The sequence below is a fragment of the Dioscorea cayenensis genome, chromosome 15 (genome assembly GCF_009730915.1).
Source record: "Dioscorea cayenensis subsp. rotundata cultivar TDr96_F1 chromosome 15, TDr96_F1_v2_PseudoChromosome.rev07_lg8_w22 25.fasta, whole genome shotgun sequence".
Taxonomy (NCBI): domain Eukaryota; kingdom Viridiplantae; phylum Streptophyta; class Magnoliopsida; order Dioscoreales; family Dioscoreaceae; genus Dioscorea; species Dioscorea cayenensis.
Window position 1 is genome coordinate 8,604,804 of NC_052485.1, and position 144,179 is coordinate 8,748,982.

At 33.9% G+C, this 144,179-nt stretch overlaps 4 protein-coding genes across 10 annotated transcripts; 1 reads left to right on the top strand and 3 right to left on the bottom strand.

Moving 5' to 3' along the window:
• Positions 1–30,035: 30,035 nt before the first annotated feature.
• Positions 30,036–65,611, top strand: LOC120277284 (ATP-dependent DNA helicase 2 subunit KU70). 2 transcript variants are annotated; one of them, XM_039284066.1, is made up of 19 exons: positions 30,036–30,235; positions 30,341–30,424; positions 34,365–34,478; positions 37,230–37,344; positions 37,888–37,993; positions 38,090–38,207; positions 38,315–38,398; positions 38,494–38,552; positions 41,983–42,116; positions 42,531–42,574; positions 46,232–46,308; positions 47,752–47,899; positions 56,154–56,215; positions 57,887–57,947; positions 58,625–58,717; positions 58,775–58,904; positions 64,492–64,594; positions 64,881–65,067; positions 65,265–65,611. In XM_039284066.1, exons 1-19 carry the CDS (start codon positions 30,173–30,175, stop codon positions 65,376–65,378), a joined length of 1,896 nt encoding a protein of 631 aa, XP_039140000.1. In that variant the 5' UTR covers positions 30,036–30,172; the 3' UTR covers positions 65,379–65,611. The 2 variants fall into 2 exon arrangements, with proteins under 2 accessions (XP_039140000.1, XP_039140001.1); XM_039284067.1 differs by having other exon boundaries at positions 58,784–58,904.
• Positions 65,612–66,907: 1,296 nt separating this feature from the next.
• LOC120278026 lies at positions 66,908–73,109 on the bottom strand. Of its 2 annotated transcripts, none has more exons than XM_039284915.1 (6): positions 72,526–73,109; positions 69,166–69,331; positions 68,689–68,865; positions 68,516–68,599; positions 67,661–67,742; positions 66,908–67,459 (listed from the first exon to the last, which is right to left on the bottom strand). In XM_039284915.1, exons 1-6 carry the CDS (start codon positions 73,011–73,013, stop codon positions 67,023–67,025), a joined length of 1,434 nt encoding a protein of 477 aa, XP_039140849.1. In that variant the 5' UTR covers positions 73,014–73,109; the 3' UTR covers positions 66,908–67,022. The 2 variants fall into 2 exon arrangements, with proteins under 2 accessions (XP_039140849.1, XP_039140848.1); XM_039284914.1 differs by having other exon boundaries at positions 69,166–69,337.
• Positions 73,110–80,062: 6,953 nt separating this feature from the next.
• On the bottom strand, positions 80,063–86,253 carry LOC120277542 (glutathione transferase GST 23-like). 2 transcript variants are annotated; one of them, XM_039284406.1, is made up of 3 exons: positions 85,542–86,253; positions 81,031–81,305; positions 80,063–80,910 (listed from the first exon to the last, which is right to left on the bottom strand). In XM_039284406.1, the coding sequence occupies exons 2-3, from the start codon at positions 81,064–81,066 to the stop codon at positions 80,548–80,550; spliced, it is 399 nt and encodes a 132-aa protein (XP_039140340.1). In that variant the 5' UTR covers positions 81,067–81,305; positions 85,542–86,253; the 3' UTR covers positions 80,063–80,547. The 2 variants fall into 2 exon arrangements, with proteins under 2 accessions (XP_039140340.1, XP_039140338.1); XM_039284404.1 differs by lacking the exon at positions 80,063–80,910 and having other exon boundaries at positions 81,176–81,305; positions 85,542–86,239.
• Positions 86,254–108,672: 22,419 nt separating this feature from the next.
• LOC120277121 (flowering locus K homology domain) lies at positions 108,673–121,022 on the bottom strand. Of its 4 annotated transcripts, none has more exons than XM_039283871.1 (8): positions 120,892–121,014; positions 119,304–119,351; positions 118,715–119,003; positions 113,426–113,660; positions 110,227–110,375; positions 109,863–110,117; positions 109,575–109,769; positions 108,673–109,107 (listed from the first exon to the last, which is right to left on the bottom strand). In XM_039283871.1, exons 2-8 carry the CDS (start codon positions 119,324–119,326, stop codon positions 108,907–108,909), a joined length of 1,347 nt encoding a protein of 448 aa, XP_039139805.1. In that variant the 5' UTR covers positions 119,327–119,351; positions 120,892–121,014; the 3' UTR covers positions 108,673–108,906. The 4 variants fall into 4 exon arrangements, with proteins under 4 accessions (XP_039139805.1, XP_039139804.1, XP_039139806.1 ...); XM_039283870.1 differs by having other exon boundaries at positions 109,575–109,772; XM_039283872.1 differs by lacking the exon at positions 119,304–119,351 and having other exon boundaries at positions 109,575–109,772; positions 120,892–121,022.
• Positions 121,023–144,179: the final 23,157 nt, after the last annotated feature.

A 144,179-nucleotide genomic window follows, 5' to 3' on the forward strand; every position in this document is an offset into this window, starting at 1 on the left:
AGTATTTTGGGATTTTTTATATTTTACCAAATTGATTATCATGACTAACCAAACATGATAATGAACTATTCCAGATAATAAGAGTTCCCAACCAAACATGGTTATATCAAATTATCACAATATTCCCAACCATATAATATTCTCACCCATATTATCATCGTAATCTCGTTACGTGGTAATACGTCATTACCATGAACCAAATTGTTGCCTGTGAGGAAGCGCAGAAGTAGTGTGGCAATTCGTCGAATACTTGGTGTGCAATATGACAATACTTAGAAATAATGGAATGAATGGGTAATACAAGGATAACATATAACCAATCTCACAAGAATAAAATAAGAGACACCAATTTAACGTGGTTCGGCTAAGAACAAGCTTACATCCATGCGAGAACAATGTTTCATTATATCATGACGAATAACAAGAGTACAAGAGTACAAGAAATAGGCATAAAACCACAAGAGAGTTACCAAGCTCTAAGAACTAGCCTTACCTAAAAAACAAGAGTCTTACCTTGCTTTAATGAGATCAAGCAAGAACAAGAGCTCTTCTCTACACCTTCACTCTTTCCACTCTCCAAATAGAAGAGAACTCACACTCTCTATCTCACTCTCTTTTCTCTTCTCTTTTCACAACATCCAACAAACATAATCCTATATAAACAATAGAGCAATCTAGACCATTGGATTAAAAGATATCAAAATTTGGCTTCATCCCAAGGATATGAAGCAAATATTTAACACAAACGACCCCTTAATTTAATAGTTGAAATCAAGAAAACCATAAAGGTTAAATGGGTAATTTAAACAAGAGGAAATTATTCATTAAATAGATAAATAAGTGATGATTGCTCAATTCAACAAATAATTTCATAATAAAATAATGACAAACCAAAATCCAGAAAAATAATATATATTTAATAACAAATACTAGTAATAATGGATAATAAAGAAATAAATATCTTACAGAATAATTAAGCAAATAAAAAAGCGGTTATGAAATAAATAAATATTACATAAATTAACACGATTTTTATGATTTAATAGAAAATATGAAATTTAAGATAGATTACTTACATGATATTAGTCTAACTCCAAGACACAACTTGAAAACCCAAAATCACTTCTCAAATGATCCTATTTCCCAAAGATTGATGGCAATTAAAAATCAAGCAAATCATGTTGAACCATAAAAATACCACAAGGAGGCACAAGCTTGCATGAGCAACTCCAAGAAATTTATTATAACTTAAAGCATGAAAATAATGGTTAACTAAACTCCATAGTCTGATATACAAGGGTCACAAAACAATTTTTCACATGCCAAAACATGCCAGCAGCAACTAACATGGGAGTCTTGGAAAGCATGTAACCATGCATACTGATTGACCAAAAACCAAACTAGGATCAACCAGCCAAATTAAAAGCTCACTGAAATTCAGAATATGACAATATGAAGGGGCTGAAAGATTGAAAACCACCTTTCCATATTAGTTATAAAAAATTCATCATAAAAAAGGAAAATTAATGGGAATAATAAAACAAACAATAAAAGAAAAAAAAAGAAGGAAAAGAAATGAAAATCCAAAATATTGAACTCTTTTAGCAACATAATGCTGCAGGCGATCAATAATATAAAAATATAATATAAACACATTCTTAAGCATGATGTTCAAGGCTGGCTTTTAATATATATATATATATATATATATAATAAATAGAGTTCATTAGACCAAAATAAGTTGAAGTTTAAAGGAGGCCAAAGTGTAGGGAAAGATAGGACAATGATACTAAGGTGGAGAGGAACAAGAATGAGATGGAAGAGACTGAAGATTGGTATCAATTCATGGAATTCTCGGTAACAAAGTCTTCAAGCCAAAACATGTATATATATACACCTATTTATGTCTATCAAAAGCTAGTTCAAAACCAACGTGTGAGTATAAACATACATATATACCTATAAGTATAGGTTGCATGTCATGTTATAAATGTATCGAGGGAATCTTCCATGGAACAACCACCGACTAATGATAAACTAACAAATGTTGGTACAAAACCACAGGCCGATGACACAAAAAAAGTTTAATGTTTGTGAATCAACTAAAAATTGCACGATACAACTGGACCCCGAGTCTAATCCCACAAATGCTGACAATGAGGAACAAGCTACCTGCATGGAGAAAATGATAGATGAATATGAACCACCGGCCTATGATGAAGATAATAAACAACTAGCAATGACCCCCATTGAGCTCCCGACAATCGCTATTGATAAATCAAAACTTGTTTCCAAACAGACTTCAAAAGAAAATAGGCTCTCAATAGACATGACAATCTCAGATGTTAGTTTGGTGAAAAGAGAAAAATATTGTGAGGATAAAATTTCTACTAAAGAATAAATGTTCTGTTGGAACAAGCAACAATCGGCATGTATATCAAGTGCAGGATTGACAAGTAAGTTTTCTATATTTTCTACCACATTTGTGTTTACATTAGAGGGATTCTTCTTGTGTAAATATGTAATACTCTGAACCTTTAGATATCTGTTGAAAATTATATTTAGGGTATTATCACAGTTGCAGTGAAACTATCCTGTTGAGGAACTCAAGTGGAAAGTATAAGGACCTAAATGTGAGAGTTTGTGGAAGATTTTGGGCTCATGAGCAAATAAGAGGATTTGATCTGAAGTGTTTCTAGAGACCAAGGACTAAGAGGTAAGTTGACATGGACCTTTTCGAAATACTGTTTTATGATACATGGACCATTGATAATTTTTCAGAGACCTTTTTGTAAGAATTTTTATTATCAGGGATTGAAAGGGAATTTCTGTAGAAATTAAAATATAGAGAAAAGTATAAATGTTTGGTTTAGCTAAAGGGGTTCTTCCCTCATTAATGGCTTTCTAAATCAGGAAAAGAAGAAGAAGATGGGTTTGGTATGTTTGGATGTGTGTATGTATGTGTGGGTGACTTGTTGGAGAAGATGATGAATTGTGAACAAGTGTTGATGAAGATGATGAAGTGGTTATTATTAGACGATTGTTGTTTTGGAAAATACTTGTATTTTTGAATTGGATCTCACTTGAAATGGTGAAGTAATTCTTGGGTTTATTGTATAGGTACTGTAACAACTTGAATTAGGGTTACTCTTGATTAATTAAGTTGAAGTGGATGATGATGATGATAATGATGGTGATGATCATTGTTGGTATTAAGCTAGTTGAGCTTAGCCAAATTGAGATGGTTGAGCTTAGTCCAAATCAGTTGGTTGAGTTTAATCATCTTGATTGAGTTGGGGTTGATCAAATCAAGTTAAGTAGGTTGGCCCAATCTGGTTAAGCTAAGCAGGTTTGGTTCAATCAGTTGAAGTTTATGTGGTAGGGTTCAGTTGAGTTGATTTGGTCTAGGTTTGATCAAATCAAGATGAGTTTGTGGTTGGGCTTGAATTGTTTTGGCTAAATTAAGTGGGTTGAAGATTGATTTGGGCTTGATTCAGAATTTGGGTCAAAGATTATGCAGTGAACCAACTCAATGAGAATTGGGTTCAGTTGAACCAAGTTGGTTCAAGGGATTTTGTATAAGAATTGAAATGGTTTCAAGGCTAATTAGTTCAGTAAAACTAAGGTTAGTTCAAGTTGGTTTAATAGGGTTTAGTCAAATTTGAGTTGGTTTAAGTGCAATTTGGAGGCCAGTTTGATTATGCAAGGTCGGGTTTAAACCGGTTGGAGTGAATGAGCCCAATTAGAGAGTCTGTTATGTTTCTTGTATTTTCTTTTGGGTTCAGTTCTGTCATTAGTGTGTTGTATTTATTTATTTTATTCCCTTCTCTTGTTGAGTGGGGTTCAGGCTTGGGAGAGAGTTCCAGGTTTAGTAAGAAACACAAGGGAGACTAGGTGTGTTGGTAATGGCTACTATTTTGAAATAATTGCTTAATTGCTACTATTTGGAAATAATTGTTTAGTTATTTAGATATATTATGTTTAATAATTTATATTTATATTGTTAAAGGATATTTATATTTATTTGCAGTTTGCTATGTCATAGAAATCATATTAATACATCCAGTTTTGTATACATAGTTTCAACTATGGGAAATACATGTATATATGATTTAATTATTTATTTAAGGTATTTATTTTAATGGTTACGTATGCCTTGACTTTGAAATGATTTTTGAAACCATGTGTGCATATTTATATGCTTTTACCATCAATAATTGTGGAATCAGTTTTCATTACCAGTGATGGTGTCCTGGATCTAGATTTTATGGGTACTATACATGTATTGTATTATTGAGCTTCTACAGGTTTTGATGGTAATCGAGCGGAACCCTTCCTTGCTGTAGTAGGTGGTCTTTATGGCCGGCCTGTTGAGGTGGCGTTTAGACATGCTAAGTTATTGACCTAGTTTAAGCGAGAGTGAAGAGCCCTAATTGGATACATATCGGGAATTTGGAGTCACCACACGATTCTCGGTGGACCAACGTTAATAAAGACCTTCATGGCTCTCAACTTAGTCGTAACGACGGTTAAGTCAGAGAGTGTTTTTAGGCCATTGCTCATTTTATCGAGATGAAATCTCCGTATATGAGAAAACTATATTTATATGAGCATGAAAGCAGCGATGAAACAAGAACAACAAAGATTAATTAAGAATGTATTATATGAAATGGAAACAATATATAATAAACAAGAATAATGCATGCTAAACGGAAACATGATAAAACGAAACTAAAACATGTATATTAAATACAAAATCTGTATCACTACACAGGAACCGTGTTATATTAAAATAAAATATGTATTAGTTAGTTCGAAGGTATTTATTATGTGGTAAACAACTTATTTGGAAGATAACCTATGTAAGCTTACCTCATTGAATCTACCAAGTTCATCACGGGTAGGTGGTGTGCCTTTTTAATGAAGGCATTGAATGACTCCGCCATTTTAGGATATATATTGCCTCATATTTCACTTTTAAACATGTAGTTTGACCAGTGATCGTCATCAGATTTTTGCCAAAACTAGTGATGTGTTTCTGCTAAAATGTTCAAAAGATCACTGATTGCATCATCATATTCCTTTGTTGTACATGTGTATGCAATTCTGAGAAATATGGACCAATACTCCTTCTTCACTGCATTCCTAAGTCTAACATTCCCTTTCACAAAGTTCGGCTTCAAGTGTTGCAAGCAATATGTATTATGCCCTATCTCGTAAGACTGGCACATGACAACCATGAAACAAAAGATTAAATCCTGGATATATATATATAAAGAATACGGATATATATATATATATATTGACCATGAAACAAAAGATTGGGGTTAACACATCATAAACAAGCTTCCATATAACATGATAACAAAGTTTAAAGAAGATGAAAAGTTTCCAAAGTGTTCAAAATAACCAGAAGACCAACAATAGATACATCAAACTCACTAGTGGATCCAAGGTCCTTACTTGTGTAGTTATAAACACTAAATAAATATATACAAGAAAATGGAAGATGCGAACACAAGGTTTTGTGAAGCAACACATCCTGTCACACCTCCACTAAGCACTGAAGCATACAAGATGGTGAGAGAGGTGAGTAACAAAGTCACTCAATGAGTGGAAAGATATGGCTCTAAAAGATCCAAAAAAGGTTCAAAATTATCCAAGAATAAAACCTTTTTGAAGTAGCCTTAAAATAATTTTCACATCACATTTTAAATAAAAAATAAAAGGCAGATACATTTAGATTTTCATGGAAACCAATAAGTCATTATGCAAATGCCAATATTGCCTTGAGGGGAAAGAAAACTCAATTTCTAATAAAAGCTAATAGCATCACTTGAAGAGAGCATAATTTAAATTATGAGGAAAATAATTTCTATTCAATCTAATGGCCTAAACCCCTCCGGCCCTAATCGTGGCAGCAAATAGGCCTAGAGCCGTTAAAGCCTTCATATCATTGATGTTGGCCCCTCGAATTCCCTTCTGGTCACCACAGGTTCTTGATGTATTATCCTGTTGAGACTTTTTCACACCACCTGAAAAGGGAACCATAACCCCAAACCACCTTTATAAGCTAGACCGTGGATACTCTCTCCTACTAGAGTAGGTTAAAGCTAAAGCCCCCAATCACCATAAAAACAAAATCAAGGTTTTCACATTTTAAAACCTATCTAATAAAATTTATGGCCCAATGTCCCACATTAACCATGTTTCACAATCAACCATATCGATAAATCATTCAATTATGTGCATTTACAAGCATATATAATTTGTAAGCCATCGAGACTTCCTAATACATATATAATCATGGTCATATAATTCTTATAGAGAAATCAACTGAACCACATCATTTGAGCATGGAAGAAGTATAAAGTTTATCACGTGAATTTATGAACATCAAAATCAAATAGAGGAACCATTTTAAATCTAAAAGGGACACGCATTAAAAGTCAACATTTTCACTCACAAACTCGGAGAGCAAATCCCCAAAATGGCACTACTCCTCCACCTGCTCCTTGCCCTTTGTTGAAGTCTCGCCGCCTAAGACCAAAACACACAAAACAAAGAACTCAACAAAAAAAGGATTGAGAACAAGATGCAATGCATGAATGCGTTTGAGTCATTTTTGGACTCACGTTGGTGAGTGTGCGCATACTTGCTCGCCTTTGTGGCTCGAGTGGAAGGCTGGGTCGCGTACCCAATCTCATTGGGTAGTATCAGAGATGCCGGGCAGTCATCGAGACGCCTGCGCCGCAGAGGCGGGTGCAGGGCGTGCTTGTTTATATAAAAAAATCAATCAATTAATTAATTATTATAAATAAAAGATATACACACCTATCCTAATTCAAATCAAATCAAAATTTTAAAATATATTTATCTTAATCCATATAGCCAAACCATAATGGAATTAGGATAATATATGGTTTAGATAAACAAATTTCATAATATTTGGATATATTCTAAATTTGCCTAAGAGCATAGGTCTCGAGGTGATTTAAACTGCACAAATCTCAGGATCAGCCGAGAGCACAAATCTCGAGATGATCCAAAATACACAAATCTCAAGATCAGGAAAGAGCACAGATCTTAAGATGATCTAAAATACTCAAATCCTAAAATCAGCCAAGAGCATAGATTTCAAGGTGATATTAAATATTCAAATATCAAGTTCAACCAAGAGCACATATCTCGAGGTGATTAAAAATATTTCAATCTCAAAATCAACTGAGAGCACAAATATTCAAATTCCAAGATTGGACGAGGGCATAGATCTCGAGGTGATCTAAATTACACAAATCTCAAGATTAGCCGAGAGCATAGATCTCGAGGCGATTTAAAATATTCAAATCACAAGATTAGCCAAGAGCATAGATCTTGAAGCGATCTAAAATATTTAAATCCCAAGATCAACCAAGAGCATAGATCTTGAAGCAATCTAAAATATTCAAATCCCAAGATCTGCCGATAGTATAGATCTTGAGGTGATATAAAAAAAAAATTCAAATCTCAAGATCAACCAGATCAGTCGAGAGCATAGATATTGAGGCAATCTAAAATATCCAAATCTCAAAATTACCTATGAATACAAATCACAAGGCATATATATATATATATATATATATATATATATATATATATATATATATATATATATATATATATATATATATATATATATATATATATATATAATAATTATAATAATAAAGTAAAATAAAAATTGGCATTAGATAAAAAAAATCAAATTTGATAATATATAATAAAATAAAATAAAACCAAATCAAATCAAATAAAAGAAATATTATAGAATAAAAAAATAATAAATTGGAATGACAATAATAAAATAAATAAATAAAATAATATCAAATATATATAAAGTAATAAAAATTATATATATATATAATAATTCAAAAAATGTGGGGACGTGGGAACGGGTTCACCCACGATAAACCATGATGTTAAGCCATCTCCACTTGATTTCCCAATTGAATAAAAAAAAAACTGAAAACCAAGATGAAGACCTAACAAAGTTCAGTTCGATGAAATCACTGTTGCCGACACCTATGCTAGCCATGTTGGATATATTTTAAGAAGATACTAGCAGAGGCAATCAGAACACTCACTCACACAACCAATAGTTTTCTCATATGAGAAAAGATTCTTATTTTAGCCAATAATAAAAAAACATAAGAAGACATAACAATGCATGAAACTATGTGCCCATAATATATACTGATATTGACCAAGTACTCCACTATCTATTGACTTCTAACCATTATTCAAACTTATTGCTCATAAATAGAACAACCTCCTGACTAAGTCAAGGAGTCTATCTAAACTCCATGTTAGCACTTCACACACGCTTGTACACATGCATCAGCACCAACGTTCATCTTTCAATCACCATCAAAATCCCCTCTTGATTGAAATGTGCATATGTTGAGAAGATTTCTGAAACATATGCTTCTGAATTGGAAGAGGCTTGATGAATATATCTGCTATATGATCCTCTATACTGCAATTCTTCAGGTTGATTACTCCATTAGATATTAGACTTCTTATGAAATGAAGTCTAATGTCTATGTACTTAGTTTTTCCATGTAAAGTGGGATTCTTTACTATACTGATTATCGATTTGTTATCACAGTAGATAACAGTTGTGTCTAATTGATTCATACTCAAAGCTGAAATCATCCTTCGAAGCCATACAGCTTGACAAGCTGTTGATGTTGCTGCAGTATATTCGACCTCCGTTGTCGAAAGCGTAACTATCTCCTGCTTTCTTGAACTCGAGGTGATGACATTTAATCCAAGAAAGAATATATTACCACACATACTCTTTCTATCATCAATTGAGCCCGCCCAGTCGTTATCGGTGAACCAATGAAGCTTGAAATTATCAGACCAAGTGTACCATACTCCATAGTCATGAGTACCTGTAATATATTTTAAAATTCTCCTAGCTGCTCAAAGGTGATGTCTTGTGGGTGTAATCATAAACCTGGACACAATACCAACTGAATATTAAATGCCTTCCCTGGTATGCGTCAGATAGATCAATCTTCCTACAAGACTTCGATATTTTCTTACATCTGTAGCTTCTGTTCCATCATCTTGTTTCAGCTTCTCATTGGTGTTTATTGGAGTCAATGCAGGTTTGCAATGCATCATATGAAATCTATTCAAAAGATCTTCAGAGTATTTCTTTTGACAAACATATACTCCATCTAAACTTTGCTTTATCTCCAAACCAAGGAAGTAATGGAGAAGACCAAGATCAATCATTTCAAAACTCCTCATCATCCCAAGCTTGAATTCTTCAACAATTGATTCATTTGATCGCATGTAGATAATGTTATCTACATACAAGCACACCAATAACACCCTATTATCTTCTTGGCATTTCTTGTATAATGTAAGTTCACTTTCACACTTGTGAAACCCTTGCTTCATAAAATACTGATCAATTTTGTTGTACCAGGCCCGAGGGGCCTGCTTTGGACCATACAAAGCCTTCCTCAATTTATACACTTTGTTCTCCTTACCTTCAACAATGAAGCCCTTCGATTGATTGACATAATGATAAACACCTAAATGTGTGTATTCTATGCGTAATCATGTCATATTATTTATGTATAAAAAGATGATTTGTTGTCGTTTGTGTGGTTTAATAGGTATTCTTCGTGTTACAGGTCTTGAGGATGCTCTGATGAGCTCAACAACGCAAAAGAGAAGGAAAACAACAACAAAAATGGTGTTTTAGAGCTCGTATTGCAGCAATACTATAGCAACTACTGTAGCATGAAGAACTTGAGAAATGACAAAGCCTTGAGTTTCGTTGACGGGTTTATTAATAGTAGTAAAGATGCCCGTGAATTGGTTGAAGAATGCATAGTAGCAACTACTGTAGCATTTTATTGTAGCACTTCACAGATTTTTTAGCAAATTTTTGAGACTCTGACGTCCTCCTTCACACCCATGAACAAGGGCCATGAAGCCATCCCGAGAAGGTTTTAAAATAGGGTTTTAGGGCTTTTTGAGGGGATTCTTCAACACTTTCTTCTCCTACCTCCACCATTCCCTCCATCTTCCAAATCCGGGGTAAAGATGGCTCAAGAATACATTTTAGGGAAGGAAATCAAAGGAAGAGGCAAGATTCGGCATCATCTCCCGTCATTCAAGCTTGTAGAGGGCAAGGAAGCCACCCTTAGGTGGCGTCGTTGGAAGTTCTCCTCGACTTGTGCCTCCATATTTATCATTTAAGGGAGTTTTATGTTGTTTAATTTGTTTTTTTTTTTAAGGATTTTACCATGTATCTTGTTAACATGAACAACTAAATCCCAAGGTCACCGGATATCGGTGAACCTTGGGGTGAACTTGTGTAGTTTGATGCTTTGATCTATTCTATTGCTTTTGGTGTGTTTGTGATTCATGCTTGGTGTACTTTGATGTATTTATATGCATGAGAACTCTGTATATCGATTTCTAGGTTGTACTTGGTTGTATGATTATCACTCTTGTACTAGACACACCTAGCTTGGAAGAGATCCATGTACAAATACACTGTGACCATCAGGTATTTTGTGCCCCTCCAATATTTGGGAAGGACCTAGTTTGTGTTTCGGCCCTAATTAGATATTTCCCTGCTTTTAATGCAATCGTAGGAGGATTTGATATGAAGAAATTCAGTATCATTACTCGTACTGGATTAGGGGTCAATTGCCACGACCATCGGGTTGACCTATCCTAGGAATCTCTTGGTTCAAACCACCAATTGCATGATAGTGGTAGCATCCTTCTCACTTTAGTAGCCCCAGGAGAATCCACATCCGTGACCAGCTTCACCCCTTAATTTCTACCCCCGCTTTGCCTCGACTATAGACACTTTTTTAGAGTTACTTCTATTTCCTTGTAGTTTAGAACACACCACTCGAACTTGTAGGCTAGACAACACGCGAAGAGGAAGTAAGAGTACCTTCTCAGTCCTTGGGAATACGACCCTCTCGTGCTTGCATGAGAAATATTACTTGATGACCCATGCACTTGCGGTGTCTCAATCACATAGACCTCCTCTTGCAGCTCTCCATTTAGAAAAGGCAATTTAATGTCGAATTGGTACATAGGCCACTGATTTTGTGCAGCAAGAGCAAATAAGATCCTAACTGTCTCAAAGTGAACCACAGGAGCGAAAATTTATTCATAGTCTTTACCATGCACTTGTAACTAACCTTTTGCAACAAGCCTCGCCTTGTGTTTCTGGATTTACCCATCTGCCTTGTACTTAGTCTTGAAGATCCATTTGAGTCCAATGGATTTCTTCCCAACAGGCAGGTCAACCAAATCCCATGTCATGTTCCTTTGAATTGAACCTATTTCTTTTTTCATTGCAACTTGCCAAACTAGTTGTTGTACAACTTCATTAAAGACAAGAGAGTCTGTGATAGAGAGTGAAAATAAGCATAACTCATATATTTCTCTTAGTGATCGTATCTTCATTGGTGGATTTTCTTCACTTGTGGAATCACTCCTTGCTGTGGATGGAGCAGCATCATTAGATGTATTTGAAGTTGCATCTATTGTTGAATTGCTGAGAGTTACACCATCTGATGTTGCACCTGCATGATGTACAGGTATAAGACTTCCTTCATTTGAAGTAGATGTGATAACTGATGAAGGTTATTGTAAATTTCATGAATAATCTGTTGCCTTGTACCTGCATATGCACTCCAACTCCATGTTGCATTTTCATTAAAAATTACATTTCTACTCACTATAACTTTGTTAGTGAGTGGATTATACAACTTGTATGCTTTGGACTCATTGGAATAACCAATGAATATACATTTCTCTGACTTCTCATCTAGCTTTTAATGATTATTTGAATTAATCAATGTATGAGCAATGCTACCAAATATTTTAAGATGAGAGACATTACGCTTCATACCTCATTAAGCTTCAAATGGCATTTGATTTAATACTACCTTGGTTGGTGAGAGATTGACCAAATATACTACAATACCAATGGCTTCAGACCAGAATGTATTGGGAAGCCTCTTTTCCTTTAACATACTTCAGCCCATTTCAACTATTGTTTGATTGCATCTCTATGCTACTCCGTTCTGTTCTAGAGTATATGGTGCTGTGAGCTCTCTAGCTATCCCATGTTCTTCACAGAATTGGTTAAACTCATTGGAGAGAAATTCGTCTCCTCTATCGGTGCGTAGGATCTTTACTGGATGATCACATTGCTCCTCTACTAACAACTTGAACTTCTTGAAGCCACCCAAAGCTTGAGCCTTGTAATTGATAAAATAGACCCAACTCATGCGTGTGTGGTCATCAGTAAACAGGATAAAATACCTGCTACCTCCAAGAGATTCCATCTGCATAGGACCACAAATGTCAACATGAATTAGTTCAAGTGGTCATGTGGCTCTCCATGCTCCATTAGTAGGAAAGGATCTTATGGTTTGCTTGCCAAGGATATAGCCTTCACACACCTCCATATCATTGATTTTGGGTAAGTCATTCACCATGTTCTTCTCATATAAGAGCTTCATTCCTTTGTTGTTGAGATGACTATATCTTAAGTGCCAAAGATTTGTACTTTGCTGCTCAGTTGCTGCAAGACAAAGACTCTCAATATGATTCACTTCAAGTGGAAACATCCTATTGAGTGTCATTGGAATTCTAATCATTTGATGACTTGTTTGATTATCTCTAACCACACAAGCTGCTTCTTCAAATAACACTGAGTACCCACTAGCAAGCAATTGCCCAATACTTAAAAGGTTATGTGCTAATTTAGGTACATACTGAAAATTAGTTAAGAGTCTCACCTTGCCCTGAGATGTGGTGAATACTACTGTGCCTCTCCCTTCAACAAAGATTTCTTTATTATCTCCTAGTATGATAGTCATCTTCTTTGTTTCATCTAGATTTTTAAAAAGCTCTTTGATCCTTGTCATGTGGTTAGAACAACCACTATCAACTAGCCACATTGTTCCTTCAATACAACTTGTATCACTATGAGCCATAAAGAGGTATTGAACATATGGATCTTCAGCTACATTTGTTATCTTCTCCTTGAACCAGCACTCCACCTTCACATGCCATATTTTTTACAATTGTGACATTGAATGTGGCCTTTATTTTATTCTTTTAATCACCATAAAATTGTCATTGATCTCCACTTGATCTTCCTCTTCCTCTACCACAGCCTCTACCTCTGAATGAGCTTCTTCAACGCCCTCTGCCATGAGTTTCGTCTCTATCTCTTGCATTGAATGTTTCTCCATGCACTTGAAATGCCTTATCCTCTAACTTTTCTATAGATCTATTGATGTAAGCTTTAGGGCTTGCTTGGCTGGGAGGGTTTAGAAGGGTTTGGGAGGGTTCATAAAGTAAGGGTTCATTAAACCCATGCTTTGGGGGGAGGGTTTAGAAGGGTTTGTAATGGTTTTGAAGGGTTTGAAGGGTTTTGGAGGGTTGAAAACCTCTCATTTCCCTCCATTCATCAACCCACCAAAATGGTGGGTTGGGGAGGGTTAATAATTTTTTCGGACGATTTTACCCTTATAAGATTTCAAAAATTACAAACCTTACCCTTTTTATTAGGTTTGATTCACTATGCTTCTTATATCAACTGGCAATCTTTCTCAACCGCGATTTTTCTCAGCTGCCAACCAACCTCACCATTCACGAGAGGCTATTTTCCTATCCTTTTGTTATTTTCAAAATCTTTGTTTTTCTTATAGCCTCTTGTTTGTTTGAAGTTTTGAATTTCAATGCCTGGATTCAGTTGAAATGTTTGTTAAAAAAAGATCTCTATTTGTTGCAAATAATATAGTTTTCCTTCTTCTTTTCATGTATTCGGTTGTGTAGATTTTGAGATAATTTAAATTAAAATTCTCATTATAGCCAGTTGTTCAATCACTAGTTGCGAAAATGTTCTGGTTTAAAATAATCTTTTGAACTTAGTTTGCTAGTGAGGTACTCATTCCCTATCCATAATTTATAATCTTATTATCTGAAGAAAGGGAATTTTTGTATCATCAATGCCTAGCGAAATTTGGTTGTTGGTGTAAATGTCCACTACATTCTGTTAAATGGTCATTTTACTTAAAATTTGGATTGTTAGAAGTTCACTTGATCAAGAACATACCAGGTCTCCAACATCAATCTTTTGTAAAGAAATAAAATAGGGGACCATACTAGGCAAAGTTACACATTTGGATATATAAAATGTAGGGAGTAATTTGACTTGTTCACTTCTGAGTCAGCCATAGAAAGAACCCTCTTAACTCTTCGCCTTTCCTTGTGATTTAAACCCAGTTCTAATTTCTATATAAGAAAAGCAATTCTGTCAGGATTGAGCCTAATCTAGATATACCTGATTGACAATACCCTGTCTTGAGTTCATCACAATTTATTTTTAACTGGACTAGTAGTTTAAGTTCGTTTCATTTATTAGATCATTGATATGAGCTTGAGTTTAAGTTTGTTTCATTTATTAGATCATTGATCTGAGCTTGAGCTCAAGTTATCTGAATGTGGATAGCTCATAACCAGCTTGTTTATTGGCAGACTTAAGTAGACATCTTTTGATGCAATCAAAGAATATAGGCATTCTATCAAAGAGATCATGGCATAATGTCAAACCATTTATCATTTATTTGTTGGATATAATATATGATAAAGTTTGGTTTTTTTGCACTTTTGCTTGCTTTTAGGATTTTCATTGAAATTACTGTTGATCTTGAAGCATCAAGAACTAGAGAGTTAATTACTTCAGGTTTGATTCTCTTAATTATTATTATTATTTTTTTGCATGCTTTTGTTCAATATCATTTTAGATATCATTTTATATGTGTTCGATATCATTTTAGATTTCATAATAAATAAATTATATGTGATTATGATTAATATTTGGCTCAAGCATGTAATATATGAGAATTTTTACTTGGTATATGTTAATGACTATACTTTCTTGTTACTTATCTTTAGAGAATGTGTTATTTTTGTCTGAATCTTTAAATTTATATTGGACAATTTACGTATAGATGGCAGACGAAAGAGAATGGTTGGCAAAAATTCTGTTGATTAAATTTATATTGGACAATTCCTTTTTAAAACTGCAATAATTGCATCACTTAGCAGCAGCTCAGGTAGTTATCGCTGTGATTGGTTGGATCATGTGCTACATCAATGATCTTGAACATATGTCCAGTCAAATCACCCATGAAGTTAGGCTTCACGGAGACCAAGCAAGAAATGAGTTAATGTCACATTTGTTTTCAAGCGACTTGTGTCACAACATGATAAGAATGACCCCTACAGCTTTTCTTGGATTATGTGATATGTTAGTCAGAGAGGGTGGTCTTAGGCCAACTTTATGTGTATCAGTCGAGGAGCAAGTTGCCAAGACACTATACTTATTAGGACACAATGTCTCCCACCGTGAGCTAGCTTTTTTCTTCCGTCGTTCTCGTGAAACAATCTTTCGGCATTTCCATAATGTCTTACAAGCTATCATGGAATTAGAGGATAAATTTCTAATACAACCAGATGGCTCACACATCCCTTCTGAAATATTCAACACCAATAGATTCTATCCATATTTCAAGGTAATAACGTGTCCATTAAATTGCAAATTATAAATTTATAAATTTATTACAACAATGTGTATGTTTGAAGTGGATAAAAAAATTTATTGGCATAATTGTGTTGGTGCCATTGATGGAACACATTACTAATTTTGCTTGGTTCCAAACACTTGTTAGTACACTTGTTAGTGATTTATTTGTGCTTAAAGATGATGTAGTTCATTTTTGAAGTACCAATTTTATGTAATGATGTTTTCAAGTACTCATTTTTTTTTTTTTTTGTGTTGTTGATGTAGTTACTAAAATATGTCAAAGAGAAAAGCAACTCATGATGGAAATACCACATTGGTATGGAATGCTACTATGGATGATGCTTTGATCGAAGCTTATTTCGATCAACATATAGTGGGGAATAGAGTAGGAGAAACATTTACAACACATGCATTAGAGAATATAGTTACTGAATTGAAGAATAAATTTCCAGATAAGACAATTGACAAGGAAAAAACGCAAAACCGCATGAAAAATATAAAAAAAAAAATTTACTCGATGTTATGACATATTCAAGAATGGAATGAGTGGATTCGCTTGGAATCCAACTACAAAAACTTGGGATGCAGAACCTGAAGTATGGCAACACCTAATTGAGGTTATTTTTTTTTCTAATTTTTTAAGTACATGAGATACAAAATTATATTCATAGATGTTATGTTCCTAATATTGTTTTATATAAACAGAGCAAACCAGAGGCCAGTGAGTGGATGAACAAAAGTGTTCGAAATTATGAGAAGCTCGTTCAACTATATGGAATTGATAGAGCAACTGGGCAACAAGCTGAAACTGCATTGGAAATGAGACAGAAGGGTTCAGAATCAAGCCTCATCAATGCCTACACAAAATGAGGAAGATACAATTGATGAAATTGACTTTATGGTTAAACAAAATATGGTGAATTTGGAAAATTTGGATGAAAATGAAAATGAAGATGTGCAACCCAACGAGATTGAAGATGAAGCCTCACCGATGCCTACAAATCAACAATCACGCTTTGAAGGTCAAAGTGCTTCCAAGTCTAAGAAAGTCAAAGTCCACGATATTAATGAGAATCTTAGCAAATTGGGAATGGCCGTTGAATCAATGGCCGCTTCTATTGTTCAATCAACCACCGCATTGGTTGAAGCATCTCATTCGAGCATGAATATTATAAAGGAATGTTTATCAAACCCAAATCCGTACAAAGATTATGATTTATGGGGCATGCTTTCCGATTTAGGACTCTCACAACCAATTCTAAACGATGCTTATCTATTACTTGCAAAAGATGTGCCATTATTGGAAGCTTTGATTAAATGCCCGAGTCAACATCGAAAGAGTTTATTGTTGAGGTCGATGGGCCATGATCATGAACTACAAAATAAAATGGAAGGTTAGTATTGCTTACCAACATGAAATAATTTTTGGTGTATTAATGTAAGACATAGTTACTAAAATTGTAATCTCATTCTTCGTATTTTTGTAGGGATTGATGGATGATTGTCACAAATGGTGGTTCAACATTGAATGATTTTCAAGAACATTTTGTCTTTTGATCTATCTTGCCAAATCAACATTGACTTGACTTTATTTTGATGAACAATGTGATTTGATCTCATGCAAGGTAACAATGTGTTATGGTTTATTTAAATGTTGGAGCAACATATATGTTGTTTAATTTGATAACAATGTGTTATGGTTTATTTAAATGTTGGAGCATTAATGTGTATGTTGGTTAATTTGAGAGAAATGTGTTATGGTTTATTTAGATGTTGAAACAATGTGTCATGCAAGGGAACAATGTTGTGGTTTATTTTAATGAAAAATTTTATGTTACAATGTTAGAGCAATGCGTATGTTGCTTAATTTGATAAACTATGTGTATTATGCGTGATTTATTTAGATGAATTATTATGTATTTTGGTGGTTGCAATAACAAAGGCCCAAACTAAAAATTTTAGTTAGTTGTCTAAAAACGTAATTAAAATAATCCAAATGCTTATGCTTTTTGTGTTTGAATTGGAGCAATATAAGGGTATTTTGGTAATAATAAGACATAACCTTACTTTCCTTTACTTCCAAACCAAACAAAAAATGGTCACAACCCTTCCTTTACTTTCCCTCCCCCCCAAGCAAAGTATTTATTCAACCCTTCCTTTCCCTTCCTTTCCATTACTTTATGAACCCACCCCTCCCTCCATCCAAGCAAAACCTTATGTGCATGCAACGAGGCACTCAACTCATCAAGTGTCAAGCTGGAGAGGTCCTTGGATTTTTTCACTTGTTGCAACAACGTGATCAAAGCAAGGAGCCAAGCTTCTTAGCACTTTGATCACCACAAGTTCATCAACCATTTTTTCTCCATAGATTCACATCTGGTTGACGACAACCACCATCCAAGACATAAACTCTTGCACCGACTCATTGGATTTCATATGCAAAGTCTCAAACTCATGCCGAAGAGTTTGTTTCTTCACTGCCACAACCTTAGATGTACCTTGATATTTAGATCTAAGGATTGCCCATGCCTCCTTTGAAGTAGTAGCTGCAGTAATTGGATGGAATATTGTCTCATGCACAGACTACTGAATGAAAAACAAAGCCTTTGAATCCTTCTTCTTGCTATCCTTCATTCTGTTTTCTTCACCATGCTCTGGGTACCCACTTTCAATAAGATCCCACAGATATTGAGATTGAAATAGTGTCTTCATTTTGATGCTCCAATGTTCATAGAGTTCTCCTTTGAAGATAGGTAATGACTGCTACGAAATGCTAACTGCACCACCATTTTGCACCATGCTTGAAGTCCTCAAACCTCAGCTCGGATACCAAGATGTTGGATATATTTTAAGAAGATACTAGCAGAGACAATCAGAACACTCACTCACACAACCAATAGTTTTCTCATATGAGAAAAGATTCTTATTTTAGCCAATCAAAACAAACATAAGAAGACATAACAATGCATGAAACTATGTGCCCATAATATATACTTGACATTGACCAAGTACTCCACTATCTACTGACTTCTAGCCATTTTTCAAACTTACTGCGCATAAATAGAACAACCTCTTGATTAAGTCAAGGAGTCTATCTAAACTCCATGTCAGCACTTCACACACGCTTGTACACGTGCATCAGCATCAATGTTCATCTTTTAATCACCACCAACAAGCCAATCCTCCAGACAAGGATGAGGAAGAAGAAGAAGGGAGGACATGGGTACTCTTTCTCCGGCTTCAACGTGATCTATGGAGAGGTGGACGGTGCGGGAGACCTTTGGATCAGTGATAACCACTTTTAGATCATACGACAGCTCGGTGAGGACTGTGCTACCTTCGTCTTCCTTGTCAAAGAGGTGCTTGCTAATGAACTCGCTGCTGAGACTACCACTGCCATAACTGCTAACCATCCTGATTATGCTTCGCTTGCAGTGAGGAGTATTGTATCTAATTTGCAAAATAATACCAAGAAGTCCTTCTTAGAGACAATCAAGGACATATATAACCATTTTAATGAGAGATCTAGGCTAAAGATGTAGTTGCTTATTGTAGAGGTGTGAAGAGGATCAGTGGGCTAATCTACAATTAAACGCGTGGCATGGTGAAGATATTTTTGGAGAATATGATCTGTGACGCTGTTACCTACACCAAGCATGCCCGCTAAAAGACGGTGATGGTGAAAGCAATGGACATGGTGCATGCTCTCAAGCACCAAGGCCGCACTCTCTACGGCTTCGGCGGCTAGGGCCCAATCCTAAACATGGAATTGGAGAAGAATAGTGATGATGTCCGTCAGTGATGCATAGCTCGTACGATAGCGCTATCAGTAACTTTGGGATCCCTCAGCATGGATGTAGCATGACGGAGACGGTGGTTTACCCTAAGACCAATGCCAAAGGCTGCAAGGAGTTCTCTAATTTCTTGTAAGAGCAAGCCCAGAGCCCTCCCCAACTTCATCCTCCTTGATGGCGAAGAAAGTCTAAAATGCCCAGGATGTTGATGTTGCCGCTGTGTTTGTCATGGATAGCACACGATGAACCATTGATGACTATGGATCTTTTTCAAGAAGGTCATTCAAAATATAACTATCCCCTCTCTGTTTGAACAAAGATCCGAGTCGTTTAAAAAAACACATTTCAGGGGGCATGCATTGAGAACCACACAAAGTCTATCCTTTATATGGATCAAGTTCAGTTTGAACCAGCACCGCAATAGTCAGCTACAATACTAAAAGCAGATAAGCATTCTTTAGAGAGAAATTCTAAAACAAGAGACGTATTTAAGCCACCTGTTCTTATTCGAGTTGGTGGAGGAATATACAATTATCTCCATCAGCTAAAACATGCATCACATGAGTCTGGACATACAAGGTTTGATGGTAGTAATATTCTTGGAGAGCTACAGATAACATGGCAAACAAATTTGAGTGAATCTGGGCATCTTAAGACACGAAAAATTCCAGGCATTTCTGTCGCTCATAAAGAACATTGATTTGCAAATTGTGGAAGTTCTAGCTGTTGTCATTCTAGAGAAACCCTTTCTGTTGCATTTGGTTCTCACAAGCCAGACAGACAAAACTATGGGTCCCTTTGAAGTTTTCTTATTTGAAAGAGATTTGGGTGAGAAGGAGTTGGTCATGATTAATAGCATCTAGAAGTTGGTTCTACTGCCATTGGAGTCATTTGGTTTAACCAATTTTGGCATGAATATGATTGCAACAAGGCTAGGGGGTCCAAAGAATATCAGGCATCACAATTTTTTTTTTTTTTTTGACACAAATGTAAAGAAAGCTTATGGGTTGCTAGATCTAGAGAATTTTTGGGGATGCAGTTTAAAGCTTTAAATGCACAGCCATGCCAGTTAATGATTTTGTACACCAAATAGCAAAAAAAGGATTATATATACTGTCTTCAATTTCTCCTTAAATGGATCAGGAACTCATACAGAAGAAAAAAACATGCAATGGTATGCATGCATACTCACATGCATGATTCATTAAAAAAGAAGAATCCAAAAACATGTCCCACCATGAAAAAGGTACATTTGTGAATGAATGATATGAGCATGGATTGTGAGGATATAAGCTGCTTGTAACTAATACAAGAATTGGTGGAATTACTTGTAGGAATATATGTTCAGACTTATATGAAATTTCTACATTTGGGGTCCTCTTGGGGCTTTGATGTCCATTGGCATTTTCTGTTTTATGACTTTAGAGGAATAAATGGAACAGGAACTCATAGAGACGAAAAAAAAAGAAGGCAATGATATGCATGCACACTCGCGTGCATGATTCATTAAAAAAGAAGAATCCAAAAATAGGTCCCACCATTAAATATGCATATGGGAATGAATGATGAGTATGGATTGTGAGGATATAAATTGCTTGTAATTAATACAAGAATTGGTGGAATTACTTGTATTAATATATGTTTAGGCTTATATGAAATTTCTAGATTTGGGTATCCTGTTGGGCTTTTGATGTCCATTTGCATTTTATGTTATATGACTTTAGAGGAATAAATGGAAAAGAAGGCATGCAATGGTATGCATACATACTCAAGTGCATAATTTATTGAAAAATAAGAATCCAAAAACAGGTCCCATCATGAAAAAGATGCATATACGAATGAATGATGAGCATGGATTGTGAGGATATAAGCTTCTTGTAACTAATACAAAAATTGGTGGAATTACTTGTAGGAATATATGTTTAGGCTTATACAAAATTTCTAAACTTGGGGATCCTTTTGAGGCTTTGATGTCCATTTGCATTTTTCTATTTATGATTTTAGAGGAATAAATGGAACATGAGCTCATAGAGTCAAAAAAAGCATGCAATGGTATGCATGCATACTCACGTGCGTGATTCATTAAAAAAGAAGAATCCAAAAACAGGTCCCACCATGAAAAAATGTATATGAGAATGAATGATGAACATGGATTGTGAGGTTATAAGCTACTTGTAATTAATTTAAGAATTGGTGGAATTACTTGTAAGAATATCCCTCCGTTTGGTTCACAGAATAGGCATGAGAATGAGAATGTGAGTGGTGGATGGGGATTGGGGATAGGAATGAAAGTACAAAGATATAAATGAAGATAGTGTTTGGTTGGAAGAAATAAGAAGTGGGAATAAAAAAATAAAAAAGAGAAATCATGTAAAATTACTTTTATATCCTTTAATGTAAATGAATGATATTACATACCATAGTTAATTATATTTAAGGATAATTAAAATTTTTATAAAATAATTTAAACAAAATTATTCATTTTAATTATTATAATTAAATATTTTAAATAAATCTAATTTAATTATTATATGTTTTATTATAATTATTAAAATAATTAATCCATTTAACTATTATCCAATTTAATTTTTATAATTAAATATATAATTAAATAATATATTTTAACTACAATTTTATGAAAATTAAAATGGACAAATTTCTACTTTCCTAAAAAAAATTTGAAGTCTATTTTAATTATGATTTAATTATGATTAATAAATGTTTAAATGTTTTTATTTAATTATGATAATTAAATATTTTAATGACATAAATTAATTTAATTAAAGAGTGATTTAATTATAGGATGTATTTAATTAAAGAATGATTTAATTATAACATGTATGGGGGGTGTATTATAGAAATAATTTTTTTTTATTTATTAAGGGTATAATGGTAATTAAAGAGGCAAAAAAGGGAAGGAATGCTCATGCCACCCAATTTTGGGGGCATGAGCAATATGGGTTTTGAGGGGATGAATCCCCCCTCAATCCCATCCCTAACCCCATTGGTGCATACCCATGTTTGGGTATGCACCAAAAGTGGGAGTAATCCCCTTGCCTTGGGGATCACTCCCTCAATTCAAACGGAGGGTATATGTTCAGACTTATATAAAATTTTTTACATTTTGGGAACGGCTTGGGGCTTTGATGTCCATTTGCATTTTCTGTTTTATGACTTTAGAGGAATAAAGTTATAAACAGAAAATAAAAAAACTAGGTATGATTAGACTGACTTTTTTCCACCAAACACAAGGAAAAAAATTAAACATACAAGGAAGATAACTAACGGAGGGACTGTTTGTGATATTCAAATGTCAAAAAGATGATTGTCTGAAAAGTTTTGAAATTTTCAGGGACCTTTATTAATTTTTTCCCCAAACAATCACTCTCCAATAAAAGATGTCTGAAAATTTTAAAGAATAAAAAGCACTAAAATCAGTACTTATAAAGTCAGTACAATAAAATGAATAAAAGCATTAATAAAAAAATTCAAGCATACCATCATCAAATGTGCCAATAATGATGGAGATTTAGAAATAATTATTACATGGTACAGAATATATGTTTTTTTAATCATTTTAAAACTATCACATTTTTTTTTAAAAAAAAATCTATTTTCATTTAAAGTTTCCATTTTGAGATTTGGCTTTTCTTTATAGATAAATTTAGCCAAAACGTAGAAGATTAAATAAATAATGCATCTCACAATGGTTCTCCATAATTTTCAGTTTAGTTATAATAAAATGCATTGGCCCAATATTAATTTTGTCAAATGCTCCAACTTTACTTTTACCATGAGAACATTTTAAGGAACAATTATAAATATTTTTTAAAATATTATTACACCTAAATATTTGTTTGCATTAATTACAACATTACTAATAAGAGCTTTTTATGGAACAATTATAAATATTTTTTAAAATATTATTGCACTTAAATATTTGTTTGCATTAATTACGACATTACTAATAGAAAGATTTAATTGCATTCATTAATTTTTTATTAATACTTCATTAAATCTTTCAAAGGCAATTATAATGATTGAAAAATATTTGTTTTTGTAGAAATATGTATGCCAACGGTTTACATTATTATGAGTTATTTAAGCATGAGTTTTTTAGGCCAATTTGTAAGTAATAATTGAGAAGAAGCATCTGCTTTGGTTTATATATATGTAAGCAAATTAGGAGTACATATATTTAAAGTAAATGTATAATCTGCCCTAAAAGCATTTCAAGGAACAATTATAATTTTTTTTTAAAAATATTATTGCACTTAAATATTTGTTTGCATTAATTATGGCATTACTAATAGAAAGGTTTAATTGCATTCATTAATTTTATATTAATATTTCATTAAACCTTTCAAAGGCAATTATAATGATTGAAAAATATTTGTTTTATAGAAATATGTATGCCAATGATTTACATTATTATGAGTTATTAAAGCATGATATTAATAGGCCAATTTGCAAGTAAAAATTGAAAAGAAGCATTTGTTTTGGTTTATATTTAAGCAAATTATAAGTATCTATACATATATTTAAAGTAGATGTATAATCTTGCTTGAGAGCATTTCAAGGAATAATTATGATTTTTTAAAAAATATTATTGCACTTAACTTGAATATCTGTTTAAATTAATTATGAAATTAGTAATATAAAAGTTTAATTGCTTTCATTAATTTTGCATTAAATACTCCATAAGACCTTTCAAAACCAATTATAGTGATTGAAAAATATTTGTTTTGTATAAATGTATGCCTATAGGGAATTATCAAATTATAATTTTTGTTAGTCATTCTGCAAGTCAAAATTGAAACCCACCATTTATCTCTAAGTAAATTAGAAAAAATTAAATATATCAAAATATAGAATATAATTAAATGATGAAAGATATTGAAACTCTAGAAACTAGATGTATTTCTAAAATATGATCATTGATTTAATTTTTTTAATGAGCTATAGAAGAGGTTGTGATATCTATTACTGTGTAATTAAATTTTCTTCACCTTTTCATTTCTATTCTATTTTTTATTTTTATTTTTTGAATAGTTCTTCTGCTGAGTATTATTTCATTTGTATTTGCTTTATTTATTCTCTTAAAAACTCTCTGCATGATTTTATAATTTCATTAATTAAACTATTTTATTTCAAATTATGTCTATATGTAATATTGTCTTACAAGTTACAACCATCAAAATTGTAAAGAAAAAAGAAAAAAAAAACGAAGCGAAGCAAGGGAATTTGCCGAGTATATATTTAAAGTAGATGTATAATCTGCCTTGAAAGTATTTCAAGGAAAAGTTATAATTTTTAAAAAAATATTATTGCACTTAAATATTTGTTTGCATTAATTATGGCATTACTAATAGAAAGGTTTAATTGCATTCAATAATTTTGTATTAATATTTCATTAAACCTTTCAAAGACAATTATAATGATTGAAAAATATTTGTTTTGTAGAAATATGTATTCCAATGGTTTACATTAGTACGAGTTATTTAAGCATGATTTTTTTTTTACCAATTTACAAGTAATAATTAAAAAGAAGCATTTGCTTTGGTTTATATGTAAGCAAATTAGTAGAAATTGAAGACATTAAAAATATAAAAAATAAAAAATAACGAGAGATAGTAGAGCTCTATAAACTGAATGTATTTTAAAAAATGTGATTATAATCCTAACTTCTTTCATTTTAATTTTGATTTTTTTAATGATTTCCCAAAAAAGGTTGTGATATCTATTATTGTGTAATTAATTTTTTCTACCTTTCGTTTCTTTTTTAATTTTTTTTTCTTTTTTTGTTTTTTATGCATGGTTCTCATGTTAGGTATTGTTCTATTAACATATGTTTTATTCATTCGCAAAACTAAAAAAAAAAAAAAAATCGATGTGAAGCAAGGGAATTTGCCTAGTATTCACAATAAGTCAAGTCAATAACCCATAGAGATAAAAATAACCCATTGCTTTGAGAATTTGTTTAAAACACCCTTCATTTTGTTAAAATTACAAACAAATCACTGCATCCAAGAGGGTCACAACTTTTATTTCCCATTTACCGTTAAATGTAGACAATGTTAACAAAAATGGCATAAAAAAATATCACCACCTAATTTTTGTTTATTTTTTTTTTAAAACTCTCCTCAATATATTTAATATATATATTGACAAAACACAGCAACCACATATGCAATCAGGGGAATCCGCATAAATGCAATGATAGTCCATTCGTGCCCCCTCACTAGACTGATACGGAAATTAGGTTGCAAGTCCGAGCCCACAACTGAGGATCCTTGGTACTACTACATTTAGTGTGTTTCAAATTTGGGTAAAGAAAGTCCCGTAAATCAAGATTTACCTAATGAGGAGGTGAATACCATTGGACCAAGAGCCTTTTGGTCTCTCGTATATATTTATATTTGCTGGATATTAATATAAAAAATTATAATATATTTTTTACTAATGTAAATGCTACTAATAGCCATCATCAATATATATATATATATAGATTAAATTTCCATGATTATGTGATAAATATAAACATAAATATTATAATAATAAAGAGAAAGAAAATATGTACCGAACACCTATGCTTCCACATCAACTCTTCTTATCTCTTCTTCTTCTATATGTCATTTATAACAAATGAGGGGTATTTATAATCATTAGAAGAGAAATGTATGGTTAGGATTAATTCGATCAAGTGGTCCAAATACATTGATAGATAAAATAGTTACAATACTAACAACTGTTATAGTAAATTTTGAACACCTTATATAATATAACGTAGGTGGTTGTTACAATGTGGAAGTCGTTATAGTAGAATGTAAATGACGGCTACAATAATGTTGATTACTACAGTGCGTTGATGTTACAATCCCATCGGTTGCTATATAGTAGCACATTCACTATTTTTTTAGTGTTCATGATGTTTATATATGAGGACAAGTCATCTAAAATGTCCCAGATTTAAAAAAAAAAGGAGAGAGAAGAAATAGGAAAGAGACAAATAGAAACAAGTTTAGAGAGAGAACGCAATAGGAACATGAGAATAGGTATAGAGTTGGACAGTTACACATCCTTTATATATATATATATATATGTATATATATTTAGAGAGAGAGGGCGGCATGGGCCAAGTTTTGGCCCGGCCCGGCCCAAAAAACACCCGTCAAGTCAGCTGACCCTACGGGCCGGGCCGGTAGCCCACAATTGGCCCATACTATAGCGAACCCAGTTACAGGTCAGGAGTATCTAAATTGTGACCCAGTGGATCAATTGAATTGATTTTTTTTTTTTATTATTATCAAAACTTTCCCATGAGCTCAACGTTAGGAGAGAAACATCTTACCACTTGGGCTATAATTTATTTTGAACATATTATTGGAAAAACTATATATATGGATAGTTATTAGATGGAAATCAAAAAGTTTTATGTGAACTAAAACTAAGACAATAACACTTTCACAAATATTTCTTTAAAATTATTTTTTATACTTGTATATATATATATATATTTAAGAATAATTTTTTTGTCAATATTTTTTGGCCCATTAGCACATTGTCTCTATGCATATACGCCCCTAAATTCCCTTAAATAAGGGGCACTCTTATTTGTCATAGATGTATATGTGCGTGTATGATTATTTGTATCAATTTGTAAAAAGAAAATAATAACATTTTAAAATATATACATAAATTATATGTATCAATTGTAAAAAAATATATTAAAAAAATAAAAAAGATGGGGTCAAGTGGTCAACCTCGGGCTCTCTTCTGAACATTAATATAAATTTCAATATATTTGAATAATGGTTGGTACCATATTCTTTTGATTAGTTATAAAAATATAGGAAGCTTTGAAATTAATGACTTTGTTTTCAATGATAATATGATGAGCACAATAATAATAATTGCTAGAGTTTGAGATCAAAGTCAAAATAAAGAACTATCCCTAATTGCAATGAATAAATAAATGGATGATAATTTTGATTCAAAATAAAAGAGCTAGTTGATATTTAATTTTCTCATAGATATGTTGAGAACTTAATTCAATAGTTAAACAAATTAAAATGTAATTTTATTTATTTATTTTGACTTGTCTCAAATTCTTTTATAAATTATTTTAGATTTTTTGTTTTTTGGAATAAAATTAAAAATTATTTATGATTTCTTTGTATTTATTTTTATTTTATATAATCACCAAAAAATTATTATAGGTCAATTGATAAATGTGATAGTTTTTATGCAAAATGGCTAGGTTCTTTTATAAGAATGTTTTAATTTTAGAATAAAATACTATTTAAATAATAATTTTAAAAGATTTAAAACTAGCCAGGTAAACGGGCCTGACCCGGACCCAGTGGGTTCTAATGTGAATCGGGCCAGGTCCGGTTCACTCTGGTATGTATATAGCCTTAAAAAATAATTAACACATATATGCACTCTTCAAAAATGTGATTCTGTGGTGGGCATGTGGCAGGTAATTGTGCAATAGTATTTTAAATAATATATTATAAACTATTTTATAACTTTTTTTGGACTTAAATATTTAAAAAATTTATTCTCTTATTATTATGTGTATCAATATAATAATTATATAAAATTTAAATAAATGAATTTTAATAAATAATTATATAACAAAATATAAAATATTATATATATATATATATAACCTACTTAAAATACCAAGAATATACTCATTACTTTTCTACCAATGGATTTTCATTTGTAAATTTGTGCATGAGTTTTATTATATTCCCTGAAACGCAATTGTTATTAGTACTTTCATACTTTTCTTTTATAAAATCTTTTAAATGTTAGTGCAACAGTTTATCTTTTTTATAAAAATAAATTTTAATTATAAGATATCTTTATTGTTATATACAACAAAATCACGACAGCCAGCAAATTTTGCCTTTTTCTTCAATATTTCTTTCTTGTGAATACTATTCATAACTCCATTTTTATCTTTTAATAATTAGTCCTTAATTCATTTTGGTATTAGGTATATTTAAATTATTTGATAATTAATTTTATTAAAAAATAATGTGTTTGCAATTCACTGCAGAATTCTACATATTTTATATGGGTAAATATTTACATTTGTGGGAAGATTGATTTGAAGTTTTTTAATTATGTGCAGAGAAGAGCTTCAAAAGTTAAGTAATACCTGAAGTGATAATCGAAAGAGGAGAAAACGAAAATGAAACTCTAAGCTAACCGATGTCATGTATGAATTGGATTTGTATCCAAGATTTTCTCCATATTAGAAGAGGATTGATTTAGTGGTAAAGATTGCTGGACTATCTAACAAAAGATGGGACTTCTACAAAGCCACAAGACCTATCCAATCGTCTAAAGAGAAGAATGAACCTCAAGAGATGCGAAAGGCTACCTAATTATCTAACAAAGTAGAATGAATTTCTAGAGGCAGTATAACTAAGTCACCCAGGCAAGAAAGCTATAAAAGAAAATTATTGTCTTCAAGGCAAGGGGTTAGGTGCAACTTTCACCTCCATAAAACCATAAAACCACTAAATCAATCCTCTCTTTTTTTTTTTCCTTTGGTCACATTTTGTTGCAAGCTTGGTTTAGTCCCACATCACCTAATTGAGAGGAAGTCAATGGGCATATATGTGGGGGGCAACCCCACCCTATCAAAATTGGTCTTTTGGGGTTGTGGGTCCCTCACTATGTACATCATTGGTGCTTTTATTGAGAGCAGGTGGTGTGGGGCTGGGTGAGAGTTTTGACCATGGAGGGTTCTGACCAGGGGCAAACCCTGAGAATAGTACCCTGAGTGAAGCACTGCTGAGTAAAGTGTCATTGAGTTAAGCGTGCCTGACCCGGCAAGGACGTTGGGTCTAATCGGGGGGCAATGTAGCAAGTTTGGTTTAGTCCCACATCGCCTAATTGAGAGGAAATGCATGGGCATATATGTGAGGGGCAACCCCACCCTATCAAGCCAGTCTTTTGGTGTTGTTGGTCTCCCACTATGTGCATCACATTCCCAATTTGACTTAGATATCAAAACGTCTAACTTGAACAAAAAAGCTTGAATAGACATTGTCTTTCTAGAAATCTTAAGAGGTGGAGAACAAAGGATAGTGAGGGACTTGATTTTAAGAAAGTTCATAGAGAGGCAAGCCTTAGCTAAAGAAAAGAAGAACCAGAAGCTCCTTTTAAGGGGGAGAAGATGCATTATCACCTTTATATCTTAGTTTAGTTTAGTTTTTTAAAATCCAATTTGTGAAATATCACATTAAATCCACCTATGTATCATGTCTAGCTTGAACATTTAATTTTATTTAAAGTAAACATCAAAGATATTGTTAGTTTCTTTTTTTTTTTTTTATAAAAGATTCAATTACTTAAATAGGATATTAATTTTAAAAATTAATAAAAAATAACAAGAATTCATAAAAGATATCATCAATAATAAAATATTATTAATTAAAGCAAAAAATTAATAAACTTGTTAAATTCTAATGGGCAGGGGAGTTTTCAGCCCAAATAAAGGCCCAACAACAAGAGACAGCCATAGGCCTATATCCGTAAATTCACCCTAAATCTTCTCTTGCAAGCGTCTTTTTGTTCCTTTTGTCCTTCCCTGACACACAAACCCCCTTCGAACTCTTTTTCTTCTCCAATATGCATAAAAAGGCGGGAAAAAGTTCCGGCTTCGACTTCGATTCGCTGATCGAAACCTAGGGTTTCATCACTCGTTGCATTCTTCACCATGAATTTGGATCCTCAGGGTCTCTTCCGCGATGATTCTGACTCCGATGATGAGTTTGTACAGGTTTGATTTCTCTCTTTGTTTTGCGCTTTGATTTTGTTCGACGGAATGCGTCAATCGGATTGGGATTCTCGCCGTCTTCCTTTTCATTGTGTTGTTTTGGTTCAGGAGAAGGAGAAGGATACCAGCAAGGAGATGGTGGTTTATCTCATAGACGCTTCTCCGAAGATGTTTGACCTTGTGGGAAATGATGTGAGATCGATTATTTTTCTTCTTCACTGTCGATTGATTCCCTTTTTTTTTAATTATTATTTGAAAGTCACTGTTTTTTTTTTAAAATTTCATTTGAGTTTCAATACTGTGAATGCTATAGTATGATAATTCCAATGCTTTAACTTACTAGTTGGACTTGATTGAATTTGAATTCTTAATGTGTGCTGTTGCTTGTTTCCCGTTTGAGTGTTTTTAGTCATGCAAGGATTATTGACAAATCTCTTGTATCTTCGTTTAACTGATTGTTATGTTGGACAATAACAAATTTGGAGGAAACTAAAAGAAGTGTTGAATTTAGATAGCTATGTAAGTGTATGATTATTTTAAATTTTGCTGAAATGAGATATCTGAGGCTTTGGTTGTTGTGGAAACTGATTGAAGCACTCCTATAAAATTCGGTGAGACTCTTGCTCTCCGATTGGAGATCAGAGTTTGATGGGTGCTGGTCATATGGAAAAATGATGCTGAGAATGTGGATGTTCATATCTTCTTTTTATTGAATGGGCTAGTTGTTGTATATGGCTCATATATAGAAGTACATGGGTAGATGTTGGAGCTGAGTGATGGGGGAGTTGTAATTAGATGGATTGGGGGTGCGGGGGCAACGGCCTTACGGTACGGTACAAGGGTAATTTTGTAAATTGTAATGGGTGGGGTTTACCATATCAATTCGTGTAACTCAAATTTTTTAATAATAAGAAAAACACAGCTGCTCGCTCCCGAGGACATAGACACATCACCAAAGCTTGTAAATCTTGTGTGTTAGCATTGTCTTCTTGCTTTTTTTCTCTTGCAATTCTCTAATTTTGTCAACACTACTAGAGACATAGGATTTTGTGATGTCATGTAAAAATATATAAAGTTCTGTGGATTGGTGACCCTGTTCAAAGGAAATCCGCAACTTCCAGTTTCAATTTTAGATAGTCATCATGATAGTGAGTTTTGTTTAGTTTATCTATTTGTGCCCTTTTTATTATGGATGTAGGCAAGGCACTCCATTGGTATTTGATCAAGGTTGTCATAGGCGTAAGGCGCATCTAGGCGCAAGGCGCATGCATAGTTGTCAAAGGCGCGCCTCGGGCGTCTTAGGCGCAAGGCTCAACATCTTGCGCCTTTATAGGTATCAGGCGGGCACTGGTACAAAGCGCGGGCCTTTGAGCCTAGGCACAAGGCTCAAGCCGTGGCCTAGGCACGCCTTCGTAACATCATCAAATTTATTTGGTTATTTTTAAATATTTAGTTTAACCCTTAATCTTATCCACACATCTTGATGATTAAAAATAAAAGAGAATGATAAATTTGAAGAGGGAATTGATGATATTGGATGATGATGGACTTGATGATTTTGATGATAGTCACTAAAATCTAGATTTTATTATACAAGTTAGGATTTGGACTTGATGCATGCATTATATCATACTATCGCATTTAGTATTAAACATCAATAAGGACTTGATGATGGACTTGATGGTTTTGCAAAACAATCTTCAAGATGTGTGGATATGATTTGGATAAATATTTAGTTTAACCCTTAATCTTATCCACACATCAAGATGTGTGGATGATGATGGACTTGATGGTTTTGCATGTTACTGTGTACGTTTTTTTTTCTAATGTTTAATTGTCTTCTATAATATTAATCTTAAGGACATTTTAAAACTTTAATACAAATTAATCTTTAGTACAACTATTTCTAATTTTTCAATTTTCTTTAGTGGTGACTGGTGCGCCAAGTGTTAATCAGGCACGCGCCTGCGCCTTGCGCCTAGGCCCCAGGACCCTTTTGCGCCTAGATGCACTTTATGCCTATGACAACCTTGGGCGCAGTTGCGCGCCTGATTAACACTAGGTGCACTAGTCCCAACTAAAGAAAATTGAAAAATTAGAAATAGTTGTACTAAAGATTAATTTGTATTAAAGTTTTAAAATGTCCTAAAAATTAATATCATAGAAGACAATCAAACATTAGAAAAAAAAAAACGTACATAATAACATGCAAAATAATCTTCAAATGTTTAATACTAAATGCGATAATATGATATAATGCATGCATCGAGTCCAAATCCTAACTTGTATAATAAAATCTAGATTTTAGTGACTATCATCAAGTCCATCATCATCCAACATCATCAATTTCCTCTTCAAATTTATCATTCTCTTAATCTAAATAATGGATCAGCCCGAAGAGGAGAGATGAAGTCTTGATTCTACTTGATTGGTTGTGTGTTGGTCACCCCAATTTTAAACGGCTTTGATTGTATGTGGGCCTTTTTTATTTTTAATCATCAAGATGTGTGGATAAGATTAAAAGTTAAACTAAATATTTAAAAAATAACCAAATAAATTTGTTGATGTTACGAAGGTGCGCCTAGGCCCATGCCTTGAGCCTTGCGCCTAGGCTCAAAGGTGCGTGCTTTTGTAATAGTGCCCGCCTGACACCTATAAAGGCGCAGATAGTTGAGCCTTGTGCCTGAGGCGACAACTATGTATTTGATACACTAATCTCCAGAGTGGTATGTACTACCAAATGGGCTTCAAATTTATCACTCGCATTTGGAGGTTATTTGTGCCATGTGATATCATGTACTCTTTTCAATGTATTGTGAATTACTTTTCTTGTCCATGTCATTGATGCTTCAGTTGTTAGCTTGTAATTAATACATTTGTGTTTGTCCTGCATGCTTCTCTTGAACTTTTTTTCTCAGTATAGATGCTTTGACATTCTCTTTAACCTTGATTTGTTGTGATCTTCATGGGCTTGACATATGATTGTTTACCCATATGTTCATCATGTCTCTGGGTTCTTTGGGCTTGACCATGATAGACCATTCTCTGTGGTGGTTGTTCTTCTAATCGGCACTTGAATTTTCTGCTCCAACAAGTTCTTTACGTTCTTTACTGATCTAGTCCTTTTTAATTTAGTTACAACCCTCTTTAACCTTGCGCATCATATTCTTTCAACATTGCCCATCTTTTCATTTATTGGAAATTTTTCTGTATTTTAGGACGGCGCCTGTAAGCATTTCTTGATTAAAAACCTTATTTTGCTGGGTTGTTAAAAATTAAATCAAATATATTTCTTATATGTTATCTTGTCTACACCATTTTTAATTGCATGGGTGAATATTATTTCTGTAGATTGGGATCAAATTCTATTCTATGCTTTTCTTAGGCCCCTTGGATGTACTTTGGGTTTGTCTGATATGCGAAAATTTGAAGTACAACACACATCACAAATTTTTTGTCATCTGTCTGTTTTGCAAATAGGGTACGAATATAGTACAAAAAGGTAATTAAGTGCAACACATTTTTTGTACCCTAAAAACTACTGTACAAAAATTTTGCCATGTTACATCACAACTAGAAGACAAAAGTATCCTTTGTTAAGAAAAAAAGAGGCTAGATTACCCTATGCATATTTGATCTTAATAAACCACAATAAAATTTGGGCAACTAACATAAAAAGTTTTGCGTTGTCCATTAAACCTCAGAAGGAAAACAATACAAGCACTTGTATTGTAACTCAAAATTTGTATATTACTGTATTGCTTGTGTTGTTTTCATGTGCAAATCACATGGATCCTAATAGTGGATTAGGGATTTCATCTTCATTTACAACTGTGAAAGCTTCCCCTTTAATAACTGTAAAAGACTACATTATTGGTTTCCTATATTTTGTATTTTGTAACTGTTCTGTCTTGTTTTTATCAACATTTATTCATTGTTTTCACTTAAGAGTTGATGGAAAATTTTCATTTTAAAATATAGAGATTATTTCCATTTTATTTGAATAGAAGAAATGAGCTTCTGGGCAGTTTTGGTATTAATCTTTTTTATTCTTTTGGTTGTCACCTATAATTTTAGTTTCTTATGGTATGACTAGCATGTTTCTGATGCCATTTGCTTTTATGATGTGCAGGAAGATAAGAGTCAAACTTATTTTCATGCTGCTATTAGCTCTATTTCTCAGTCGTTAAAGACGCAAATAATTGGAAAATCTTATGATGAGGTTGCCATTTGTTTCTTTAACACGGTATGGTTTTTGATATTGATGCATACTATGACTTTTAAAATTCTCTAGTATACATTTTCTTGGTATCCATGTGTAGGCGTGGCTGACTGATGGTGCGTCACTTTTCCTTTTTTCAATGTTATTTCCAGTTGGCTCGCGTTATTGGGTAGATTGATGAGTTTGATTGTGAATTGTGGTGATGTACAAATGCCCTTGATGGGTGACCTTGAATATTGACTTTTCCTTGATTGTGCGCTCGCTTTAAGAACAATATGGTTAGGGCACCTTGCTTTTATGATATATCAAACATAATAAATGGAATTTCTTAGCTGACATTACTAACCCTGAAATAAATAATGGACCTAATAAAATAAGGAGTAGCATCTCAAAGAATAACCCGAACACATGCGGCCTCCTCTTGGCAAACTTTGGATGTGTGACTCTTATACATAGTGCTCTGTGGAGACAATTATTAGTTCACTATTTTAGATCTTGCTAATCAAATATCTTTTTGACGAGAATGTAAAACATTAAAGCTTTATTTGCTTAGGCTTACTATGCAAGATATATTTCTTAACAAAATACTCAAAAATTATCCCACTAACCTTATTTTATGAGATTTAAGGTGTGTTTGTTTGTTTGGAATTGGGGGTGGATAGATAAACAACTTACCATAAGAAAAATAGAATTCTTACTTTGAAAATCATATTGAAATCACCAATAGGTATATAGCCCCCATCCCTAAATGGTAGATGGACGGCTTCCCAAGAAATTTGTAGGGGCGTAGCCCATCCAAATTCTAATTCTAACTTTCATCCTGGTCAATATCTTTGATGAAGATCCCTTGTTATTTTCTTTGTTCGTATCACCTTGATATTCCCATTTCCAATTAGTCTAAAAATTAAATATCAATAAATAATATAATTATATCATTAACTATATACTGAAATTTTCTCAGGGGAAAATATTATTAGGAAAATTAATTCAAATATAAAAAATTATTATTAATTAGTACGGTGGGACAAAGGTAATTTGATGCAAACATTAATGTTGCCTTTATTAATCATGACACTGAAGCTAAATACTCAAGGTTAGTAAATCACAAACTATATTATGTATAAAAAAGGTAATCTTAGTATCTTTCAGAATGTGACCCTCACCCCATATCCATCCTTATCCATACCCAACCAAACAACAAAGGGTCTTTATTCGCACTCTTTCATCCATCATTATTGCTTTGCCAAACTCAAAAAAACTCTACATCCCATCTTTTCATCCATCCATCCAGCCAGCCAAACACCAAAAATTCTACATCCAATTCCTCCACATTCTCTTCCCTCCACATCCCCATCCAAGATATGTTCCATGGCAAGTAACACCTTCCTTAATCATTTAAATAATATATTTAATTATTAATTAGTATTAATAAGGCATCATTAATTAAAAAAAATTTAATCATAAAATATTTAATTTTTCATTAGTATTAATTAAGTCAAAATTTAGTCAACTATAAACACAATTTCAAAAAAGATTCTCTTAATCCCACATATTTATCCCACAATCAAACATAGTTTTAAGTTGTTACGAGCATGAACTTGTTAACTGGACTTGTTAACTGGAGAATAATGTGGGACGTGGCTCATTAGAAAAATCTTGTGAATGTAGAGGATTTTATGCCATCCTTGCTATTTTGGGATTTTGTGAGCTATCTATTAGGAGGTTTCCTTTTTGGTAGGGATTCAGTTTCTATCTACATAGCTGGAGGGAAAGTCTTTTTCAAAGATTCTATATAAATTTCATATATGAAAATGAGATAGTTCCCTTTAAAAAAAAATCTAATGTAATAATATGTTATCTGATCATATATTCCCATGTATGTAGACAATTTGGTTAAAGAGGAATAACTCAATAAATTTCAAGATTAACATCTTAGTTTTCATTAAACCTTTTTTAGGTAGCTACAAGATGGGAACAAGGAGAAAGAAATATCTGAATGTAAATCATCCTGGATATTGAACACCTTCCAAACCTACATCCTATAATCACTTTTAGTGATGTTAAAATAGGCCTATCATTCATGTTCTTGCTCATCGCTGACCAACCAAAACCAAGTTTTATCAGGCTTGAAGATAGGGATCTTTTGTCAGCTATTGACTGGGCTGGGTGAACCATAATCTAATTCAACATATTATCTACTATTATTTTAAAATTATATAAAATGAAATCATCTTTGATTTACCTGACTGAAAATTCTTGTGGGTGTGATTAGCAAGTGATGATCTAGACTATGCTACATTGTTGTTCAAGGATCAAGGAGCTAAAACTTAAAAGGGCATCGCGTTTATTCTTAAACTAAAAAAAAAAAAAGCAAATTTTTGTCAGTGATCAGCGCAAACAAAGAAGTATGCATGACAATTACTGAGGGGGCAGTTTGGCATGAAACAAACATCTTTCAATACTTAACGGGAAATTTGTGAGCCAGATAGTAGTAATGTTATATGATATAGATTGTGGACCGCCTCTCCTTGATTCATTGATATTTGCATGCATGTTAGTTATTCCTTCTATCAAATGATCCAAATCTAACCATATCCTGCAGATAGCATTTGTTTACTTCAATTAAAATTACTGCTTCACATTTTTCTTTTGGTTATATTTGTTAGGTTTTGGTGATTAGTTGCCCACTATTTTTTTTTCCTCTGGTTGGATAGACTTTCCTGTCCTTATGATTAGCTAATTTCAAATTTTAATTCACTTCCTTTTTTCTTGCAGAAGGAAAAGAAAAATTTACAGGACTTAAATGGTGTCTTTGTCTTCAACGTTAATGATAGAGAGTATCTTGATCAGCCCACTGCAAAACTAATTAAAGAGTTCTCCTGTATTGAGGGTAATTGCTGAAATTGTTGGTTGTTGTGTATTCGTTTTTTTTTTTAAGTTTAAATTCATTGAATGAATAAATTGGATAACTGAAGAATCTCTTCTATTTGGTAGTTCCAAGTTTCTTTCATTTAAATTGTTCATACAGTGTTCACCTTCACAACAGCTAGGACATTTTACATTTGAATGGTACATTTAACATGCAGCTAGGACTTCTTTTTTTTTTGTTTTTAATAGTGTACAGTTAATGTGGTATTTTGTGTTATTGAAGCATGGATTCAAGTATAAAAGGGCATGCAGTTGGTTTTGAAAGGATTGCTTGCAAAATCAATAAGCATGCATTGCCTTTTATATGCATTTGGTGAAATGTTTTGGTAGTCTATAATGTACATCGAGGGATTGGGGCAACCATCTAGCACTTGCTCCTGTTAGTGATAGACAACTGGATCCATATTGATTATAATAATACTTTGGAACTTTAAAACATTATTTTGGCAAACCATATTGATGTTAATGATGTTTTTGTATTAGTAAGCTTTAAGAAATCTGGCAGGCACATTTATGAGCAACATTGGAAGTCAGTATGGAATCATTCCTGGATCTCGAGAGAATTCCTTGTATAGTGCTCTCTGGGTTGCGCAAGCATTATTGCGCAAAGGGTAGTTGACTTGAACTTTTGCTTTTTGAACACCTGATCCACTTAAGTTTTAAATTTTCTGCTATTTCAGCTTTCTTTTTCAATTGAATTGTGTTAGATCTCCAAAATATGTGAGCAAGAGGATACTCATATTCACAAATGAAGACAATCCTTTTGGGAATATCACAGGAGCAGCTAAAACAGACATGATTAGAACAACTGTTCAACGCGCATACGTAATGCTTCTGCAACTGATGAGGACATAAATTCATTTATTTTCAGCTTAGATTTTTGTGAAGGAACAATTTTTGAATACTTTTTGAGTTTATTATATTTTCTGCAGGATGCACAAGAAATGGGCATCTTAATTGAGATTCTTCCTTTGAGTATACCTGATGAGCCATTCAACGTTTCCCATTTCTATGCAGTATGTTCCTCCCTTTTTTAGTGTTCAGCACTGCTTCCTTGATTTTGATCATTATTCACATTGACATGCAGTGACAATTTTTTTTTCTATTGCAGGATTTGATTGGGTTGGAAGGTGATGAGGTGGCACAGTTCTTGCCATCTGCAGTTGAAAGGTATGCATGATGACATGTATCTAATCTTTGTGCAGTTTAATAGCGTAAACAATCTTGAACTCCATCGCAGTTTGGTTTAAATTGACTGAGGCACCCAGCCTACCGGTTAATAGGTTTACCTGAGGTTTTGGACTAAAAACGTGAATTATAGAAACTGCAAGTTAAAACATTAGGGTTAGGCTCATGCTATTGAATTTAAAAATAATGCTTGTTATGTATCCTTTTGGGTGTGAGAAATCAAAACTCATGTAGTTCTGTTACCTTATTTGAAATTGGCATAGGATATAGGAAAGAAAGCAGGTTATGTGTCACTATTTGACATGCTCTCATTGTGCCAAGGTTCCTAAACCGTAACCTTGCCCAACCTGGGTAGTGATGAACCATTATCATGGGCCAAAGTTCTTGGCTAAGTTTGGTTCATTCTCCGGTAAGGTAGTTAGAGCAACAATTGCAACAAAAAACTATTAGAGCCTTACCTTGCTTTATAAAGTTGCATAGCATGTTTCAGTGGTGCTTGCCTTAGGGTGCTGGGCTTATCAGGCCAGTTCCCCCATCTAATGGACTGCTGAGTTTGGATGCATAGTCGGTTTCCTCATATCCAACACAACCACAATTGTAGCTAGAAAAATGTTATCCTCTTATATAGAGCAGTAACATCACGCATTCCTCCTTTTCCCAATCCACTAACGAGAAATCAATTTCTACACTAATTCTTGCAATCGCTCTTGAGAGATTGTAGTGTGTTCATGCATCTTTAGGAGCCGCTTGAAGTGCAATCCTATGACTTGCAACATCTCACCATCTCAGATTTCGACTGGAAGATGGTGGAGTTGAAGTAATGCAACTGCTATGTTGAGTTTCTCAAATGCAAGTTGAAAATTCTCTTGCGAAGATGTTAGTTGAAAACCCATACATCAAATGGTCCAAGGTTCTTTTTAAAGTAGTTTAGATTGCATATCATGGGACTTACATCGGATGTAGTAGAAACCATTGGCTATGTTCACTATCGTAAATGATCCATAGCTCCTCCAAAGGTCATTGTGGGTGAGCTTCACTTGCTCCAAAGATAGAGCCTTGCCCAATCGTTTGCCAAATAAGGATGATTGCATCCTCTTGTATGCCTGGGGCTGGCTGCCTATGCCCAAGAATTTGCCAAATAAGGATGATTGCATCCTCTTATGTACCTGGAGCTGGAATTCCTTATCAAAACAGCGCCACAGGCAAAATAATGCACAAAAAAAATTCAATTTTTCAATGATTTCCTCTTGAAACAAGGTAGGGAGGAGGATTCGGGCAGATTATTTCTTGATCCAGAACCAACAATCTTGGCCTAAGTCTTCCCAGAAAGAGGCAGAACATCATTTCCAACTCTAGGGGCTCAGTTAAGGATGGAAGATAACGTCTTTCTTCTACCTGCCATGGCAACCGGTTGAAGAAGTGAACAGGTGAAGTGTATTTAGGATAAGATTTAGTGCTCTAAGGCTAATAAAAGGAAGGGTCGGAGTTGAAAGCAAAGTAGTGGTCACTTAATTTTAATAGTGCTCATTTGGCTATTGTTTGCAAGTTCCCTGTCAATAAGATCAAGAAAATGAATGGCAAGACATGGCCTAATCTAAAAAGTGCATGGTATTAAGGGAATCATCATTAATTATGCGGCCAAAATCGTAATGAACTAAAAGATTAAGTCCCTTGATAATTGTGAAAGTGTTAACTGAAGAAAGAAGATTTATAGAGAAAATGGAGGCTAACTATTCTGCAGACTTGGAACCCTTTTTGTGCTTGTGTTCCTACTTTAAGCCAAGCCTTTTTGAACGGAAATTCATCTTTGACCTATCAAACTAGGTTTTTCTGGTAACCACTCCATTACATTTTCTAATATGACTCCTCCATTACGCACATATTTTAAAAGGAAATCAATAGAGTCACGAGGGAAGCATATGGCAATTGACCAAGTCAACTTATTTGAATTTCTGGGTGTTCGTTTCTGAAGCATATTCAAAGACACTTTCCCACTAAAACAGCCACATGCTCCACTTCCCCCACTTCTCCACTTCTTAGCACTATTTAGTTAGTTTGTTTCTCTAAATTATAGGAGTCAGTTATTATCTTTCTGTTTAAATACTTGATTCTAATGTTTTTTTTATGGAAAGTTAATTGCTTTATTATATTGGAGCCTTGTCCTCTCCAAATGGACTGACTTGAGTGTTTAAGATTCGTGCACTCTATTTGCAAATAGAATTCTCCTTTCTCTCAATTTCAATCTGTATCTCCTATCATTTTCCTTGTATGTCATATATAAGAGACAACATAGATCCAAATCATGTTGTCATTTTATCCACTTTTTGTTACATCCCAAGAAAACCCACCTACATCTCTATATTAACCCTAACATTTCAAATACTGCATGAGTTTTTGAGTTAAAATACCATGTGAGTTTTTGAGCATGCAAGTTTGATTCCAACATACCATTCATGTCCCGACTGTGCTGTCACTTAAAGCAGTTGTCTTGTTTGCAACTACTAATAATAGGCATATTTATCTATATGCATGGATTGAGTCATATTTACTACAATTGTGATTGATATTATAAATATAAATGCTAAATTAATGAACAACCCTTCTGTAAATTTCTAAGTTATATTGTTCATTATACTATTCTCAAATAAAAATAAAGAATATTTGATAGAAAATTGCTACCTTAAAAAATCAATTATGTAGAATGTAAAGCTCATCAAATTAAGTGTTCAAAGAAAAGAAAAGCATTTATTCTTCAATATGCTCCCATAGTCAACCTAGTTTTTTTTTTTACTAATTTCTATAATAAGATCATATAAGGCATGTAGACGGAGATCAATGCGATAATGATGCATAAGAAATAAAAAATTAACAGACCTTTAAACATTGAAATTTGATAATATGGTTTATATTGGTGGTTTTGGATTGCATAATGAGTTAATTAAGTAGTTTCTGTTATTTTTATTAGATGAAAACCAAGCAAATATTATATTGACCCCATCTAACCTAGAAACCAAGACTATTATATTTATATTATTTTCTTGCTTAACCTTTATGGGACTATTAATTATGCTAATAACCCTTGATACGTGCTAGTCTATTTTAGTTGGCTACTTGGCTGCCATGTGATGAACAAACCAATTAATTAAGCTCTAATATCATATTAGATGCAAAGCAAACACATTATTTGTGCTTGATTTGACATCAAAACTTAAGCTTATAAGATGGTGGGATACCCAGGAAAATATATTTATAACTGAATTTACTAACCTAACCCATATGGGACTATTAGTTGCTCTAATAATTTTAACTCTCTTGTTACATCCCTTGATTTGTTATGTGCATTTGGCTTTCGTAGAATTTTGTCAGTCTATTTTATAATTGACAAATTTTTTTTTTTTTTTCTAAATTTTAGATTGGAGGATATGACAGATCAACTTACAAAAAGAATATTTAAGAAGCGAATAGTGAGGACCATCTCATTCTCAATTGCAAAAAGCATCAATATTGAAGTGAATACATATGCGCTGATTCGTCCCGCCTTACCAGGTATATTGAAAATGTTCATTAGTTGTTTCCACAATCTTTTGAGAAGTTCATTCTTTGAGTCATGGGAGCCGGTCGTTGTTTGGTAGGGATACTTTAACACCATTTATCTTCCAACTTTTCATTGATTGGAAACAATATTGGATTGTTGTGCTCTATTACTTTATTTGGTTTGTGCACATTATTCCTTTCATTTAAATACATAATAAATCTTTTTGTTCTAAGCAATACGCTGAGTACTGGCTTTGATCAAAGAAAAATAGCATTGGCTTGTGCCATACATAGTTTTTCCTTGTTGACTTTGTACTTTTGAATGTGCCATAAACTCTTCATTGCTCATTGCTTATTCCGTCACGTATATAATCCTTGGGTAGTTTTGTGCTTCTTATATGACACTGGTGCTTTTATTCTACTCAGGGTCAGTTACATGGCTTGATTCTGTAACCAATCATTCTCTAAAGGTGAGATTAACATTGATGCAAGACAAGTTTCTCTCTCAATTCATATTCGCATGTTCTATAGACCTGTCTTTATTCAAATTCAACATGTGTAGATGCTTCAAAATCGATCACCTCTTAAGAAATCTGACAAAGTGCTGTAGAAACTGTGGTTGAGGCCGATTTGCCCATTTTTGCATATTTAGCTTACAGGTTGTTTATTTAAGAGTGAATGTCTACAGTCTACCTTATTTGGTCTACGTTTCAGGTGGTGGTAGTTCATTATGTTTTAAACAATATTAATGAACCTTTTTTTTTTTTGCTGTTGTTCTATGATTTGCATTACTTCTGCATTAGTGTGTTATTTCTATGCATTTGTGTTAAATTGTTCCGTTGGAGTCATTGAGATATTTCATGATTGCATGTACGTTTTTTTTTTCTTTTTTGAATAGTGTTATACTTGAAAATTATTTTATTTAATTGAAGTGAACTATTTAGCACACTTATTTAGTTTTGAAATTTCATTCTTAGTGTGATGTAGATTCTTTTCTACCTTGAAGCCTTTTTTTTTTTAAATCAGCAAGAGCTTTAAATCCATGTCTATCACATTCCTCTTTCCTTAGACACGTGAGCTAGGGTACTTAACTAAGTAAAACCATGAACTATTGAACAGAGATGAGTTGAGGAAATAATTGGAATGTTGTGATAAGGAAAATTGCAGATTATTAGAGAATTGTTTAATATGATGAATGTACTTGTGATTTCCCAACTATTGTTGTCCATGAACGATTTTTCAGATTGCTGAAATAACCTAGATTATATTGTCAACAGTGTAAAGCTCAATCTGATTGTGTTGTGAGATATGTTGATAGGAAGATATTCTGACACAAATTTATATTCTGAATAAAATGGTGACTTGAGAAGCCTTCACTAAATTCTAGATGCCAATATACCTGTTGGCCACAATTTGTTCCCGCAGAAGGAGAATCAGATCAGTAAGCCCTACATGAACTTTGTGGGTGTTTTAGTGTTATAATGTTAATGTTAACATTTACATTAACAACATTCACATAACATAGTGTCAAAGCTAATATTTTAAGATAAACATACCATCTTGATGATGAAACCATATTAGATACAAACTAAACACATATTACTTGGGTTAGATTCAACTTAAAAGCTCAGAGTTGATAGGATGACAGAGCCAAATTGTATATTTTTATCCATGGTTACTAGCTTATCTGATGTAAGACTATAAGTTATTTAATGCTTACTTTCATTATAGGCTAGTCTATTTTTAGTTAGCCATGTTGCAAACAAATAAGTTAACTTATCTCTAATATCATGTTAGATATGAACCAACCATGTATTATTTTGGTTTTATTTCACTCGAATGTTTAAACTAGTAAGATGAGAGACCTAAACTTAAATATTTATATCAATATTTACTAACTTAACCTATGTGGGAGCTAGGGGTGTAATCGGTCGAGTTCAATCTGATTAGTAAGGTGCTCGAGCTCAACTAAACATTTGCTTCGCGATACTTAGCTCGAGCTCAACCAAGTTTTGTTTTTAAAGCTCGAGCTCGACTTGGTAGATAAATTGAGCTACTTAAGCTCGTTCGATTGAGCTTGGTTTTTGTTGGATTTGAGTCATTTACTATGAACATTCTTCTACTTGAACTCGAGCTCCAATAGAGCTCTACTCGGACTTGGGCTTGGTGGGCAAGTGAAGAGAAAAAAAGTGTGTGTGTGTGTGTGAGAGAGAGAGAGAGAGAGAGAGACGTTGGAGAGTGCTGGTGATGTTGCGATTCTTAGGATTCTTGGGAACTTGAGGTTGATGGGCAAGTAAGGAGAGAGAGAAGCTGAGTGGGGCTGGAGACTGGAGAGTGCCAGTGATGTTGCGAAGATGGAGACAGGGAATTGGCGATGTTGCAAAGATGGAGGTGGATCGGGAAAGAGAGAGTTAGGTTTGAGGTTTTCCTTTTTTTTTTATGAAATGGTAGAGTTAGGATTTTTTTTTATTTAAAATTTAAATTTTAACAAATTTATACTTTTTTAATCTTGATGAAAGAAAAGATATTTAAAAATTTTAAATATTATTGGAGGATAAAATTGTAATTTTAATATAAATGATATATATATATACACGTATGTATAACTGCAAGATTAGGCTCGCGAGCACTCAAGTCAAGTATTAAGATACTTGAACTCGGCTCGGCTAACTATTCGAGCTATTCGAGTTTGAGCTTAACTCGACTATGATCGAGTCGAGTTCAAGTTTTTCACGAGTCGAGCTCGAGTAGCTTGCAAGTGGTGATGTATCATTTACACCCCTATGATGGACCATTAGCTACTCTCAGGGCCTAATTAGTTGGGGGATTAGCTCTATTCCCAAGTGAACACCTTCTAAAACCCTTTTTTTAAAAGATTCGATTATTTAAATGAATATATTCCATAATTAATTAAAAAAATATTAATATAAATACACACTTATTAAGTAATATTTTAATTTAAAATTTTTGATAAGTACCAGTTGATAGGTCAAAGTTTCGTCAATTCAGATAAAAACTTTCCCTTTGATCCAATATTTGAAAAGATCCATTTAACCCAATCTCTCACTGCCAAACTATCATTCCCTAATAACATCGATGTTGTAATACAACTTTAACTGTATACCTATTTTGTTTTGCGTACAATTGCAATTCTTATTGGGAAAATATAAAAAATTTGGATAATATAAAACTAATTATTTTATTTAATTTGTGTAATTTCAGTGGATGTAGCTGTTTGTGCAAATGAAAGACCTTTCTCCCAGTCATGAGTTATTGAGTTTTTCTTTGCTAGGAGTAAGGAGGATTATCAATAGTTGACGGTATTGGTTGCTCTTAATCCTCACTTATGAGATGTAGGCCACCATGTCATTAGCCTGTTGCTGTTTATTTGTTGTGCATAATTGACCATTTTACCCTACAGAGATAATCCAATGCTTGAGTTTTAGGTTACAGACACTAAGAAAATGTTATTTAGAGAGTGGGATTTTCTTTATCCTGATAATCTTGTGTTTGGGAATTTTTTACTGATAGTTTTTGAATAATTTGCTGGTTAACCAGTACATACTGTTTTTTATATAATTCAATTGAATTTCATTTTGTTGTCATTCTATGTATCATGATTACGTGGACTTATCAAATTTGTTTTCAAGAAGGAAATATCTTCATTGAATTTGATGTTGTTACACAAGAAGTTTGATTATGTTGCTAGTTATTGTTTTACTTTCAGTTCTTTAGCAATTCTTCTGTTTAGATATTCAGACAAGGGTTGTACAGTAATTATGTTTGTTCATGTGCATATGTGATAGCTTTTGCATTTTATGTATGCTTTATAATATTTTCTGACTTAAGAACCTTTGTGGCCAATCACGGTTGCTATGTATGTGTAAGCTTTTATATAGCTATAAAAGTCTTGCAAATTAGGACATGTAGGTGTGCATATCCTGTTTATAGCCATTCTTGTATATCTGTGAAGTGTAACTTAAAGCACTTAATAAATTGCAATTTACAATAACATTTTTAAAGATTTCTCTGTGTAAGTTTGCCAGATATTGGATTTTTAGAGGGGCATCCTAATTTACTTATTGATTTATTTATTTGCTATCATGTAATTATTTTGGTTTGTGCAGGCAGAAAGGTCTTTCATTTGTGCTGACACTGGGGCTCTAGTTCATGAGCCACCAAAACGCTTTCATCCATACAAAAAGTATTTTAAACTTTGCTTTTTCTTTCTTAATTCCACTTCTTTCCCTTATGTTCTCTCTAAATGCTTTCTGTGCTAATGCCCAGATGGTTTGCTTGTCGTTACACCACTCAACTCTTTAATCACAATGTACTTTTTGGCCCACCTACTTTTCTTACCTTGTTATTATTAACATTTAGCTGGATTTAAATTTTGAACGGGTGTGAAGAGTTTATTTTTCACTGTATATTTGCCTCCTTTTTTTTAGCTATTAGCATATCAACAAATGCTATTTTGCATTTATTATATATGACAGCAGTGTTTAACTATCATTTCTAAGTTTTTTGATGGGGACATTCTTGTTAGTTAATTAGGCAAAAAACCTTGTTCTTTTGATGACACTTGTAGAATTGAGAACATTTCATCTTGGTCTGATGTTAGCCTGGGCCTGAATTAAACTGAAACTAATGCCCTTAGCCCACACTTAATATAGGAAAACTCTTACTTGCCAGAGGGAGGAGATTGAACTTGTTAGATATATATATCAATTTCAATGAAGCAATTATTTATTTTGATACTCTGTAGCCCATTGACAGCCACATTTCCTTTTATTGACACCTATGAAAAACAGATCTATTAACTTGATTGCCTTTTTAATTAGCATTTAAGGATTCTGTGCTGCTTTTCTGAAGGACAATTTGGAGATTGATTCCTTCGTTTTCAGTGACTAGCACTTTAAATTAATCAATAGTGCAAGGTGAATTTATCTTCCTGTACTGCAAACTCCTAATGTTTCAGGTGTTTACATCTCATTTGTGTATGATGAAATCATGAAAATATTGTTGCTAAGAGGATTGACGCTCTCATTTCTGGCTTGAGCACCAATATTACAGCTTACCAAAGTCTACATTTTCATATAGAGACCTATATTGTTCTTAGTTCTTATAGCTGATTTTTCTTTTGTTTTTGAGTGCTTGAACATGATTTCTTTTATGAGATTGATTGTTGCAGTAATATATCTCTTTATTTCACATTCATTTGTACAGAAGCTTATAATAAATTAAATCTATAGATCAACCAAAGTGAATCCAATTTATTAAATTTTTTATTTTCAGAAATTTCTGTGATTTAAAAACAATTCATTTTACTGTCACTGTTAAACTACTTGTTTTCGGTGGCAAAACCTCACATTACGTATCTTAATCTCATTTATATTTGCTTTCTTACTCAATGTTTTCCCTGGCTGATGTTTTTCAATTAGCTTTATGTTTCCTTTAATATATTGTATAATGATAATCAATGAAAAGAGAGTTTTAAATATGAAGTAAAAGGAACACAGTTTTCTTCTGACTGAAATAAATTTCTTATATTTCATTTCCTCATATATACTCACTATTGCTATTTGTCAATTGCATGAGGAACTGCAATTTTCCCTTTGCTAACTCTAATTACTTGTAAATTTTGCAGTGAGAATGTTAAATTTTCTCTGGATGAGTTGTCTGAAATAAAGAGGATTTCAAATGGCCATCTATGTCTTTTAGGATTCAAGCCCCTGGATTTGTTAAAAGATTATCACAATTTGAAGCCTTCAACATTTGTCTTCCCCACTGATGAAGTGAGTATATTTTGCTCGATCATATCTAATGATAAGCAAATTTATCCTGCATATGCTAGTTCATTTTAGTTATTTGGTTATTTATTACGTAAATTTGTGAAATTTATTGCTGTAGATAAGTTGAATAAATTGAATGATACAACTGTTAGAAGAGATTGATGAAGAATGGATCGAAGTCCTCATACATTGAACAACATACATGAGTGACCCTTTGGGTCTACATATAGAACACATAAGTATACATATACGTATATCCATACATATACATGTATATATATATACAATACTATAATACATCTAACACCCCCCCTCAAACTCAAGGCGGATCATGCGTCTTGAGTTTGGATAACATGAATAGATGGTGATCACGCGTCTGGGCCTTGGTGAAGAAATCAGCCACCTGGACCTCTGTAGGAAGATAGTGAAGTGACACAGTCTGGGCACGTACATGGCATCGTGTGAAGTGTGCATCCACACCAATATGTTTGGTCAGCTCATGTTTGACTGGATCTGCAGCAATCTGAAGGGCTCCAGTACTGTCACAGTGAATAGGAATGGGAGATGTGATAGGTACACCAAAGTCCTGTAGAATCGAACGCAGCCAAAGTACCTCCTGGACGGTAGAAGCCAACGCACGAACCTCAGCCTCAGCACTAGACTTGGCAATAGTAGGTTGTTTCTTGGTTTTCCAAACAACAAGAGAAGAGCCAAGAAAAATACAGTAACCAGTGACAGAGACACGATCATCAGGAGAACTGGCCCAAGTAGCATCAGAATAGGCCTGCAACTGAAGAGTAGACTGACGTGAGTAAAACAGACCACGAGATACAGTGCCACGAAGATATCGTAGTACCCGAATAAGATGAGCATAATGAACAGAAGTGGGTGCCGCAACGAACTGACTGAGAATGTGAACTGCATGAGAAATGTCTGGACGGGTGACGGCTAAGTAAACCAAACTGCCAACCAGATGTCGATAGCGAGAAGGATCAGATAAGGGAATCCCATCAGAGGCACGAAGCTGCAAATGTAACTCCATCGGTGTAGCAGCAATACGGGTATCAGTCAAACCAGAGCGAGCAAGTAGGTCGTGAGTATAACGCTGCTGAGAGAGACGGTACCCATCAGGATGAGAAGTAATCTCGATACCCAAAAAGTAACGAAGCGGACCTAAATCAGTCATCAAGAAGGTCTCACATAACTTCTGCTTCACAAAGGTAATGTGAGCAGAGTCATCACCGGTAAGGATCATATCATCGACATATAGAAGAAGAATGGTCCGTCCCACGAGAGGAAGAGTGAATGAAGACTCGCAGGGTCACTGTATGCTCGGGGTGAAACCAAACGACCTCAACCATCAGACTCGAACCGCTCAAACCAGCCCGTGGAGCCCTGTTTGAGACCATAAAGAGCCCGACTGAAGACGACAAACGGATCCCGAAGGCACCAAGGCCGGGAGGAGAGTCATGTAAACCTCCTCCTTCAAGTCCCCATGAAGAAACGCGTTCTTCACATCGTCGATGAAGAACCCAACCACGACGCAGCAGAATGAAAGAACCAAAAGTGCGCATGCAGTGCATATGAGCTATCGGGGCAAAAGTCTCCTCATAATCACGACCATACTCCCCGCCGAAAGCCACGAGCAACCAAACGCGCTTTTATAGCGCTCAAGAGACCCGTCGAACGAGTCTTCACACCCGTGAGATCCAACGACGAGTGATGGGAACGGCACGAGGGAGGAAGAGGAACGAGATCCCACGTATGAGTCCGAGTCAAAGCATCAAGCTCCTTCCGCCATGGCGATCCGCCACTCGTGTAATCGAACTCGCTTCCTGTGAGGTACCGCTCAAAGACATCTCGAAACATCGGTGCTAGTAGAAGCATAACGGACGTGGGGATGTAAAGTAGAGCGATCACGTAAAGAATAAGTGTGAGAGTGTACCTCGGGGAGCTCGGATCGATAGTAGGAGAGGCGTCGAGACGACTCGACCGAGATGGAGGTTCTGCAGGATTCGACGGTGGTATGTGAAACGAGCAGTGGGTGAGCGAGAGGAAGCAAGGGAGGAGGGAAGATACTACGAGGAGACTCAACAGATAAAGGAGGGGAAGACACAACAGGAGACTCAACAGATAAAGGAGGAGAGGGGTCAAGAGAGGAGTGAGAAAGAAACTCGGCAGGAGGGTTGTATGATGGAGAAGAGGAAGACATAGGAGGAGTATGCTCAATCGAAGGGTTAGGAAAAAGGAAAGATAAAGAAACAGAGGGAGATGGGGACTCAGTGGAAGAAGGAGAAGCATAGAAAGGTGTGGACTCATCAAACGTGACATCACGGGAGATGCGAATACGACGAGTGACGGGATCATAACAACGATAACCTTTATGCTCTAGGCTATATCCTAGAAAAACACAAGTAACAGACTGGGCAGTTAGCTTTGTTCTCTCCCGAGGTGATAGCAAAACGAAGCAGCGACAACCAAAAACACGAAGATGATCATAACGAGGAGGTGTCCCATAAAGACACTCACCTGGACTACGACCATTAAGGTAAGAGGAGGGTTGTAGGTTAATGAGATAAACAGCAGTGCTGACAGCTTCTGCCCAAAAATGAGGGGGAAGAAATGCACCTAGAAGAAGAGCACGTGTCGTCTCTAAGATGTGACGATGCTTACGTTCAGCGACCCCGTTCTGAGGATGAGCCCCAGGACAAGATAACTGAGGCAGTGTGCCTTCAGAAGTCAGAAAGGCACGAAAGGCGTGAGAGGTGTACTCACCGCCAGAGTCAGACCGGAAGGTCTTAATAGAGGCAGAGAACTGGGTGTGGATCATAGCAGAAAAAGAGCGATAAATAGACAGTAATTGGCTACGGTGAGGCATAAGATAAAGCCAAGTGAATCGAGTGTAGTCATCTATAAAAAGAACATAATAGCGATGACCTCCTTTAGAGACAAAGGGAGCGGGACCCCAAACATCAGAGTGAATAAGTTCGAAAGGAGCAGTAGTCTGCGACACACTCAAGGGATAAGGACGTTGGAGTTGCTTACCAAGTTTACAGCCAAGACAGACGACATCAGAAGGAGGAGAGACAGCTCCTAAAACGCCATGACGAACAAGGGACGACATACGAGACGGACATAAGTGACCAAGTCGATGATGCCACTTATGATGAGACCCGAACGGCAGAGATATACGTTGATGACCGGATTCAGGTGAAGATGGAAGACGAAGGGAATCCAACGCATAAACCCCATTTTGACGACGGCCAGTTCCTATCACCGTCCCACTGCGATCCTGCACACGACAAGAGGTACTGTCAAAGATAACCTGACAATCATGATCAGTAAGCTAACAGATATAAGATTCATGGATAAACGAGGAACATGAGAGACTGAAGGAATTGAGAAATCACTGGAAGAGAAATGACCAGTAGAGGAAACAGGGAAGAAGTGTGCCATCAGCAGTGCGAACACGGGTTACGTGAGAGGGTAAATGGGAATGGTGCAGATAAGTGGCATCGTGGGGTCATGTGAAGAGAGGCACCGAGTCAAGAAGCCGAGAGGACGTAAACTACCCAGGCGGATGGAGCAACTCAGGGCGGAACGAGCATTACCACTAGAGGGGAGAAATCCGTCAAATATGATTCCTTTGGAACCGCGTAATATCGCCAACAACTCGCGATCAGTGGAGATAAAGAAACAGGAGAGGTCTTGACAGAATGTGTCGGGGAGGCGGGAGGCGTAGGGAAGAAGAGGTGGAGTAGCACGATTGAAACCATAAGGATTCACCATTTTTAAATATAGATATATATTACTATATAGAATAGTGCTACTGTCGATAGAATAATGCACGATTTTTAATACATATATTTATATTGTAGGCCCATGTTGTCTTCTTTGGTTTGTAGAGATGCTTCAAGGTAGGGTGGGCATGACATATCGAGAACAAAGTCTTTGTGGTGGGTCCAGACCAGATTGTCTCGTTGTGTTTGGAAGAAAGGTGTAAGTGGTTGTGGGTCCAAAGTGATTTGGATATTTGTGTTTGGAAGAAGAATGCAAGTGTCTTGTTCTTTTTGGAAAAGAGAATTCAAATTTTGAAAGAATATCTCGGGGAAGTAAGCGTAGCGCCGTGAAGGAAGAGGAAGTCGGCGGACAAGTGCAGGGAAGATGAACAACGTTGGTGGCGTGTAGGCGGCGATGTGCGACGCGGGCACCGGGCGTGATGCCGGTGCGAGTGATCTTCTTTGGATAAGGTTTTTAAACAAGGAAATAGAAGTGGAAAAAAAGCTTGGTTGTGAAGATAAAAGATGGCGATGAGGCGGGCGTACACAATGTGAAGGTCGGCGAGGGTCAGGTGCGACAGGCTGCTCAAAGGGAGAACCAAATCTGGAGTGTTTTTGAATGAATGAATGAAAGTGACGGTTTACTGGAAAGTTGTTGGCGATGATGGAGAAGAAGATTGCCCAAGTAGATGGCCGGAGATTGAGAGAGGACCGCGGTGTTGGCAATGGAAAAAGGAGGAGACCAGCAAGTGAAAGAGAGAGCGGGTGGGGCGCTCGGGGAGAGAGAGAGAGAAGGGTGGGCGGTGGTCGGGTGGCGGTGACGTGGCGGCGACCGGAAGAACCTAGGCGTCTGATACCATGTTAGAAGAGATTGATGAAGAATGGATCGAAGTCCTCATACATTGAACAACATACATGAGTGACCCTTTGGGTCTACATATAGAACACATAAGTATACATATACGTATATCCATACATATACATGTATATATATATACAATACTATAATACATCTAACAACAACCACAAGGAAGTGTTGTGCTTTCCATTGCCTTTGCATCTAATGTGCTTCCTTCTTCATCCTGTAAACAGTCTTTCTTCTAGCCTAGACATGTTTAGTTAGGGTTGGGATGACAGAGCTTGGGTTTCGTTATTTGAATCCATTTGGATGGTAAAACTTTTTGAAGTCGGCAAGCCTTTTGCTTCATTGATATTAATTAGAGTAAATATTTAAGACATAAATTATATTTTTAATTAATGAGGGATGTCTAGTAATATTAATATTTATTAAGATAGTATTAATTCTATTTATTTAAATAATTAAGTCTCGTAAAAATTATTGGTGGGGTAACTTTTGTCCAATTTGAATGTTTGTTTGGAGTTGATAAGATAACCTGGGATAATCTAGGATATGCCCTAACCAAATTGCGGCAGCAGGAGATTAGTAGTGTAAATAGTTGGGCTATAGATTTCACTAGTCAGTTGATAGGCAGAGCATTTCGGTCCCTTGCTGTAAAGCTATGTTAATTTGATTATTGTCGATTAATAAAGTTATCTTTCTTTATCTTTGATTTATTGTTTGGACATGGTGGCACAACTAGCAGTGATTAGAGTTGGGCTTGCAATAGCCAGGGATGATTTGAATGTGTTGTGAAATCAGGTTAATTATGATTTTGTTCTTAGCATTAATTATCAAGAGTAATTCATTCGTGGTCAGGCACAAGGATGAAAGGTAACCTCAATTGGTTAAACAACATAGAAACTTTAATTTTGAATTCCTTGTACAATAATTAGAATTTCTTGATAGTTCATCGTAGGTAGGTTAATAATGCTTTGGCTTGATCTTCTAGGCAAAATTTAATTAGCACAAGTTGGGCCACGTTGCTTCCAAGCTAACTTGACAGAGAGATGGTTCTTGATTAGGCTTAATGCTTGTCATTGATTAGTGTAATCTTTGCCCTAGCAAGTATACTAGTTGACCAAGTAATAAAGAGTCAGAAGAGTGTTGATCCCTTGAAGACTATGGCCTAAAGATACAAATTACCACAATGATTTCCTTGTGCAATTTACAATATTGGATCAAGAAAGAATATAAGACCCCCTCTAATAGATCTACAAAGATCTTAGAAAATGATTTGAAATGTTATGTATCAAAGGCTCATATGAATTTTAAGATGGAGAATAGAGATTCAACTTCTTTCCTTGAAACCTCATTGAAATCAATTAAGCGTTAGTGGCTTGAAGATAATCAAGATTTTTTTTAAGATTGCATAAATTCAAAGAATTCAACAAACAAGAATGCTAGACCATCTAAGAATTTCAAAATTTACACCAAACCCATACTAATAGTTCTACTCCATACTAAAGACAAATCTAAATTCAAACTCAGATTGATCTTCTTAAGCTGTTCCCTTCTCCTCTTCTTGAATCTTTAATTCGTCTCTCCAATCCTCTCTTTCAATCACAATGTTCTCACTGGAAGTTGGTTTATACCCCTTTTATACTCTGGAGAACATCAAGATTGATTTTGAACCAACACAATTGTGTCATGGGGTTCTCTGCTTTTCTTGTTCTGCGGCAATGTTGACAGGACAGTGTCTTTGAACGTGGCTCCTTCTCAAATGAACTAACACGGCCAAGGTGTGTCAGCTCTTCAACACTTAAAGATATTTTCGTACAATTTCCTTCTTTTTCCTTAAAAACACAAAATTACAAAGTTTTTGTAATAACAAACTTATTGTTCATTTATTTGTTCACAAATGTGATAAATTTTGCACAATTCCATAAAACCATTCAAAATTCGCATAAAAATACATGAGTAAAATACGATAAATTCAGGGAATCACAATTCTTATCAGTCACTATTGTTAAAGTACTATTATTTAATATTTTATGGCTACTATTATGCTTATCCCTTATTAGGTGTTTATCATAGTTTAATTTAAACAAGTAATAATGTCTGAAAATATGCTAATAAGTAATAACCCTAATCTTTTTGTTATTTTTGCAGGAGTGTGGTAGACTGCACTTTGTATTTGAAGGCTTCTTTTCAGTTTCTAGAATCTAGATCCATTAATGGATTCCTGTTTTTCTTCTATGATTTCTTGTCTGATTTGCTTTATATCTAAGATTGTGCCATAGAGCCTTTCTGGGCGAGAAATTCCTTTTCTTGGTCTTGGGATGTGTCTAGCACTGTAGGTCATACTTTAGCAGGAATTGTTGCCTGTGGTAAGTTTGAGCAATTAGATAGATTTGGTCGAGATATACAAGATTTTCTTGTCATCATCTCTTCTGAGACATCTGTTGATCATCCTGTGCCATTTTTGCATGTTGGGATATCTGAAAAAGAAATCTTATCTTTTTTATTTTATTTTATTTTATTTTATTTTGTGCTGCCAATAAGGGTTGGAAGTAGTGAAGGGTGATGATCATGACCCTAACAAGGAGATTGAGAAGTATTAGATGCAAACTAAATATATTATCCATGCTTGATCTAACCCAAAAGCTTAAGTGGATAAGATGAGTACGCAGACTTCTATCTTTAGATCCATATTTATGAACTTAACTGTTGTAAAGCTGTTAATTAATTTAATATTCCCCCTTGATATATGCTTGTCCGTTTTAAATAACCATGTTGCACTATTCTACATATAACTCATGAAGTTGTGCGTAATCTCTTCATATGCGTGTGAAATTTTCCTCTGAACCCATTGAGCATTAATTTCATGAGCATTCAAAGGCGGGCCTTTATTGGCCTCTTAGATGTTTTCATCATCTAATACATGTATATCAATGACACGACTCATTCATCTCTTACCTCTCTTCATAAACATCCTTTGTTTCCTCTTGTACATGGTCACAGTAGCGGTTTTGCTTCTTGACTTTGAAATGTAAAGCAAGAGTGATTTTGTCTTTGGCTTTATCCTCATCTGGATGAAGGATGGGCTTCCTAATCAATTTGGGCTGATCGAGCATCTGTCATATATAAGGATTCAATAGATTCTCAATCTCGTTGTGTGGCCCCATGGGTTTCTTCCCATTCAACTAGTATAACGCAAAAGTTGTTTCATCCTCAGCTTTATCCTCATCCTGATGATGAGGGATGTTTTCCAATCAAATAAAACTGATCTAACATCTTGTCTGAAATAGGATTCAATACCTTCTTAATCTTCTTCTTGTCATACTATTTGACCTCTAACACTGATAATCCTAACAAATGTTGGTATATTAGGAGATGTTGAAAATTTACCATAAGGCTTCAATTGCTTATCCTTCAACTTATTCAATCAAATTTACTTATTTCAACAAATTTGATGTAGTTGATTGTTATTTTTTTTTTTTATTTTGATAAACTATGAGTGAAGTTACAATGGAATTTTTTTTAAAGTTCTGCCTAATTTTTCTTTACATTTGTGTAAAATACTTAGCTAATGTCTCATCCAAATATCTAGGTAACTTATATTTATTGCTTGATGCAGACAATAATTGGAAGCACTCAGATTTTTATTGCATTGCATAGATCAATGCTACAGCTTAAGCGGTTTGTAGTCTATATCCCACTCTTGCATCTACTAATTGTTTCCTTTGATTAAGATATTGGAATAGTTTTTGAGATACGACTCTTTTTTTTTTCTTTTTCTTTTTAATGAGTAATGGTTGTTTTGGCTGTTTAGCTTGTCCAACAAGTCTATTGAGGTATTTTCCACATCTTTTAATTTTTTTTAGATTGATGTGCTTATATATGAGTATTTTAAGATTAAAATTTACTATTATAACTATGATAGTTATTTATTAGTATTGATAATTTTTTAAAATTATTGGTTAAATATTTTTATTTGAACAATTAAATCTTGAAAAAAAATATATATATTGGCATGGTAACTTTGGTTTGAGGTTTTAGGGTTACCTCATAGCCAAACACACCCAAAGTATTTAGATGGTCCAAGGTCTTATCAGATTAGGACTATTCATTGAAAATATGAACATGTTTCTATCATAACATTTGTGTCACTGCATATATATTATTAAATAAGTTTCTCAACTCTCTGCTAGTAGATATTATAAATCTGTTTCTGAACAATATCAACAACAATAATTTGAAAAGCAATCACCTAAAATGAATAAGAGACACTAATTATATCTAATGTTGCTTGAAAATCCTTACAAAATATAAGACGACAAAGATGCCAGCTTTATGATACAAAATAGATAACAAGATAAAGGCAACTGAAAGCCTAGAGAATTGGCATTCTTGAAGATACAACAAACAATTCACAGTTAGAGTAGCAAGTGCTTTACCTTCAATTGTTTCTCCATCTACTATTTTAAAGTTTTGCTGTTTTTAACACAAAATGTGCGTATTACATAGGATCATATAAAATGCCTGTTCATACTTATTTGTCGCGGTAAAATTGCTTTAACCCTATCCTTGGCATTTATAACTAATCTTTTTACTCTGTTAATTTGGTTTTACATTTTTAATACATTATTGGACTCAACACTGAAAATTTGATCAACAAATTAATCAAACAGAGTTGAATAGTAAAAATAACCAAATTTAACTGGTCGAAATCAATTGGTTCACTTGGTTGATTCATTTATACTTGAGTGGTGCTCAACTCTACACACATGCATGAGATTTGTAAATCTAAAACTTAAAACAGGGGTTGTTTGGTTCAGAAGCTACATTCTCGAAACAAACACGCCAAATTTATCCCATCAACCCATTGTATAAGATTTAATTATTTAAATAATATATTTGTTAATTAATTTTTGTTAAAATATTAATGTTAATATATATTTATCACTAATTAAAAATAAAGTTTTAATTTTAACTAGTATTAGTTGAGGCAAAATGTGGTTAGCTTATATAAAAGTTTTCCTCCCAAACCAATTTTCAAAAAAGATTTGCTTGGGTTGCTAGGAGCCAGGTGAATGAAGCCATGGATTCTTACATTGACACGTTTAACAGAAACTAATATGTTTTGTATTTAAGATTATGTGGAGTTTATATTGCGGTGATTATGAAAAGTACCACTAGTTTGATCATTGATAGTCAGTGCTAGCACCTTGCAGCTCCACATTGCACAATTCCCAAACGATGAATTATGTTGATTTTTGTCATGTTGAGACTGCTGTGTACATGTGAAATAGTAATTGACCTGTGGTCTATATTGCATAGCATTTCCTTAATCCTAGGTGTACTTTTCAGGTTTGCACTTGCTTTTTATGGTGGCTCTGCAAATCCTCGTTTGGTCGCTCTTGTGGCACAAGTAAGATTTCCTTAAAGACTTAAACTCAATCTATTTTTGCATCTTCCTTTTGATGATTGTATAAAAAATATTGAAATGCATTTTCTGCTGAAAATTTATATGCATATTTTTTGCTGATGTTTTGATGTCTCCCGCATGTATTTCAGTCATTACTCTAAAATGTGAACATCATTAATTCTTGGGGGAGATGCCTTTGTTTGTCTTGTGTATGACTTAACCAGGATTATACTTAAATTTAAACCAAACCATGGTCATACACCCCATATTGTAAAATATAACTTCATAGAGTTCATTTGAGCAAGAAAATATCAGTGATGTAGCAGATGCAAATCATTCAGGAAATGTGCTAATGCAGTAAAACAGTTATCCCTAGTATTTGTTTGTAATGGTCAGAACCTTATCTTACACAAATCTCCCATAATGCAAATTTGTATTTTATTGAAATTGTCTACCGGACGAAAGGTCTTGTTGCAGAGAAAGCTTCAATGGTTAGTTTTTTTTGCTATAAAATCTCAGATTAAATCTTTGTAATGTAGGAGCTCAAAATTCCTAGTCATTTCATGTTATAGCAATCAATTTTACTCTATACTGGTCAATTGTGCACATACTTAGATTCAGGATTTTAAATGGTTTTTAATAATTATATTGATATTTTTTTGCATTTCCTAACTTTTAAGGATGAAGTTATCAGTTCCAGTGGTCAAGTTGAGCCCCCAGGGATGCACATGATATATCTCCCATTTTCTGATGATATCAGGCATGTTGAAGAGGTAAGAAAGCTTGGTAGTCTTCACTTTTTTCTTGCTTCTCACTCAAATTAACTTTAGGCTGTGCAGCTCCAAACAACTGCTGATGCTGATGTACCTCATGCCACAGATGATCAAATTAAGAAAGCCTCTGTTTTAATGAAGCGCATGGAGTTAAAAGACTTCTCTGTGTGCCAATTTGCAAATCCAGGTACATAAAATATGTTCTGCCTTAATCTTCGAATATGTTAAATACCGTCTCTCATACATTTTGAACATTAAGTTGCATTTGGAGATTTCTCGAAGCAGCATATTAATGTATGCTGGATTTAAGAACAAAGGGTCCTTCATGACTGTGGTGGCATTAATGTCAAAGCTTACTAAACTCTATATTTAAGAGGATATTTTTGCGATTTATTCTATATGTTTGAGTAATATCAATCATCAAACTTGAATCAGGCCATTGTTTTATTGAATAATTTCCTCAGAGGATTCCTTCAGTTCACCCGATAACTGAAACAGCACAAATCACTTCTTTATTGTGCTTCTTTTCTCCTACCCTGGTTCTTAGTAGAGGATGCGAAATCTACCCTGAGCTTATCTCCAACATATATCAGGTCCCCTCCACATCTCTGGAAGTTTCTTTGAATCAAAGAGTTAATTGTTGAACACTTTTGAGCTTGCATTTAATGACCGTTGTACTTCTTCCACAAGCCTTAACAAACTGCAAGGACTGTTGAGACCCAAGCATAATTGGGTTTTGTCTTCTCATCTTTGTGTTCTTTAAAAAAAATGTCAGATAGAGTGAATGGTTGAACCAAGTTTGTTACCAATTACCAGATAAAAATTTAAAAAAGAAAATGATTTCCATACTATATCTTGTATCTATAGTATTTTTGTATGGGTGGGTCTCTTTCTCATTTAATAGAATCCTAGAACCTTGGAATACTAATTGGTGGAATAGCAAGCTGTTATATCCCGAGCCAGTATAGTGGACTCAGTGTGAACAAACAGCCACACATGACATACCCATGAGGCGAAGACCCAATAGACATGCAAGGTCCCAGAAGTTGACTTAGAAAACTCAATTGAACAAGACCGCAATTTCAGATATCAAAAGAATACAACGAGGTTCGAAATACAAAGATTTCAAATACATAGTTCAAGTCTATAATTCGGTAAATACAATCTGTCAATTTATGCCCAGTGGGTACACTTGCTACTCAGCAGCTTGCTAAGCTACCCGCCATACAACTTTACTCCTGATTTGTAAAAGAGTTAGCAACAAGGTTATGAGTTTGATAATCCAGTAAGTAATTCACTAGGATAATTAGGATTATACAGAATTGAAAAAATTCAGGATCAAGTATCACATTGTACCAAAGTCCCGAATAGGGATTCATTAGAAAATACAGTGTGTATGTCAACATATACTGAATAACATAATACGAATCTTGTAACTAGAAGTAGTGCAACAAAACTATAGTTCAAAATATATTAGATTTCTAGAAATTATGTATGTCTCCCAAACTTACTGTGGCTATTTATTTTATCTCAATGGCACCCAAGTTAGAATATAAGAGATCGTTTAATTTAGGTCGGTGACCCAAGTTAGAATATCAAATGTATTTTATTTTGTCTTGATGCCCAAGTCAGAATAGTTATTATTCCATTGACGGACTGGTGTCAAACTGTAGTCTCATTTTCCATATAAATCTTGTCTACATGGTCAATGTTAACCCTCATTGACCGGGGTAGTACATAGTTCATTTGGAGTCTAAAGTAATCATATACAGAATAATTTTGGTGCCAAAATTCAGAAATATTAATATTTAGAATTATTACAGCACTGCGTGATTCCATGAAAAATATTCCAATTTATCACACCCCATCCCATCTTACTGAGGTGTGTCAACGTATAAACTTTGATGCACTATTCCCTTGTCCATCAGATATTCACCTAGTATAGAATTGAAGTAATCTTTGGCAGTATCCGATCAGAACATCTTTATTTTTGTCTGTTTGGATCATTTTGTTGAGACTTTTAAAATAGTGCTTGCCTCTGATTTTTTTTTTAAGTACACCTAGGTGATTCGAGTGTGGTAATCAACAAATGAAATAAACCACCAAGCTCCCAAGATAGTATCGACTCTGGAGGGTCCCCATATGTCATTGTGAACCAATGCAAAAGGTTGAGATGCTTTTGTACCCTTGGATTAAATAACTGTTTCTTGCATGTTTGGATAATTGACACACTTCATGGTGGAAAAACTCTGGATTGATATAATGGAATAATATCGGGAACATTCTTTTTAAATACTAGAAATTGGGATGATCTTATCTATAGTGTCACAACATGATTGCACCATTATTATTAGAGGAAATTGGAAAAATTGGAAATGACATGCTACTTGCTGCTTGGGCTTGGTCCAGGATTATTAGGACTGTCAAGAAATAAAACCCTGCACATTCCTTAGCATTATTGCCGATCATTTTCCCCAATTCTAAGTCCTGAAATTCACATCTATTGGATAAAATTTAGTTACACAATTCAAATCTCTGGTAATCTTACAAGTCAAATTAGGAACTAAGAGCACAGATTTTAAAAATAAATCCCTCTGATCCCATTCTTTCCACTTTAGACAATGACCCAGCATTAATATGAACCATGAGATTCCCAGAACTTGGCCTATAGGTATCTAATATTGTTACCAGTCATATGATCTGATGGCCCAAAGTCAACTATCCAAGAATTGTGCTGTGTCATTTGGGCGGTCAAAGCCGTAGGAAAGTTACTAGTGTGAGCAACAGAACCAATCCATATGGTGTTCTCAATTGAAATTGGAGTGGAGGATGAAGTTAGATGGCTAAATGTCTTTCGAAGAAGCTCAATCTGCTATTGCTAAAAGGTGTGGTCTCAAACGATGGCTTTTCCTCACTGGGTCATGAAGCCTCTTCCTTTTGGTGGTGACTGGGGCTTCTACTTTACTGGTTTGCTGTGTAACTTCCAACATATGTCCTTGGTGTGTCTAAGTTTGTTGGCAATAATCACACCAAGGTCTTCTGTGCTTATCTTGCTGATTATCCTGAGGCTGATATTGAGGTCTATGTACAACAAGAGCAGAATTTTTGGTGGCATGTTGGATATTCGATGTCTTCATCATAAATCTTTCTGCTCTCCTCACGACGAACTCGAGAGAAAACTTCTCAGAGGGTGGGAAGAGGTTTCATTGCCCTAATTCTGCCCTGAGCACCATCAAGGTTCTTATTCATTCCTAATAAGAACGTCTCAATCTGTTTTTTGTTCAACAATCTTTTTTTATCTAGCACCATTGTTTGAGCAGGCCCAAAGATATGGTTCAAACATATTTGATTACTGCCAATATCGAGTGTGAAGATTGAAGTATTTAGTGTCTGGGAGATATCCTTGACACAAATCATGGAGAATACATTCAATTTCAAATAGCTCTGTCGTATTTTCATTGGTGGAATACGTTTCTCTTGCAGCATCCCAGATTTCCTTTGTGGGTTCTTAAAGAAGAAAATTTTCCCCTATGTTGTTGTTTATAGAATTTATCAGCCATGACATGACCATGTTTTTTTCTGCCTTCTGTACTTTGAACTTGGGATCTTCTTAGCAGGAGGAGATGCAAAGCCAGTGAGGTAGTCATCTTAACCTTTTTCACATCTAAACATCATGACAGATCGAAACCATTGGAGAAAGTTCTGCCCATTTAGTACCTGTAATGGGTGTATGAATTATGACTTCAGAGGTAGGTGTCACGGCGCTCCCGATCGCACCAACGATCCACCGTGCGGCGCTCATCACGCCACCAAGGCGACAAGCTAGCCTCCAAAAACCTGGGATGAAAACAGCCCAAGAAACAAGCAAGGCAAGTATGTCTATCAAGTAAACAAGGCATACAAGCAAACAAGCATCATCAAAGACCACCTACAACCATGTTTAGGGTCCAAGGAGTCCCACCCGCCACCACGTCAAAGATACAAGGCACACAACAAGGAAATAGAGGGAAAAGATAAACTCTCAATTAAATGAACCGAGATTACACCATGAGCCACCATGACTTAGCCAAGACCTTCATTCTCCCAATGAAGATATACAAAACCCCAAGAGCTAGCTACACCAAGTAAGCCAGTCCTTAGTTCTCTAGTTATCTTTACCAAGAAGGAAGGAGGGGGTATTTATAGTCAAACCCCTCCCTTGGATGAAGACATCAAGCCCCCAATCCAATGGCCAAGATGGGTTAAGTTGTCTCATCACAACTAACATAGTGCGAGAAAACACACTGCTACAGTGCCCCAGACTCATCCAGCCACCACCAGGATCGAGCTACAGTCCTGCACAACGGAACTGTTCACTTGCCTGGTCATGTCTCGGTGTCACCCGGCCAATGCGCCCCATTCTGCCGGTAGCGCCTGCCCGTCAGCCCAAGTGTGTTGATGCCTATCGGTAGTTAGTCTGGCTCTCGGTCCAATCTTCTCGGTAATGACACTAGGCAACACCCATGCGTTCCGCATCATGTTGGCTCATAGCTGGCTAAGAGCTCCCGCTCCGCCCGCCCGATCCGCTAGCCGACCGTACAAGTCCATATCGACCGTACCGCCTGCACCTATATTGGTCCGGCTCATTGGCTCATACTTAGCCAAATATCGGTCTCTCGACCCATAATCATATCGATCCCGGTTCCTTGGTCACGATCCCTCGGCCACGCGCATCACGCCATGCGCGCCGCTTGGCGAGCTCTCGGTAACCCGCGGCACCATGCCCGCGTTCCGCTCGCTCAACACTCCCAGCTGGGATTCTCGATCATACGAGGCCGTAACCCGCATATAGGCCACCGGACGACTAATGTCTTGTTTGGACTTGGAGTTTGACCATTCTTGGCTTCATTAGTCATCCTCCCTTGGCACGGAACCACCCTCCGCCGAGCTCATAAGGTAGAAACCTTATTGTAGGCTTGTTAGTAACCATATTGTGGTTTGGCCATGTTCCTTTAAGAGTTGGTTTGTTATATCTCTGATACGATGAAGAATTTCAAAGAGGAAAACTATAATGTTTCTCACTTTTTCATTTTCAGAGACTACTTGAATAATAGAAGAAACATGACAACACATCTGCCACTGATCCTCCTTAATTCTAGTAGTAAACAAACCCCTAAAGCAAGGAAAGAATTGGAAACTAACTAAACAAGAAAATTTGGATCTAATCACCAATAATGAGAAATCAATCCGTAAAGTTATTTCTTCAGTCATTTACAATAATTTGCAGTCAGTGCATAATTTAGAATTTAATTCTTTTGACAATGGGGCAACTGCTAGTTTACATGATCAGCTAGTACAACAACAATAACAAGCTGTTAGTCTATTTGGGGTCGGTTACTTGAATTCTAGATAAACCTTACATGATCAGCTAGTGCCTAAAGTATATCCTTTCAACACTATCTGAACTAAATCACTTGCCCAACCAGAAACAATTTCAAACCAAACCTACGGGCAAGTGTTTTCCACACATTATTGCTTGCATGGGTGAGCTCTAAAGTTGGCTAGTGATATCGCCCATTGGCCATTATGTGAAGCATACATCATCATGAATGTGCAGTCATAATTTTTTTTATAATTTTAGGTAGCCTACCTGCAAACCTTTGCATTGACGCATGCAGCATGTGCATGTTAACTTTTTTTCTTTTTAATAAATTTGAACGGAACCAACAGAACTTATTTGACAGATTTATAAAAAAGTTCCTTTAGTGGCTAGTGATGACTTTGCTCCTGTACAGCTTTGCAGAGACACTACGGAATATTGCAAGCTTTAGCCTTGGGTGAAGATGAGATGCCAGATATCAAAGATGAAACCTTGCCTGATGAAGATGGCATGGCTAGGTAACTCGCTTGAACGCGTCACACTTTATCTAGATATATATTATTCCAACCTAGAGTGTAGGTCCTGATGTAGCTAAGACTTGCAAACCAGCTTCGCAGAGTTCCATGTTCTTACAGGAGGAAAAAAACATTTACTTATTGTGCCTTACAGCAAGCTTGGGTCAGCAGGAACCTTTTTCTCTGGCCTATGCTGTGAACTTGACAATCCCATTTTATTCCTGTGGACTTTTTTTTTTATGCATATAATTTTTCATGCATTTGGTAACTTGTAAGAATTCATATGCAGGCCAACCATCGTGAATGCACTTGAAGACTTCAAAATTGCTGTCTATGGTGAAAACCATGACTTAGAGGAAGTTAGTTCTAAGAAAAGTTCTAATACTGATGCTTCCAGAAAGCGTAAAGCTGTGGTTGAAGCAGCTGTGGAGAGTGCTGCTAATCATGATTGGGCTGATCTTGCAGACAATGGAAAGGCAAGCTAAAGTTTCCTGATTTCTGACCTTCCAACTGGTTTATTTTGAAAAATAAAATAAAATGAAATAAAATTAAAATAACATGGTAAAATAGGTTCAGCACTTCCATCAATATGTAGTAACCATCAATGTTTTTGAAATTGCAATATGAAGCTAATAATTGTGTTTATCTTTTTTATTTAATTTATTCTTTGCAGCTGAAGGATCTCACCGTGCCAGAGTTGAAGAACTATCTTACAGCTCACAATATCCCGGTAACAGGAAAGAAGGAAGCATTGATCAGCAGGATATTAACTCACCTAGGGAGGTAAATTGTCTATACCTCTTTCACTTGTTTCTGATGAACAATCTTGTTGAAGACAGTTCAGTAAACGGTATTGTGTTGCACCAGTTTTGATGTGCTGTGCTGTTGTATAATCTGTCTGACTAATGCTAAGTTGTAAATTTAACTTAGCTGGGTATGTTGCCAATTTGTCAAACTTCATGATATATCTAACCCTTTTTCTTAAAATTGTTATAAAATATCAAGGATATTATTGGTGCATATGCAAGGTTAACAATTGAAATAGGAAAATTTATGAGAAAAATGAAGAGATTTTAGGATGGCCATGTATGAAGTTCTGGTAGAGTAAAATGTTTTTTTATTCATGTAAAAGAAGGTACAAAGTCTGTTTCTTAACCTGTTATTCTGAACTACCAAGCTATTGAATTTCCATTAAATAGCAATCATATTGATTATCCATCATGTATGATAATGGATGCATGCTATTGGGAAATTTTTTGTCACCCTTGGTATGTTGTATCAAACGGTTGAATGTGTAAATGTAACATAGAGGGGTTATTTGATTTGCACAAGGAGTATAGCACAGTACAAGTGCCTATAATACAATATAAATGCTTGTACCAGGTCATAAAATCTTTTGTACTATTTTATGTTTGATTTACATAAGTACTAGAATAAAAATTGTAAAATTACTATAATATCTTTTGTCATAATCTTTTGTTTGGGAAAAAAATCACTGAACAAAATATTTTGAATTTTTTTTAGTGGTCGCCACTTAATTTTTTTTTATAATTATAAATTTAATAATTTACTAGGGCATAACTATATTTTTTTAATTTCTAAAATATAATAGTTAGTAATTTTTTACTAGCATAATTTTTTATTTTCAAAATATTTTGATTGGTCTGTGGTCATTGGTTAGGTGTTGTATTTTTTAATTTTGACTAGGGGTAAAATTGTCTTTTGGTTGTGTTGTACCATAGTTTTGGTGTGACAATAATTATATTTTTTTCAAAATTTCTAAAATATAATAATTAGTAGTTTTTTTATTTTCAATATATTTTGATTGGTCCGTCAGGTGTCGTATTTTTTTATTTTAACTAGGGGTAAAATTATTTTTTGGTTGTGTTGTACCATGATTTTGATAGGACAATTTTTAACAATTTGGCTGGACTCAAACAATTTTTTTAGTACAAACATATTTACAAATCAAACAAAGGACAAAAAAAAATTATGATGTCCTACTATTTCTCACAATTTTTTTTTTCCCGCATAGCAAACACATCTGTAGCGCCAAAATAATATATCAATGACTCTGACACAGATTCATTGGTTTGGTACACAATATAGCAAATGGGATGGGGGGGAAATGACTAACTATACGTCTAAGATGCAACACAAAGCGTAGAACAACAATTTCTTCCCAGTGTCTAGCGTGACCACAATAGCAATCTCTACAAATGTTTTGTAATTAATTCACTATAACGACAATACTTTATGATGTTAGATTTTCAACTTCAAACAAATCATTCAAACATGTGACCCCTGTTATATATATACTTTTTTTTAAAAAAGCAAAATACTCATACTATATACGCATTTTATCCACCATTGCGCAAATCCGAACACTTAAAATTAGGAAACCAAGAAAAAAACCAAAACAGAAGCAAAATCACTTCCTCACAAATCTCCTTGCAGCACCAAACAACAAGGCCTTCCCAACAACACCAGCCTGGAGTCCAAAAACAACAGCAACAGTTCCTCCAATCACAACCCATTTCCAGTCAATACCTTCTTGTGCCTGCCTGACATTATGCCCCGGTTCGTCATCATCGGCTGCTTCGTTAGATTCTTGCTCTAATATAACTGATGGTTCATCAACTGAGATCTTCGTAGTTATTTGTGCCATGAGTGCGCATCTCGAGAGGGAAGCCCCGGAACCCCTTGCTACTTGGTAGGCTCTCATACCCGACTGCAATTTCTTCACAACCCCCCACATTCCGTGCCGGATGCAAACCTTTGCCACGTCCTTGGGAATGCCCATGTCCTCGTAATGTATCAGAGTTACCTCACATGCTGATAGTTGACCATCTCGTCTCCTTGACTCAACTGCATCAATACAACAGAAGGTGTCAAAATCTCGTATAGTCAGCCAAAGTGATGAAAAGGTTCTTAGATGGATAGAATGAGAAGTTGAATAAAATGAAAATTTAAGATTTAAATTTGTTAGGTTCCATCTTTTGATAGCATCTGTTGCCTTGTTTGTTTGTCAGTCTAGGTTCTTAAGTAAGCATTTAAACAAGAGCATACCAGCCCTGATTCGCCAGCTAGAGAAGAACAAGTCCACACGCCTTGGCTTATCTTTGCGCGGCAATGATGGATAAGGAACTCCCTGCCAATTGAAATTAGATGCAACTGTAACCACACAGTAGAGTCAAAGTAACTAAAAATAAGCTGTTGGAAGGAATTTACAAGATTTCTGACAAAAGAGTTTCATCTTTAATGAGATGAGAGCCCTGCAGCCACATATGTGACCTGTAATGGTTATTCTTAGCTTTTGAGTTGAGTGCCCATGTTTGATGCTGCAGCCCTAACTCGTTGTACTCATATCTCTAAACTAAGGTGCATCATCCCTCATAAATAAGCCAGTTTGCTACATAAACAATGAGCACCTTTATCCAATGCTTCATTACCTAAGAAAGTCCATGTTTACTAGGAAGGATAAAACAATACCAAGAGTACAAACTCAGCCGCTGGACTATCCAATTTGCAATCCAAATATCCCAAAATCTTTTGATGGGAGGACTGGCTAAAATGCCAAATCCCTTTGAAAACAATGCCGGCCATGAGAAAGCCAAATAACAAAAGTAACAAGAGAACCGAACTAAACCATGTTGCAAATTTAACTAATTCTATAATGAATGCTAGCCAAGGTTTTTGTTCAGTTTAATAAGATGCCAGCCGTTAACTGATCTATTAGTATCCAACCTTTGTAAGCAATGATGAGAAGAATTTAGTATTATCATAATAAACCAAGCAAAGAACAATGAGAGTAATACATAAAGCATGATCCATGGAGTACACATGCAAGCACTAATGATAATTGAGAGTAAAAAAATATCTGACAAGAGCAGTGGTAAATCTCAACAATGTACAATGAAATACCTTTGTTACACAATAGTAGGTGTTCCCAGACTCCCAAATTCGTCGACCAACGATATATTCTCGATCGCTGCAGAAGAAAGGGAACTGCACAACATAGGAAAATCTTTAATAGAGCCTGCGAGTGCTTTGTATCAAAATGACAAAAAGAAAAACAAATATTTTAAAAGGCAAACCTTCTTAATCCAATGAACGATCATGCTTCCAACATGAGGGAGTTCCTCCAAAACTTTGAAGTAAGCCAGCATAGTATCCCATTTGGGTCGAAAATCATCATCCCAAAAGAAATCTCTCACTAACTCAGGAGTTGCATCCTCAAAGACAGTTCTGCTGCGATACATCAAGGGGCCATCCTGAAAATTGTCCAAAGCGTATGATGCAAAGGAGAACTTAAATAAGGGAGACATTAAATATTCCAAATGGGTGCATGAAACAAGTTGAAAACAGCAAAATCAATATCCATATCAATTGACAAAGCGTACAACACTGCAACAATTTCACAAGATAATCTAAAATTAAATATCATCCTTCAAAAATATAATGAATTTTCTGGTGAGGGTTTAGACAATTTGAGTGAAAAATGAATGCATTTTCACCAAAAAATTATATAAAAATAAATAAATAAATAAATGCATCATTTATGATCAATTTACCTCTGGTTCATGACGCCATGCTTGGTAGACCATGTTGGGAGTGGTGCGTTCCATAAATTGTTGCCAGGCAGTGTCCACAACCTTACCATCAAGAAATTGCAACAAATGCTCCAAATCTTTCTCTGTGACAATATCTTGATCTTGCTGGTCATTAGGTGCTTCTGCACTGGAACTATCAGAAATAAATAGCTTAGGCGTAATTATTTGAACATGGTGCAAGTTAAGTTTCAGAAATTTTGTTTGATAGGAAAAGTAGCATACAAGAATTCAAAGTGATTACTGTTAGCAGACCCTTTACATTCATCTTCCATAAATGATGGCATCCACATATAGAAAAGACTACAAAATATTAAGGTGAGAACCATAAAATAAAACTAATCGCTCAGCAGAGAACAAGACTAGAAAGCCTTTTTGCATCCTTGTAAAACCATGACTATTGAAGGTAGACATATTAGTGAGAATAAAGGACTTAAAAATACTAACATTTGAACTTCCCTGCCATGATAAGCTCTGATCTAAGACTTTTGAGAACAAAAACACGACAATGTAGAATTTTAGTATGTTTATTATATAAAACTATCATGAAAATACATTTCACCTGGTGACAAAGTTGAGGTTCTGGTATGTTGCTTCATATTCATTGCGATGAAGTATTAATAAGGTTTAGGGAACTATATGCGAGTTTATCAATAGAATAATATATCAAATAATCACTTTGAACAGCTGAAAAAAAATATGGCCCTTGGATTAATGATCGTAGAAAAAAACAAATTAATCTTTTGCAAAAGAAGAAGGCCTTAAATAAAGAAAACAATTTATGCTGGGTATGGTGGACTCTTAGGGTCTTTAGTGAAGCACATGAGGAAAGAAAGAATCAGCTTAGATTCAGTTCAACTTTTCGGTCCTTTGGGATCTTCCTTTCTATTACGGTTAATGACAAGTCAAACTGAAGTAGGGTTTTTTTTCTTTTCTCCTTGGTTGGGGGGCACAACCTGATAGATAAGCTACCATTTCTTGAATTAACTCTCATTTTATATGACTTTCACAAATAAGATAGTAATATACTTTATAGTACCATTGTCCCCACAAAGGAACTAGAAATGGTCCAGAAAGCCATCCTCCTACTGTTTTTCAATGGTGTAATAACGGTCTAAAAAGATAAAATTCAAACTTTCCGCCGAACAAAAATTAACTCTCATTTTATATGACTTTCACAAATAAGATAGTAATATACTTTATAGTACCATTGTCCCCACAAAGGAACTAGAAATGGTCCAGAAAGGCATCCTCCTACTGTTTTTCAATGGTGTAATAACGGTCTAAAAAGATAAAATTCAATGTGATCTAACACTTAAGAGTCTTTAAAATATAAAAATCACTATGACAAATATTTGAAAGATAAGAAACAATTTATAAAGGCACAATATAACAAAATTAGGGAGTCCAAAAAGATAAGAAAAAGATAAGGTAGGTTTTTTTTTTAAAGGGGAGGTTTGAGATCCAATGTATCAAAAAGAAAAAAGAACACATCCATACGTCCCCACACGGATATTGCAAGTAACAATGATCCAACCATTTCTACAATTTCTACAAGATCATGTTAGTCCAAAAGTGTGATTTGGTAATTTACACTTGTTTTATTCTCCCATCAACATCTCAAATTTTACCACTATGTTAACCTAGAAGTCATTAAATCATGGCAATTTATAAAAATTCTAGAAGATTAAGTTTATCCAAAAGTGCGATTTGGCAATTGGCATGGTTAAACCAACCTGTAACTTAGATCCTATACATATCCTAATCAACCAATACAATCTATGTTGCACACAACTAAAATAATCTTGATATAAGTTGCAAGGTTTTGATGGGAAAACAATTCATAATTTCCAATCCTCTTAATATTGAAATATAACATGTTGCACACAACTAAAACAATCTTGATATAAGTTGCAAGGCTTTGATGGGAAATAAAATTCCTTCATAATTTCCAATCCTCTTAATCATGAAATATACAGTCATCAAGTCCAATTACAAAATAATTTTTAAAACGGCAAATTGCCGATCCCCCATCCTACGTCTTACTATGTTATTTTGCAAGACTTGACAATTTTGATATTTTGGTCAATACATTAAATTGTGCTTAACAGCGAACTGTTAAGTGCATGATTAAATGTGAGAAGGCCAAGAATTTGAAATAACCTAATATGTAAATATTAAATATTGAAAGCAAAAATAAATTAATTAAGATATCAAAGAGTTCCTTAGTTTATGGGTCATTGTAAACAAATGAAAAATGATAATACACAGTTTTACAACAAACGATGGCACCTCAAGATATGTGCAGATGCAAAAGGTGATTTAACAAGCATAAATTATCAAGCACCTTACACTTGCTGGTGCAGATTACTTCCATAAATATTTATTATAAAATTTGTACCCCAATTCATGTATGCATAAATTCAAATCCTCCAATTCCTGCCTGCTAACCAGGATAAAAAAATCTAATCATCACACAGAAAATTTAATCTTAATATGGTTTCCTGCCATTCTTCATGGAAAGAAATGGCTGGACCAAGTAATACATTGAGATGTATTCACAAATCAAAACCAAGGTTTTCTACAAAGTAAAGACTCTCTTTACCATCTAAATGTCCAAGACAAGTCTTTCCAGATCCTCACGCCAAACCTCTAGTCCCAAAACATTATCGCTGTCAAATTTCACAATAAATCCCTTCAAAATTATACCAAGGACGCAAGCAAGGATGATATCCTCTGAAAACCCTCATATGCGACAACAACAAGATATTATCCAAATACCATTGCATACGACGACAGGAAGATATTCTCACAAAACCACGGCATGCAACAAAACCGACAAGATATCTTCTGAAAACAATCACATGCAACGACAACAAGATATTCTCAAAAAACCCACTGCGTGCAACAAAACCAACAAGATATCCTCTGAAAACAATCACATGGAACAACAATAAGAGATTCAACATCACAGAACCATAAAATAAGCATATTTATTGAAATTGTGAGGAGGTACTGCTTGATCATTTACCAACTTAAAACCCTCTTCAAACTAACAATACACATCCCACCATAACACAACCAAGGAAGTAATACAATGCATTAACATTACTAGTGGGATGCAGAACCCTAGTCATGTTTTCCACATTTCAATAATTCACAGAATCACAACACCTCAATCATCAACAACCAAAACAGTATAAATCCCCCTCTAATTTATCAAACCAATGAATTCTCTCTACCACTACAACAATATAACAATCAAACACCAAAAGGGAAGGAAAAAAGAATGCAATAACCACCAAAAGAGAAATCCCTACTGACCTGAATCCATCACCAACCCGCTCATTAGACGCCGTCCGAACAATCTGCGAGGTCACAGAGCCATCCGTAACATCCGCCCCCTCTCCCTTCTTCAAACCCTGCCTCGCATTCCTCGAACCAGAGAGTGTCAACATCCGGCCAATCAACCACCCACCGGACCGACCACCGCCGCCACCAACCCCCTCCTCCGCCTTCCCCCTCAAATTGGACCAAAGCTTCCGGCAAACCGATAACGCTGAGAACGCCGTGAAGGCAAACCAAAGCCGACGGGCACCGAACCCCGGCGGCGCCGTCCATAGAAACCTCAACCGGCTCCGCATACCCAAAAAAAGCAGCCCCGTCCATCGCGGCCGCCATGACCATCCGATGACGAGGCCGATCATCACCGCAACCCAGATCGGCACGGCGCACAGCAGGATATCGACCACCGTCTCCATAACCACCGGCCTCTTCAAGAACTCCATGAATTCCCCATAGAAATCCGCCATTCTTGATCCTTGCGGAGAAGAAGAAGAAGAAGAAGAAGATCAAGAAGAAGGGCGAGATCGATCTCTGCACGAATCGATGGTGGAATGCGAGAGAGAAAAAAAGGAAATGGTCTTCGGTCGGAGGGTTGATAAAATAGAAGTTGCTATTTTTTTATTTCTTATTTTAAAAAATAAAAAATAAAAAAATGGGATTTTTTTTAATAGTGGATAAATTATTTTAATTTACCTTTATACCCTTCCTTTAAAAACACTGAGAATAATTAAAGCATATATTCCATTATTCCACCCTCAAAACAGTGAGATGAGGTGAGATTCTCATCTCTAATCCCCTCCATTAGGTTTAAAAAGACCTTTTTACCCTTGGCAGTTATTTATTTAATTTTTCATTTTTATGTAAAAATAATGATATTATAATTTTCTGTGTATTATAGAAATTAGATAATTGTGCTTGTAAAAAATAATAAAATATTATATTTATTAAGCTAATTTATAAATTTTCCATTTAAAAGGCATCTATTTCACTTTACATAAATAGTGTGTTTTTGTAAGATTTATACTTTTATTAATTTTACAATAAAATAGTCAAGTTAGATGATGAGATGGAAATATGACCAAATTTTTTAGGATTAATAAAATTATTAATCTTACAAAATGATTTTTTTTCCTTTATAACATGTAAAATGTTTAGCTGCGCACAGTTTATAAAGTTCATTTTCTGTATTTTCATTTATTATTAAATATATTAAATAATAATAAATAATAGTATGCTGTTAATTAGATAATATAGATAAATATATATATATGAGGGTATACGCGTAATTTTTTATATTGTTTAAGGGTTTAGATGTACCGAACTACTCTACGTATTATCCATTGTTGTTATGGAGAAGCGAGATGCGTGGGAGTGAGACACGTGGCGGTGAAACTAATAACTACATGTAGGTGAGCGTGTCTATCCACTTTATGGATGACTGGCTTAGCCTGTTTCCCGGTTTTTTTTATTTATATTTTCCTTAAATTGAGTTCCTTTTTTATCTTAATTGAGATTTATTTTTGGTAAGTCTGTTTAGAGAAGGGGTTTATTAATAGAAGTGTTATTTTTTTCACATAAACCCCTGGTTTCTTTTAATATTTTACAGAAACCATTGAAATCTTCCGGGAGAAACCAGTGTTGATAGGGTTTTTGTTTTTTTAAATGACAATAAGCACCTGTGTTTTTACATTATATTGATTTTTTAGGTTCAATTTCAGGTCTTTTTTAAAATAAATATTTATGCAAAATACTTAATATCAATAGATAAAAAGGTAATACATTGGTAGTTTTTCAAGAGGAAGTTTTCATATGTTTTACTATTATTTTATTAATATTTTAAATTAAATTTTCTTGGATTATTATAAGATATATTCAAAATTTATGACTTTACTTTAGTTCATTTTTTAATGGTGCGCTAATTTTTTCTTGGAGTTTAATTAAAATATAAAAATATATCTTTAGATGTATTCTTAGTGAAGGATAAATGGAAATCAGGAGAACTATATGCTCTGAAGTAATTATAACAAATATGTTGTCTACAATATTTTTTTAATTATTTTAATAAAAATATTAATATTACTAAAAATTTGTTATTATTTTAAAAAATATTTAATTTTCATTAATATTTAGACATTTGAGGGTGTTCCATGGAGTCTAAAGAGACGATGCCTAAACTTGCATCATCTTATAAAATATATTGTATCCTTTGATCCGAGAGATGCTCTATTTCCTCAACTATTTATTGATATTGATGTTATAATGGAACTCTCAATCAAGAGATTGTTGTGCTATAAAGCCATTTTTATTAACAACTATTTCTTTTTCTCTTTGACACTATACTAATTAAAATGAAAAAAAAATTATAGAAATATCAAGAAGAGAGAAACAAAAATACAACTTTCACTTACGGCAGTGAAAATATAATTAGGGTGAGCTAATTGCATTAGAGATAAACGGTAAGACTTTGAAAATTTTTTAATAAAATATAGATTAGTCGCATGTGAAAGATATGTATAGGTGGAACGTTAATATCTCACTCATTTTTGTCCTTACTCTATTTTAGTTGATGTTTAAATTTGTCACTTTAGCAAGATATAAATATTTTAAATAAAAAAACATATACTTATAGATTAGGAGATCATACACCGCTCTCAAAATAAATAAGAATCTTTCAATATATTCATTTAAAAAAAAACTCAAAAAACATTTCATCAGAAGAAATCAATGAAGGCTATTAAGGCCATGATTATGATTTTGATTCCCTCAGTAGAATTTGATGGGTAACGTTCCACTTTATGCCACGTCACTCGGAGAATGTAGTATGCGATTTCTCCTACGTTCGTAAAGTTTGATCTCTTGTCAGACATTTGGATTTATATATATTTATATATATATATATATATATATATATTGTAAAGGTACTCATATGCCTTTTAGGGATGGCTAAATGATGACTTTCACATATCAGCAGCATAGAATAAATTTAAAAAACAACTTACTTTTAATAATGTCATAGAATTACGTATTTGTTGTTTTTTAGGGGAGAGGTGATGAAGACCAAAATCCAATTTTGTGACTAATGGAAAGGGGATTATTTCTTTAACATGTTTTATTTTTTATTTTTTTAAATAAGGGCAAACTCTCAACAATATAAGGTAGAAAAGAGTCGAATTTTTTGTTTTTTTTTGTTTTACATAGACGACAAACATCATTAAAGGACAAATAGACATTGAGGTGCATCAATTACGATGACTCAATGACTCCTCTGGATAATTTTTTCCACCATGCAGCCCTAAAAGGGGAAAAACATTGTTTTTTTCACAAAAAAATGATACCTAGTCCAGTAATAGTAATGGTAAATAGTACTATTCTCTAATGTAAAGTGCGTGAACAATACTAATAACCAATAATATGCAGAAAAAATTTCAAACTGTCATCTTTTTGAGCATTTTGTAGTAAATTATCATTGGACTACTAGTGATTTTTTAGAATTCAAACTATTAACTTTAGACCTGGACAAAAATAAAATATCACTTTTTTATTATAGATGTTTTTTTTTTCTTATCCATTGAATTTGATTTTTTTTTTTTTCTTCAAACTATGATATCTCCATATTTGAGAGTCAAAACATGATTTTTATTGGTTTATCAAATGACTATTATTTAACATGAATCACTACTTAAATAAGTGTCATGGTTTAATTATTAAAATTTTTTTTCTTTTTAAATAATTTTTTTTCTTTTTTATATTTTTTAAATAGATTTTCATGATTTTCTCATGTAGAATGACGATATAATTTTATTAAAATAGTAACTTTATTTTTGTGCATGTTATGAGACATAATTAATTTATTTATATTTTATTAAAAAAATAAAAAATAAAAATCAATCAACCCAATAAGAGCATGACCATGATTTTGATTTGTCTGATTAGCATTTGATAGGGAACGTTCCACTTTATGCCACGTCACTCGGAGAATGTTGCATGAGATTTCTGCCACGTTCACAAACTTTAATCTCATGTCAGACAGTTGGATTTATATATATATATCTCTTGTGATGGAAATTATTTACCAGTTGGGGATTACGGAATGATGATTTTTTTTTATTATTATTTATAAAACCACAACAAACACTTTTATTTTTATTTTTATTGTGCTTAAGGGGTTTCGAACTCAAAATCTCTTAGACACAAACAATGTAGGACACTATAGAGTATGCCTTGATTTCTAATGATGACTTTCATTATTAGCCGTACAAAATATTTTTTTTAAAAAAATTATATTTATTAATATTACATAAGTAGATAGTTTTTTTTAGAGTCAAAATAACAAAAACCAAGATCCATTTTTGTGAATTATGGAAGTGAATTATGGAAAGGTGATTATTTCCTTGACATGTCTTTTTTTTCAAAAAAAAAATTTAGACAAATCACAAACCCTTAACTATGAGTTGGATAAGATTTGAATTTTTTTATAAAAACGATAAATGTTATCAAAAAATAGATAAATACAGAAATGTATCAGTTGTGGTGCCTTAACCACCCCCCAAAGATAAATCCCTCATCTCTTGCAATTTTGGAAAGAAAGAAACACTATTTTTCTTACAAAAGACCCACGCTAGACTAACAATCAATACTTGTAATTAATACTAATATGCAATTTATGTACAAATTAATGAGCAGTACTATTAGGACAAAGTTTTGAGCTCTCCTACTTTTATGGGCTTTGTGCTAAGTTACTATTGGACTACGAATGATTTCTTGAAATTCAAACTCTTAACTTTTGACTTCGTTATAAAATAAAATATCCCTTTATTATTGTTATTATTTTACTTATTAATTTTGATTTTTCTTCAAATTAACGAGTCAAAATCATTTCCATTGGTGAAGCAAATGACTATCTTATTAAATATGAAGTTGTGCATGCTCTAACACATAATTTGTTCACATCACAATGACTACTTTATTTAATATGAATCACTACTTCTATAAGCCTCATGGTTTAATGATTATACAAATATTTTTTATTTTTTTCTTTTCAGATAATTCCCACATTTTTTTATTTTTTATTTTTTTATTATTTAAATAAACCTCTACGATTGTTTTTACTCTAATTTTAAATTACAGAGATAAGACACAATTATATTAAAATAGTAATCCTACGCCTATGCACTCTCCGACACATGATCTATCCATATTAATTTATGTTGCATGATCACCATCTCTCATTTCATTTCAACTTAATGCGACATACCTTGTCAGATAGTGGGACATACATAAGACACCAACGGCCTGAAGCTAATATGAAGATCCTTCCCAAAGTATGTCTGAGATATTTGGATTTATATACATGCATATGTCTTCTGAGAGTATTCATGTTGTTATTTCATTATTAGCAGCAGAGAATAAATTTTAAAAAAAAAACATTACTTTTATTAATTAATTTGTAGAATTATTTTTTTTATAAATTTTTTTTAAATAATAAGTCACACAGTTATAAAAAATTTCAATTGGGTATTCTAAAATTAGATTTGCATTCAATTAGATCATCTGGGCTAACTCCATTAAACATGACATACCACATCATGGCCCTTTACCATATCAGCATAACTTAACCATATCAGTATGTCACATGAATAAAAACCCTCTTTATCTTAAAAATAACCAACTCATATAACTAGTTTTCATGTCAGATAAACATAATATAATATAACTTTTAATTTTTTTTAGTTAAATAAATTATAACAATATCTTTTATTTAATTTGATTTTTTGTCCACACAGTTAAAAAAATTAGTTAAGGTGACCCAATTAAACACGAATCTAAAGTTCATATACTCTGTTAGGTATGCCGACATGGATTGGCATTATGTGATAAACCAAGAGGTGACGTGGCAAAAGAATATGACGAGGCAATGATGACTTGGCAAAAAGAGAAGTGACTAGGATGATGATGTGGCTAAAGCTTGGTGACATGGCATATGAAGATATGAGGCTTAGAAGATCATGTTTTTAGAACATGTTTAGAAACAATTCCTCTCAATGGTTCATGTGATGATTAACTAATTTTGGAAAACGCATCAAGTTAGAAGGATCTCTTCAAGAAGGGTAAGTTTTATCTTAGGTTTGATTGTATCTATCATTGGTAAGATCCGGAATGATAAATCATATCTTTGATTAAACTCCTTTCAGGAAAGATCTATTTTAAAGAGAAATGAATATTCTATTGTTGGCAAGAATAATCATAAAGATTGGAAAGACAAACTTAGTTTCGTGTGAAGTTGTTTGAAGACACAAACTAAGATAGGCAAGGACAAGCAAATGTGATTATCAAGACCATATTTAGTAACACAATTTGAAGGAAAATCTAAGAGCTAATTATGGGCGGAGCTATTCAAGGAGACAAATCATATATGGAGGATTGATTAAAGTTTACTTGAGATTTGATTGAAAATTTGAAGATCCAAGCATAGATGATTGGAGATCATGCTTGAGGATATTGAAGGCTAAACTTAAATGAGATGAGATCAAGTTTAGTAACAATATTTCCATTATTCAAACGAAGATCACATGGGAAGACCAAACTTGGACCAAGTTTGGAAAAAACATTAGGAGATATTCGGTGACCATCTTTGGTGAGATGGTTGCGTGTGCCTTGGTAGGTACATTCCTCGGGAGAAGAGACTTGCTGAAGTGACGTGAGGAAGGAAGCGGTTGCAGACAGGAGGAGCTCGTGATGAGTCAACTGCTACGAAGCGGACTGAATGAATCGGGAGGGTTGAAGGTGTCGCAAGTTCGGGTACAACTGGCTAGAACTCAGTCATGTTTAGTAAGGTGGGCAGTGTTGCAACTGGGTGTTGCAACATCAACTTTGGAAGGTGTCCAAGTTAGGAAGCCACGGAGAATTCTAAAAGAGGAAGGATCTAATGGACATAAGTGCGTCTATATAAGATATCCTGCTTGAAGATTTAGGATGAACCATAAGGGAGAGAGAGGAGAGTGGGCATTGGGCAATCTTAAGAGGGTATTCTTTGTCTTGAGAGGATAAGAGAGTTGTACTTTTTATTTAATAACCTCTTTTAGTAGATTGTTTCTCCGGGCTTGGTCCCAGATGTAGGCAAGATTGCACCGAACTGGATAATCAACTTATGTGTCTTCTTTCTCTTGCTTCATTGTGTGTTTGTTTTATATTCTTGTGAAATTGAGTGACTCCTCTTAAAACACACTAACCCACCAAAACTATATATATACTCAATTAAAATTTTTTATAATATAATGACTCAAATAAGAGTGAGTGACTAGTTTATTTATTTATTTATTTTTATAGAGTAGAGGGTAATGATGACTAATACCCAGTTTTTAAATAATATTTGTTAAAAAAAATAATATAATAATTAGCATTATAATTCACAAGTTTTTATTTGTAAAAAATTGGCACTGCTAACAAGATCGAACTCTTAATCTTTTACTAGAGACGAAAATAAAATGCCAAATCTCTAATTATAGAGATAGTCAATATAACCATATCGAGTGTCTGGTTTATACAAATAATATCATTTTTTGCACAAATAAAATTGGTCTAAAGACTCTTAAACACACTAGGCAAATATTTAACCTTGACACTGAAATTGATAGACCGTCAATCATGCACAATAACAACCCCAAATGCAATGCCAGAAAAGGGCACCCACAACATCACAGCCTTAATTTTGATGAAAAGATAACAAAGACCAGCAAACACTTCCAACTGATTGCACTTGGAATGATGTCCAGAATCCTGACTCTGACACTAAAATCAGGGCAACTACGTACTAAGTACTGTACAGACTGAACTCACAAATTACAGTACAGAACCAAAGCAGAACTTACAAACTTAACTAATTCGATGCTGGAGATTCTTAAACCTACTCCAAAAGGGAAGATCTTAGTCCATGTTGTAGACACTAATACGAAAAAAAGATTTTTCAAACTTCGGGTTGTGCTGAAAATCGCAGACTAGCAGCTAAACTTTTCCTAGCGCAGATTGCTGAAGCTTGCGGTACTCATGAAAAAACTCTACAGTCTTGTCACGGTCAGGAAGGTTATCACGGATTACAGGAACTTTCAGGAAGTTTTCAATCCAAGTAACAAACCGAGGAAACTTCTCTACGTCTAGAACTTCATAACAAGCAACTTCCTCGGAAACTCCTAACCAGAAAGCCATCCAACCCAGTGCAAGATCCAAGTATCCTATGCTCTGGCCGGCGAAGAATCTCTTTCCCTTTAGCTCCTTTTCGAGTACTTCCAACGTCTCTTCCAAGCACTTGATGGCTTTCTCTTGCTCTTCTCCCATTGCAAGGAAAACATCCTTTGAAGCATCTCGGCACTGCAAACAGGAGTTCGATCTCATGATCCAGTCGGCATACAAAATCCTAGCCTACTATTGGAACTGTGAAGTGCACCAGGGTATAGTTTGATGTGGAAACAAGGTAGTGTGTCAACTCACCTGGTAATCAGAGTACAAAGCCCAGATGCGTGCCATGGCTCGTTCATAAGGATCCTTCGGTAAGATAGGGTTGTCCTTCCAGGTTTCATCAATGTATTCAAGAATGACTAGGGATTCTACGAGTGGCTTACCATTGTGTAAGAGTACAGGAACTTGCCTATTGATTGGATTGTACTGGAGAAGTGAGGGACTTTTGTTGGAGAGATCTTCTTCAATGTATTCGTACTCGATTCCCTTCAACTTCAATGCCCACTCTACTCGGCGAACAGCAGGAGCTGCCCACATACCAAAGAGTTTTACTTCACAAACAACCATGACAGTAATCCACTTTGAGTGTTAAAAGATAACGCTGATCAGATAAGGCAGATGATGTACTTCTAAATCCTTAAACCAATTAAAAAAAAAAAAAAAAGCCTAACACTCTTTCAAGAAATGACCAAATGCTGCAAGGTGATTTTATGGGTTGCAAGTGGGTTAGTGGCCGGTACCACAGCTCCAAAGTAGAGACAAAAAACATCAAATGTCAAAACAATCTTTTCCCTTGTTAAGGAAGCAACTAAGCTATTCCAAAATCAAGCATGTGATGAATTAGTTATTTGGTTTTGTCAACAGAATCTTTAAAACTAATGACAGCACAATCTGGTTGCCGGTCCCCGCCCCAACATGTGTGGAAGATGGGGGAATAGAATAACAAAAAGGAGGTTAAAAGGTAAAGCAGACACACACACACACACAGAGAAAAAAAGAAATTGAACGCTAGCTTTATCGACCTTCCAGAATAAGACAACCATGCAACAAAGACAGGCCTTTAAGGACTGGACCATATGGAACAAAGAAGTCACCAACAAACAAATGCATACAAACTGAAAACTGATTTTCTAAGAGTACTTCCAAGCAAAGATTCGACTTCAAGCTAGATATAAAAATTCATTAAATTTCATTTGTGATGAAGTAATCAAATGTCACTTGTCAAGAGGATATAGTGAATCTATTCCGTCAGGCACAGTGATGAACGAATCTATTTTAGAGAGAAAAGGATGCCCTCATTTGTTTGAAAATATTGAATGCGCCTTCACTTTGCACAAACTTTTCACACATTCTTTTGAGAACCAGAAGTTTGAGGAACAATCAACTATACAATAACATTGACATGTACCATATATCAGTTCATCACTTTTGAAATGTGCCTGAGGTTCTTAAAACAACCGGATACTTCCTTACCATTTAAGTTATCTAACACGTGCAGTGATCTAAGCAAAATATCTTCTTCAGCATAAAAACTTGCATATAGTCATCATAGTTATACATAAAAGTGCACTAAAAGAAAACAGCACTAAACCCAAAAGTGCAGAGAAGGAGAATTGTTATCATCTAAAAGATAACACAAAGTTTGGAAATGTCAAACCAAAAATAAATAAATCAATTGAAGTAACACGATCAAGCAAAATTTTCCAATTCACGAAAATGTTTGCAATAATCAAAATCCGTAGCACATTAATGCAAAATACACCAACTTAATTGCCATCCAAATCAGGATGAAAAGGGCAACTCGGCTTAGATAGTTCAGTTTATTCTTGTCATATACTTTGCAAAATAACAATTTAATTGCCATGAAAAATTTTCCAGTCCAGTTTATTTCTGTAGAAATATCTACAATTTCTCCCCAACCAAGTAACTGAATTCATAAGATTAACTACCTACCAAGACTAAATCAGAACTAGCCCAATGTGATCCAAACAACACCATAGAAATAAATTGGAAGGGTTCAAGTTTCAAACTTACCCATCAAATGCAAATTTAAACCCAGTCATAAATATTCAGTACAACAACAACTGCATGCTTAACACCTCTGAGAAACATTCAAGAGTTTCATTTTCTTCTTCAAAACAATTTAAATTGCTAACATGTAAGTGCACCAAAATTGACTTGCCAAACAGTTCAATAGCTTTTCAAAACCCAATTAAGTGCAAGTACGGAACAAGGCTTAAAAATACCACATCCAAACACCTCCTTATGAAAGTCAACTATCAAACACTTAAATGGCTTTCCTTCCCTCCATTATTTTATTAATCAGCAATGTAGCAACTGATTTTCTTGATAAAGTTCGTTTAAATAAGTTGCATTTTTAGCTAGTCATCTCAATTTGAAGTCAATTAGTCCATTCTTACAGCACTACTCCATACGTTCTTAAATGACAGTTATCTACTGGGTGAAAGTGAATTTGGTAAAATCAGCACGTGAAAGAAGTCAACTATCTACGAAGTCAATAAGATAACCAATGGTCATCTTCATACTACATCACTAAACAGTAGTTTTTATTGGATGATTAGGTGAAGCTGATGTGACTAATCCCATCCAACCAGGCAGATATCAGGCCATAGCCCAAAACTTCGCAAAACCGTTGGATGATTTTTCTGTCACTGTTCCATATCTTTTTAAATAGTTGCACCAATTCAATCCCCCAAGAAGGCATCACACTAAAAATTAAAAAATAGATTCACAAATTAACAGCTCTTGCTGGAAAGTTAAACTAACATAATTTATTTACTTGCAACAAAAATCTAAATCTAAAAAAAATAATATAATAATCTTATGCAAGCTAGTCCTGTCCTCCTTAAAATTTTGCATTAAAAACCAATTCTGTAAAAAATTCTAAAACCAACCATCATTAACAAAAAAGGCAAAATTCAAGTACTCCAAATTCAAGGCAGCAAACTCATTGATAGCCTTAGCTACTTGACAGTGACTTTTCCTCAAATAAAATCATTACTATATAACTAGGCAATTACTTCATTGGTAGATCATTTCACCGATCCATCTACAATATAAGACCAATTCTGTAATTAACATAAAAAATCATCTAAGGAATATTATTTAGAATTGCAAAGGGTATATTTGCAAGTATGACTTTGCCTTCATACAATTTTATCATAATTTATGCTAAAAAGTATAAAAATCTGAAGAAAGGGATGTAAGTACAAATTCTTGAAAATTTTAGGGTAAGCATGCAAGGCCCTTTTTCAGAGGATTATATGGATGAGTTGCAATTTGCACTTTGCAAGGAAACAAAATAGGTGTACACTTAATAAGAGAATAAATCAAAGCATATAGTTTCAAAAAACTTTATATATAAATGTTTTGTCATGAGACTTTCCCTTATTTATATCAATAACTTGAGACATAATTAAAACCATTTTAAAAAATATTCATTACATCATTCTTCTTCAGCCGACATAAGTTTTTCATCCTATTCAACATTAAGAATTTCTTTCCCTTTCTATAGGCATTATTCATAGTCCTTTTTCTAACCGATTACTTTTTTCCCGAAAAACATTCTAGATAAAAATAATAGGGTATAACATTTTAGCTTATAAAGAGTCACTCATAGGAAATAATCACAATTGTTAATGAACAGCTGTGCTTTGCTTATTTTAGGAAGAGAAAGGAATTGTTTCAACTTTAATAGGTAAGGTGTGGGTTTAGTACTTCAGATTGGACAACTTTAAATAGGATATGAACTGATGATATTTGCATGTATGATTAAACAGCTCATCTAGTTTTCAGAGCAATGTTCAAAATTTAACATTCAGCCTCCAAATATATAATCAAGCGTTCCCAAATTGTTTCTTCAATTACATTACTTTAGAGAATTGCTACAATTCTTACATCAACCACCAAGCTTATATTCCTATATGTTCTCGAAATAATTAATGAGTCGTGGTTCTTAAATAAACACAATTAATAATGACAACGATCAGCCAAATCACATAGAATTAGCTTAATTCCAATCCTAACTTATATAAGCCAACTAAACAGTCACCCTATAATTCTAACGTCTAAGCCACATTATTACCTCTGTGGGAAACAAATAATCCTCGTATACAACAAGAAGGGTTGCAATCAATGATAAAGGCAAAATTTATAAAAGGACATCCCCAGTTTCTTAAGTCCAAAAGTTTATTGATTAATTCAACAAACAACCCATAAGCACTAGAAAAAAAAAATTAAAAAGGATAATACCTTGCAGTTCAGCTAGATCTGAAAGTAATTTTTAACTCGAGAGTTGATTTAAAGTAACTATTTCCATATCTTCTCTTTACTATCAAAAAGCATACAAGAAAGAACTCATTATAAAATATGAATCATGCCATTCCAACTACACATAGAGATCAAAATTATGTTCACATGAAACTCCAGCAAAGAAACTAACTTTTTAAACAAAATATATAAAGACGGGTATATAACCTCTCCCTTCTAAGACCTAAGTAACATAATCACTATAACACCGTAACAAAAATTGAAGATAAAACAAACTGTATATAAATCATGTCATTCCAACCGCACAAAAAGTTCAAACTTATTTTGACGTGAAACTTTAGCAGAGAAACTTACTTTGTAAGCAAGGTATATAACAAATAAAAGTATCTAATCTCTCTCTTGTATGCCTAAGTAAAGCAATCACTATAACACTATAAAAGCAACAGAGAAAAAAAAAATGAACAAACAGGAACCTTTCCAATCTCCGGATCATCAATACATCACAGGATCAGGAGCTCCAAGTAAGGATCTAATAATCCGCAAGACCACGAAAGCAAGAAGAGGACTGACATCCATCGCGCCAACCCGAGGGATGATCTTCCGAAAGAGATTGAGGAAAGGATCGCAGAGATCACTCAAGGCGTTGAAGGGCTGGCGATCCCAAGGAATATTAGGGTACCAACTGAGCAGCACCCTCACCATCAGGACCTGATCAAAGATATCAAGCCACCGAACAGCCCTGGCCAGAACGGCCGTCATCGGAAGGACAAAATCGGCGCGGTGGTTCATGAAGGCGGCGAGCAAGCGGGGAGCAACGGAAGTGGAGACTTCACGGAGCTGGGTGTTGAGGAGAGAGAGCATGGAGGAGAGGGAGTTGGCGGAGTTGAAGAGGGGATTGGTGAAGGGCGGCAAGGCGAAGGAGGCGGAGACGCGGAGGCGATTACGGGACGAAGAGCGGAGAGGGAAGCGAACGCGAGAGAGGAGATGAAATTTGGAAAAAAGATGAAAATTACGGTTAGGGTTAGAGTTTTGGAAGGAGAGAGCGGAGGAGTAGATGGTCGCCATGGTCTCTCTCTCTCTCTCTGTGTGTGTCTGTCTGTGTGGAAAAAGAGAACCAGTGAGGGTTCTAGGAGACTTCCATGACTATTTATAGGGACATAGATGTAATTTTGAGTTAATTTAAATTATAATAAAATGCAAGTTTTTAAATATTTATTTAGATTTATCTTATTTTGCTAGTAAGGTTGTTAATGGCCCAACTCCGATGGTGAACCTGATTCCTTGCCCCGTCAAGGCCGAGGACAGAAAAAAATTTTCAGAGATTGGGGCCCTGCTGAGGAATACTCTCTCATTTTCGCCCTCGAAATATTAAATATTTAATGTTTTAAATATCTAAATAAAAATTCAACAAAATTTGATATTTTTATTTCATTAGAATATTATTAATAATTAAATAAATATTAGTAAAAAAATAAATAAAATCTTAAGCTTATATTAACTAAATTACATTTTTTTAATATTTCTAAGTTTGGTAAATAATTTATTAAATCACTAGAACTTCACCAAATCAATCAAAAACCTAATATATATATATATATACACACATAGGAATTAGGCTTCTATATATATATATATATATATATATACTAGATTAATGTACCCGTACTAACGCTGCGGGTTGACTATATCTAAAAGGAAGATTGCAAAGATAGTATAAAATTTGAAAAAAAATTCCTAAGAGTTTTGATAAACATTTCATTTGTATGAACTTAGTTCAGACTAAAGCTTTTGTCTATAGATTTTTTTTAGTATATATATTGCCATTCTTTGAAACATTATAGGAAACTATATACTGCTATTAATCGATTATATTATATTATATTTATTATATTACATTATTTTAAATTCCATAAAAACAAATATAGAAGTTCTTTCTAAAAATAACAAAATTTTATCAAATATATATTATATAATCGTATCTTCATAAGGAAAAGGTTGAAATTGGAATTATAATTTTATTTATTATTAATCAAACTAAACATGGCCCATTGATATAAAAGATTTTCTTTAAAACTATTTTTTTATAAAAAAAATCCTTTAAGCACGTATTGTTATTAAGAATAGGTTGAATCAATTTCATACCAAAATAATTATGTTTTTAAAAATATTTATTATTAATTTTAAAAAATGGAATTGAAATTATAATTTTATTTGTTATTAATCAAGCTAAACATAACCCATTGATATAAAAGATTTTCTTTAAAACTATTTTTTATAAAAAATCCTTTAAGCAATTTGAAAATCTAAATCTAATATGTGAAAAAAAAACTACTACCCAACTTTTCCTAATTTTCTTCCTTTCTTTCTTTTCACTTAAATCTAAATCTAATATGTGAAAAAAAAATACAGCTAGTTTAGATCATATCTCTGTTTCAAGTCTTAATAAACAATTTGAAAATTACTAATGAAATTAAACACTACATGTTGTTCATCTGATCTTATTTAGTCATTATAATTCTATTGAGTCATTATGGTGAATTTAAATTGGTCTTCAATGCTGTAAAACAAACATAATGAAATAAATATCAAGTATTTTATTTAAATTAAAAAAATCTATAATGCAAGACATATGAAAGTTTGTAAGTATAAAATTTACCTGATTGCAGATAACTTCAATCTATCAACCTTTACCCAAATTTTATTTCAGAGTAAAAAAGTGAATCTTGTTACACAATGCATCACATACTTACATACTTTAATAACCAAAGGATAATTGTTTTTTTTTTTATCTAGTTTACTGTATAAGAGTACATAAAAAGTCAATAAAAGTCCAATGAATGTGGAAATGCTAACAGATGGCATGATAGCATCAATTTTATAGTCCCAAAGTCAACAATTGTGGCTTATCTTCATCCAAAAGTGAGACCTGTACACATGAATTCAAATAAAAATAAACTTACAATCAATCAACTATATCCAAAAGGACTAGATTTTCAAAGAAACTTAACTGATTTTTTTTTTATCAAAAGAGTACTAACCTATCATTTTATATCTTGTCTACTTAAAAGGACTGGATTTTCAAAGATGCTCAACTGATTTTTTTTTTATCAAAAGAGTACTAACCTATCATTTTATATCTTGTCTTTTAGATATTAGTTATCATTTATGTGTAATATGTATTATCACGATGTTTTCCAGACTTGATTATTGTGACAAGTTCATAAGCTTATTCTTTTTTTTTTAACTCATAAGCTCATTTCTCTGCTAGGCCATAACACTGTAACTACCTTTTTATAGAACAAACGAAAAGCTCATCGATCAAAATAATTATTATTCAAGATCAATCATTGTTCCATAGAACTAATATGCATAAAAACAAAATGTAAATCTGCAGTTGCAGCATGCAACATTAATTGGTGGAGATGGCATAATAATAACTTCAGAAATGAAAATGTGCAGGTAAAGAAGTCACTGGTAGAACCGTAGAAAGATTGTTCAATATCAAACCATTATATCATATGAAAAGAGTATTTGATTGCAAAGAACTTATCAATGACTTAGTGTGAAAGTACTATCCAGTGTTTTCAAACAAACTACATGAAAAATTATAGCTATAAAAAATGTAAGTACTAAGATTCCAAGCTCTATTGCCCAAGTGCAATCAGTACTAACTTCAATGAGTTTACTCATGTTATGTGTAATTAAATACATACTATAAGAAAGTTCACAGAGAACAACCACTGGTAAGGTTTCCTCTAAAGTAGAACTTTCTATCAAACAAACAGAAATTTCACTTGATGCCACTCTGCACAAATTCAAATTCAATAGATAGAAAGCTATACCTGGATAGCCCTTCAGAGATATGGAAACATCCTCCATCTCAGCAATGGCTTCATCTCGATCACCGACTTCATACAATGCTAAAGCCCTTCCAACTCTAGCGTACTCCGTAAAAGCCAAGTTTTTGTAATCTTTTATCACCTAGAGAGACAAAATTGAAAATCGAAACCCTAAAAATCACAACTTGGAAAAGTCCATCAAAAGAAAAAGAAAAGGAATTGGGATCGAGTGTGAGTGAGCACTAGAGAGAAGGAATCAAGAGCTCAGGAGAAATCACTGTGAACCTGGAAATCACAGGCGAGGTCGAGGAGGTTGACGGCCGGCGATGCGGAGGGAGAGCTCAGCACTGGCATTCTTCTCGGACTCCGAGACAGGGTTGAAGGGCTGCGGAAGGGAGGCGACAAGGGAGGTTAGAAGAGGGAGGAAGGCGGAGGAAAGAAGGAGGAGGCGGCTCCGGCGGCGCCGGGAAGGACGGCAGGGAGGGGAAAGAGAAGAACAGAGGAAATGGTTCACATGTCTCACAGTTTTCAATGAAATTAGAAGAAATGGTCACACATGAGTTGCCTGCTAATTAGCATCAGAGTCTTCATCACCATGCATCTTCATCATCGCTCTCTCCTCCGGTGTATCAAGGTCCTCTCCACTTTCTTCGAGAGCTAGGGTTAGAGGGGCGCACAAAAAATTAAAAAAAAACCCCCAATTCGGCAGGGTATGCTCAATCACAGGCTCCTCTAAATGCCATTTGTCAAGTGTTAATTGGTTGTTTGGGTAATAAATGGATTGTGTTTGTTAACCTTTAATATTAACCGTCGGATGAGATTGTGCTTCTTTTGATTTCAACCCATAATATACAACTAATATTAACAATGACTTTCAATTTGTTTCTTTTCAGTCACCAAAAACTAATTTTCTTTTACTGGGAGGATACTTGTTCATTTCTGTTCGTTTTAAGATGACGTGGTCACCGGAGATATTACGTGGCTACTGATGAGGCTATGAGTTATCCGCGTTGGACGTGACACATCAGCCACTTGCCAACTGGACACCCTCCCTGCTCCATGTCAAAAGGCCAACTCAGCCCTTTATCCACGTCAGCCCTAAGCCATTACTTTCCCTTATGTTTCTCTCTTGCCCAACAGTGGCTTCTCAAGAGGTAGGAGGGAGAGAACCACCGCGGCAGTCCGTCTGTCCCTCCATCGAAGAAGTGCAGGGAGACCAAGACTCTGAGTGCGCGGCCGTCCACGTGCGGAGAGCAGACAAGCGCAAATTTCCCCATGGCATGCTAGAAAATTTGAGAGAAGGTAGAATGGCAAGTTAACAACTTGCTAGGTTTTTACAAAGTCCATTTATGTATTTGATTGTTTGTTTGTTTTCCCCCTTTTTACGAAATCCATTCCTCCAATGAAAATCCGGTTTAATATGTAATTCTTAATATGTGAGAAATTGTTGAAGTTAATGGAAATTGATCAGATTGAGTGGAAATTTGTGAATTTGTTGAAGTTTAAAAATCTTTAGTTGTTGTTGTTTTTCTGTCTATTTAGTCAGTTAGTCAGTAATTCTAATTAGTAATGAACATGTTTAAAAATCTTTATAGTTAATACATTGAACTATTTATAAGTTAGTCAATAATTCTAATCAATAATAAGCATGTTAATTAGTTACAAACACTAGTTGCTAGTTGTAACAGCTGGGGAAAAAATAATTACTGAAAATGTAAACACTGTATATAGCCAGCTATACACATTTTAGAAAATATATTTTCATTACTGAGAACATAAATCATATCATGCTTGCAAATGATAACAAAGAAACTCCATAAGCAGACATCTGCAAATCAAATGTATATATTGAACTGTTTGCATGACATGTACATTGAACTCTTTGCAAAAATTAACCAAAAACAAGTCCATACAAAGACAACAAGAACTAAATCCACAAAATTGCAACAGTTGGGGAATTCTGCATCTCTAATTAGATGTACACATTCATGGCCTCCAAAGCTTTCTTCGCTTCTCATCGCCTTTGCTCCTATCTTGGGTAATTTTCTCTATGGGAGATCTCATTGGGAAGTGCTTCCGTGCTTGGCTTTTTAAAATTCCTACAGGGTTCTCTTGCATCCTAGACGAAGTTACCATTGTATCTGAGGTGATGGTAGGGATAGGCTGAGCATTTATATCAATCCTCTACACAACCCCTTGATTTCTACTTTTCAATTGGTACATCAGTTGGCAAAGGTGTGTAAATCCTTAATTTATACAAACATTGAGTGCATGTTGATATAATACCTGGGACAATTGTTCATGCTCTACAATTGGATTAGCAGCTGCTTCATTGGTACCTGCATCTTGGACATTGGCACATACACCTTAGCCATTGATATCAGCTTCCCTTCTTAGTTGGTCAGCCTGCTCATGGACAAAGTTACAAGTGTAAATTAAGAGACGTGTGATATTTTTATTAAGTTGTAAGGGAAAAATACCTCCATAATGTGCTCCTGTAGCACCTGAGGGTCCACAGTATCCATAGGGTCTTGAACATTGGCATCATCCTACAAAAAAAAAACCATCAATTATTTAAATGGAGGCAATTATGCTGTCAAACAATTTTAATTAGTAGCATTAGCATCTTGCACTCCAGTTGGGTTGTTTATTCACTGTGAGTGATAAATCAAAGTCAGTACAACATAAATTTATCAATTAATTGACAGCAACTAGTGTACAAGCCATTATCTGCAGTCCATGGAACCACTTGTTGTGTCTTGCAATCCCACAAATGCTACATTTGATGACGATACCCTTCCTGCTAACTTTTCCCTTTGTGAAGCCAATAGTGGGCATCTCACCAGCCTCCTTCCTCCTAAGCATTGCCTTATTTACCTGTTTTTGTTCAAAGGCTGTGGAGGTATCATTGGGGGTTGCTCACTCCTAGGCCAACAGTTGGTGTGATGTGTTGAGTGCAAGATGTGGTCGTATATGGCCAGATATGTGCTTCTCTTGTAACAGCTATCAAGGAAATCCTCAGGCTTGTGCTTGTTGTAGTAGAGTGCAGAGATTGTATGGCAATAGGGGATGCCAGTCAGTTGCCATCTCCTGCAGGTACAAGTTCTATCCTTCTGATCAACTACAAACTGGCCCTCCTTATCTGCAACCTGGTATTGATCACCTCAGACTAGGTTGTTTTGCATCCCCAACTGATTTTTTTTGCCTTTTCTAATTTCTTAAGTATTTTTGGGTAGTACTCAGAAATACACTCTCTCATAGAATTTCTTCTCCATTGGATCCTAATCATAAGCTGAGTCCTAATCATTTCATTTAGACCTATTATGCCCTTGGTCCTGGCTTGAAGAATCTGGCTATTAAAACACTCACACAAGTTGTTTAACAACATATCACATTTGAATTTGAGGTTGAAGTGTGATCTGGACCAATGTTCAAGGCTAATATTAATAAAAAAATCATGGGCTTTTGATGACATATCTTTCAACACATCCATTTGTAAGTTAAAGGCAGGATGTAGCTAGATCTGGCACAGTTCCAAAGCTGATCTTTAAGGGCCTTACCTCTATGTTTTTTCTTAAAGTTTGTGTGTATGTGACGTACACAAAACCTATGTTCACTATATGGGAACAATTCTTGGACAGCCTTTTGAAGGCCCTAAGTGTTTAATAAATAACAGGACATACAACAGAAACCAACCATGGAAAAAACAAAAAATTCAGAATTCATATAAGGCAGTACATTGTAATTAAATTTGACCAATGTAAATATATATACCTTCTGTCTGTCACTCATAAAGGCCCAATGATGATTGTTGTTGATGTGCAAGTCTTCAGCAAGAAGCTCTAAAAACCACATCCAGTTCTTACAGTTTTCTTTGTTCACAACAGCCCAAGCAATTGGGTAGATGCCATCATTTGCATCTATCCCAACTACTGTTAGGAGCTGACCTCCATAAAGACCCTTGAGGAAGCATCCATCCACAGACACAAGGGGCCTGCACCCTACTAGAAAGGCTTGCTTAAGTGGGGACAAGCATACATACATGCTTTCAAACACACCCTGATTGCATCTAAATTTGATTGTAGATCCAGGGTGTGTTCTAAGCAGTTCAAGTCTATAGTCATACATTTTTGTCATTTGTGTATGCTCATCCCCATCAAACATCCTTTAGTATGAAATCATTTTTTTTATTTAAAAAAAAAAGACACAAACAAGGAAATAATTAGCTCTTATAACAATTAAATCTATAACATATATGCATGAAAGCAATACTATACTCATCTACCTGAGTGCAATGTTCTTTGTTCTCCAAACTTTCAACCTACTGATTTCAACTTCCTGGTTGGTTTTAACTGCTTGGATGATTCCAGCAAGCTTCCAGGACGGATCTGATCTGAATTATTCCAGGTAATTCTGTGTTATCCACTGGGCATTAACATGCCTAATGTTGTGATCCCTATAGCAGTCATGCTCCAAGTTCCCAGTCTTTATTTGAATTGTGTTCCTGTCTTTGATCATTGGGGAGGCCCATAGATAAAAAGGACAACCTCTTCTACAATAGGCTTTACACCTCTTCTTACTGTTTGGCTTGAAATTCATAACATATCTATTTTTAATACCATAACTTTTCACAGCATCTTTGAATTGTTTAAAGCTTCTAAATTTCATGCCAATTATAAATATGGGGTCCTTCATGTCAATTTCTTTCGTGAATTCAGTATAATGGGGCTTGGCAGGATCCAAATCATCCTCATTTGTCGATGAGCATGACTGCAGCTCATCAGACCTAGCATAATCAGATCTAATCTCCTCAGCATCATCAGCTCCACGCCTATAGGTGCATCTTGTACATCTAGTTCAAGTTCAGGTATAACATTGGCCTCTCCATTAGCCTCAGTTTCACTATCAAAACTATACTCAGAGTCATGCAACTTACTTCCTTCTTCAACTTCTTCTTGATCCACATTCTCCTCAACATGTTCTACAAAACCAGGATTCTCTTGTCCTACTTCCTCACCCTCATAGCTAGCATTCCTTATATGACTACGCATTCCATCAGCCAGTACATTGGTGACCTTTACATATAAATTTTTCACCATACTATCATCCACATCTAGGGCCATTACTACTGCATCCAAGTCATTTTTACTTTTTGACATCCCTTCCTTATCGCCCTTTGTATCTTTAAACCACAAAGAACAACCATCTACTACCAGTTTGAGCTCCCTAGCCATTTCAACAAGTTCTACCCTTGACATATAGTCAACTTCACAAAAATCTACAAATCCTGCAAATCTAAAGGCATGCCAACATTCTATATCACCAACCCTATAGTACACTTATAATGTGAAATAATCAGCACCGACCACTGTAAACAGAAATACAGATCCAAATACATATAAAATTAGTACAAGTTATCCTAATTTTAACACTACTATAGTATGAAGAATCAATCACACTCACAAATATAGATATATAAAAACTAAGCACTCACAAATACAGTTAATTAACAAAACAGATCATTAAATTAGCAAAGCAAGCAATTAATAACAAAGAAAATATTTAATCAACAAAACAGATCATTAAATTAACAAAGCTTGTGAACTAAAGGAGGGGGAACCTTGTGAACTTCTAACCCTTTTTAATATCATCTATGCCATTTTGTGGGGAATCTTATTGGGACCACTACAAATCATCCAAATAACTAAACCTACAAATAAAGACAATTCACTCAATCTATATTAAACACATACAAAACCAAACCACACTCACTTCTGACAACAACAAACATCATTATTGAAGATGTTGTACTATTTCAAACTTTCTTTACATCCTTTTCGATATATACAACCTTTCTACCAATCAATTGGAGTTTCAACCCCTAGCTTTATACCCTGATTAATCCCCTTAAAAATTTAATAAATTACAATGCTCTCCAACCACACATGCAACAAAAGACAATATACTATAAAATAAACTTATAGAAATTGGGGGTTTTATCTTCAAACGACCAGATCTTCTAGCATGCCATGGGGAAATCTGCGCTTGTCTGCTCTCCACACGTGGACAATCGTGCACTCAGAGTCTTGGTCTCCCTGCACCTCTCAGATGGAGGGACAGACGGACTGCCGTGGTGGTTCTCTCTCTCTTACCTCTCGAGAAGCCACTGTCAGCGAGAAAGAAACATAAGGGAAAGTAATGGCTTAGGAATGACATGGATAAAGGGCTGAGTTGGCCTTTTGACATGGCGTAGGGAGGGCGTCCAGTTGGCATGTGGCTGATGTGTCACGTCCAACATGGATAAGTCATAGCCTTGTCAATAGCCACGTAATATCTCCGGTGACCACGTCATATTAAAACGAACAAAAATGAACGGGTACCCTCCCGGTAAAAGAAAATTAGTTTTTGGTGGCTGAAAAGAAACAAATTGAAAGTCGACAACCAAATTGAGAAACATGCAAAGTACGGTGATGTATCCAAATTTTTACTCCAACCCAAGCTTAGGAAAACGAATAGAAAAGGGTGTTCAATGGTATGCTCACTCGTAGGTTAGGAGTGTTAATGTGGACCAGTATTGTGCTTCTTTTGATTTCAACCCAAGCTTGGGAAAACAAATAGAAAAGGGTGTTCAATGGTATGCTCACTCGTGGGTTAGGAGTGTCAATGTGGACCAGCAGCCAAAACACCCAATCACAGCAGGATAAATGTCCACCAAAGAAAAACTCTGAGGAATAGTGATTTTAGGGGATAGAATTAAGATGTAGTATATATGTATATTAGGTTTTGGATTGATGTATGCAGGCCTTGATCATGGAATCGGGGTACTAGGTCTTCACATTGTTTCAGAATCCTTGATCTATCATAAGGTATGAGTTCTAACCTTAAGATTTCTTGTTAATAAACTTTAGAATTGTAACATCCTTGAAATTAAAAACCCTAACTAAGTTCACAATTAAAAAATTTGCTATTATCCATATTTGTACTAAAATAGCTTAATTATTGAATAAATAAATTTTAAATAGTCATTAATTAGTTATGGGGATTGAAACTAGAATAAATTTAATGTTAGGGGTCCATACATATAGCCGATGATAACGCATACCTGGGGAGAGATATGGCCATTAGACCATGGTCATACCTGGGGAGAGATATAGCCATTAGACCATGGGACATAATTAGCTAAGTTAATCAGGGCCCAAATAAATAAAACAAAAAAAGAAGGGGTGTTACATTTAGTGATATTAGAGGTTAGTTTTATGCTCCTAGAGGTATAATTGGTTGGTATTCCTTAGATTAGACCATTTTACGTATCATTGTCATTGTTAATATTAGTTGTATATTATGGTATCTAGTGACAATGAGCATGCTGGCCGTAAATCTATTGAGGAGTATATAGGATACTATAATGCATTTAATGCACCGTAGCTACTAGTGAGACTAGCTTGGGGAAGCCTAGGTTTATATCTATGCGAGACTTGCGTTTAATCACAATTATAAGAGGGTACACAAGCTTAGAGTCACAGAGTTTAGTCTAACATTAGATCCAGAGGAAGCTGAGACTTGGTAGGAAAAGATAGAGGATACCATAGGTTTGATTGGATGTACTCCAAAGGACAGACTATGATTAGTGTCTACATTGCTCACTGAGGGTGCTTGACCTGGTGAAAATCTATAAAGTGAATAATAGGTGATCAAGGAATTAGATGGAAAATATTTAGGCAAGAGTTTGACAACAAATACTACCCATAGATGTGTCGAGACAAATGTACTGAGACAATTGGTTTGTTATAGGTGTAGACAGACTGACCACTATAGAAGGGTGTTGAGGAGATTGAGCTATCTAGGGATGAGAACCAAGACTTTGGGCTAATATTGAATGTTTAACAACAATGTTGTGAAGACCAAGGTCCTCAATGAGGACCTTGATACGAGTTGGAACGAAAGAGACAAAGGTGAAGACCAAGGTCCTCAATAAGGACCTTGATACGAGTTGGAAATGAAGACTACAAAGGCGAAGACCAAAACAAGGTCCTTAAACAGTATTTATAGATTCCCTTGCCTAAGCTGCTAGCTCATCTCTTCTAGAAGCTAGTCCCCTTTCTTATGCCATGTCAGCTCTATATCAGAAACTAATTCCCTATATACACTTCCAACATTTGTAACCACTTCCAACCACGTAAGCTGACAGCTCATAGCTTTTAGAAGCTAGTCTGCCTTACGCATGCCACATCAGCTACATGTCTATGTCTAATTCTCGATATTAGTGTTGTTAATTCGGGCTTGACCAGTCGGGCCAGCCCGCCTCGCCAACTAAAAATAAGTGGGTTGGGCTGGCTTTTTGTAGACTCATTTTGAGGTGGGCCAAAATTGGTCAGTCTGCGCAGGCTGCAGGTTGGGCGGGGAGAGCTAAGGGTTGGGGCAGGCCAGTCCGCCGCCCACCCATAATTTATAAGTTTTATATAACATATGAATATATATATATATATATATATATATATATATATATATATATATATATATATTAGGGATTTAAATGAAATAAATAAATAAGATAAAATAACCTAAATCTAAGAAAAAAATTTAAAAAAATCCTCAAGACTCACTAACTCACGGAGTCAAAATTTTGTAATGGATGTTTTTGTTTTTTGTTTTGTTGATTGCAATTAATGAATATTGTGAGTGTAATTGATGTTTTCATTTTGAGTTTTGTTGATTTTGTTAAGTTTTGTTGATTGTAATGGATGAATATTGATTATAATGGATGTTTGTATTTTGTGTTTTGTTGATTTTGTTAAAATTTGTTGATTGTAATGGATGAATATTGTGAGTGTAATGGATGTTTTTATTTTGTGTTTCGTTGATTTTGTCACATTTTGTTGATTGTAATGGATGAATATTGTGATTGTATGGATGTTTTTATTTTGTGTTTTGTTGACTTTGTTAAGTTTTGTTAATTGTAAATTGTAATTGATGAAATTTAGAGTGTAATGGATGTTTTTATTTTGTGTTTTGTTGATTTTGTTAAGTTTTGTTGATTGCAATGAATGAATATTGTGATTGTAATGGATACTTTTAATTTGTTAATTAAAGTTTTTATTTTATGCTTTTGGATGAATTTGTAATGGATGTTTTTGGATGTTTTTTATGCATTAAAATAACTAATAAAATATAACATTTTTTTGATATTTTTGGCGGGCCGGCCCGCCCAACCCACAACTCAAAGTAGGCCGAGTTAGGTTGACACTTTGCCAGCCAACCAAAATGGTGGGCTAGCCTGCCTCGTCCCGCCCCGCTAAGTGGAGAGCCGTGGGCCGACTCTCCCCATCGGCTCGAATTGACAGCTCTACCCAATATACCCTTCGTCAAGCAAGCATTGTTAACCACTTCTAACCGCTAGGGGTTATTATCGCCATTCCCCATTCTCTAGACTCACACCTCCTCTTATTGTAATTCCCATTTTACCCCTTCACTTTATTTTTAACAAACTATAATTTCTAGGGATAATTGATGAAACTTCCTCTTCATCGATTCAACTTAACAAATACCTCATGATCGAACTTTGGAGGATTAATCGATTTTTTTTTTTAATTTGAAGATTATGAACACTTATATATATATATATATATATATATGTAAAAGCTGATGTTAACAAAACAATTGAAATGTGGTGCAGCCGCACAAAACAACTCACACACACACACACACACACACACACACACACACACACACACACGCATAACCGGATGATAACAAAGCAATTCAAATTAGGGATGGGCACGGGGTGGGGTGGGGATGGGGAGCATCTCCCCACTCACTGCCCCATCCTGGGAGGCGATTCCCTATCCCCGCCCCGGTTGAAAAATCGGGGAGGAGAAAGTCCCCACTCCCCGCCCCACGGGGATCCCTACTCCGCCTCCCAATACAATTTTTTTAAAAAAAATCCAATAATCAAAGGCTATCCATGAATTTAGATGCCATTAAGACCAATCATAATTAATAACAAAGAAGATATTATATTATTTATTTTTATTTTAACACAATTTCTTAAAAAATCCAATAATCTAAGGCATAAATCCATGTAATTATATACCAATTGAGATTAATCCTTATCATTAACAAACATGATATTATATTACATGTTTTTTATTTTTTTTTATTTCAACTCATATATTATATATATATATATATAAAGGATTTCGGGGCGGGGACTCCATTGGGCAAGGAGATCACTCCCGATCCCGCCCCGCTATAGTCACTAGAGAATTTTATTCACCCGTCCCATCCCAGGGGAGGAAACCAGGGATTCCCTACTCCGAATGGGGTGGATCCCAGTGGGGGCGGGGACTCCCAGCCCCTGCCCATCCCTAATTCAAATGTAGTGCCGTCGCACAAAACATTAACCTAATGATTTTTAACAGAATGATCCTGATCCTGATGCAGACTAGAACTTAAATACACCACCTCATGTACACCCAAAATAAATATATGATTTTATGTACATATATTAGCATTACTCCATCATGGGCCAAGGACTACATTGTGACATGTCAATTGAATCAATTATTTTTTTAAAAAATATTTTTTAAAAATAAAAAATAAATCATAAATAGGAATGCAAGTGGGGTGGGGTGAGTAGGGCGGGGTAGGAAATGGGATCTCCGTCCCCACTTCCAACAGGATGGGGATTCCCAGCTCCAAAATTCTCCACAGAGAAGAAATTCTCCCACTCACTCCCCGCGGGGATCCCCACATGGTTGGAGAATCCAGGCCCTGCCTCATTTTTCTCTACAACATACAAATCATATATGAAATAAAAAAAAAATCACAAAATATTTCTCATAATAAACCATAATATAATGTATGATGAAACAACAAGTTAATTAATGCAAATAACATAAAGTTTGAAAGTAAATTAAAAATATAAATCCATTAGTAAAATTCATAATGCAAAACTAGTACAATAATTTTATATTTCCATCAATTTTTTCTTCATTCTTCAAATCATTTAAATTAAGAATCCACTACCACTAGCATCTTAACATGAAAGCTCCTCCTTCAACAATAAATAAAATTAAAAGTATATAATAAAATTATAAATAATATCACGATTAAAATTAAAATTGTATGAAAAATATATTTACCTCATCATGCTCTTCATCAAATGTAGAACAAATAGGTTGAATTGTTGATCAAGAACAAGAATCTTCAAAAAAAATAAAAACATATAAGATAAAGAAGAAATTTTTCATGAATAAAATTAACTTAATAAAAATAAATTCAACTAACAACATTAATAATACCTTCAACCAATCTTGTGTATACATTAACGCTTCTATTGTGTTTGGGTGAAGTTAGCTACGATGTGGATTTATGAATCTCCCACTTGTGCTAAAAACCGATTCCGAAGCCATGGTAGACAAGGGAATTGCCAAAATGTCTCTTGCAATTGGTTGTAAAGTAGGATACTTCAAAGTATTTTTTTCACCAACTCAAAATATCAAAATCGGCTTACATTGGCAATATAAACTCTTCTAAATAATGATCCAACTTGGACTTCACATTAGCCATTTGACACCCATGAGAAGAAACAAACAATTGATAATCATTGATGAATCCCACATTGTCATCATCATTGGTCAATAGTTGAGAAGAATTATCCACAAAACTGCTAGATTCATTCAATTTTGATTTAAATGAATATTCTCCCACCAAATCATAACAAAGAGTTGGAATTTTTTGTATTTCATCTTTTGCTTTATCCTTACTATAGAAATTGGGAAAATACATCTCCAACAATATCAACTTGAATCTAGAGTTCCAAACAATTACTATGCCCATAATATCATGAATTCTATCCCAATATTTTTCAAATTTTGACTTCATTCTGAATGCCATTGATTCAATATAGTCAATGCCACAACTAACCCATTTTGCTAAAGCAATGTTAATCTAGCAAATCTTAGGAAAATCTAGATTAGGTGCAGGGTACTTGGTCCCTAAAAATAACATAAACATACTATGAACAACTTCAATCTATCACACATCTCCTAAGTGTTTTCCCATTCTTCACCTGATGGACAACATTTATAAAGATATTCTCCTTGTTTCAAATGTTTAAAGGCATCTTTATAGCCAATAGCAACATTAAACATCAAAAATGTTGAATTCTACCTCGTCTTACAATCTAAGTCTAATTTTTTTTAGTGAAATTCATTTTCAATTGATGCATAGTTTCTTCAAACGTCTCACTTCTTTTGGGTATAGAAACCCAAAATACAACACTATCATGAATATTCTCAATTGCATCATTAATCACATCTAAGCCATCTTTAACAATCAAATTCAAAATGTGTGCACAACAACACATAAGCAAGAATTTCCCATGTATTCAAAGATTGCTACTTGATAACTTATTCACAATCAAACTCGTAAGTAATTCATTTGTAAAACAATTATCCAAAGTCAATGTAAATAACTTGTTAACTAGATTCCAATCCATTAAACAGTGCAAAAATATTTAGCACAAAACCTTAGAAGTATGTGGACCTAGCACATAAATAAAGCTATTTATTAAAATCATTAAAACATAATTAAAGGCATATAATTTAAAAAAAAATGCAAATGACAAATAACTAATTGACAAAAATTATTACCTAATAATTCGGCTTTTTAAAATCCAATCTCATCTATGTAATGTGAAGTGACAGCCATAAACCCTTTCTTTTGATTGTTGGAAGTCCACATATCTGTAGTTATTGCAAAACTACTCCGACTTTGATCAAACAACTTCATTGTTCTTGATCTCTCATTCTTAAAATTCTTCATAATATCAATTTTTCCTGTAGTTCTAGAAATAGGCTTGAATAATGGTTGAACCGAACTAAGAAAATCTTGAAATCCAACATGCTCTACCATTTTTAGAAGATACTCATGCATAATGATCATTGTAGCCATCTTCTTCCTTGCAACTTCTTGATCATAAACATAAGTTCCAAATAACCGTCTGCTGGTAGCCTCGACCTTGGATTTCAACAATGCTTGCCTTATGTCTCTTTTTTTTTTTGTGGGCATATAGCTTAGTGATCATGTAAATACTTTGTCCCAATTTTTTGTGTCTCATCCAAGTTTTTTACCATAATAATTGCATATAGCCTTCCACTTGTAATCAATCATTTGTCTCTTGTAGTAACACCATACTTATGATTTCCAATGTTTTTAAAACCAGACCGAGCAGCTAACCGGTATCATATTTGGGTCACGGGTCAGTTGGTGCAACAGGATGACCAATTTCGGTTGGACCGGATGACATTATAAATGTATATATATATATATATATATAATAACATACACGAACAATGGTGTTGAAATACATGAACAATCAGTCCACCTAATTTTGTGTGAAAATCAAATAACATATATTAAAATGTAGAAATTGATGGGATGTTGTCCAGATCCCCTTCCTCGTCTTTCCAACACCACATTCGTGGTCTCACTTGCATCCTCGCTGATCTCAAGCTCCTCACCACCGATCTCAGCTGCATGGCCATGTCTACCGCCGTATTTAATGACGTTGCTTAGGTCCTCCTTGTTGAATATGGCTTTGATCAAAGAAATTAAGATTCACTGTTAAGCATTAGAACTACAAGTAAGCTGAATTAAAGAAGTTAACTTGTAGCTCTAGGATGGTTTAGTTTGTTTGAATGCTATCCATTAGTTTACTATAACGAACTTAACTTCTAGTGTTTGGTTGTAAGTTGTAACTAAAGTGCCATGTGCCCTTGTCTAGTTAATATGTTATTTATGTATGATGAAAATCAATGAAGGAGTAGATCAGCCTTTAGAGACTAAGAACTGAACGAAAAATACATCTCTTCCAATTTCTTTCAATTACATTCAATGAGTGCACACAGGAGTGAGTTAGTGAGAGATTAATAATCCACCCTCTTTAGATCTTACACTCCTCACTCTCACCATTACTCTCTCTAGCTCTGACTTTCTCACCAACCTTGACGCGGACCATGCCCTCTGGCCAGAGATGAGGCTGCTCCAATTGGTCCCATGCAGTGGGTGGTGGGACATGCTACCGGAGGATTCGCCAGAGACACCTCCAATGGCGCTAATGGTGTTGGCGGCTAGAGTGTCTCAGGGGAAGCCGCAGAGGCCCAGTTCTAAGTCTTCAACATCATGGAGACCGTCGCTCGAGTCGCACGACGCGATCAGCATCCTCACCGTTGGGTTCATCACCAACACAATTGGCATCCATGCGCTCTTTGGTGCCAAAAAAAAAAAGATTAAAAAAAATTAAAATAATAAAAATTCAAAAACCGGATTTTACCCAGTTCCAGTCCATCGACCGGTTTACTAGTTTTAAATGGGTTTGACTGGTTTTAATATTGGTCAATTATTGATATTAAACCGGATCGGACTGCTGTTCAATTCCCAATTTTTCCGATTCGACCGGCCGGTCCGGTTCGGTTTTAAAAACATTGATGATTTCAACCCCTATTTACCACTCAAAATTAATTCTTCTTCATTTGGACCTATAGGAGGGATTGATGATGCAGTTGTAGTTAAGGCATCTTCTTCTCCTGGTGTAGATTGTGTAGCACTTTGCAATGGTGAATATTGTTTTGTATAGATTGAGTAGCATTATCGACCATTTTTTACCTATCAATTCAAGTGAATAACATATGAAATAATAAATTAAGTAGCATCCTCCTATTCTCATGGTTCTAACATCCATATATATAGAATTCAATATCAATTTCAAAATTAGAGCATGAGCACCACTAACTAATCAAAGTAATCTAGTGCCAATTTCCAAAATAATTAACAATGAATTCCAAAATTTAATCATTAGATTGGTCCATATCATTCTTCAAGAATACCATTACTAAGTAATCCCAAGAAAATTAGCACAAGCACACAACCAGCAATCCAGAATAACAAAATCACAACAACAAAAGCATTTCAAGATTCACATCCCTAAAAACACACATGTAAACCAAAATATGATGACACTGAAGGAAGAAATGATGGATAACAAAGGAACAAGAGTAGGGTATGTATACAGGACTGGAAAAATAAATCTCAATTAAGCATGAATGAACCAAAGGAAAAATAAATCAACCTTCGCTCTTTGACTAGAGGGAAGGAGTTGGCTTCTCATAACAATAGGGCTTGTTAGCCTTGTCACAATCATAAAGGTTATAAATTTAGGAGAAAAAGAGAAAGGGGAATTATTGTTGGAGAGCATCATGAGGCAAAGCATTCATAAATTTGAGTTGTGAATTGTAAGATGGGTTAGAAACTAGTTGTTGATCACAATGATCTCGAGGCAAATGGATTATGAATGTCTTGATTTGGATTTGAAATATTTTTTTTATTTTTTATTCTAAATTTTTGTGTTTTTTTAATTTTAATTATTTCAACTATTTTTAAAAAATCAAGGTTTAAGAATTAGTAAGTGATAATTCATATGAAATTTAAGAAAATATATTTTAAAAATTTATTGATTTACATAATTGATAAAGAGTGATAATACATATAAAATTAGAAAGAAAAAAAGGCATTAAACAAATAATTTTTTTAGATAATTGATTAAATAAATAATACATACTATATTGATTAATGGTTGCCAATTTTCTTTTTTTATTGAGACCGATATTACAATATTTATTTTCAAAATTATTTTAAAATATTATTTTTTATCATCTAAAAATTATGTGAAAACAGTTCTTTTTTAATGGACTAATTTTTAATATACTATAATGTCTAACATCAAATAAAATAAGGTTATGTTACATATATACAAATTCATATTGTTTATTAGGGATTGCTTGATTGCCTATAAGTGAAATTACATTAATTGAAGAGTGTAAGTGAAAATTTTGTATTTCAACTTACATCAATGTTGTTTGGTAACTTGGTATGATGTATTTGGAAATATTGCATTTATTGTTTGTTTGTTTGGCTTGATATAAGTTAAAAAGGTGTAGTTACCATGTAAGTAAAATAGTGAGATTACCCCATTATCTATTATTACTACTAATTATTTAATACTCTCCATAAAAATTAATTTAACCTAAAATAATTTAATTAATTAAATTTAATAAAATATTTATTAAATTTAAATAAAAAATAGTATTTTCGAAACCATAAAATTAAACGGTAAATTACTATAACTAGGATAACATTATTTTGAGATAATAATTACAATCACCAAATTTTTTTATAAAAAATATCTTTTACGATTAAATTTAAATAAAAAATAATATTTTCAATATCACAAAATTAAATTGCAAATTACTATAGCTATTATAATTTTTTTTTTTTTTTTGAGATAAGAACTATAATCAGTTAATCACCACGTTGCATGAAAATACATATATAAAAAATAAAATAAAATAAACCTTGTAACCCCGACATTAGCACCCGTGGCCTTGCCAAGGTTAGCACCTAACTCCGACATTGGGGCTAGCAGTTAGCACCCTTGGCCTTGTTAACCATCGGGGTTAGTAAGGGTGTTAACCTTGACATCATGGGTTAGACATTGGGAAGAAAATAGTTGTAAATATTATTAAATCAAGCATTAAATCAAGCATTTTTTATAAAATTTTTCATTAACTCTTCTCTTCACTCCAATGAGTATCAAAATACCTCAAAGTTAGTACAAAACTCTTTTTTCTCTCTAGTTCTTCTCTTTTTCATTTCACTTTTTTTTATTTATTTTTTTACATGTTTTTTTCTCCCAGGCCAAAGCCAATTACCAACACCCCCCACCTGTGCTTCCGTTACGGGAGGTCGGGGATTTTTTTTATCTAATTTTTTTTTGGAATTTTTATTTAAAATTTGAATTTTTTTAAGTAAATGTAATTTATTTTATTTTTTATTTATAAAAAAAATCTGTATAAAAAATTCCATCAAAAAAATTACAATAATTAAAATAATCATATTATTAATAGTAGTAATAATAAAAATATTAATAATACATTAATTATGAAATTTTTTTATAAAAACTCTCTTCAAACTCAATTTGAGATCTTTTGACACTCAATGGAGTAAAAAAAAAATAGAGTTGATGAAAATTATTTTTATAAAATCCTCTCTTGAAACCCACTTTGAGTCTCTCGACGCTAATTGGAGTAAAAAAATGGTTAATAAATTTTTTTTTCAAAGCCAACTGTGAAGTCTCATGCATGACAGTCACAATGGTGATGAAAACTTTTGATGAAAACTGTTGAAAATTTGCGTGAAACCTCTGTGAGGGCCCATGTTCACTCACATGGGTCATGAAAACCTTCGATAAAACTTTTGAAAAGTTCTCTTCAAAGCCGACTATGGGGTCTCATGGTTCACTCACAGGGGTGATGAAAAACTTTCAATAAAAACTCTTGAAAATTCTCTTCAAAACCGACTGTAAGGTCTCATGCTTGGCACCCACCGAGGTGACAAAATCTTCTGATGAAAATTCTTGAATTTTTTTTCAAACCAATCGTGAGGTCTTATGTTTGATACTCACAGGGGTAAAGAAAATTTTTAAAGTGTTATCTCCAAACCTATTTTGAGGTCCACTACTCAACACTCACAAGGGTGATGGAAACCATTTGAAGTATTCTCTTCAAACCCACTCTGAGGTCTTATGTTTGGTCCTCACAGGAATGCTGCAAACTTTTGATCATATTTTTCAAACCTACTATAAGGTCCAATGCTAGACATTCATAGGGGTGAACTCGAAAAGTAATTTGATGACTTAGTCAACAGAAATCAAGTTTATAGTTACAGCAAGTCAAAATTACCAAGTTAATGACCCAATCATGTGGGAGATCACAACTTGATAATATGATGATCAAGGCTTAAAAGCATGGAAGAATCAAGATCTAAACATTTCATTTAAGTGACAAATGTAACTCTGAAATCTCAAGACGCAAAGAACTCAAAGACCTAAGAAATTTCACAAGTCAGAGACCTAAAGATTTCACAAGCACAAAGCACTGAAGTTTTTGGCAATTAAAAAAATCCAAAAAGAATCAAGTATGCGACTCATAAATGTAGAGTGACTGCAACTTGAGAGCCATGAGATATGTCAAGATGCAAACACAAAAAAATCAAAGAAAGCCACAGTCATCGAGCTAAAAAAAGGTCTTCCAATATGCTCATAGCAAAGGAGTCAAGAACATCAGCCCAGTCGTGCAAATAAAAAAAAGTTGAAAAGCATGAAAAATATATATAGTTTTATTAGTATTCTTGTATTCTCACTCATGTTCATGTACTCGTATGCTTTTTGAAATCAATATAAATTAATTTTCTATTTATCCAATTATTTCTTATTAACACTTGCATCTTAATCGGAAGTTCTCACGACAGAGTACGGAGCAATTAACATTAGGTGCGTACCCCTAATGAAAGTCATGTACCTGCAATCATCTGAAATTTAAAAAATAATAATTAATTAAAATTTGATTTGTGATCCATCATTTTTAACCAGTCAACCTTAATTAAAGGCCAGATAAGAATAAATGACCCCACAAAATATTGCTATTATTTATAAAACTTAATTAATGTTGTATATACTTATATTATATACTTTTTGGCAGAGTAACTATTATTATATTTAATAGTAAAACACAACAATATATTTAAAAAGAAAATGATACATTAACGTAAGCATCAAGTCGAATGCATGGTAACCATAGACTTAATCTAACACAAACTAAAGCAAAATCCAAACCATACAATATAAGACCCTCAATCCCTCAACTCACAACTATAATAATTATTAAAAAAAAAATGATATGAACATATGCGCAGGCCCACCTTTGCGCAGAAGCTATAGATCACAAAGAAATCAGGAACCAAGGGTGTCTAAACAATTATGACAAGTTCTCAATTTCAAATTTTATTTGTAGTTAATAGAAAAAAAAAATGATATGTAAGAAGACAAAATATAATTTTTCATGCATATCCCTTAATACGGATTAAACCTCTTTATTCCTTTAAGAGAGGATTAAACCATAAAACAAGCATTGGACAAAATTTTGGAGGATTAATAAGCTTAATCCGCCACCCTTTACTGGTAGTCCACCCAATATAGACTCATATTTATTATTTTAAAAATTTTAAAATAATTTAAATAATGGAGAGACCTATTTTTTAAAATTTTACGATTATATATATATATATATATATAAATAGGCTCCTGATGTATAAATTATGTGGTGATTTTAGAATAAACATAAATAGATATTTTGCTTCTATCTTAACAGTGATGGGGACCAATCTTAAAAGCCTTCATATGCTCAAACTCAACCTCCATGTCCGGGAAGACAGTCTTGTAGACCTCAAAGAATTGATTGAAAATAATGAAACACGTCAATAATATTATGTATACAAGTGATAAAAGTCTAAATCACAAGTAAAAGCATATTTTCTAGAAGTGTGAGTAATAATTGTGTGCAAATGATTCCAATATCCACATACACACAGGCCCACCTCCACTTGCTCGACAAAGTTTATATACACTTTTTTTTTTGTCCGCATAGTTGCCATTTTGGCATTAAAAAAACAATATTATGCACACATCAGCAACATTCACAATTCACAGGTCTAACCGCATGTTAAACAGAACAATTCATATGTGATGCTGCCCATAGCATAAACCTAATGATTTTAACACAATGCACATAATGATAGATGAGAACTTCACCAAATAAACAACATGCTTGGTCAAGCTCACAATTCACCAAACAAACGAAAGACAGGAAGATAAAATAGGTGGCGCATAGCACCTGTGAAATTGACAAGATACAATGCATAAAATGGGGGAAAACGATATTTTGACAAATCTTCACCACACTTGATAATGTACATGGAATGCTTTAGTTAGCGAACATCTACTCGGAATTTCCTCACTAATACCATCCAATCTCTCTCTTTTAATTAAGTAAAAATTAAAACTACAACTGCATGTTGACCGAAATGATCCTCAGTTTCACTTTGCCTAGTACCCATAATTAGTACCATAAGCGGAACCATATCCTCCAGCAGAATGGCTTGGCGGTGCAGCATTGGATGCAGGCGATGTGTACATCGAACCATGAGCAGCATATGGATTATAACTCTGGTCGCCAGGAGCCATGGCATTTGGAATTGCGCCACCAGCAGGAGCAGAAGTTGGAGCAGCTGCTTCGGCCATGAAATTCTGCCATAACAAACTTAGATTAGTGCAAGCTCAGGCATATGTGCACATACACACTGAGAAAGGTACACAAACTAAAGTACAAATAATGCAACAAGTTGATAAGTAGATGCAAACATGGTAAATATAGTCATGTGTATGTAGGAATCAGAAGACTGCAGAGACATTCTTAACCTTTTCTTTTCTTTTCTTTCTTTTTTTTTTGAAAGAAAAATTAAGAACAGGATAAAGCATTTTTCTGATTCTACTTTATTTGCTAAATCTGGAGCAATAAATATCTAGGCTGCTCTTAATGCAACAAGGAGCAACGCTACAAAGACCAGTTTAGGAGTACCTGGATTCCATTATGAAAGCATGAATGGTATCAAACAACAATAAATTTCCATAGGGAAGTGTAAATAATGAAAGCATGTATGGTATAAAAAAAACAATAAATTTCAATAGAAAAGTGTAAATAACGAGAGCTTTGCCTGTATTAGTTGCTGGGCTGCTTGTACTTGGGCTGCACTGCCAATGATCTCAACGGTCATCTCCCCAGGGACACCTCTGGTTTCCTGTATTGTGATGGTTGCTCCACTTGCACGACGGATATAGCTGATATTCGCTCCAGCTCCGCCAATGACAGCATCAGCATAAGAAAGTGGGATTTGCATATGCTGTGTGACCTGCTAGAAATGCAAAAATTATGAAGAACAATCAATCCTAGCAATGTTAAGAGTGATCTTGCAATTCAGATTCATGAACATCATCAAATGTACCTGAGAGATCATTGGTGGGGGTTGCTGATTAACTCCCATGGGTGGTACATCTCGTCCAAATGCAGATATACCATGGTGAGGCTGTTTTTCCATGGGGCCAAGATCAGAGGGTGGATAAAAGTTATCATGTGGTCTTGGAGGCAAAAACTGAGGATTGCCACCATATCCTGGACCACCAGCATTCGGTGGTAGACCCTGATGATGCCCCCAAGGTTGTGGGGGTGGCATGTTCGGCTCCATGTGTGGAGCAGACATCTGCAGATTTGATCACATAAACATAGTAAAATGATAACTATATCGAAAGAAAAAAGCTTTACGTGCCAGAAATGAACATTGACCAAGATGCTGAGTTAAACCGATTTACATGCATTTCAAATAAAGGGAGGACACTCCGGTCGACTAAAAATTTTCTCAAGTGCCCTGTAATTAACTCCACAGCTTTATGCACTCCTGTAGGTTCACCCTGTATCTCAACAACTCTGTCATCTTGTAGAGCAAACGGGGGCAGATCATCTGCAGAAATAGTGAATATCAGACACCAAATAACATACAGGAGACACAACAGAAAGTAACAATAATAGCAAGCATAGGGCCATAAGAAACATGCAAATAATGTTTCCACCCTCAAAAATTAATTTAATGACTTTATTAGGCAGTAACAGTTAGGTTTCATAAAAATAAAAACAGAGAGCTAGTTAAATATATTTAAGGATTATCCAAAAAATAGCACACATTAGGATATACAGCTTTTAGTCTAAACAGAGGACTAACATTTAGTCAAATCAAACAAATACGGGACAAGATTTGATTGGGGCAGGAACCTCACAATGCAGCTACAATACTTTGAAAAGCAAACATTCTCAAGAGCTTGCTACCTACAGCATATCACATACAACAGAACATTGCCGGATAACATTTTTAACTTCAGAACTCTACCATGAATATTTCTCAATTGTAAGAATATTTATAATTTCCTAATGACATGCAAATAAGACATTTCTCAACCAGGCTTCAGGAAATTAAAAACTACAAGTTCAACAAGAAATAAAAGATAAGTGTAGTACAAAAGCAAAGAATATTTTACGAGCAGACTCAAAGAAAATACTCATAATAGGTAAAAAGCATAGAATAAATCAGACTTGTGCACTTGTGCAAAGACATGAAGTTGCACCCACGATAGATGGAAGCCAATCAAACAAAGTTACATAGTTGTAATAAGAAAGAATATTATTTGGATATTTACAAGAATATAGTTGATGTTACTTTGTACAAACATCAGCAACAACCAACCAGAGGTGAGACGTTACATACCATTGTCAAGAGGTGGATTACAACGTCAGTAGACAAGAAACTGTTCTGACAATAGATTGAAAAATGTGAAATCACAGACAAAGAAGGCTGGGCAGCCAGTCTAAGAAACCCACTAATTTCCACAAAGGTGTAAGGTCAGTAAAAAGAAAGCATTCTGATGTTAGAAAGTATAAAATCAAACAAAAAAAGGAACCAGAGCCCAGAGTGGAAAAACCCTCAGTTTCTACATGGGTAAATATGAGTAAAAAATGGCTTGATCAGTTTAGGCTAGTATTATTGGAAAGCTTCTCTCAGAATATTCTATTCAAAAAATAATGAAGCATATAAAGTCAGCAAATTCAGTTTTGTTAAAAAAACAAGGTTCTAGTCCTAATGGGAACAATAACAGAGACTCATAATACAATTTTACCATACTAACCCTCAGAATAATACTATAGCGAGCTCAAGAGTGTCAAAGCAGCCCCCAATTAAAGAAATAATAAAACAATAAAAATAAAGAGGACTCAGTGCCAGACATGAAAGCTTTTCAGCACACTAAGAAAACTTAAAGTTGGAGAGCAACCACAAAAAATACCATTCAAGCTTTAAAATTTAAGAACTCATAGATTAGACTCTTGCCCTAATATCATCAAATTCCTCTTTTACAAGTTTCTTCACCAATTTTAGCCATCACATCACCACATTAGATTCTTGGCCTAATATCATCAAATTCCACCTCTACAAATTTCTTCATTAATTTTAGCCGTTACATCACTACAATGTCAAGACAACTAAATCAGCCAGCTCCATCTTCATAGACCACAATGGATGAGAACAGTACCAAAATCATTCAGCCAAAGGAAAACGCCAGTAACTTCCCAATGACGCTAGTAATTTCCCAATGGGTGCTCTACCATAGATTGCTGTTGAAATTCGATATAAAACAATAATAGGGCGATAATTGCACATTAAACCAAGTTGAAATACAATTATCATAGGAGGAAAAAGGACTTGTCTGTCTTAAGACAACCTTAACCCAATAGTCTAATAAACTCTATAAAAAGGATACCTTAATCAGTGAATTCTGCAAACCAAAGAAAACCTTATAGAATTTAACCAACAATGGACCCTGCAATCATAAAATGTAATGGGGAGATTGTACCATTATAAGAACCCATTTCTAACTCAAGGACTGCACCCCTATCAAAACTGACATTTTTAAATACATATTAATGCAGACGAAACTAATAGCATACATTCCTCTATAACTGACTTTTCCTCCATATTCTACCAGATATCAATACATTTAACAAAATCTTATTTAATGAGAATGTAACATTTTCTACATGCAAACGGATTCAAATAGTCAAAGTCAACAACTTATTACTTAAGTATTGGCCAACCAAAATTTTTTTTTATTTGAAACATATTTCTAACATTTATTTCTCAAAACATCATAATTCTTAAATTTTTTATGAAGCAGACAACATACAGGGTTTAACAAGATATGCAGCTTATACAAATCATTTAAATGACTTGATACTAACATCACTAAGAAATCAAAGAGAACCACACTTGACCACACCACAAATGAATGCTATTTGTAAATAGATTGTAACATCAAAATTACAGAACTACCGCCGGAGGTATCTAGATTTATGCCCATATTCAGGATTCAGCGGGCTCAACCAAAACTGCTATTACAACCATAAAACATCTACATGCATGGACACAATAATTAGGATAAATAAATAGTGCAATGAACAAGTAACACATACCAACTATAGTTGTTACTTGTACTGATAATCAACTATACTCTCTAAAAGAGGTGAAGAATAGGAGGAAAAAAACTTAATATCAAAAGATTCAAAACCACCTGCTAATACAAGCTTGATTAAGAAGTCAATTGATCAAAATTTGTAATCATAATCAGATCAATGATTACTTTCTGCTTAATAAGGCTCTATATAATATCGAAAGCTGCTTCTAAGGAAAGAAAGGCATAGACAGAAAAAAGTTGACTCAAATAACAAAAACTTGTAGAAATATGAAACAATTTCATAAAACAAATTGAATATTCTACATAAAACATGTCAACAAAAATATAAAAGACAGCATAGTAATGCATCAAACCCATAGCTCTATCCAGAATAGGGTCAGACATCCAAAAAAAATCAGTAATATAAATGGGTGGAAGCGGATAAGACCATGGAGATTTTATCAATGAGAAATGTCAAGAAAAATAAAAAATTTCAAAGAAGACAAAACAGTACCAAGGACACGAACAGCAGAGTTAGAAGCTTCTTGTATGGCCTTAATAGTTGCACCCTGTTTCCCAATGAGGCTCCCAGCTTGTGCAGCAGGCACCAGCAGCCGAGTGACCACATGTCCAGAACTTGGTGGTGTATCACCTTCCAATCCATCAACCACACGTTTATGAACCCTTAGCAGACCATCCATAGAAGGAGAAATAGAAGCCTCCAGTTCCTCCTTTGCTGAAATCATAACCTACACAATGTTTGCAGAAAAAGGATCATCACCAAAAAAATATAATTCAGACATGAGGCAACCAAGAAAATTTTCAGCTTAAAGGGATTCGCAAAAAATGATTTTTTTGATTGGCAATATCACTACAGAAGGTATATAAAATAAGAACCATAAACACAGTTTTCTTAATTGATGACTAATTGAATTCCATCAGCAATCATTTGTAACTAGATGCTATTGAAAAAAAAAACAAAGAAAGAAAAAGTATGCACCTTCATATATGTACCAGAGAACAAAAGAACTCACATAGATTGGGAAAAAAAAAAACAAAACAAAAAGAAAATATGGATTAGACCCAAAATCTTATCTAACCTAACAAACAATAACTACAGATGAAGTTGTATCGCAAAACAATACCTTCACCTCACCATTTCTTATCTCATGGTCAATTGCAGTTTACTTTTTCCAGAATAAGTCTTAGCATACTAATCAGAATTCTTAAAAGACGAAGATATCCGATTGTGAGATACTTATGCATACTCATGGATATATCCCTGTAAAACCACCATGATTTGTTCAGAACCACAAAGCAAGAAGTTCCAGAGTCAAATGATGCTGCCAGGTACTACAACATGGCAACAATGCCTAAACAAAGCCAGTAAGTGTAAATATATACCCAAGTCTACGTGATTGAGAATCTGGATGCCACATTGCCACTTAAGTTTAAAATATATTCATATGACTTCAGCTCATAAGTAGGCTAATCTGTTTGTCAATCTTGACTCAAATACATCTCCACAAATCAGAAAATAGCATGCAATAAGTCAGATAGTAAGGTGGTTGTTGAAATTTACCATGTTATCTTTGTCGTGCTAAGTTTTGTCATGATAAGATTTTTAAAATTAAATGCCCTCTTAGCTCTATTTCATACATCATAATTTTTTCTTTCCAGGCCATACCCATGTCAAATCCAAGAGGTAGTGAACTTTTATCATATCTAGTGAACGCAAACATTTACATTGTTTAAATTACATAATAATTAGCAGCCACATTTTGTTCACACCATCAACAAAGATCACAAACCAAAATGACAATGAACGACAAACTTAACATCAAGTATCAGAGAGTATCCAACGCTTAGAACTCAATGAAAATTTAAATCGAAATTAAATTAAATTAGTAAAATCATGAAAATCCAAGAAAATAGTACTTAAAAAGATTATAAAGCTAAGAAATTAACTTATTAGAACCAGAATACAAAAATTATGGAGTTTTAAAAAGATAGAAAGGATACAATAATTAAAAAAAGTAAATAATATTGAAAATCAAAAGGAAAAATTAAAATGAAGTGTGGAAAAGAAAGAAGATTAATAAAATCCAAATCCTATTTGTAAAATCATATGAGGCACATGTGATCCAAATGTGCATATCATAGCAAATACAAAAAGACAGTGCACATCCACCCGTTGCATCCTAACGTGCATAACTTTATAAAACCACATGGCTTTTCACACTGACAAAGAAGAAGGCCGTGCTATTATCACTGAGTTAAGGCACGAATCTCTAAGATATATGAAACAAATACAATATCATAAATGGGAATAAGCCAAAAAATTTGAAACTAAAAAAATATAATCAACTATACTTTATTTTCAGTCATGAATGGGCACTACTTTAATATATAATTTGTACTCCTAAACTTAGACTGCCATTAATATAAATTTTCATAATTGATGTTTCAATATGTGGTGTACTTGTCAATAGCTTTCATTTAACCACTTTAAAAGTTTCATAACACTTTTGTCTATAATTCTAACAATGCTAATCAACCAATCCAATAAGTGTTGGAGATTGGAATAAGCAATGAATTGGCCAATAAACAATGATAAATTATATATTACATGTCAGGGAAACATTATTTAAAAAAAAATACCATAATAAGTAAAAGAAACGTGAAGTGGAAATGCACCTCTTCCTTTCCATGTTATCCCACCTAAACACTTTCAAAACTTATGCCACCTTACTGCACATAATTCCATTTGAATTACTGTTCTTGCATCAGAGCTATTGATGAAGTAATTATATGACAATAGGTTTTAGTAATTTCCTTGAAAAGTAGCACGTTCGAAGATTTTAAATTATGAAGCTTAAAATATAACGGGTAATAAAGCAAATATTGCTTTTGTTCTATTGAAAAATAAACCCCCAATCGTCCATGAATCATGAAATTCTCAAAGAAGTGTGATTCTTACAACTATTGATCTTTACCAATATCACAGGAAAACTATATCAAGTTAACATAAAGCCATCATGGCCATTATTAGTCACACTAGAGAAACGAAGCCACCTTTCATTATCCCATATCAGTAAATTCCGTTAGCCAAGAATACGTCTTGGAGATATTAACCTAGTGTTCAAAAAATCATCAAGATCACGAAGTTACCAGGTGTTGTCGAGCTTCTTTCCAAGGTGCTCATCCATAATATATCAAAACTGAATAGTCAGATGATATTGCAGCACTGTTGTGCTAAAAGACTGATCCTGGCAATCTGACTTGGGATTCATAGTGATGATTTGGTTTGTTGCCTTAGGTCTGCAGAGATAACCTGCACAGATTTCATTGGTTACAGTGATGAAAGGTGCTGGAGTTGGAACCTGGCATGGAAGTTTCACGTGATACCACTTCTTCCTTAAATAATCTTGAACTCATGTATTCAAACCCTAATTTATCAAATTTTAATTTCTTAACATTCATCCCTTATTGTCATCCTTATCAACGATCCTCTGGTAATTAACTTTCTTGCTACTATAAATGTAAATTTATTTTCTTTATAAAGATAGAAGTTCCTTGAAGAATTTTAAATTCAAATGAGAAGGATGGTTTGACAGTACTAATTTTTTACCTATCACTCCAACAGATGCTCTAGAATCTGTTTTATCTCTCCTACTTTTTTTTTTAACTCAATATAATCCTTCTCTTCTCGTTTTAAATACAACTTCTTCCTTATCTTTTTAGATATATTCCCTGTATCTTTTCTTTCTATTTCTAAATATTTTTTAGTCCTTACTGATTTTTCAATTTTCCTGATTTTATAAATCATACCAAATTTAAATTTCTATCTATTTGAAAACAAAAGTAAAAAAATAAAAAATAAAAAAATAAAAAATAAAAAAAACAAGAAATGAATCGTGGGATTCAAAACTACATTCATATGATAATAATTGGCAGATTCTTTCCCAATTGAGGTTTTCACTACATGTGTCCAATACATCCGCTGACTGACAACTCAGTGTCCTAGCCTAGTAACACTGTCTACATGCTGACATCAAGACTTTACACCCAAGATGAGTTTCTCAATTAACATAAACACTAACTTAGGTTTGGACAAATGCTTACAGATGAGGTTTCAATGAACACAAACAAAGACACAAAAACAAAAAAAAACTTGTCACAGAGAAGCATCATATAGGCCACAAAGACATGGTATTCTACTCAGTCATGAATGTATTCACATCCACCTTTTTGCTAAAGAAAGGCACTTCCAATTACATTTTAGAGCAAAGATTAAGAGTTTTCGAATTTACTTTCCCTCCAAACAACCTTGGCAAGGGTAAAAACGAACAGGATAGGATTCAGATGTATATATCAAAATTCATTTTGTGGCACTTGCACGATAAGTGGAATTCAAGTTTATGAGAAGCATAAAAAAAAAAATAGTTTAAAGGTAACTACAAATAAAAATTCGAGAATCATCTACTCCCAAAAGATCCGTTAAACAAAAGAGAAAAAGACATTAGTTTAGACCAAGATTATAAACATACAATGAAGAAGTCTGTATAAAAGAAGAAAGGAGGCAATAGATTACCAAGCACTGAGAATTAGAATGAAACTTTGAAAGAATCTATAATTATATGAGTTTGAGCCCTTCAGTTCATAGATAATACAAAATTCACTTCCTTAATGCAGCTGTATGAAGATTTTGACTTTGCAAAAGCTACAAACAACGGGATGTGAAAACTGAAACAAGATATACAGGGCTCCCCTGATTAAGCCACCTGGATCTTCGACTTCTTTAAAGTTAATGCATGCAATTATCTGTTAAAATTAGGTTTTTTGTTTTACAAAATGACCACTCATTGATTCCAGCAAATTTCCACCGTTTATAATGTAATATCATACATATTATTTCTATAACATCATAATATATCAATATAATTACTAAAACACAAATTTATCACTTTTAAAACTTCTCTTCCAGCCTTATTGTTTCAGAACTCATAGCATTCATAGTTTTACTATAAAATAATTCCCCCATCTGCTAAATTTATAGAACATTATAATCTTAAATTTAAAGGAGATAATAGAGACTAAGGGATTTACATCTGGTAAAGATAGAATGGGAAAAGCCAAAAAAATACTGTAAATAGAGAGTTTTTAATTTCCCATTAGTGGACAGGAGAAAAAAAACAATGGAAGAGAAAAACTAATATGGACATCAAATTATAATGTTTAGATAGAATATAGCTTAAGTGTTTAACAACCATTGGACTTGGGAATCGACTGAGAAACCAATAGTCATTGTTTTTGCACTTTCAGAGGGAAATTTATACAACAATATAGGATACAGAAGGATCCACAATAAACCAATGGGTAGAGTGCTATATAAAAAAATTATCTTTGAGCTTAACTAATCCAAATGAGTTTATGAATAAACAAGATATTTCCAGGTTTTACTAAACCAAAAAATGTAGTCAAAGCTCATAAGTAGGAGAGGCCATTAATTAAAATAACGTTTGTAATGCATGTAACAAAACCATTCTTATTTAGCCAGATGCACACACATTCACATCCAACACAATTAGTTAACAACCAGCTCATGACAAGCAGTAGCCAAAGGCTCTAGCAAAATATGAAATTCACAAGAATTATTCCCATCTAGAAGTTATGTGACTATCAATCAAACATTGCAAAAATCAAACATGTAAGATAGAATTTAAGAGAAAAAAATTGCTAAGTTGTGTTGATACTTTGTCTTATAAAAAAATATAAATATCCATTCTACAAAGAAACTTACAGCTCTCTCCGGTGCCCCAGGAGGACCATCAAGAATTTTAATACGAGCCCTTGACTCCTCGCACATCTTTTTAATGTATTCTCCTTTACGACCAATGATACCACCAACTTTTTGAGCAGGTATCAAAATGCGAAAAACACTTTCTCCGGGCCACCCAGGCCATCTCTTTTCACTACCTACCACAGCCTGATCATCATCACGTCCATGTTTATCACTAGAGGCATCAACAGCTTCTTCAATCACATCTTGCTCAGTGAAGTTCTCCACAGTTTCATCCATATGTTCTGCCCTGAACACATTTTTCTCAAACTATTATATTGGCATACAAAAGAAAATAACATATAAGCATGAGGAATAGAGTGAAAATGAAAAAATTGAATCAAGAAACCACTTGAAGAATATTGCCAGATTCAAATATATTGAGGTTAAAAATAAAGACAGGAGAAAAGATTCAGCTAACAACTATTAGCATTTCTAAACACAAAAAATGAGATAAGAAAGAAACCTATCAGATAAATAAAGTATTGAGACAATTTAATGTAAAAACAAATCCTTGCCTAGCCATCAAGAAAATCAAATTACATCAAACCTGATCAAACTATCTGATATCATGAATTATCTCTTCAGATCGTAATCACTGCAGTTGCAACAATAGTTACTTCAGGCTTTCCATAAAGAAAATAGTGAGAAAATAAATTTTGAACGTATTCACTTCATGCACAGGCAAAGATAAAGCAAGAAACAGCTTGCAAAAACCAAAGACCAGAGTTGAAGAATTTAATAATTAATGGGCCATTTCGTATACTATAACAAATTTCTCTTCTTCAAAGAAATTTAAGTAATTCCTTCGTTAATATAAATTTATTAGACCAATAGAAAGTACCAAGAAGCCTTCCAACAGAAAAGATTTTATAGATGCAACTCTCAGTAATTATATTCTCATTGCCATTATAAATACTCAGTCAAAATTTTAAGTTTCTTTAGGTACACCTGTTTGGAATCAAAAAATCATTTGATGAGTACTTCAACAAAATATTTTGTGGATACACCAATACAACTTGCTAAACAAATTAAAAGTCAGAAAGAAACATTTTGATGATTAGATTAATCAAAAGATACTAGTGAGCAGGCGCCATTAGAAACTGGCCGGCCAAATAAAAGAAAGGAAGATCATTGACAGGTCACAGCAGGTATGACAATGAGAATCTCCCACCAAAATCATTGTTCAAAAATTTGTTTCACAAACTTACCTGACACAATTAGTTCTTACAAAAAAATACACAATATATAATTTAATTTAAATGTCCACAATCATTAAGGTCATTCATCCAACCAGAACCATAAAACCAACAGTTAGAGACAAGGTATCATAGCAACAGTGCTAATTGGCCTTTTAACATGCTCACAATACTACATTCTCAAAAATAAAATGAGCAAACCAAGAAACCACCATTTCAATCTCTAGCACAAGCACTATGCTCTGTATAGGCGTCCAACTTTTAAAAACAAAAAGCTATATCAGCTAAGCAAAAGCCACATCATTTCAATTCGAAGTTGAGCACAATAGATAGAGATTTCCCGATTATATAAAAATAAGCAAGCAACCAGCACCAAGAAAATATAGCTCAAATGCTAGAAGAAAAAGGCTGATTCTTTTTTTTTTTTTAATTATTTTCTATCATGTGAAACTCTATGGACTGAGAACCGAGTCAATTTCGTGCATTTGATGACTCTTAAGGACCACCACAACCCCCGTACTCAAACCCTACTCACATCCACCCAAAACAGTAACTTATCATCAATTTCCCCATAACTTTTTAAGGGTTCTAGCAATCAAAAAGTAAGAAACTTTCACAGAAAGGAAAGCAATCAATAATATCAAAAAACTGAAAAAAAAAATCAAACAAATAATAAAAACAAGCCCTTTGCAACACATTGGAAACAACCAGAACAAATCAACAAACAAGAACAAATCCACCATCCAAAACAGAGAAAAAAAAACGCTCACCAAGAAAATAGGCAGCAGCAAGACAACGAAAACAAAGAAAGAAATCAAAACAGAAGAACAATAGAAAATGTTTACGAAAATCCCCAAAAAAAAACACAGAAAAAAGACGGAGATCGATCACGCGAACATCGAAACAAAGATGAAAACACATCGATTTGATCTTCCTTACGGATGATTGCAGGGATCTCGTCGACGGCAGGCGGCGGAGGCGACGGAATCGAGGGTTTAGGGCGTGCACAGAGAGCGCGAGATGGCGCCCGTGAGGGATTTAGGGATTGAGCGAGGTGACGGTGGTGGTTTTTGGTTTTCTTGTTTTATTCATCACTTGGTTTTAGATGAAATTACGAAAATGCCCATGCTCATATAATCTCACCAATGAATTTTTAGGGATTCATTTTCATTGAGCGCCATAAATATTTGTAAGCTTATATCGCGTGAGTAGCGAATATTTTTATTGTATGCTGGATGTAGCGTAAGCTTTCTCCAGATAGCTGCACGTGGCTGTCAAAAGGCTCAGAAATGAGCGCTGCCAGTCCGAGCTATAATAAAAGATATGTGCACGTCGATCATAATGATATAAGTCTACAAATATTTACAGATATATATTTGACCACAGCAGCGATATAAGTTACAAACATTTGTGGCCACTGATAAAATGAAGCCGTGAATTTTAGAGTTGATTTGACTACGGACATGTTTGAAATTTTCATTTTATCCAAAAATATATATAAATTATTGGTTACTTATTAATAATAAAATATATTTGTTTTTTTATCTTAATCATCTAATTATGAAAAACACAATTTTATGGCTAATGTTTTGAAATTTGACTCCATATCACCAGGGATTAAAGAGATAAATTTTTAGGGCATTTTTAATAGTTATACCAATAGGGTTGTGACTGTAGTAGTGTAGATAGTGGAGAATCTTTGTACTCCACAAGTAAGTGTCTTGTCATTCTACTGTTGTAAAACCTTGGGCTTGAGTGATTTTAGCCTATAGTTTTTTGAGTGGTTTTGAGTCATTTGGAGTCTATATAAAACTCCCTAGTGTTTGTAAGGTGGACACACACCCACCCTTGAATGAAATAAAACAATCATTAAGCTTTTGTGCTAAAATCCCTCTCTTGTTCTTGCATACATCTCTCTCTCTAACTAAGTTTTCGACCTTCTAACTTTTACTTTACTTAGGGTCTTAGATCATCCACCCTAAACCACAGAGAGACCCAAGTAAGTTGAAAAGCATCCCCAAATTCATTGTAGCAATACTGTAGATAATGGAGAATCTTTCTACTACACAAGTAAGTGTCTTGTCATTGTACTGTTGTAAAATTTTGGGCTTGTGTGTAGCATATTTAATGGAAATGAAGGACCAAACTTTTTCTCTGAAGGGGATGCCTTTCAACTTGGGGCTCTCCATGGTTTAGGGTGGATAATCTAAGGCCTTAAGTGAAGTAAAGGTTAAAAGGTCGGAAGGTTAGTGAGAGAGAGAGATTTATGCAAGAACAAAAAAGGGTTTTTATCACAAAAGCTTAAGGATTGTTTTATTTCATTTAAGGGTGAGGTGTGTGTCCACCTCACAAACACTAAGGAGCTTTATATAAACTCCAAAAGGCTCAAAACCACTCACAAAATCATGGGCTAAAACCACTCAAGCCCAATGTTTACAATAGTACAATGACTAGACACTTACTTGTAGAGTACAAAGATTCTTCGCTATCTACAGTACTACTATAGTTGCAAACCTATTTTATACAATAAAAAAAACTTTGCCTGTTTTACATACTTAAAAATAAACATTTGCCCATTTTATACACTAAAAAAACAAATACTGCTTCAATATATCAGAAGAGTAAGGCTTCAGTAAAATCTTTGACTGACTTCTCATCCTTCCATCATGTTGGCTAAATTCTTCTCAGCAATGTCATCTAAGCCTTTTGGAGATCCTTCAGAACTTGGTAACATTAATACATCAGAGGGAATGCTTAACCTGGAATAATCTCTAAATCGATATTCTCTTGCCCATACATAAATCTTCTTCATGTGATGCTCAGTAGCTGGCATTTGTGAAATTAAATTTGGAAATGGGCAGTACATGGGGAACATGTACTGGTCAACATATACCTTCAGTACTTTCATCTCTAGCATCATTTGGTATCTTTGATTATTAGCAATAGTAGGACAAGTCCTTTTCCAATCATTAGAGATTGTACATGCTTGCCATAGTTTCATCTGTTTATTGATATCTCCTAGAACGATCATGTCTTCAAGTTTAATAGGAGTTATCCTTTCTTATTCAAGCTTATGATGGCGAAGAAGAGTTATCTTGATATGATGCCTTGCTTCATCAGGATAGCCTTCATTATAACAAGAGGGGATAGAATTTAGTTCTAAATTTACATACCCATCCATATGTGATCTAAGAGCTTTAAAGAATTTGTGGAGAAGATGGATCAACTGCCAGTAGTCATTCAAGAAACTTGCCTGCTCTAGACTTGTTAGCATAATTCGAGATAGATATCCATGTCTGAAAAGATTGATAGCTTTCATCTGAACGCCGTTGATTGCTTGATCTCTCCAATGAGACATGTCTAGTGAAAATTTTAATACAGTGAATCCTTCTTCACACTGGCATCCTACATCTTTATGTGCCAATTCTTTGAACACATTTCATGCTATTACAAATCCTACAGGAAAGATTTCCTCTTTTGCTATTTGCCTTAGTACTTCTTGCTGCAGAGATGAATTGCTATTCTTTCTTCTATCAACACTTGCTTCATATCTTCCGCTTTTTTATTAATTTCTTGAAGTTGGATTTGAATCTTCATTATTTCTTCAGTCTTGTGGACTATTTCTATTTCCAAAGTTTTAATTCTTTTTTCTTGCTCAACCATGTAATCTAGAGTTTGGGGTTTTAAAGAAAATTTGACACTAGGTTTTTCTGATAATGGTAGTAGTGGAGCATTTTGCGATTTTTCATTTGAAAATTTTGGCTAAGGAGTGAAATAGAGGGATGAGATTTTTTTGTTCAAGTCTATTGGCCCAAAGGTTATTAAGAATGACATGTTGTTTCAGGTTTAGATTTGCCTGAGTTCTAAATCTTAAGGCTAAGGTTGTAGGAAATATGGGAAGATTTAATTGGGGTTCAAGAGATAATTGATGGTTATAAAAGCTTTTTTCTACCATTTATGCATGAAAATGAACTTGTTAGTTTTGATAAAAATTCTTACCTTACATTTATTTGGGGTTTTTTTGAAGGTAGTCAGGTTTTCACCATAACAAGATATGCATATGGACCTACTGGTTTTGTAGCCACAGCTCTTATTATTTGGATGAATAAATCCTTGTCTGCTATTATACTACAAGGGACTTCGTTACATAGTTCCCACAATTAAAGAAAATGCGAATGAACCTGCTGGCTTTGCAGTCACAGTTTTTTCTAATGCGAATGGATGAACTATGGAGTAAGGCTCAAGTTGCATGATTCCCAAAGAGATAAGAATACAGGAGATTCTATTGGTTGTGTAGTTTCTATTCCTAAATTTAAAGAGGGAGATGAGCAAACCATTGGTTTGCAAGGATGGAAAAACCATTGATTCTTGTTGCTTTAAATAGCTGTCAATTTCCAATTGTTTTATAATATCTTGGAATCCTTTTATTTCTTTTTCCATTTTTGTAATCTTTTGTAACATTGCTAATTTTTTCTCCTTAATTTCACTAATCTCTCCATTAATTCTTACTTTTCTTTTTGTAATAAGATCTATCATTATTTGTAGAGAATCTACGGCTTTGCTTCTAGAATGAGAGATTGGATACTTTAATATTATATTGTCTTTGAATTTTTTTAAGTCTTTAATCATTCTTTCTAATTCAATAGGATTTTCTTTATAGGTTTTTCTACTTCTTTTTCTATGCATTATTTTTATGCTCTTAGGGATGATTATTTAGAGGATTTTCTTCTTCTTCATGTATTATGATGTTTTCCAGTTTATGAATAGTTATTGTCATATTGTCTTTTTCATCTTTTTCTTGTATCATTATACTTTTTCCTTTATCTCTTTTTTTTTTTTTTGCATTTTTAAATTCTTCTTGTAGTTTACTTATTTCTTCTTCGAAAGTTTTTATCCTTTTTAATAATTGTTCTATTATTTCCTTATCTTTATTTGTTGTATTTTTGGATTTTTCTATTTTTTTTGTTCTTCAAAATTAAACTTATAAAGTTCTAAGATATATTTTCTACATAATTATTTAAAATCGAATGAGCTCTCCTGGCACAGTATGAACCCTGGCTGAGCAATGCATCAAAATTGGTGAAAATAAGGCAAATTCCTATATATATTAGATTTATTTAAATAATATTTTAACTTCATAGCAGTTTAAACAATATACTCTAACAACACCAAATTAAAGCAGAAAATAAAACAAAGATAGAAAGCCTATTCCTAAATTATCAAGCAATTTAGGAGTTCCAATTCTTCAACAGCTGTCAAACCAATACATAAAGCTAGAAACCAATTCATAACAAACCAAGAAACCATGCTCGATTTTCATATCATGACAAACCAACAAACCAGCACATGATATCTACCTTAGGTATGCACAATAGATATTAAATACTTCTTTTTACATTCTGATAAATAAAAACAAGCATAACATAGTAACATTATCATTGTTAAGAAGAGGAAACAGAAACCAAAATGCACAAAAAAAACACCATTTCATCAAATCCTCCTTAGAACCAAAACTAACAAAATAACATATAAAAAGAAACCCAACACCATAATATCACGGACCAGCATATTTCTTCTAGATAGCATCAATCAACATCTTCAGACTTTGATCATGAAGCAGAAAACTCTCAGAACGAAGCTGCAGCTCTTTACAGAAATTTCTTTCCACTTTTTCTCCAATTTATCCAAAATATGTTTGTCAACCAACCCTTGCTTCACCACCTCCTCAAACATCAGCTTCTCCATCCCCTCCAAACCCATCTTCAGGAATGGAAATGGATATGACTGCAGTACTACTGCATCAACTTTCTCAAGTTCAATCCTTTCTTCATTATCTTCTTCATAATCAGAACCTGCAGGCTGCACTACATCAATTTTTCGAGTTCATTGTTTCTTTCACCATCTTCTTCATCACCAGAACCATGACTTACCTCAGTCTTAGCTGGAGCGAAGGCCTTGGAAGCTAGATTCAAACGCTTGTTCTGAGTCTTGCAGTAGTGGCCAGCTTTGCGCTGAAGACGATGAACTTTGTTATAAACTTGACAAGGAATCAGTTATAGAGGTAATAAACCATGAATTATATCCATAAAGTCATTGATGGTTGAAAATGACACCGGAGAACCAGTAGTCTGCCGAAACTCAACAGCAACTTGTAAAAGAACACTAGTGTTATCATCCGACCATATAGACATGATTTTTTTTATAGGTGAGGATGATGATGAGTTGTGAATGTTCTTCAGAGATATTTTGATTTTTCTCATAAGAACAATGTGGCGTTTACAGTGTGTAAATACATAAGTAAAAGTGAAACTGAAAATGAAACTTGGAAAGCAACTGACTGTAAACAAAAAAAAAATTTGTTTGACATGACAGAGATGGTGTCAGTTTTTATGCATTAAACTGACATTCGGTGTCATTAGGAACCTAAAAAAAAAAAGTAAGATTTGCAATTAACGGAAGCATATCCTTCAATACATTAGTATTATGCTATTAGCATTTGCATGTATGTACCTTCATTAGCATTTTCCCATTAATTTAAAGAAATTTATTTTTATATCTTTCCTTCTTATATTATTAAATTATTTTTTAATTTAGACAGTGCGATGTCATCCTTACATATATCGGAACGACCAGTCCACAGGGTTTTGATATTTTTCAAATAACAAATTATAAAATTTGATTTTAAAATATAACAAAAAAATCTTTAAAAGAATTTAAAAAAATGTGTTGCTTATAATTTATTTTACAGACAATTACCATGTTTTTTTATTGGTTAGTCGATGTAAAATTAAATATGGATAACATACCTTATTTATTATTTATAATATCTAATAACAACTTTTTATAGATTAGTCGATGTAGGACTAAATATGAATAGCATGCCTTAGGCCCTGTTTGGATACCCCAGAATTATGCCATAATCCATACATTATGGCATAATATAATATTTTCATAGAATTATAGCATAATGGCCGTTTGGGTACCAAATTTACAATACAAAATTATGCCATAATGTTGGGATTCTGGCATAAAAAAATATTCCAGTTAGACTGGAATATTTTTTTTATGCTGAAATTCGTGGCTTCTCTCTTTTGGGGTTCTCTCATTCTCGAACATCCCCTCCACACCAGCGTTCTTCAACACCATCAATCTTGCATTCAACCCTCCCCCAGCTTCACCGCATCGTGGACCACACCGTCGGTCGGCGATTGATCGTGACGAGGGCTCGGTAGGCGACCTTGAGATCTTGCCGGATCAGAGTGAGAGAGAACGCAGAAGAGCAGCAAGGTCTGGTTTCTAATTTTTTATAATAAAACGATGAGAAAACGAGGCCTTGGAGTTCCTCTCTCTTTCTCTGAAAACCAAGAGAAATCTCGTTGATTGCTGTTTTCTTGTTAATAAGATTGATTGAATCGCTGGTTTTTTGTGTAGCGATTGTGGCGGTGATCCGAGGTAGTTAAAGGTTCGTTATTTGCTCTTTTTCCCTCAAAATTTGGTGCATTTTCTTGTATTTTTATGGATTTTGGATTATTTCCAATGAATTTGAGGTTTTTGGATGAGATAAGGTTGTGCATTTGGGTTTTGGTTGGTTTTAGAGATTTGACTCTCTAGATTGTTTTGATTTATCGGGGGTTTGATATTTTGGAGTTTAATTTAGGAAAGGTGTGAGCTTTCTTCTATTTTTAGGTTTTTTTTGTTCGATTTTTGCAGCTGAATTACGCTAGAAGGGAGTCATTGGTCTTTCCTTTGATTTTCTCTGAGTTTTTATAGCGACTCTTTGTATAAAGACTTAAAATTGTGTAAAATTTGATGCTATGTGTATTTGTTGATCAGTTTAGTTGGAACTCTCTCAGCTATTAGAGTTTTTGAGTTGTGACGTTTTATGAACACCCTTTCTCTTTGAAGTTATTACACCCTAGCTGATGCCTTCTTCCTTATAGGTCGCATGATAATTGATCATTTGCTTTTGTCCTATTCCTTTGAAAATTCAATTTGGGTTTTCAAAATAGATCACTTTCTTCAAATTCTGCTATAGTCTGGCACTAGTTATGTTTTAGTAGGATTCTATTGTGCAATTTGTCTATACACTTTTTCCCCCATTTTGTAAAGATTGTTTCTTATGTTCCTGTAACAGAAGGGAATGGAAAATGATGGAGGGAAAGCCAATATTTTACTTATATGTTATCATCCATCTCTCTATGGTTTGTAGTTCATATTATGTACTTCTTTGATGGATTTATTGTTTGATGGATTTAATATACTGAATCTTTGATGCTTATCAGTATTTTTACTTGTGTGTGATGCTTTTCTTCTCATGATTTATGGCTATTCATTGATCTGTTTTACATTGTGCTTAGTTTCATAATTTGCATGATTCCATTGTTTGTGTTTCTCAATTTACATGATCATTTTTTTTGGTTTCCAAAATTGTATGGTTTAAATGTTCAGTTTGATCAATGTTTAATGTTTTAAATGTTATCCTAATTTTGTAAAACCTTCTATTGATAACCTTAATTGTTCTTGAAGAACATGAAAGGGTATTGATTTTTCAGAAATATTTCTATCTCCTGAAACTAATCTGGTCCACTTTAATTCACAAAGTTTGTTTTCCATGAATAATTCATCACTTTTCCATGAGTAATTCTATGCTCCGGGGTCAAGCTCTCTGAACCCCGGGTATCATCTCTTCATTTCCATTGACTGCAACGAAATTTTAGGCTGGTTCTTAAAAGGCAAGCTAAGCAGGAGGTTTTTGAATTGCATGGCATTCTTGAACCTTGACTTGTTTTGAGTTTAATTTGAATATATTAAAAAAATGCAGACTTTGTTTTATTCTAACGAATATATTCTAACAGCTATTTTTCAAATTTTAATTACTAACGGTTATAATCCAACGGCTATTTTTATTATGTAATAATTATCTATTATGCAAAACAAACACTCATTCTGTAAGAAAAAAATATGTAATAATTTTTGTAATATTTTTTTTATTTTGTTACCCAAACACCCATTCTATAAGAATAAAATATGCCATAATTTCTGTAATAATCACTTGCACTTCCTACGTAATAAAATTATGCCATATATTTTTTTTATTTTGCATCCAAACTGGCCCTTATTTATCATTTATAATATTTAGTAAAAGATTTTTATAGCTTAGTCGACGTGAGACTAAATATAGATAACATGTCTTATTTATAATTTATAATATTTAATAAAAGATAAATATCAACAAACAACTTAAGGGTGGGTTGGCTAGACTAATGGTGTTATGAGAGCGTGATCTTGATTTTTTTTTTCAAAAACTCAAATAAACTTTATAAAAATAAAAAATATTCAAGTTAATTTTAAATAAATCATAATAATTTAAAAATTTTATAGTTATAATTTATTTATTTATTCTTAAATACTCATTATTTAATGGTTTTTTTACAATGTTTTTAAAAACTATATAAGATTAAATTGAATTTTCTTTTAAAATCATAGATTGGAATAAAATGGATTACTTCACGCGGGGAAATTGAAGTGATGTTAGTAAATGAGAATTTATTTTTAATTAAAAATTTTAAATATGGAAATGATAATATAATAAATTTTTAAAACAATAATTGTTTTTTTATAATGCGACAACCATTGTCATTATCTCATAATGAATATTTTCATTCTAATTTAGATTTATTTCTATAAAATATATATTTTTTAATTAGGATAGATAAAAATTTATTATTGAAAGAATTTTTTATAAATTAATTGGAGTAAAAATTTTCTTAGTAATATAAAAAAACTTAAGTGAATTATTTATTAATATTGATTTTAGAGGATATTATAATTTTTAATTAATAACATGTTTAAAAATACTCAAGATTTTTAAAATTGTCTAAAAAAATACGTAAAAATATTGAAGAAAGAATTATGGTTTTAAATTCATATGTTTATATTATTGCACACCATTGAAATTATATCGCTTTGCATAATAATACTCCCTCCATTCCTTTTTATCTGTCGTGGTTAACCGAATCTCAAATACCAAGAAATTTAATTATTTCACAAACTTTTATAAAAAATTTGTTATCTTTCCAAATTATCCCTAATTTATATCTTTACATTTCTCTCCCATATTTAATTCCAAGAGGATAATTGAATAGAGTGTTAAGGGTAATTTTGGAAAAAAAAAGATAATAAATGCTTCTTGATGTTAGAAAATAACAAATAAAAAGGAACATGGATTTGTGACAGATAAAAAGGAATGGAAGGAGTATGTTTTTATATTAATAATATGGTATAAATTCAATTTATTTAAAATAATATCTAGTTGTATAATAAATATAAAAACAAGAGGAGAAGCAACAATCATTTGCAATTGAGTTGGTTTGAATTGTGAATGTCACAAGTTTAATTCCTCCCACAATCATCATTATTGTTAAAGTATTATAATAATAAATTTAGAGAAAAAAAAACCCAGATTGGAGGGGTAACAAGTTGGCGGCACTGGGTGGGTCCATGCCCCCTTCTATATGAGACAAGGATCACACCCACGTTGACTTGTAACACCATATAAGAAGGCGAGCTCTGTCTTTTTCTTTTCCATAGGCATGTTTATAGGCACGCTTGCTCTGATGCCTATTGGTGAAGAGCTCAATGGTTAGAGCTAAGTACACTTACACCAACACAAGGGGCAAGCTTGACTTCTACGGCGACCGAGCACGCACCAACATAGGCTTGAGGTGAGCTCATCCTTTGCAAACTGGGTGGGTCCATCCTTTCTTCCAAAAATTTTAATTTCTTAAATTACCTTAAAATATTTGTACTTACTTCCACTAGTGCCACTTTGGAAGAAATGAAAAATTATGGGAACATAGAAAAAGTTTTGAAGGTAATTGTGATGTTCAGCTTCTCTTTCATTTTCTTTTCTTTTCTATATGTGCAGTAGGATTGAAAAGAGGCTATTTGTAATATTTAGCAAATTTAGGGTATTTTTGAATAATGTTTTAAGCCCATCTTTCAATCCGAAACAGAGAGTTTTGGCATTTTGTTTCCTAGATAAAGCTAGGAATTAGGAGAGGAAGAAGGAGTTGAATTGAGTGCATCATATCTATCCTTTTGTGGGAGAAATTGGGGATTTGGAGCCTCTCCATTGTTGTTGGCTTTCACCTTGTATTGCTTCATCTTCATAGTGGATTTTGCCTCACCGCCGCCCGTGGTTTTTCCAGAAAGGGTTTTCCATGTAAATCTTAGTGTTCTTTGACATATTGGATGCTACTTGGGATATTAATTGTTTTGGTATGCTATATCTAATAGGTATTTTGTAATTTAGAAGCTTGTACACTTAGATGCATGACAAGGTGTTGCTACAAGACATGCACACAAGGTGTTCGATGAAATACCTATGAAAACTTAGCTTGCAATTTGATTGTTTCCGCTATCTCATTACACTCACAAGTGGTATCAGAGCTCAATTGCATATCAAAGACACGTGTTTGTTTGCTATTTTGTTAAAGATGTCAACTTTGGAAGTACACAAGTTCGATGGCAATGGTGACTTTCGGCTATGGCAAGTCAAGATACACTCTATTCTAGTTGATAAGGGCTTGGATAGTGCGCTTGAAGGTGATGATCTGGACTTGTTAAATACTGAGATGAAAAAGCTAGATAAAAGGGCATTGGCGGTGCTCTGGGTGGCTCTTGCAGATAATGTGTTACGGCAAATATGTTCGGAGAAGACCTCTTTAGCTCTTTGGAAGAAATTGGAGTCTCTTTATTTGGACAAGTCACTCTCCAGTCGGTTCTACCTCATGATGCACTTGTTTAGGATGCGCATGCAAGAAGGGACTTCTATCAAGCAATATATTGATGAGTTAAATAAAGCAGTGCTTGATTATCAAAATTCTGGAAGCTCTATGGACATAGAACATTTGGTGATCTTATTCTTGTGCTCACTCCTGATTCATATGATGGCATTAGAGACCAAATCCTTTATGGTAAGGAATCTATCTCCATGGATGATGCTACTTCTATTCTATTATTAAAGGATTTGCTTAAGAAGACTCGCATGAAAAGTCATGGTGAAGGTGAAGGTCTTGTTGTCACACGTGGGAGGTCAGTAGAGCGTGGTCATAGTGGTGATGATGCTACCTATAGCAAGGGTAAGAAATCAAAGGGTCATTCAAAGTCTTGTTCGGGTAAGAAAGACAAGCAAGGAGACATCAGCAAGAGTGAGATATCTTTAGCTGCTCTAGCAGTTTTAGATGGCAGTTTTGGTGAGTTACTTATTTCTAGTGCAGACTTTACTTCAGTTGGGCATTGTGCTTCTAGTGCATCAACTAGGTGTGACATGAATTTTGGCACTGGTTGGATTCTTAATTCTGCGTGCTCTTACCATATGTGTCCGCACCGAGAGTGGTTTGATACTTATGAGCCATTTAATGGAGGCTTAGTTACTATGGCAATGACTCAAAGTGCAATGTTGTTGGTATTGGCACCATCAGATTCAGGATGTACGATGGCATAGTTTATACACTCACAAATGTTCGTCATGTGGTTGGACTGAAGAAGAATTTGATCTCATTTAAGGCACTTGATCGGAAAGGCTACAAGTTTGTAACTCAAAATTATCAGATCAAGGTGTTTAAAGGCTCCTTATGTGTAATGAAGGCTCTTACTACTCCAGCTACAGATGATCTATATTTCTTGCATGGTAGCTTGATTATTGGGTCAGTTTTAATGGCTTCTAGTTCTCAGATGGATGATGATACTATGACTACTTTGTGGCACATGAGATTGGGGCACATGTCAGAGCGTGGCTTAGCAGAGCTGAGTCACCGTGGTTTGTTAGGGAGTCAGAGGACATGCAATCTGCAGTTTTGTGAGCATTGCATCTTTGGGAAACAAACTCGTTTGAAATTTAGCAGGTCTGTTCATACAACAAGGGTCATTCTTGACTATGTGCACACTAATTTATGGGTCCCATCACCAATTACTTCTAATGGAGGTAGCCATTATTTGCTAACCTTCATTGATGATTTTAGTAGGAAGGTTTGGGTTTACATCATAAAGTCCAAGGATGAAACTTTTAGTCATTTTTCATTAGTGGAAAGCTATGGTTGAGACACAGATAGAAAGAAAGGTCAAGTATTTAAGGTCTGACAATAACACAGAGTTCTGCTCGAGAGTTTGAGAAATATTATCAAGATGCCGGCATCATTTGACACTATACCATAGTTGGTACTCCACATCAGAATGGACTAGCGGAACGCATAAATAGAATATTATTACAGAGAACCCGGTGTATGCTCTCTCATGCCGGGTTACCCCAAAGTCTTTGGGTAGAAACAGTTACCATAGCTTGTTACTTAATCAATTGCTCACCATCGACAGCTATCAAGTGCAAGACACCTGAGGAGGTGTTGTCTGGAAAACCACCTCAATATGATCACATGAGGGTATTTGGTTGTCCGGCGTATGTTTATGTTCACCAGAATAAGTTTGAACCTCGGGCTCTAAAGTGTGTTCCTCAGTTATGGTGATGGAGTTAAGGGGTATCGTTTGTAGTGTAAAGATTCTAGACCATCTAAGGTGATCATCAACAGAGATATGACCTTTGATGAAATGGCGGTCATTACTCCAACATGTCGACAGTTGGCAGAGGCTCCTGCTTCAGGTGGAGCTTCTACAGGTGGTGGTTCTAAGGTAGAGTAGGTAGCACAGAAGGTATCATTTGTGGTAGAGACTCCAATGACCGAGTCTACTACAGTTGACAATCAGCATCAACAGCAGCGGCCGCCATTGTCACTAGAATCTACAGGTGGTGTTCATGAAAGCTCAGATGAGGCAGAGTTTGAGTTAGATGTTGTTGATGATCATTTAGAGGATACAGATTCAGGTGGAGCTTCAGAGGCTCCACATTCTCCTATAGCACATCGTGTGTGTGGGCAGACGAAGCCACTACTGCGCTATGGAGAATGGGTCACACCTGTAGCGATAGGTAGAGGTACAGTTGTTTTCGCTTTAATAGTTGCTGAGGATATTGTGCATAATGAGCCTAACACTTTTCATGAAGCAGTAAGTTGTTCTCAAGCAGCTAGTTGGGTCCAGGCTATGACTGAGGAGATGGAGACATTACAGAAGAACCACACTTGGGAGTTAGTGTTGCCACCAAAAGGGCGCAAGATTGTTGCTTGCAAATAGGTTTTTAAGCTCAAGGAGACTTCTCTAGGAGTTCATACTCAAAGGTACAAGGCTAGATTGGTGGCGAAGGGCTTCAGTCAAAAGGAAGGGATAGATTATCATGAGGTATTCTCTCCAGTTGTGAAGCATACTTCAATTTGGGCCTTACTTACTTTGGTTGCTATATATGATTTGGAGTTAGAGCAAATGGGCGTGAAGACAACCTTTCTTCACCGTGATCTAGATGAAAATATCTATATGGCGCAACCAGATGGGTTTGTAGTTCAAGGCAAAGAAGACCATGTTTGCTTGCTTAGGAGATCATTATATGGCTTGAAGCAATCTCCTAGACAGTGGTATCATCGGTTTGATGCTTATGCCAGTAGTCATGGATTTGAGAGGAGTTCATTTGATGTTTGTGTTTATCAGCAGACATTTGCAGATGGCTCTAGGGTGTATATGTTGCTTTATATCATGGCATCCTTATTGCTGGAAAGAGTTGTTCTGTAATTGAGAAGATAAAGTCCATGCTCAGAAGTGAGTTTGAGATGAAGGATTTAAGAGGTTATTGGGGATGGATATTCAGGTCCCAGGGCATGCTTTGGCTCTTAGAGAGCCAGTATATTGAGAAGGTTCTGGTTAAGTTTAATATGTCACAAGCAAAGCAGTTTTTACTCCCTTAGCAACACATTTCAGGTTGTCTACTTCATCAGGGTCTTTGGATGGAGAGGAGAAAATGTACATGTCTAGAGTTCCTTATGCTTGTACAGTTGGCAGTTTGATGTATGCTATGGTTTGCATGCATCATGATATTGCACATGCTGTTAGTGTTGTAAGCCATTTCATGTCAAGGCCAAGCAAAGAGTATTGGAATGCAGTACAATGGATTTTTCAGTACCTTCACGGCACAAGCAATTATGGTTTGATGTTTGATCAGAGGATGGCAAATTTGGGGCAAGTTGTTGGTTATTCAGATTCAGATTTTGCTGGGGATCTTGATGAGAGGCGCTCACTTACCGGCTATGTGTTTCAACTCTGTTGCTCCTGTTTTAGTTCGAGGGCAACTTTACAGTCAGTTGTTGCATTATCAACTACAAAATCTGAGTTCATATCTTTGATAGAGTCGGTGAAGGAGGCTATTTGGTTGCATGGTTTTCTGGGTGATTTGGGTGTTAAGCAAGTTGATCGTGTTGTGTTTTGTGATAATTAAAGTGCGATCTGTCTTGCTAAAGATGAGAAGTTTCACGAGAAAACCAAGCATATTGATGTACGCAACTTCTTCATTCGGCTTCATGTGAAGAAGAAGACTTTGTTTGTGGAGAAGATTGACATAAAACACAACCCAACTGATATGTTAACCAAGGTAGTTCCAAAATCAAAGTTCGAGCATTGCTTGGACTTGGTTGGTGTTCGTGCTTGTCCGAGCTAGCTCCATATGGAGCATTGGAGAAGGTGAGTATTTCTATTTGTTGATTTGTTCATTTAGACATGAAGCTTTTGGGAGATTGGACGTTTGACATAAAGTTATTTGATGTGTTTGCTTTGTGGTTCAATCATCACCGAGGTGGAGAATTGTGATGTTAGGCTTCCCTTTCACTTTCTTTTCTTTTTTATGTGTAGTAGGACTGAAAAGAGGCTACTTGTTATATTTAGCAACTTCAGGGGGATTTTTGAATAATGTTTTTATTAAGCCCATCTTTCAATCCGAAACAGAGAGTTTTGGCATTTTGTTTCCTGGATAGAGCTAGGAATTAGGAGAGGAAGAAGAAGTTGAATTGAGTGCATCATATCTATCCTTTTGTGAGAGAGATTAGGGATTTGGAGCCTCCCCATTGTTGTTGGCTTCCACCTTGTACAACATCTTCATAGTGGATTTTGCCTCACCGCCGCCCGTGATTTTTCCAGCAAGGGTTTCCCACGTAAATCTTAGTGTTCTTTGACATATTGGATGTTACTTGGGATATTAATTGTTTGGGTATGCTATATCTAATAGGTATTTTGTAATTTGGAAGCTTGTACACTTAGGTGCATGACAAGGTGTTGCTACAAGACATGTACGCAAGGTGTTCGATGAAATACCTATGAAAACTTAGCTTGCCATTTGATTGTTTCAGCTATCTCATTACACTCACAGTAATTTAAAAAATTAAAATTTTTGGAGGATTGTGGTGTTACTTCTATTACAAATTTTGGTAACGAAATTTCATTTATCATCTTTATTTTATTTTTTTAAACAAAAAATATATTTTATACAAATTTTAAATTAAAATTTAACTATAACAATATATAAAAAATATACAACTAAATATTAAAATTGTCCATTTTTTGCTATGCAATTATATATCCATGTATATTACCTTTTATAAGTTTTGAGATGTTAGAATTTTTTTGGCATAATTTCGAAAAAATAAAATGGGTTGTATGAAACTATAATCTATTCATTGTATAAAATAAATCAAATCAAAATATATTTTGTTTCGCTTGGAATAATAATTACAAAATAGAATTTGGTTATATACGTGTAGTTTTCTATATTTAATAAAATGATTAAAATAATATATGCTGAATTATAGCTCAAATATAAATCATTGAGTAAAATATTGAACTTTAATATTTATTTGTGACTAACATTTTATTAAAATTTTGATATAGATAATTAAGCTTGTTTTCTTCAATCACTTGCATGATTTATGAATTTTCAATTCAAATAATTAATTTAAAAAAATCATTTGAAATATTGTGTTAGTGCAACCGCACTATAATTGCCATGATTTGACACATAATCAAGATGATGTGGCAACCTGTGTGACGTGGCATAATTGATGATATGACAAGGAGTCTTGACTTGGAGGCAAATATCTTGAAGATCTTAGTGGAGTTATTTTTGGCAATGTATTACAACTTGAAGACAAGATCATATCAAAACCATATTTATGGTGATTTGATTGAAAACTAATATGGATGGAGCTTAATTGAAGAAATACTTACTAATGGTATGATTGAATACTATTTATGGTATGATTTGAATAAACCTTAATGAGGATGATTGAAGACTATTAAGAGCAAGATTTGAAGACATGCCTATTGTTGGCATGATTGAGTTGATTGATTGAAGATCTTTTTTTGGAAGATTTGAAGACCAAACTTAGATGAATTAAAGAACAAGTTTGGCAAGTTTCATGAAGATGAACAAGGACATGTGCCCCTTGCGAGGGGATTGCGTGATGAGGAACTGAAGAGGTAGGCTAGTTGCCAGCAGTCTGGATCGGGAGATTTGGCTGCACTAACTCAGACTAAGCATGACGGGGAGGTTGATGGGTCTTGAGGTCATCCACAACGTAACCAGAACTCAGTCATGTCAGCAGTTAGGGCCATGTTGCAATTCATGTTACAACAAGAGTTACAACAGCTAATTTCGGAAAGTTTTTAAATTAGTAGCCGCGGAGATTCTAAAAGAGGTATGTGCTATATTTGGGACGTTGAGGTGTCTATATAAGCTACCTTGCTCGAAGATTAGGAGTATCACTTGTGGAGGAGAGTGTGAGAGCTCTAGACAATCTAGAGAGGGTAGTGATCTTTATTGTTGGGAGAGTGAGTGACAAATGTTTATACTCATTTATTTTCGCCTCTTTTAGTGGATTGTTTATCTCCGGGCTTGGCCCCCCAGACGTAGGCGAGTGGACGCCGAACTGGGTTATCAATCTTGTGTGTCTCCTTCTTGTTTGGTTTGTGTGAGCTTTTTATGAGTGTTTGAGTGTTCTCTTAACCATAAACCAAATCGGCGGAACTAACATATTGATCTATTTTAATTCCATATTTTTTTCTTCTTTTATTAGATTTTTCTTTTTTATCATTTTGTGTATATATCAGGATATGAACCAAAGACGACTTATGCACCACTAAAAATACAAGCATTTTGTACATATCACCTGGTCTCAGGAGCGGAGCCACATATCAAATTGTGGTGGTCAAATGACCCCACAAAAATTTTAAAAATGTTTATTATATATAAATGCATTGGGAAAAATTGTTAAATTAACCCCATTAAATTAAATTATTGGGTCAATATGCAATATTGAAAAAAAAATTTATAAAAAAATATTTGAGTTATTATATAAATATTAAAAATTTAAAACCACATGTATTTTCAGAGTTATATTTTTGGCTCTGTGTATACAAAACTTTATAAAACGTAAAACTAAAACCACTTTATATCTCTCCATTTTAATAAATCAGTGGTTTATCCATTTTATTAAAAAAAACCACTTTATATCCTCTTCATTCTCAATATTTTTGAGTTATTTCTTAATATTTTGTCTAATCTGTCGAAGATACCATCAGAATCTTAGTCTTTTTTTTTTAATTAAAAAATTAAACTCTTAAGAAGGGATTGTTTTTTCCTCTTCACCTTTCAAGTTATATTAAAAAATCTGATTAAGCTCTAAAGATTAGTTTTGATTTTAAATTATTGAAGATAAAATTTTAAATATAAATTTTCAATAAAATTTCTTCTTTTTTATTTTGTTATTTGTAATTTTTTATATTTTATAACTTTAATTGTATATGTATATATGTTTTTTTTGTATTATAGGTAATAATATTATACTTATACATTGACCCCACTTAATAAATTGTCAGGCTCCGTCACTACCTAGTCTCACACCATTTTGGTTAGAAAATAAAGTAGTAATTATGTATGTGACATTAGATGAACTCCTTGGCTCTCATCCATAAAAATATTAAGTATTATTATTATCATCAAATTTTTACATATAATACATCACTCTATTAAATAATAATATAATTATTAAAACACATGTTGTGGATGTATGAGATTCACTTGTCCCATAAAAATATAGTGAAAGTGATCTGTTGGATGTCCTGGGAGCCTGTATTTGTTACAATTTTGCATTGAAGGCTTCACAGTGATCGTTCCATTGATCTCATAGATGCGTAGTTGCTCAAGGAAGTGGTCTGGTACTTTTGTTTGTAGAGAACCATGTAACCGCCACTTTTGTTTGAATGTGATTATTATTATTGGCTAGCTATATCCATGCGGTTGGTAATGTCTTTTCGTAGATGTCCTCCATCCCTTTCCAAATGTTATAATTTTGCATATAGCAAAATGAAAGTATTCAAATATAAACATTATCATTTATTATTAACTGTCATCCAGATTTTAGTTGCACTTGCATATTCGTTACTTTAATCCGTCGAATAATTGCAATTCCCATCCAGTCCTAGGCCTAGGCGACCAAGGGCTATGCTAGGGCCCCATAATTCATATATATATATATATATAATTTATATTTAATATTTTCATTTAATATTATCCTATATTTATATATTTATTTGAAGATTTAATTTTTTTTCCAACTATAAAATGTCTAACAAATTTGACATGGGCATCCTGTAATTTTTCAAGGCCTCTCAATCGATTTTTTTAAATTATATTTTAAATTTTTATTTACTATCATTCTATAATCCTATCTATATAATTATCTTGAAAATTTAAAGTTTATTTTAAACTATAACACTTATTGTATTATAATATCAATGTGAAACAATAATTTTTTATGGTCTCACAATTCATGTTTTCTTTTTTAAAAAATTATTTAAAATTTTTATTTATTATGATCCTATAATCCTATCCATATAATTATTTTGAAAATTTTAAGTATTTTTGAACTATAACACTTGTTATAGGCTATGCAAATTTGTAGGGCCTCACAATATTTTCATTTTTAAAAAATTATATTTTAAATTTTTATTTATGATCTCATCCACATAATTATAATTTTAAAAATTCTTAATTATTTTCTTAAACTCTAAAATTTATCTTATTTAATTTATTGATTTATAATAATATTTATTTTATTTTTATTATATAATTTAGTATTTAATAAAAATAATTCAAAAACATTCATTATCATTTTGCCTAGGGCCCAATTTCCTGTAAGATTGGCTCTGATTTTTTGTGTAAATAAAGGCATGCAGGCATCTAGTTGGAATATATAAAGCACCTGCTAACAAATTTCCATGCACCGTTTTAAGACAACATCACAACTGTCATTCATGTTATTAGCATAGCTTCATAGGATTTTGACCACTTCAAGAAAAAGCTTTTGGACTTCACAATTTTATTTATGGAATGTCAATTTCGAGTGTATTAAGAATAATAAGGAAAGGGTGACTATGTGTCATGTCCCAACCCTAGTCGGAAATGTGGTAATCGCCACGACAACTAGGGGAGAGCTATATTTCACCCCACACCTAAGTCACCACAAGGCTTAATCATCCTGATTCACAATTTCACTAAGATGATCATAAGCTCAACAATAAAGATAGATCAAAGCTCCCACATACTATAAGAAATCTAATCTATTAACTTCAAAACCTGTCACTCATCAAAACATTTATTGTGCATTATAATAACAGTGTAAACATCTACTAGATGTTATTAACGAGAAGCTAACATTAGCATGAATGCATGATTATACATTTTATTTATTATTCTGTAAAACAAAATATTTTTAATATTAACTTTTTATTATATATTATTATCAATCATGGCAGATGGGAATCAAAGTTGGACTCAATTCACTAACATTTTTATAAAGAAGATATTTCGGTCAGCGACATTATTTTGGTATGTTACTGGGCTATTTTGTGTCCTTATAGTACTTGGCATCACACTAGTATGTTATCATATTTTTCATACATATAGTCGTCAAGATATGAGAGATATAGAGTTAATTCTAGTTTCCGCGTATAGAGGAGTTGATGATATAAAGGAGATAGGTCAGGCGGAGTGCACTAATATGCATTGAGTCATATCATGGGGGTGATGATATTCACACATTATCTTGAGCCCATGTTTTTCATGAGAGTTGCATCATTGAGTGGCTTACATGGAGTACAAGTTGCCCTTTATATCGGAGAGTGCCTTAGTGTGCTTGTCATTGTTGGTGATATTTACTAGGGGTGAGAAAAAAAAATTCAAATCCGATACCCGATTTTTTGACCCGAATTTTGCGGGTATCTGATCCGAAAAATCTGATTGGGTATCTGATCCGAATTTTTATAATGAAAACCGGATCAGCTAGGTCAGGAGAAAACAAAAACTGGGTACTAGAATCCGATTCAGTTTTAAAAGTAAAAAATCTAAATTCCTAATCCAATCCCTTTAAAGACTTATATTTATGTATATATACATAAATCTAAATACCTCATCTAATCAATTTAACACACACAAACACACAAACACACACACACACACACACACACATATAATCCAATTTCCTAATCCAAAAAGTTATATTTTTTTTCTTTTAATTTATCTCTTATAGCTCTCATTTCCTTGCGTTTTCTTTTCTCTCTAACCTTTATTATTGATGAGAAGTCTGATGCTTAAAACGGATCATGTAGGTAGATATGCTCACCCCTAATAATTACATATAAATATTTATTTTGGACTTGTATTTGTAAACATTGGACTTAATTGTATTTATACATATTGGACATCATAATTAAAAAATACTTACTTATATTCTGTTAATACGTATATTTATATGTACATAGAATTTTTATGGTGGCTTGTCCACATTATCAATATATATCAATAAATATTTGAAAACTATTGTTATAACAAACTCTTTTATTAATTAAATTAGCTACAATTAACCTTTAAACCTAGATTTTGCTTTAGTGGCCATGCCCAACTTGTCAAACTTTTTTTTCTTTAATTGGGAGTATTGTTTATCGACCTTTGTCAATTAAATGGTTTTCAAAATGCATCAAATATTTAAATCATGACTTTAATCAACAGACGTAATAAATTCATAATAAATGAAGTCATTTAAGATGTATTAATAAATGGGTAACAAGATCATAACTACACAATGAATATGTAATTAGGAGACATTCATTTGAAAACAATATATAAGCATGTTTCAGTATTATAGAATTCTAGGAAACTCATAGAACTTCAAAAGGAGTTTTTGTTGCAATTTTTTGTGCTAATTCTTCTTTTTCTTGGCAATGGAAGAGTGTATTTAAGAAAACAATATAGAATATGGGAGGTAATTTGGTTTTTTTAATAAAATTTCTACCAAGACCATTAAAGTAAGGAGGTTTCTAAATCTTTCTCCAAATATGATGGTTGTGCATTTATTTTTAGTATTTTATGTGAAAGCAAAAAAAAATCTATTTAATATAAATTAGACTTGTTTGTTGTTCAATATATAATATTTTGTGATCTATTACCTATATATTCTTCTTAATATATATTGTTATTATAAGCTCTAGGATTTATCCTAGTTATTTGCATTAGCATTTCTTATTTCTTCACTATTTCATAATTTGGAAATGCAAGTGGCTTCTTTTATTTTATTTGAATCTTTCTATATTTCAGTTATTTACATCTCCCACCCTTTTGGAAACCTAATTGGCCACATAATGGAATTAAAAAAATAGAGATTGAAATATCTAGTTTCATAACATTTTTGTGAGTGGACAATTTTTGTGTAGACTTGCCAAATTTGGATGGTACTAAAGTAGCCACTGAGATTTTGTTTTTCTTTTCTTGATGTTTCAAGTGTCAGTTTCTAGAGGTTTTACTAGTTAACATTTAACCATTTTTTTTCCCAAAAAAAAAGCAAAAAACAAAACATAAAAAAAAACAACATAAAAAACACTCACAAAGTTTCTTTTATTTAAACCATTAAGGAAAAAGCATAAATATACTTAATATTTCCCCAGCCATCTAATTGGTCTTTCCTTATATATATTTTTTATTTTACTTATGGTTGTAAAGGGTGGTTTTTTTTAAAAATAATTATCTTTATTAATGATTTATATTTGGTTTGTAATACAATAATTTTTTTTATATAGTGCTCACAAACATGACTATTTATTGTTTAAGACAAACTTGGAGAAAGATTTCATCATATCAACATGTGTGAATAACTTGCTTTTGATCCTCCTCCTCTTAAAAATCTTACCATTTAGGTTAAATTATTTCAATCTTTTTTTATAATATTTTAAATTTAATTAATTTATTAATACCGTAGAACAATTTTTTAAAATTGAAGGCATTGATATTAAATATAATTCAATCATTGGATTGAATGTTAATTGCACTGAAAAAAGCTCAAAACAATGATGATCATCATATTTATTGTTATAATAATTATTTGTAAATTTTTTCATTCATGGACTATCGAATCATAAATTCTTATTTGCTTTACTAATATCTAGATATCTTATTTGAAATTTTTTGAGTAAGACTTTGTCACTACTTGTGCACAGGTAAGTTATATGTTTCCAAAAGAAATATTTGATGAAGCTCTAAAAAGTAAAGGATTGTTTAAAATTGGTCAACATACAAAATGTCCACATGGAACAGTTCTTGTACGACAACATCAAGAAGGTTATTTCAAACTAGGGCAACATTTGCCTCAATTTTGAAATCTAAATATACAAGCCCAACCGGGATCATTTTTCCCGTTTTTCGTGCCATGCATGGAAAAAGGGAATGATCCCGTTTTCAACTTTTAACTTTTTATTTTTATTTTTATTTTCTTTTACATCACTTCATATGCATGATTGATCCAAGTGAGTCATCCAACACACAATTGGATCCATCCTTGTATTTTTTTAATACAAATTTTATATATTAACTTTTAATTACATTTATGTTTTAATTACCCTTTTTCACTTTAACCCCTCATTTCTTTTTTAAATAATTAGATGTGAATATTATTGCTGGGCCTATTCCAGTTAAATTTTCATTTCCTCTTTCTATCCAATTTTTTGAATTATGTCTCCTACAGGTTTAGGGAGTTTATTAAACCAACTTTTAGTTAATTCATTATTTGTAAATGCTCTTCATGTTAACTAAATTGTACTATTTCATCAAAATTATTTAAATGGAGTCTTTCTAAATCTTTGGCTGCCATATCTTGTAACCATGTATCTCCTCTTGATTGATTTATTCCTAATATGATTTGTCTCATTTGTACTATTACATTATAAGGGTTATCTGCCATTTGTACCATATATTG

Excerpts from the sequence above, each read along its gene's own strand:
- LOC120277284 (XM_039284066.1), top strand. The coding sequence starts at position 30,173 with ATGAATTTGGATCCTCAGGGTCTCTTCCGCGATGATTCTGACTCCGAT. Across the intron at positions 30,425-34,364 it reads TTGACCTTGTGGGAAATGAT|GAAGATAAGAGTCAAACTTA; the intron begins GTGAGATCGATT and ends TATGATGTGCAG. Across the intron at positions 58,718-58,774 it reads ATATCAGGCATGTTGAAGAG|GCTGTGCAGCTCCAAACAAC; the intron begins GTAAGAAAGCTT and ends AATTAACTTTAG.
- LOC120278026 (XM_039284914.1), bottom strand. The coding sequence starts at position 73,013 with ATGGCGGATTTCTATGGGGAATTCATGGAGTTCTTGAAGAGGCCGGTG. Across the intron at positions 68,866-69,165 it reads CATGGCGTCATGAACCAGAG|GATGGCCCCTTGATGTATCG; the intron begins GTAAATTGATCA and ends GACAATTTTCAG. Across the intron at positions 68,600-68,688 it reads TCGTTCATTGGATTAAGAAG|TTCCCTTTCTTCTGCAGCGA; the intron begins GTTTGCCTTTTA and ends TATGTTGTGCAG.
- LOC120277542 (XM_039284404.1), bottom strand. The coding sequence starts at position 86,133 with ATGGCGACCATCTACTCCTCCGCTCTCTCCTTCCAAAACTCTAACCCT.
- LOC120277121 (XM_039283870.1), bottom strand. The coding sequence starts at position 119,326 with ATGATATCAGATAGTTTGATCAG. Across the intron at positions 119,004-119,303 it reads ATATCAGATAGTTTGATCAG|GGCAGAACATATGGATGAAA; the intron begins GTTTGATGTAAT and ends AAATGTGTTCAG. Across the intron at positions 109,773-109,862 it reads CCCCACCAATGATCTCTCAG|CAGGTCACACAGCATATGCA; the intron begins GTACATTTGATG and ends TTGCATTTCTAG.